Here is a 144,179-nt window from a genome sequence, read left to right on the forward strand (position 1 = left end):
CTATTATCTTTGGTTTGTTTAACTATTACACATAGTTAAAAGTTGCATAGTAAAGAGATAAAATAAATAGTATTACAGTTAGGTCGTGCAAAAATAATTTTCATGAAAAACGTTTACTTAGAATTTATAATTTGGGCTTTATTGTAAGTTAAGTACAAGTTTTCTCTATTAAATATTCTATATAACCTAATTTTCGGAATAATCACGAAATTTACATGTAAGGAGAAATTTTATTATAATCTGTTCAATCTTTGTTTATTTTGTTTTCATGAGATGTTTCTGTTTAAAGTACTGCCAACTACGTAAGGTGTGGTGCAAAATATCATCCAGTCAAAATCCTGCCCTCTGGCTGCTGAGCGCATGCGTTTGACGTGAATGTAACTTAAACGTTTAGTTCTCTAAAAAACCAACATACACCTGCAAAAATTATAATGACGCGAGAAATCCATCTTTCACTTCGTCTTTGTCCTGTGTATTTAATAACACGAAAATAAAATTAAAGACGAGAATGACAAAATTTGGCACATAATGGTGCCAGACAGGAAAAGATGTAACGTTAGAACATGAGTGTATTCTAGTGACATCTGAAACAGTTATCTAAAGAAAGTTACATTGTTTAATCAAATCGGCCGTATGGACTGTAAAAAACATTTAGATTCAGTGAAGCTTCATAACAGAAATTATATCTCTTTATGAATTGATTCCTCTATAGCTATTCTGTCTAGATTTCTGCGGGTGTGATTCCGTTTATTTTCTATTAAAATCCAACACAAAATTTTGTAAAATACATATAATACAATGAATAATACTATTTAAGTTTTTATTACAATCATTGTCTTACAATATCAATTTTTATAATGTCACATATACAGATACGTAGATAATACAATTAATGATAAAAATGCTAATAGAAGACCCAGCTTTAAATCACAAACATGTCAGGTTAACAAAGAGGTATGTTTTAATGTTCTTCCTTTTGTAACTTGGTAGGATGGTCATGCATAATTTGTTCTTTTTTTAACATGAATTAATCACCTCAGTGAACAAAATCAATGTTTCATAATCTCTCATCCGGGTTATAAACTCTCCTGAAACCATCAAAACAATATATATATATATACACACACACACGAATCGTGAAATCTTTATAGTGATTTATCATTGTTACAGCGTTCTCTCTACCCAACTAAAATTCATCCAAGAATATCTAACTTGCCTTGTTTGATGATGTAAGTGACATTAGACAGGAATACGAAATAGCTTAAAAACATATTATCCATTTATCGATCAAAATGATTGAGAATTTAAATCACGTTAACCAATTAAAATCTGTTTTACATCAAATTATCTTATTCTCATTAATGATGTTTAGTCCTAGTACTCTTTATCATTTTCTCTAGGTAAAGATTTCCAAAATTGACAATTAAGTTATACTAACAAATGAATTATAATAGTTATATTGAATGTTGTTCAACTGTTTTTGACATAAAAATAATAATAACATATTGTGACATTTTGCTTTTTTGTCACTACCTGAACAGTCTTTAAAGGGTGGCCCAAAAATAACTAAATTCTAGCTAGTTATCAGTTCAAAATTTGGAACGACTGTGCGCAAGTAAACCATATATAGCTTTAAGTGAAAAATATGTTAATAATATATATTAATCAATTTGTTATGACAGTTCGATGTAAATCTGTGTGTGCGCACGTGGGTTTAATCTTGGCAAGGGACTATCTGCGCATGCTTACAACAGCTATTATACAAACTTTATTTTTGAAACCATCTTTTATTTTTGGCTCAAAGAGTAAAACTATTAAAGATAAATTTAAAAACGTTAAGATAAATAGTTTCAGGTACTATGCAAAAAAATTCAATCAATCTATGGTTTCAAAACCAATTAATTACTTAGGTATTTTTTAGTTATTCCTAAAATAAAAAATGCTCATTAATACAAGATTAAATAGTGTCTAAACTATCTTTGTCTTAATATCTGGTAAGGAACCTGCTATATCATCCCGAATAATTAATATCAAAATACAATAACGGTAACCTTTACACCAGATAAAATGTGACTTTTAATAATTACATAGGTCCAGAATTAGAATCGGATTGCGAGTTGAGCACATTAACCACCTGGCCATGCCGAATTTTCCTTTTGACTTTTGGTATGGCAAGATCATCAGTTAAAAATTGTTACTGTATTTTGAAATTTATGTTTACCTTATTTTCCTAACACATTTTACCTAGGACTACGTTTTCAACTGAATGAAGAAAAAAAAAGGCTTTTTAAAATTCGATAAATACTGAAAATTATTATTTTTGTAATTAATACTGTACTAAGGACATCTTTTACTGTTGTAAATAAAACTATATAGTCAAATACAATATCACTAAGACGGTCCACTCTATCTCTACAGAGGAAAGTCGCGGGTTCGAATCCCCGTCACACTAAACATGCTCGTTCTTTCAGCCGTAGGGGCGTTATAATGTAACGGTCAATCCCACTATTCATTGGTAAAAGAGTAGCCCAAGAGTTGGCGGTGGGTGGTGATGGCTATCTGCCTTCTCTTTACTCTTACACTGCTAAATTAGGGACGGCTAGCGCAGGTAGCCCTCGAGTAGCTTTGCGCAAAATTCAAAACATACCGAACTTTTATTTTCCACAGGATTATGCTATGATATTTTTTGTTTCCCTACAATGAATTTATCTGAAAATAATAAATTAAGTACATAATCCTTTCATCTTTGGTTAGATTTGAACCCAAGAAATATATTAAAAAACTAGTTGTTTGGTGAAACGACCTCTATCTAATGTGTTTTCTTTCCTGAGCAGCCAAAAACAAAATGAAGAGTAATCAATATTTCTATTTTTCGCTTTTCAAGTTCATACGTAATGTTCTCGTGATTCATGGCAAGTACACGTTTTATAACGTCACGTCAGTACAAATTGCAACGTTAGGCTCCCGTTATGTAGCATCATTTCAGTGTTCACTGACTAAGTGTCAGACAGATAGCACACTACTGTAAAGTGGTGCAACGATTAAAACAGATGATTCCCCCAGGCATAGTAACATGTTTTGTGAACACAGACGTTCAGCCTTAATTACTAGCAGTAACAGATAGATGCTTCCATAACAAGTAATCAAAGCCTCTCAAATTATTTTCCTATAAATAGTGTTACGATTCGGACCCCTTGTGCCCCCATCCCCGTAATTACGGGGTGTGCTGCACCACTGATCATATTATCTAGCCAGTTCAAACTGTAAATAAAATAAGTCATTTGTAGGAAAACTTTCTATTTCCAATATATATATATATATATCTTGACTCGAATAAAAAAAAAGTTTTAGGGTTAATTTGTGATGAATCTCGAAATCATTTTGTCTTTTTCCGAATTTCCCGGATTTTTTAGATAGAGTTTTCTAATTAATAAATTCGTTACAAATTACATTAATATTTTCAAAACGGTCTAGTTATTAGCATGAACATTAATGCTAATTCATTTTTCAAAATTCTCGTTTTTGTTTCTCTAAATTAATTATACACCGTGCTTTTACAATAACATTCAGCAACGGAAAATATTTTGAAATAAATAATAATTACACACTAAACCGGATACTTATTCATATCATATCCACGCACTGCTATAGAAAGATGATACATTCTAAATCGATTTTGCTCCTAGAGCGACGTTGAAATTTATCTAAATTCGATATTTTAATATTCCTTCAGTACTTATTTCACTTTTCACCATCAGTTATTATGATGAAGGACATCAAAACAGGGAGACGAGTTTGACACTTCACTTCAACGCCAGAAGTAACAACAACAACAAAAAAGAGAGCGTGTTTCTCTGTCAGAAGAAATTTCTTCGATAAGTCAATTATTAATCAACAGGAACTTAAGTCATGTTCAGTAAGTACGTGAGCTGTGCTGAATGTTAAAGTATATCTCTCTATGCTTTATTCTGTCTCTGAAGAAAGCCTACGTATACATATACACTGCTGGCCAAAATCTTAAGGTCAATGGACATAAAGAAAAAAAGGGCATTTTGCGTTGCAAGACTCAACCACTTATTTGATTAGAGCTTCGACAGATGAAAATAAGAAAAGGGAAAATAAAAATAAAAAACGTTTTTAGCATTTGATAGGGAAAATGTGAACACTATGAAATTAGCTTAAATATTAGCTGGTCAAAAGTTTAAGATCATACCAAAAAGAAGTCCTAAACAGGGTAAGAAATGCTCAACAAGAGGTCTCATTAGTGAGTTGCACGGCCATCATTTCAAATAATTTCATAAATTTGCTTTGGCATGGTCGATATAAACGTTTGTAGAAGGCTGGCTGGAATGTTATTCTAAGTGGTGAAGATGGCTTCACGAAGATCATGCACTGTTTGGAATTGACGTCCATTTCTATAGACTTCCCTTGCCATTCACTCCCAGAAATTTTCAATGGGGCTCATTTCGGGCGAACACGTTGGATGGTCCAAAAGAATCACGTTATTCGCCATGAAACTGTCCTTTGTCCTGCTAGCATTGTGTATTGCAGCATTGTCCTGCTGAAATATCCAGTCATTTCCACACTAGCGAGGTCCCTCAGTCAATAAGAATGCTCTCTCCAACATGCCAATGTAGCCAGTCGCTGTTTGACGCCCCTGTATAACCTAAAGCTCCATTGTTCCATGGAAGAAGAAAGCACTCCAGATCATGATGGAATCTCCTTCACTGTGTCGTGTAGAAAATGTCTCCGGTGGGATATCCTTATTGTGCCAGTAACGTTGGAAGCCATCTGGACCATCCAGGTTAAATTGTTTCTCATCAGAGACCAAAACCTTCGTCCACTTTTCTACATCCCATGTTTGGCACTTCTCAGCAAAGTTTAACCGAGCTGTTTCGTGGTGTAGAAGGAGGCGTGGGCTTTGAAGACGTTTACGGTTTTTAAAGCCTTTCTCTCGTAGATACCGTCTTATTGTTTTTGAGCTGTATTCTGCGTCTGTAAGGGCTTTAATCTGGTTCGACGATCGGCTGGTGTCTTGCCGGACAACCCGTCGAATCCTCCTGCTCAACGCCGGCAAAATTTTCTTGGGCCGACCCCTTGAAATTCTCGTTTCGTATCCCTCAGGGAAATTTGGAACAGCAGTTTTACTACGCCCAATCTCACAGCGATGGTACGTTGAGAGAGACCTTGCTTTTGCAGCCAAACAATTCTGCCACGTTCAAACTCTGTCAACTCTTTCGCCTTTGCCATGTTTTTACCTAATGTAACACAGGAGATGTCAGTGGGAGATGTTAACAACGCTAATGCTTGAACACAAATGACTAAATTTCGTTACGTGTTTACCGATTAACGTGTTATTACTGTATTCCTTAGTTCAAAAATACCTTAGAAATTAAGATTCTTCTAAGACTGAATTAATATGTTTTAGATATATAATTTTAAAAGGTCTGAATTTGTTTGTTTGTTTCGAATTTCACGCAAAGCTACACAAAGGCTATCTGTGCTAGCCGTCCTTAAATTAGCAGTGTAAGACTGGAGGGAAGGCAGCTAGTCATCACCACCCACCGCCAACTCTTGGGCTACTCTTTTAACCAACAAATAGTGGGATTGGCTGTAACCTTATAACGCCACCACGGCTGAAAGGGCGAGCATGTGTGGCGCGACGGGGATGCGAACCCGCGACCCTCAGATTACGAGTCGCACGTCTTAACACGCTTGCCCATGCCGGGCCCAGAGGTCTGACGACGTATAATCAGGGAAGTAGTTATGCGTACAAACGTAGGCCTATACGTGACATTGAAAAACACCAGATGGGACTTTTCTTTGATATAAGATCTTAATATCAGAAATGTTGAGAAACTCAGAAAAATAAATGGAGTGTTTAAAATGTAAATGGAAACAATAGTTTATGTCGTCTAAACACATAATTTTATAAAGATTATAAATACAAAACAGGTAGTCACAATGCGTCATTTTAGCCTTAAATTCTCAAACTTTCCCGTGTGTATCTCCCACTCCCCATATTCCCACAAGCATAACTCAAACTGATGCCTTGCTTTGGCCCTGGCAGTACACATTTTACCCTTAAATGAGATGAAAGTGAGTATGACTTAGATTATTTTAATAATTTTACATTAAACCTTCTACGGTTGATTTTAGGGTTAGGAAAATCACTAGAGAAAGTTTTAACGCACTTTAATGACGGCTTGAAAAAAATACATTTATTTAATTAACCTTTAGTTTAAAAATATAATAAAAGCAGATTGAAGTATATAAATATAATGTAGACCTTATAAACACTTCTTACTTTACTTCTAAGGAAAAAATAGTGTGTTTTCTTATAGTAAAGCCACATCGGGCTATCTGCTGAGTCTATCGAGGGGAATCGGACCCCTGATTTTAGCGTTGTAAATCCGTAGATATACCGCTGTACTAGCGGAGGACTACTAAGTAAAAGATTTTGGTGCATGCGTATAAAATTTGTGTTTGTTTGATATGTTGAAATTCGCGCAAATCTACTGGAGGGCTATCTGCACCAGCTGTATGTAACTATAAAGTGGTGCATTAGAGGAAAGGTATCTAGTGCTTATAACTCTTTTTAAACTCTTTGGATATTCTTTACCAGTGAATAATGGGATTAGTTATCACATTATAACACTTCCATGGCCAAATATGTTAGGTGAGGGGTTTCGATTCTGCAACCTGGAGATTCCAAGTCGAGCTCCCCAACCACAAAGTGTGTTGTTTGTACATTAATAAATAGAAATCAAAATATAATATTAGGAGACGATATTTGGATGGAAAAATGCTGTACGGTTGTTGTTGTTAATCGCAAAGCTACACAAAGACCATCCGTGCTCTATCCACGACGGGTTTCGAAATCTGCTTACTAACATTGCAAGTCCACAGACACCGCTCTACTAGTAGGGAGGGGTGAGTTCCAGCTTCATAATCTTTGCTGTATTTCTTAACAAAAACTGGAGTCTACGTACAAAACTTACTTCAAGAAACATCTTTAATTAAATCGAATTTTTCCTCACCTTTCAGCAATAGTTAATAGATGTCAGTATTATGTTAATATCAACATAGTATTTCTGATACGAGTTCTAATGATGAAGTTCTCAGATTCGAAACGTTACATGTAATCACACAACACTGTTTTCTTGGAAAACCAACACGTCATTCTTTATCAGTATATAAATAGATAGATGTCTAGGTTTTGTTTTTATCACTATACATTTATGTTTCCTCATATTTCACTTCAAGGCTTTCCATTGGAATTATCAGCACTTGCCATTTCCACACTGAATAGACTGTAAAGTTAAAAAGTCAGATAAATTGATACGCTTCAATTACTTACATACACGTTTACAAATACCATTCTCTTGAATAGAACCTCATCTTGCATTCAACTTTCGTAAAATACTTTTATTCGTGTATATTTTGAAACGACGCCAATAATTTTTTATTCTTAATGGAGCCCCGTTCAAGCTACATTTGCGCCATCTATAAAAAATAACAAAACTCGTGATCGCTATATGAATATCTCAGAAATTGTTACTTTTTTCTGTCTTTCACGCTTGACTTCCTTTATGGTATTTCCCACTTTTATAGCAGAAAAGTTAAGTGGAAAATGCATGGTTATCATTTTCAAGTGAAAGCTAAACTGAAATGATTTCCTCACAGGCTATTTTTTCTCTTCAGTTCTCCGTTTCTTTATCTTTCGTCTAAGCCTTTAATAATTTCATGAAAACTTACCTATATAATATTTTTCTATACCTACCACCTATTAAATGTACCTATTGATCACACATAGACATACCCCTGTATCATTATGTATTTTTACTAGTTATTTGACACCTCAAGAGAAATCGGCGTTTCAATCTATTTGCGTTAAGAACGAATTAAGTGCATTTTGTGTGTTATTAAAATGACATGACAAATTAAACGTAATAAATATTTCTTTTAGTCAATAAACGTTATTACAGATAGTAGTAACAGAGCCCTTTGTAGTTAATTATGCTTGTCATAAGACATTATGTTAGGCCTATCATACTTTTTAACACTAAATCCGTAATACAATCCCTTACTGATTTTCTAGAATAAAAAAATTCAGTATTCAATATCTGTCGTACATAGTGTCGGTTTTTGTTTTAGTGAACTCTCCTGAAGAAGTTATAAACAGAAAAATTAAGTGTGTAATTAAATAGAGTTTATTTTTAGTATTAACAATAAATTTGCATCTTTCGCAAAATAACTGATAAATGTATAAAATAAGTAGAATTTCAGCCTGCAAGTTTGTCAATGCCACGAAAGAGACAAAGACAGTTCATTCTAATTTTTGGATAAGCTCCAATACTAAAACAATGTATGGTATAATCATATTTGTTGTCAAGTAAAAAGCTTATGAGAATAAGCGTAAAGTATTTTAACAGTTTGCACTTTTTTCGAGAAATTATAACTACTGAAATAGATTCTGGATCATTTGGGGAAAATATTGTGTGAGAAAAACTTATTGGAATCAAACAAGACGTGTTTAAAACAATTAAAAAGTTATGTTGGGAAGGTTTGTAATTTAAATAGTAATTATTAGTGTTAATAACAGGCAAAGAAGCCATGTTGAGTTGTTTGTACTTTAAATAGTAATGATAAGTATTAAAAGCAGACAAAGAAGTCATGTTGGGTTGTTTGTAATTTAAATAGCAATGATAGGTGTTAAAAACAGGCAAAGAAGTCATGTTGGGTTTGTAATTTAAATAGCAATAATAAGTGCTAATAACAGGTAAAGAAATCATGTTGGGTTTGTAATTTAAATAGCAATGGTAAGTGTTAAGAACAAGTGAAGAAGTCATGTTGGGTAGGTTTGTAATTTAAATAGCAATGGTAAGTGTTAAGAACAAGTGAAGAAGTCATGTTGGGTAGGTTTGTTATTTAAATACCAACAGTAAGTATTAAAAACAGGCAAAGAAATCATGTTGGGTAGTTTAAATCGCTATGATAGGTGTTAAAAAGAAGTAAAAAAAATGAAAGTTGATAAACTCAGAATACGGATGGTTAGCATTAACAACTAGTCAGATTTGTTAGCGTGACAACTTGAATGTCAGTGATAAGTGTTTCAAGTCAGAAGGGAGTGATGTTGTTCAGGTTCATAGCGGAGAAACCAAAATAACACTTTAAATCAGTAAAAGAGCTGAGTTGGCCAGATTGTATGTTATAGACATACACGGCTAATTTATGAAATACAATGCCAGAATTTAATTTTCAAATGTTCGCCTGGTGAATGTATGTATAAAAACAATGGGAGAAGTGATTTTTTAATGTTTGCCTGATGGGCTGATTTATATAAAAAACAACGAAAATGTGATTTAAAAAATTTCTTGGTGGACTAATTTATAAAAAAAAAACAGACAAGGAAAGTCATCATGTCATCATTTTTTTTTCTGTTGCTTTCCACCGAAGATAATCGAATTTCGAATTTTAGCGTTCTTAATTTCAAGACTTATCACTACCTCGCGGGTGGGGAAAAAAAAGGACGGAGCTTCAAGAAACATCCGTACTTCTATGGAAAGATGTTTATAATTATATTAGTCATTATCAACCTCATCAAATAACATTTCTTCTCTTATTATCACGAACTACGAGCGAAAATTCCAATTAGAACAAGAAAAGCTTGCTTATGTGATCTATTTGCTTCTCAGGCACATCCATAATGGCAAGCGAGATTTTATTTGTAGAAATAGATATTGTATTTATGCCAAGTTGTTTTTTTTTAGTAATTTCGTGCAAAGCTACACGAGGGGTATTTGCGTTGACCGTCCCTAATTTAGCAGTGTAAGACTAGAAGGAAGACAGATAGCCATCACCAGCCACCACCAACTCTTGGAATACTCTTTTACCAACGAATAGTGGGATTGACCATGGCTGAAAAGGCGAGCATGCTTGATGTGACGGAGATTCGAACCCGCGATCCTCAGATTACGAGTCAAGTTCCCAAACCATTTGGCCATGCCGAGCCGTGTATTATGTGTTTTAATTTCTTATATCGTAAAGAAAATGACTTACGGTAGTACTTTGGAGTAAATGAAGTCACTGATGCACTTACAAATAAGGTCGATTAAGGTCGGTCTCTCTGCTTCTGTATGACATACAGAAGTATGTCATAAGGGTTACATAAATAATTCAAACGTCAGCGTTCGTTTTTATTTAACATTATTATTTTTTATTAAACTTTTGCTATAGTATTCTTAGCTCAACCCAGAAATCCTAAATCACGCGTCTTTGACGAGTTCTGGGGTGCGACTCGTAATCCGAGGGTCGCGGGTTCGCGCCCGCGTCGCGCCAAACATGCTCGCCCTCCCAGCCGTGGGGGCGTTTTAATGTAACGGTCAATCCCACTATTCGTTGGTAAAAGAGTAGCCCAAGAGTTGGCGGTGGGTGGTGATGACTAGCTGCCTTCCTTCTAGTCTTATACTGCAAAATTAGGGACGGCTAGCACAGATAGCCCTCGAGTAGCTTTGTGCGAAATTCAAAAACAAAAAACAAAACAAAAAAAAACATTGACGAGTTCTATTTCATCCTTGGTAAGCACCGGAAGTTTAAAGTTCATATTGATGACGTACTTCCGAGTAGCATCAGATAAAGTTTCAACACTTTTTGATAGTATTAGAATTTTCTCTCAAAGCCGCACACAATCTATTTGAACATAGCCATAATTGATTTTGAGCTGGAAAACTAGAGAGAAGGCAACTATGCAATCAACAACACGCACCGTCAGCATTTGGGCTACACTTCTCTTATTAAACAGTCCACCTACGGCCTAAAGTATGGAACACGATTTTGCAGAAACGGGACGCGAGTCATGAGCCGTGGGATTCACAGCATAAAAGCATAAAGGTTATATTGTGAAGCACTAAGATTCATAGGGGAAAAATTAATTATAGGATATTTTCTGTTTAGTAATTCTGATTCTGAACTCCATTGCAGCAGAGATACATATTTACGAAATGGACGAAAACACTTTGTAATAATCTTTTGAAAGACATTTACTTGAAACACTCCAACGAAGGTTTCTGTGACTAAGTCTCTCTAAAAGGTATTAATAAAGTATTTGAATATCAATAAATGTTTCGTAACGTCTTGCAACGACATTTTCAATGTCATCATACTTTTAATCAAAACAGTAAGGTCCCATTGAGAGTTTGTTTATTTTTAAGTACAAAGCTACTAAATGGAATGTGCGTGCTGTGCCCACAAGAGGCATCTAAGCCCGGGTTTTAACGTTAAAAGTGTACAGTTTGAGTCACTGGGGAGAAACGTCCCAGATGGGACGTTTTTACAATATTTTTACAATACGTATTTTTACAATACGTAACATTTACAATTTACAATAGATGAAAGCTGTGAAAGGAAGAACTGTGAAGCGGAGTACGCTAATCATTGTTTTGGATGTCTGGAGGTTTATTTTTCAACCAGAGCGAAACAGGAATTAGTGTAATGTATTTTTTTTACGAAAAAAGGGAAGCATAAAACATTATCTGTTTGTAATTTTGCGCAAAGCTACACGAGGGCTATTTGCACTAGCCGTCCCTAATTTAGCAATGTAAGACTAGAGGGAAGGCAGCTAGTAATCACCACTCACTGCCAACTGTTGGACTAATCTTATATCAACGAATAATGGGATTGACCGTCACATAAAAACACCTAACGGCTGAAAGGTCGAGAATGTTTGGTGCGATTGTAATTCGAACCCACGACCCTCGGATTACGATTCAAGAGCCTTAAATACCTGGCCATGCAGTGCCTACCATGAGAAATGTATCTGTGTAATGTAAAATAAAGTTTAATGGTTTATCTGCTTGTTTTCGAATTTTCAAGAATATTTGTTGTAGTGATTCCTGATTTAGCAGTGGTAGTCTAGGAAGAGAGCTAGTCTATACCACCAAATCTTGAGCTTCTCTTTTACCATAGAATAGAACTTGGCAAACGCCTCCTGGGAAGGGATTTATGGATTCATTTTTGATTGTTTTGAATTTCGCGAAAGTCTACTGGAGGGCTGCCTGGGTTAGTCGTCCCTAATTTTGAAGTGCTAGAGTAAATGGAAAACAGCTAGTGAGCATGACCCACCGCGAACTCTTCGGCTACTCTTTATCAACGAATAATAGGTTTGACCGACACACGGAACGCTCCCACGGCTGAAAGAGTGAGCATGAAAGGGTTCGAGGAGGGGATTCGAGTCAAAGACCTTTTGATATTGCAAGTCTGGTGATTTGATCACTAGGCCATGATCTGTGAAAAGCGAAAGATAAACATGAAACGTTATTTTCCACAAACATCTGATTTAACGTCCAAAGTGGATAAATTCAGACGAATGTCAAAGAGAAAACAAAACGTGGAATTTATGTGATTTTTATCTTAAGCCTTAGGCCTACTGACCCTAGGCTTTTTCTCAATACTCTAATAATTTAGAGCTTTTGAGCCGTAACATTTAAATAAGCAAATGTATATTATTGTAAAATGGCTTTATTATACTATTTATTTATTATTTACATCATTTTTCATATCATAAGATAAGAGACCATCTGAAGGAACAAGTATGGAACGACACTGAAAAGCAAGCGATGCGTAATCTGAAAATTATTTATAGGTATTTACCTATATATTTTTATTACTTCTGATAATTAATCAACCATTCATCACGTTATTGAAATGCATACTGTGGATACATGAAAGCGTAAATGCGTAAGCTGTGAATCGACTTTACCATCTGGTTCAACAATTTCTTGAATTACACTGCTGTCCAAAATCTTAAGGCCAATGAACATAAAGAAAATATATGCATTTTGCGTTGTTAGACTCAACCACTTATTTGAGTAGAGCTTTGAAAGATGAAAATAAGAAAAGGGAAAATAAAATAAAAATTTTTTAGCATTTAATAGGGAAAATGTGAACACTATGAAATAGCCTAAATACTAGCTGGTCAAAAGTTTAAGACCATACTGAAACGAAGCGTTAATCGGTAAACACGTAATGAAATTTAGTCATTTGTGTTCAAGCATTAGCGTTGTTAACATCTCCCACTGACATCTCCTGTGTTACATTGGGTACAAATGTGGCAAAGGCTAAAAAGTTGTCAGAGTTTGAACGTGGCAGTATTATCGAGCTGAAAAAGCAAGATCTCTCTCAATGTGACACCACTGGTGAGACTGGGCGTAGTAAAACTGCGCGGAACAAGAATTTCAAGTGGTCGGCCCAAGAAAATTTTACCGACATTGAGCAGGAGCATTCGAAGGGTTGTCCGGCAAGACACCAGCCGATCGTCGAACCAGATTGAGGCCCTTACAGACACAGAATGCAGCTCAAGAACAATAAGACGGCATCTACGAGAGAAAGGCTTTAAAAACCGTAAACGTCTTCAAAGCCCACGCCTCCTTCTACACCACGAAACAGCTCGGTTAAACTTTGCTGAGAAGTACCAAACATGGGACGTAGAAAAGTGGACAAAGGTTTTGTTCTCTGATGAGAAACAATTTAACCTGGATGGTCCAGATGGCTTCCAACGTTAGTAGCACAATAAGGATATCCCACCGGAGACATTTTCTACACGACACAGTGAAGGAGATTCCATCATGATCTGGAGTGCTTTCTTCTTCCATGGAACAATGGAGCTTTAGGTTATACAGGGGCGTCAAACAGCGACTGGCTACATTGGCATGTTGGAGAAAGCATTCTTATTGACTGAGGGACCTCGCTAGTGTGGAAATGACTGGATCTTTTAGCAGGACAACGCTGCAATACACAATGCTAGCAGGACAAAGGACTGTTTCATGGCGAGTAACGTGATTCTTTTGGACCATCCAACGTGTTCGCCCGAAATGAACCCCATTGAAAATTTCTGGGAGTGGATGGCAAGGGATGTCTATAGATATGGACGTCAATTCCAAACAGTGCACGATCTTCGTGAAGCCATCTTCACCACTTGGAATAACATTCCAGCCAGCCTTCTACAAACGTTTATATCGACCATGCCAAAGCGAATTTATGAAATTATTTGAAATGACGGCCGTACAACTCACTAATGAGACCTCTTGTTGGGCATTTCTTACCCTGTTTAGGATTTCTTTTTGGTATGATCCTAAAATTCTGACCAGCTAGTATTTAAGCTAAATTCATAGTGTTCACATTTTCCCTATCAAATTCTAAAAACGCTTTTTATTTTTATTTTCCCTTTTCTTATTTTCATCTTTCGAAGCTCTAATCAAATAAGTGGTTGAGTCTTGCAACGCAAAATGCCCTTTTTTTCTTTATGTTCATTGGCCTTAAGATTTTGGCCAACAGTGTATGTAATTGAACTCGTTACTTCTTACCTAGGAATAAGACACAAGATACTTAGGTGCTGGTAATCGTAGATTTTTACAGTATAGTGTTATTTATGCAAATAAATGGTCACAAACAGTTTTGAAAACATATAAATAGATCAGACCCCTCCTGCCACGAACATCTGCTTCAACCTTCCTTTCAGGATTTATCAATACAAGCAGTTCTCTCTTACATTTACAACTATATTATCATAGTTATAACGAATAGACAGGGAAGGTTTTCGTCTATCAAATGACGTATTATATGAATTTGCTTTTCATGCAGAGATTTATAGATTCCTAAGAAAATGTTCATTTGCTTTTTCTCCACGGGATATTGTTTCGATGGAATACTTTTTAACAGTTTATGTTTCTTTTATAGAAACGTCATAAAAATTGTAATAGTCGCGGGACATTGTCTGTTTTTTTGCATGTAATTATTCTGTGTTCTTTGTTGCATTATTTTATTAAATAAATTTTATTTAAGCTGTATTAAGAGGGGTATGGATTTTCATAATTGTTGTCTCTCACTCATGAAAGAAAAATCTATAAAGGAGAGAAGAGCTCTATAATTAGTGTAATATACATTTTCTGACATTAGCTAAGTATACCATCTTGATAACATTTTATAAAATGTACTGATTCTTCAGACAGAGGTTTGTGTCTGGCATAGTGATTAGCATTTCCAGTATGAATCACGGGGTTCAAGGCTCGAGTCCCCTTGCTGTAAAAGCGTGTTCTGCACTTTGGTGCCGTGAGTAGCTACAAGAACATTTCTGTTTGTTTGTAGTTAAGCACAAAGCTACACAATGGGTTATCTGTACTTTGCTCACCACGAGTATCGAAACCTGGTTTCTAGCGTCGTAAGTCTACTAACATACCGCTCTGCCGCTGGGGAAACTACAAGGTTTGTTAGGTTTGTTTAGAATCTCGCGCAAAGCTACACGAGGACTATATGCGCTAGCCTTCCCTAATTTAGCAGTGTAAGACTAGAGGGAAGGCAGCTTGTCATCACCACTGACCGCCAACTCTTGGGCTACTCTTTTATCAACGAATAGTGGAATTGACCGTCACATTATAACATCCCACGACTGAAAAGGCTAGCATGTTTGGTGTGACGGGGATTCGAACCCATGACCTACGGATTACGAGTCGAGTGCCTTAACCACCTGTAAATGCCGGGCCAGGTGCAACAACGAGTGTAAATCGTATTATCTGGGACCTAGTGGCAAAACAGTCTGTTTGCAGACTTTGACACTAAAAAAGAAATCGGTATTCAACACGCGTGGTGGACAGAACACAGATACCTCACTGTTTAGCTTTGTGCTGAATACCAACCAAAACATAATGTTGACGTGATGGAAACTAAAAACTAAAAATATAGTTTTATTAAATTTCCTAATGATTAATTAAAAATTAAAACTATCGAGGGTTGCTCTTCTTTGAAAAAAGAGAGAGGGAGAGAGTGTATATCTTGAAGGTAAAATTCCTAAAATATCTGGAAATTTTGTTTCCTTGTTCAATTTCGAGCGCATGAATATAACATACGGAACTATTAAACACATCAACAAACTGCATAAAACTTCAACAAGGTACCACTAGAGGACACGCCAACACAAAGGTAAGCAAATATCTCTTTTTGTTGACGTAAGTGATAGATGCTAACAAATATTTTCATCACATTACTTATGTCACTGTTCATTGGTGGAATCTACATGGAATTAACTGAAGAACAAACAACTGTTAATGAAGAACGACTTCAGTAGCGTATACTAGGGTGTGTATTAGATTAGTCGAATCCAGTTGTCACGATAACTATTGTTTTGAAGGTAGATAAAGATAATGATGTGACTTAAACACGATTGGGATAATTCGTTAGGTTTAGCTTTCAGCAATCTTGGCTTAGTAAATAGTTTCACTTTTATCTCATTCTGCAAATTCCAGCCGTTAACTTTTAGAAGAAATACATAATACTTGAACAGTTTGAAGCCCACCGTGTCACGTGCAGAGCGCGTCAACATGCAACTTATTGATTCTCTGCTAAAAGTGTCGTCACACTTCATCCAATAAGAACTCACGCCGTCGTTGGTGAGAGCGGAACTTGCACGCGCGCAGTACTTGGAAGCTGAAAAGCAGGGGCGTTTGGAAAAATCACCTCCTTTCTCGTACTGAAATCGTGACTCTGGAGAGGCCAGTAAATATTGTTGTAGAATAGACGAAGTCCTGGAGTCTTTGTAATACCACTGACTAGCTTAAACAGCTGGGTGTCCTCAGTAAGTATTTAAAAATATAATACGAAAACAATAAATCCTCAAATATCAGTTTCCTGTCGAGCTAAACGAGAACTTTTAAAGACGAAAACACTGGAACTTATCTGAAAAAAGTTTCTCTTTTTCTCGTGCAAATTTCCTGTCAAAATTTCTGAATCGGCGAGGATGAGACGGACAACTAGATTAGAAAATCCTAGAAGTGTTTTGCTGTTTTTGTTCATCACGTTATCGGTGAACGAACGCAAAACTGTTGCTTACATGGTCGAAATTGAGCATAATGACTCAGAAACTGGATACACAACGGATACTCCCTACAGTGGGTCAAGGGAAAGCAATGTCTTCTTCGACAATAAGAGAACATACTTACCAATTACTGACTCCAATATCACTGGTGCACCAGAAGACAAAACCACTAAAGTCCTAGAAAGAATAACATCAAATCTCTCTGACTTAGATGGTCACTACGCTGTCTCTCGAACATCGGAAGCTGAAAGAATAGTTGGTATAATTGAGGTAAAACGAGAAAAAACCACCCCACAAATTGACGCTATACTCCGAAATGATATGTTGAAAATGGACACCACTAACCCTTACATTGTATTGGGTTCCACCATCTCTTCTGTCGTTCAAAGTAAAACTTCATATCAGCCCTCTAGTAGCCAATGTCCATTGGATAAAACGGACATTCATATATGGAATGATAATCCTCGTAGTGTGAATATCTTGCTTTCTACAGCTCACGTAAGTAATTAAAGATAGTTAGTTCACCTTTTTGTAATTTATAATGTATAGTAAATTCTTGCAAAAATTAACAATTTTGTTACAATAAAATGATCCTGGAACAAAAAATCAGTCCCTGTATTATTGAAGCATATAATTGTTGGCTACATTACTGTAAATTGTTTATCATACTTATAGTAAACTCTTGCCCAGTGTTTGGTGGTGTAAGCCGTAACAAATGTAGAACTATTTTCCTTTTCTGTATTTCTGGGTGGAGGGGAGGATGAGGATGATATTCTAAATATTTCGAAAATTACTCGTACAAATAAATAGAATATCATCCTCATCCTCCCCTCCACCCAGAAATACAAAAAAAGGAAAATAGTTCTACATTTGTTACGGCTTACACCACCAAACACTGGGCAAGAGTTTACTATAAGTATGATAAACAATTTACAGTAATGTAGCCAACAATTATATGCTTCAATAATACAGGGACTATTTCTTAGTGTACGTGAATCTTGTTTCCGTTCAACATTGAGGTAAGGTTGGATTTTAACGAAACTGAATATTTAGGAAATGGGATTATTTCCTATGTATCTCTTTAAAATATTTCAAGACAATTTTGTATTGCAAAACTCATTTATAAGATATTAATCTCGCAACCCCTTCCAAAATAAGATTACATTACATTTGGGGAGTAATGACCATTTTTCCATTAACTTTCCTTGAAGGTAGAACAAAAAGGAAATGAATATTTTTCTCATAGAAATAATTTAAAATAACACTTATGTAATGCATATTATAAGCGTATTCAAACAAAGAGCATTATGTCGCTCATATAAATACGTCTTTGATAAAATTATAAATTTCGTTTAAGAGAGATTCAAATATATTTTAACAAAGAAACGATTCAATCAAGCATCACCAAATGATTTGTCGTCTTTTCGTGTGAAATAAGAAGTTTAATATGACATCGTAGTTTATTGAGCAAATCAGTTAAAATTAGGTTTAACTAAGGAAGCTGAAAAAAATAAGAAGTTTATTTTCGCTAAGGTGGACCATACATTAAATCATTTAAGACATTCTTTACAGAAGAATGTATGTGTATGATTATGTTTCAGCTGTGGTGTTTACAATCCTGATTATTTATGATAATGTAAAGAGCCAGCTAGAAACATGGAGCAGCGTTCTTAAATTAAATGTACATATGTTTTTTAATGTTCGTGGTTCTTGTCTTTGCTTTTGTCATAGTGATGTTATAATCTTTAAATAAAATAATAATTATTATTCGGGTTAACAACCGAAACCTTTTACATTTTGGTCTTTAAATGTGTAAACACATCGACCACTGGCCGAAATGATCATCACTATTTTATTAGAGTGGTTTACAGTCATTATTAAGTGGACACTCTTCATTAAAAGTATCTTATCTGTCCAGATTCTTACAACATTAATTAGCCACTCTTAAAGAAAGATATTGTATCTGTCCAGGTTTACACAGCACAAACCAAACCTCTGCAAGACAAGCATTTTATCTGTCCAGATTTTCACAGCACCAACTGGCCACGATAGTATCACCATATACAACCAGACCTTCAGGATTTTAGTTATGATAGCCTGTATTGTTACAACTTTCTTATTTGCTAACACATCAACTTAGTTGGCAGAGCACGTGCTTGTAACGTAAGCGTCAGTCCTGTATAAAGGTCTTGTTTGCTAGAAGTGATGAATGTGGTAGTCCGAATTGTTCAAGAGTGACCTACTAAGAAATGCTAGTCAGATAACACTTTTGCTCATTTGTGAGAGAAGTCAGTCGTAATTTGAAGATCTCGGACTTACACCTACCAGAAAGATACTGAACAAAAAAACAACAACAACAAAAAACAAGTTATTATAATACTAGATATTATCGGGTTATCAAACTGATTTTAAAAGAAATTACTAAATTTCAAGAAGTTTCTAACACCTTTTCTCACGGAGAAACGAGATACAAATTTTTTTCTTAGTAACTATAATGATATATTGCGAGCAGCATTTAACTGAATGTTTTAAAAGACTAAAAAAGATAGTTTTCCTTTAATTACCTCATCAGTTATATTTTCTTTAATTTTCTATGTGTTCTACTGTGTAAAATTCCAGACAAAATGAACCTTTCGTTTCTGGTGACAACGTTTTTTTAAGTAAGTTCATGTCAAGTTTTCAAAAACTGTTTTACTAAACGTGAAATTGAGATGACTTTAAATAAACTAACAGCAGAAAAAAAAAAGTGAATATAATCCTGTTGTAGTATTATCGCCATCTGCCGTTAGCGCAGAAAATCATTTTGCTTAATTAATACACTGAATTATAAAATTACAAAAAAAGAGTAAGATGAAACGATAATATTCTAAAACATCCTAGATACCTGGAAAGATTTGAGTGCTCTTTCGAAAGAAGGAAAGGAAAATTGTTCTTTGGGTAACGTTTCAGTTTGTATCATTTGAACTTGAGTTCCAGGTTTTATAAGGCCTGTTTCCCTCTGTATTTGAAATAAAACATTAGTAACCTCTTCGTTTAAAATTCTCAGTAATATATCAAACATTCATCTTCAAATATGTGAAATTTATTCTTTTTTATTCTTATAATTTCGTACTTTATACTAAGGTGAACAGACTGGTTGTAGACATGATCAACACGATCTAATACATATTTCGAACCAAATGAGATCTAACTAGTGATTAAAGTGCTAGGCTATATTTCCGAGGATCCATGGTTCGCGTCGCTTTATCGAAAGAGAATATATGGAGCTCTACGCTACGGGCGTCGTCGACTCGTTATAAGAGTGAGGTTTATGAGGTTTTATAGGGCAGCGATTCTTTACAATAAGTGCCTGTGACTTGTTGACGATTAAATTCAATGATAAACAAACATCACACAATCCACTTGTTCTAAATAATATATTAAAACATGTCAAGAATATTTGTTATACAATTGTATCGACAGCCTTAAATAATTCTCTTTTCATCAAAAGTTCTTACTGCCTGATTCAGTTACTTTGGAACCCAACTGACACGACAAATTATTCTCCTCTATTCTGTTATTACAATACAATTTATGATTATTACCCTTTAAAAGTCGCCACTATGCACGCTTTATGCCTAACCTTACTATCACCTAGCTTATATCTCTTTCTATCTCGTTTTCTTACCAATCTTTGGACAGCAGTCTAGAAATTTCTTTACGCTACTAGATATTATATGATGCAATATTACTCGATTAAAGCAAGAGAAAAAATCAGAAAATTCGGGTAACACAACAGTTAAACAACACAAAAATTATTCGTAAATGGTTACGTAGTCAAACTGGCCATAACTAGCGCTTCTTATTTAGTTTATAATACTACGGTATTAAACTTAAAGTAAACAGTCGTGTGTATCTATTAACCTTCAAATCCCACTTTCCAATAGAACAGCCGCTGCTGACTAGATGTCTTTTCTATATCATATCAGTCAAAATAGGTTAGTGAAGATATTCATAGCGAAAGTTGCATGAATATTTGAGACAAGAGCGCGTTTTGCTAAACTAAGTTCGAGCGATATACTTTTCTCTTTCCTTTATTAATTTTATGTAAAGGTATTTAATTTATTCGTTTTTACAAATTATGAATTCAGTTTTTATCACCATAGCTCGTAGCTCAGTAATAATTGTTTGTTTGTTTTTAAATTTCGCCCAAAGCTACACTAGGGCTGTCTGCGCTAGCCGTCCCTAATTTAGCAGTGTAAGACTACAGGGAAGGCAGCTAGTCATTATCACCCCCTGCCAACTCTTGGACTACTTTTTTTACCAATAAATGGTGGGGTTGACCGTCAAATTATAACGCGCCCACGGCCGAAAGGGCGAGCATGTTTGGTGTGCGGGGATTTGAACAACCAACCCCTCGGATTACGAGTCGAGTGCCTTAACCACCTGACCATGTCGAGCCCTCAGTAATAATAGTGTCTCAATCGTAAAAGTTAAAATCCAGACAAACAATTTTGTAGAATTTAACAAACAATGATCTCGTAGCTAAAAACATTCACTCGAGTCACAATTTTTCACAAAGAAAATCAATTGCTTAACTGGAAGAAACTTACTCGACTGTTACTGTAAGCTTGACTTTGGTATCAGTGATACCCGTTATTTAATATCTTTTAAATCAGTAAAATACTAAATTTACCATCTTCATCTATCTGTCTTACTTATCTTCCTCCGTCTTCCGCAGTCGTTATGTTTCTTTATTGTAAAAAACAACAATTATTAAGAATTTATTACTTTTTTTTGAGCGGTGGGTGGAATTGTTTTGTTTGTTTTTGTTTGAAATACGCGTAAAGCTACTCGAGAGCTATCTACGCTAGCTGTCCCTAATTTAGCAGTGTAATACTAGAGGGAAGGCAATTAATCATCACCACCCACCGCCAACTCTTGGGCTGCTCTTTTACCAACGAATAGTAAGATTGACCGTCAAATTACAACGCTCCCACAACTGAAAGGGCGAGCATGTTTGGTGTGAGGGGTATTCGAACCCGCAACCCTCGGATTACGAGTCGAATGCCTTAACACACCTGGTCATGCCGGGCCGGGTGAGTGGAATGCCCAATATTTTATTTGAGGTTAAAGAAGTTTCTTGTTAGGAAAATAGGGGTCGTCTTTCAATAACCCGGAATGTGCAAGATTTATCTAAAGGAGCTCTCTACGTGTTTGACATTCTACTGTGTTCCACAAACATAGCAGAAGACTGCACTATGAATAGTGTGTTTCGTTAAGTAACTGGAAGAAACACACCATTCGTTTATACAGTGTACTAAGACGAGTGGTGCGGTAATCATGGTTCTTATGATACGAGTGATGTCCTGATCATGGTTCTTATGATACGAGCTGTAAAAATTCCTAACCTACTAAATTTCTAATTTATAAAATTTTTAAAATGAACTTAAGAAAAAACTTTTAAAAAGTTTTGTTTGTAAGTTTGATAGTTTTTCTGACTAAACTTACAGTTTATCCATTGTTAAGCACCCGCTGTATTGAGCGAATCGAGCGAATTAAGGTTTTATTGATTTAAGCCCGCAGAATTCCTCTAAGCTACCTGTACCCCCCTCTCAGTGGCTCAAACTTACGGCTGAAAACGAATTTCGATACCCATGGCGGGAAGAGCACAGATAACCCGTTGTGTAGCTTTGTACTTTGTTAAATCCAATCAAAGTGACCCGAACTACGACCGTAAAGTAAATACTGGTGGCAAATAACAGAACTGCAACGGAAAACAAACAAACATCAATCTGGTGGGATTTGATTTTTAATAAGGACCGTATATTGTTGCTTTGTTTTGTTTTGTTTTTACAATTTCTCTACGATTTTCCTACTTAGATTTTCACACCAAAAGAATGGTTTGAACTGATCGTTACGATATTTTCTTTCACTGAAACTGTTGTTACTGCAATGCCATGATTTGCAGAAAAGGGAATGGTTCTTCACTCATCATGGGAGGAGAATGGTTTGACTCACAATCAGCGAGTCGCAGGATCGAATCTCATCACCGAACATGCTCGTACTTTCAAATCTATAGATCAAAACCCCAGGTACCGTCATCCTGTGATGAAACCATTTATAGGACAAAACCCAAGGTATCGTCATCCTCTGATGAAACCGTTTATAGGACAAAACCCAAGGTATCGTCATCCTGTAATGAAACCATTTATGGAAAAAAACCCAAGGTATCGTCATCCTCAGATAAAACCATTTATAGAACAAAATCCAAGGTATCGTCATCCTCCAATAAAACCATTTATAGGACAAAATCTAAAGTATCGTCATCCTGTGATAAAACCATTTATAGAACAAAACCTAAGGTATCGTCATCCTGTGATGAAACCATTTATAGGACAAAACCCAAGGTATCGTCATTCTTTGAATTCATCCTCGGTTTTTAAACATAAAAAATTCCGTTGGTTTTGATTGCGGAAAGAAAGAAGTCTAAAAGATGTTCTCCTTCACAATAGTAACATCTGTTCCTATTCACCATTCACTTCACTTCAAGTAAATGCACGAGAATCTTGAACTTCTTAATAAGGTTAAATACAAAAAAAAATATTGCTGGCTACTTTGTGGAGACTTAAAAGTTCTTTGTATGTTGTTATGTCAACAATCCGATTATACAAAGTTCCCATGTTGTTTTTTTGTGAGAATGGAACAGCAGAGCATGAAATCAGCACTGTATAAAGAAGTAATGGATATCAGAATCGAAAAACATTGAACACAATGGTTTACACAAAGAAAGTCCCATTGTCTCTACTTCACATAAAACCGGGCTTGATGAAGTAGTTTTCTAAAGGCCTTAGAAAAAGATAGATACTGTTTCTATGTGGACAATTCCTAGCTCTTTCAGAAACTAAACTTAAAGAAGGAATTTCTGTTGGACTTCAGATTAAGAAATTGACCACGAATGAATACTTCCAAAGTACAGTGAAGAAAGTAGAAAAAGAAGTGTGGATTGATTTCAAATAAGTTTATGAGAAATTATTTTAGGAAACAACAAAAACTCAAGTTACGAAAATATTGTCAGTAACATTGTCGATAAATTCAAATAATTGGGTTTTGATATTAGTTTGAAAGTTCATTTATTACACTTACGTATTTACTATTTTCCTGAAAATCTCGGTGTCTTCAGCGAACAACAAGCAAGAAGGTTTCATCAAGACATTAGGAAAATGAAGATGAGGTCTCAGAGAAGGTGGACCATTATCATGATGACTGATTACTGCTGGTCATTGAAACGAGATGTTCTAGATGTAATACGTAAAAAAAACAACACCACGACACGTAGTTTTGAGACAAAAAGACGTGGATTTCACAAAACTAAATCTGGATGAATGAGGACACATATTCGTTTGACATCAGCATGTTCTTCCATTTTCTTCAGTTTGTTTGTATTATTGTTAACAAGCATAACAATAGAAGATGTTCATTGTGGTAAACAAAATAATAATTTGATCTAAGTAAGTGTTGTTTTTCTTCCCAATTAGTAAAAAATCCTTAATTGATATAGAAAAATTAATATTATTTTCCAAACCTGCTTTGTTGAATTATGGAAAACCCGTTATTACAATAAAAACCTGTCTACGCCGGAAACTGTACAAGCTGGAAATATCAAAATTGTACAGCATTGTCATAAAATTTCTCTTATAAAATACTCTATATGGTGGAACCTGCGTAACGAGGACAGAAAACTATCTTTCACCAACCTCATCTATCAATAAGTAGGATTAGAACCTGAGTAAGACGGAAAAAATGTCTTTGATTAAATATTAATTTCTTATTTAATTAATAATTTGTTTAAATGTTAATAAATTCTCGGACATTTTGTTACTGTAACTATTGGTTAAATATATTATGTTTTTTTCTGCCGTCATTATTTTTGCAGTTAAATTAGATTCATGATTTGTAGAAATATATTTGTCTTTTAATGCAAAATTCTACTCTTTAAATAATTCTCACAAAAACAAATAAATTCCAATTTTTCCTAATTTTAAAATTTAGCGAAATTTACCATGAGTAATAAGTAAAAATGGAAATCCGCGCTGTTTCAAAAATTTAAGGAAGAATCAACTTCCTGTGAAATAGAAAATGAATAATAAAGCATGGATGACAAGTGCTGTATTCGAGGGCTTTTTGAACAAATTAAACAAAAGAAGGGAACAAGAAAATACAAATATTTTACTTTTCTTAAATAATGAAACTTGTCACCCAAAAGTTCAACTTTCAAATGTTTGTTCAGTCTTTCTACCTTCATGTACAACATCAGTTCTACAGCCACTAGATAATGGAATTATACAGTGATGTCGAGAAACCCACTTGTTGAGAAATTTATATGCAAAAACGGCTCGTTTGGGTTGAGAAAATATTTTACATAGAAGAGCGAACAACGTTTCGACCTTCTTCGGTCATCGTCAGGTTCACAAAAAAAGAAGTAACTGACCGGAAGCTGACCACATGTTTGAAAGGGGTTGTGTAACTGAGTGTCGGAATGTAGAGGGCGGTGTTAGATGTTTGAATATATAATTTTATTTATTTTATTATATTAATATAGGTATAAAGGCGTTCCTTTATATTGGTTTATTTTGGGTTTAAGTTGTTGTATAAGTAAGGCTTCTTTAATTTTGCGTTTGTTTATGTTTGTTTCTTTATTTAGTATTTGAGTGTTTTCTATGGTTATGTTGTGTTTATTTGACTTGCAGTGTTCGAAAACGTGTGAAGGTGAATTTTTTATGTTCTTTGAATCTGGTTTCCATTTTTCTACTTGTTTCTCCAATATAGAAGTCGTGGCAGTTTTCACATTGTATTTTATAAATAATGTTGGTGTGGTGTTTGTCAGATTAGTTTTTACATAGTACAGACATCAGTTTTGTGCCTGGTTTTTGAATAAATTTGGTATCAACTGGAATGTCATAATTTGTTACTAATTTTTGTCAAGTGTTGGTTATTTGTTTGCTGATGTCAGGAATATATGGTATACAGCAGTATATGGTTTCGTGATTTTTTGATTCGTGAGATATATTTACTTTAGTTGGTTGTACGAGAAGTATAAGTCTTTGTGTTTTTTGTACTTACCTGTTACCATTATGTCTGAACTAGCATACCGTATACCACTATTAACAGTACACGTCACACGATCGTTAAGAAACTAAGAAATTTAAACCAATGAATTATTAATAGAAGAAATGACATTTATTTTATTCAACAATGTAGAAAGGAACAACTAACCCCTAATTTTGTAAAGGTAAAACTTTCAAAAAATTTTAATACATACACAAACATTATCCAAAATTTACAGAAAAAACTACTTAAAGCCATGTTGAACACAAAATACAAAGAACTACATGACTTACAAAAACAAAAAATGAACCTAGACCATCAACTGGCATGCTGCATTAAACCAGAGATTTACGGACTTATACAACGAAACATAAACCAAATCAATACTAAGAACGACAGAGACAAAAAAAGATCTGCCACAACAAAAAACTAGAAAAACTAAGATGCAAACAACAGAAAAGACATCAACGTGACAAACCGTTGACTAACCTCATAATTAACAGATCCGACCGACAATTAAACACAGACGAGATACATCTACTTAACAAAGGACTCAACTTCGCAATAGCACCTAGGTACATTCCAACCATAGAAATCAAAACATGTTTAGAAGACCTAGCCAAGGGAGACTTGTGGTACTTTTTACAGAGAACAAAAACAAAGAAACAACCAAAAACAATCAACAGAAAGAAGACAACTTAGATAATTTTATTGACATCCAACAGCAAAACTTCCCAGGTAAAATTACAAATTTATATTTTCCAGAAACACCTAAAAACAACATCTTAAACGATTTTTTCAAAGAATTTTCTCACAAAACCATCAACATAATTTCACAAAACAGAAAACTAAAAAACAACCTTACAAAACGAGACATTAATTCCATTAAAAACCTAAAACAAGACAAAAACATAAAAATCCTAAAAGCAGATAAAAATAACGCTATAGTCATAATGAACACAAATGAATACATCCAAAAAATGAATAACATCCTATCAGACACGAACAAATTTAAACCAATACACACAAATCCAACAAAGACACACGAGACGCAACTGAACAAATTACTACTACAAATGAAAAAAAGCCAACACAATTTCACAAACACTTTATTCCTACCTACCTAAAACCGACTCACGCACACCACAAATATACGGCATCCCCAAACCTCATAAACCAGATTGTCCATTACGACCAATAATGTCCACATATGAATCGTTTAATTACAATCTTGGTAAATACATAGCATGGGCATTCTCCAAATATGTAACATCAGCCAGCTCATTCATCAAAGACTCTTTTAATTTCAAGTCTAATCTAAATCAACTTAATCATAAAGCCTTAATGGCCAGTTTGGATGTTATATCCCTCTTTAAAGAAGTTCCAACCACTGAAGCCTGCAAGATAGCCTTAGAACTCTATATCCGAGACCCTAACCCAACTATAGAAATTCCCAGTAACCAGTTAGCAACCCTCATAGAATTCACCACGATAAAGACAAACTTCATGTTCAACAACCACAACTATATACAAACAAATGGCCTAAGCATGGGCAACCCAGTATCACCAGTTCTAGCCAATATTTTTATGACACAAGTTGAAACACAAGCAATTAACACAGCATTACATCCACCACTATACTGGTACAGATATGTAGATGACACGGTTGCGGGATTCAAATCTACAGAACACATACTTAATTTTTTCAATCACATTAACTCTATACATCCCAACATTAACTTCACATGTGAACCAGAAGAAAGCAATCAAATATCATTTCTTAACCTCAAAATTACAAGAACCGACACACAATTCAAAACAGAAATCAACCGAAAAATCACCCATACTGGACTATACATTCCTTGGGACTCAGCACATGAAACAAAACAAAAACTCAACATACTAAGAAACCAAATAAACACAGCCATAAAACTATGCTCACCAGATAAAATTAACGATGAATTAGACAAAATAAAACAACACTTCATCAACATCAATAAGTTTCCCCCACAAACCGTAGAAAACATTATACGCACACTCCTAGACAGAAAGCAAAATCAACCAACTAAAGTAAATATATCTCACGAATCAAAAAATCACGAAACCATATACTGCTGTATACCATATATTCCTGACATCAGCAAACAAATAACCAACATTTGGCAAAAATTAGTAACAAAATATGACATTCCAGTTAATACCAAATTTATTCAAAAACCAGGCACAAAACTGAGGTCTATACTATGTAAAAACTAATCTGACAAACACCACACCAACATTATTTATAAAATACAATGTGATAACTGCCACGACTTCTATATTGGAGAAACAAGTAGAAAAATGGAAACCAGATTCAAAGAACATAAAAAGTCACCTTCACACGTTTTCGAACACTACAAGTCAAATAAACACAACATAACCATAGAAAACACTCAAATACTAAATAAAGAAACAAACATAAACAAACGCAAAATTAAAGAAGCCTTACTTATACAACAACTTAAACCCAAAATAAACCAATATAAAGGAACGCCTTTACACCTATATTAATATAATAAAATTATACATTCAAACATCTAACACCGCCCTCTACATTCCGACACTCAGTTACACAACCCCTTTCAAACATGTGGTCAGCTTCCGGTCAATTACCTCTTTCTTTGTGAACCTGACGATGACCGAGGAAGGTCGAAACGTTGTTCACTCTTCTATGTAAAATATTTTCTCAACCCAAACGAGCCGTTTTTGCATAGGAATTATACAGTGTATAAAATCGAAATACAGAAAATTGATGCTTCAACATATTATTGCAAACATGGCCGATTGTAAGAGAGCATCTGAAATGACCATGAAAACTGACGCGTTAGATGCAATTGCATTTTTAAGTCATTCAATCAAATGCGTAATAAAGTGCTTTTGAAACTGTGGATTTATTCTTGATAATGGCGGATGTTGTGGAGAAGTTGTTTGTTATGACGATTCTAGTGAAATCCAAGCTCTGATTGAGAAGATTGATGCAGATGATTATGTGAATGTGGAAAGTTTTGTGAACGTTGAGAAGAATGTTTTAACAGAAACTGATGAAATTGATTAAAATCTATAATAGAATCGCGAGATGGTATCAGTGTGAAAGGTTCAGAAGATGAACAAAATGGAAAAGATAGTGAGGAAATAGATATTTCTATTTTATCCCAAGTGTTAAGTTATATTAACGCTATCAAATTGTCTGCAAAAATGAAGGGGGAAAATGAACTTCAAGAAAAGGCCGAAGAATTGACGTTCTCTTTTAACCACATGAGAAAGCCCATTAAAAAACGAAACAATTGAAATTGGACACTTTCTTCAAATAAATTTGATTAAGATTTTGTGTACTTGTGTATATTTTGAGTGTCTATTTTTGTTCTTATTCTAATAAATATAGCATAAACAGTATAATAACTTTATCCAGAAACGTCTTACTTCCCTTGAGTCAAGCAAGTATAACGTTCCGTCCAAAAATTATATATAATTAAAGAAATGCATGTTCACAGTCTAGGCTGAAAAAACCTGCTTAAGCCGGAAATTGTACTTGGTCCCGTGCGGTTCCGTCTTAGACAGGTTTTACTGTACAACCAAAACAACTCTTATGGAGTTTAAATTCATAGGCTTGTGTTATGATTAGTACATTGAAAACAATCAAACAAGATATAATTTATTTCAACAAACAAACCAAGTATCTTTCTGACTCTCAAACTTGCCTCCCCTTCCCCCGTGCTGGTGGCTTATCGGTACATCTAAGGGCTTCTGATGTTAAAATTCAGTTTTCGATGTGCGCGATGGGCAGAGCACGTGAAACCTGTTCCTTAACAACAAACAAACAGTGACTAATTTTATTTTTTTGCATTTGACAATACTCAGTGTAAAGATATGACCATAAAAATAGGACGAAGTTATTCCTTTTTAGAATATATTTGAAAGAGACCACAGAAGTTTGTGAAATTAGCTGCAGTAGTGATTGTATTTGTGTTTAAAACATTTAGTGTTTCTTACATCTTATAAGTGGCCCTGTATCCAACAAAATCATGGACTCTGAAGCACATTGATGTATATATATTAAAAAAAAAATGTTTTTAACAAATCATTGGGAATAAGCCTCTTCACATATTTGAAGATTAAGTTAATAATTAAAATTGAGCAATGATGAGAAGGACTACTCGGTCCACTTCTCTGTTTTAAACCAGTTTTTATCTTTGTAATAATAATTCACATCCCTGTTTTTAAACTGTTTTTATCGTTGTAATAATAATTCACATCCTTGTTTTTAAACTGTTTTTATCGTTGTAATAATAATTCACATTCCTGTTTTTAAACTGTTTTTATCGTTGTAATAATAATTCACATCCCCGTTTTTAAACTGTTTTTATCGTTGTAATAATAATTCACATCCCTGTTTTTAAACTGTTTTTATCGTTGTAATAATAATTCACATCCCTGTTTTTAAACTGTTTTTATCGTTGTAATAATAATTCACATCCCTGTTTTTAAACTGTTTTTATCGTTGTAATAATAATTCACAGGTCCTGGCATGGCCTAGCGCGTTAAGGCGTGCGCTTCGTAATCTGAGGGTCGCGGGTTCGTGCCCGAGTCGCGTCAAACATGCTCACCCTCCCAGCCGTGGGAGCGTTATAATGTGACGGTCAATCCCACTTTTCGTTGGTAAAAGAGTAGCCCAAGAGTTGGCGGTGGGTGGTGATGACTAGCTGCTTTCCCTCTAGTTTTACACTGCTAAATTAGGGACGGCTAGCACAGATAGCCCTCGAGTAGCTTTGTGCGAAATTCCAAAACAAACAAACAATAATTCACATCCCTCTTTTTAAACCAGTTTCTATCTTTGTAATAATAATTCACATCCCTGTTTTTAAACTGTTTTTATCGTTGTAATAATAATGCACATCCCTGTTTTTAAACCAGTTTCTATCTTTGTAATAATAATTCACATCCCTGTTTTTAAACCAGTTTCTATCTTTGTAATAATAATTCACATCCCTGTTTATAAACTGTTTTTATCGTTGTAATAATAATTCACATCCCTGTTTTTAAACCAGTTTCTATCTTTGTAATAATAATTCACATCCCTGTTTTTAAACTGTTTTTATCGTTGTAATAATAATTCACATCCCTGTTTTTAAACCAGTTTCTATCTTTGTAATAATAATTCACATCCCTGTTTTTAAACCAGTTTCTATCTTTGTAATAATAATTCACATCCCTGTTTTTAAACTGTTTTTATCGTTGTAATAATAATTCACATCCCTGTTTTTGAACCAGTTTCTATCTTTGTAATAATAATTCACATCCCTGTTTTTAAACTGTTTTTATCGTTGTAATAATAATTCACATCCCTGTTTTTAAACTGTTTTTATCGTTGTAATAATGACTACTCGGTTTTCTTCCCTCTCTTCAACCAATTTATATCGTTGTAACAAGGACAATCAATTCACATCTCTGTCTTTAACCAATTTATATCGTTGTAACAAGGACAATCAATTCACATCTCTGTCTTTAACCAGTTTATACCGTTATGATAAGCACTACTCGATCCAAGCTGAGATAATCACTGTTTTTAATTGTCCATATGTGTTTCATTATTTGTATTTGTTTTGACCACTTGATGTTTTAAATCTTTCTACAGGAGTTAAATAAGAAACCTTTAAAAATAAACAAATTACACACTGAGTTTAGGTGTACCCATTATCAATCTGTAATTTACGAAAGTCCTCCTGTCTATGTAAATGGCTAGCTTTACATTTTCCACTTTATTTGAACCACTTAAAAAGCAGCAATATACACAATAATACATATTGCTCTAAACGAAAAATGATCATTTGATAGCGGAAAACATCAATGTGGTTTTTATATATCTGGTAAAGATATATTTTTAAAAAATGAAAATGTAGGAATGAGTGCACCCAAAGTGAGGAAACAAGGAAGGAATGGACGTGGGTAATAAAACTTCCTCTGTAGGAACCTCACAATGTGATGTGTTCAACATCTGATCCGTGCCTACTTCGTTTATTCTTTCTATTATTTATACAAAACGCCAGGTGAACAAAACTTATCAAACCTACGTGACGTCATAAAAATACGTAGATTCGGTAAGTCTTGATACAAAATGATAAAAACCCTTTCTTCGTCGGGGCAAACTCAGTTAACTTATCGTACAATGACCAGAAGTTTCTGTAAATCGAATGATTGGAGGTCATATATATATATATTGTAAAGTCTGCTCAAACGACACCAAAAGAATCAGATTTTCGTGTGAGCCAATAAGTTGTAGTTTTATTCTTTTCAACTTGTCCCTATATTTGCAAATACTTGAGAAGGCAACAATAATTCGTACATTAGCTGTATACATGGGTTAAAATTTAAAATACAAAGAAAAAATCCTTAGATGTTTCTGAGTATCGACTTAATGGATTCGTTACTGTCCATACAAAAGTAGAAGAACCGAAGAAATACTTTTGGATGTACCTATCAGTTGTATAATATCATGAACACAGAAAAACAAAGTACATATGGACTGAATGCTGTACACGTCCCCCTTGTGAGAATGTACAAAATAAGCTTTATTACAACATGCTCATTCCTACCTTGTTTCTTCACTTTTTGATTTACCTATTCCTGTACGTTCAATTTTGTTTTTATATTTTCCTACTTGTTCATGCACTTTTTTCATACAAAGTGACAGGATCTTATATTCATTCATTTGTGTTGATATCGTCAGTGTGGGTATGCACCATAATACACCATAAAAAGGCATGTAAATATAGTGGTGTATGTGGTTTGTTTACACATTGAGAGTCTACATGCGTGCTGTACATGTCATGACTCATATTCTTTAATGAAAAATCACTTGGGAAACAGGAGCTTTACATTTAAAATATGTCAACAGGTAAATTTATTACAAATAAAGTTTTGACTTGTCTTCAAGTGAGTGGAAGGCTTGCTTGGCAGATTGAACAGCACAGTCAGACAGAATTAGTCTCACTTGAGCACAAATGGAATAAATCCAGACGAAATGGACGCAGACTCAGTTCAACGAAAAAATAAATTGATATATTAAATATTTCAGCTATTACCCATTTAAAAAAACTAGCTACTTCAGCCTAGCAGTCAGGGTTTGCCTTATAAACACTTCTAATACTTTCAATTTGAGGAAACAACACTCTCCAACCAAGGTTTATATGTAGTGAACACTGGTTGTGGTAGTTTCAACTAATTGTAAACATCGACGTTTTGTATTAAGTGTTTCATGAATACAAACGTGATTTAATTTACAGAACGTATATTACACATTCCTTGCAAAAAAGTACAACCTATCTTCTCTCCTAGATAGTAAAGCTGCTATCAAATCTCACCATAAGTCTGCATACCTCATACTGCTCAAAGTTTCCAGATCTTGTTGAGAAGGCCACACCCTTCATTGTTTTATTTGACCAAACCTACTCAGTTATACTTAGTAAACGACTGGACCTATTTATTTTAAAATGACTTCACTGTTCAAGGTATTACATCAAATAGCTCTTCTTTTTGGTGATGTTTAGTATAGATAAACGTTAGCAAAACCAAATGGTCCCTGTGTTATTTACTCTTTTTGGTGACGTATGACTATGGTAAGTCTGTTAGTTACACAGCTAGAAGTGTTCAATATTGTCAGTCAGTTAGTGTGAATGAGAAATTTATTTTGTGATTATTCTTTGTATTTGTTCTGTTGACTTTCTCAAATTATTCTATGAGTTGTAATTTTGTATGTAGTTTGTTTCACCTAAGGGTATCTCTCAAACATTTGTGAACTTTCATTATCTGGTTGTTAAAGGTGCATAAGAATAAATAGTTTGTATTACGTGCGTTATGTATTCACTCCGTTTCTACTGTAAGTGCTACTATATTTATGATATGGTTTATTTTTTACACCTGTAATATTTTTACAGTATCTATTGTTCCAGACGAAGAATAGTTTTTTGATAGCAAGAAACATCAAATTATTTTTTACATATACAGTCTATTATTTTTTATTGTATGCTATCTTAGTTCACTGAACTAACTAATATAACAACCAGACACGGCTGTCGTCAAAGCTTTACCTTGTCTGATGCTGGTAACCTGTTGTTTTTCTTTCCGTGTTTCCAAAATGAAACAAGAGAGGTGGCTTGTTTGGAGAAGTAAGCCAGCACGTGATGTATAACGACCATTCTTCTTTGTCCTTTTTCAGAAAATTTATGTTGAAACAGGATGTGGAAAACGTTTTGCTTGTTTTATTCTATTGGAAACGATCTGCAAAAGTGACATGATAACAAATTCCGATTTCACAGTACAATTTTATAAAAAAATAATTTAAAGAAAACATTTACATATCTATGCACATATAAGAAAAGATGTTCAGTTGTTTTTACAAAGAAATCCTAAAAATGTGTAGCCTACAAACAGACAGAAAATACGTATAAAACCGCATTACTGTGTTATATTTTATCACAAGAACTATCGTTTGATAAAAACGAATTGTAATTGTTATGTTGAAATAAAACTCTCTGATCTTTAATAACTCAAAAAACAGCAGCAAAGTCAGAAAATGTTTCGAAACACCTGCCGCATTATCACAGTGATTTAAAAACAGAAGGAATTTCGTTAATGCTTTGGTAAAATCACATTGGGCGATGATTCAACATGAATAATGGAAGACATGACAGAAGCTGTAACTGTCTGCTTTTCCTGACTTCTCAGACGTGACCTGCATAACTCCAAAACAATCGAATAAGCAACTTATTCTAGTACAGAACAAGTAAAAGAAGGGAATCTAGTAAAAAACAATTCCAAAACGGTTTGTTTTAAGGAAAACCCAAATTGGATTATCTGCTCTGTCTATCGCGGGAGATCGAACCCCGAATTTTAGATTGTTAAGTCAGTAAACTTACCACTGTATCACGAGGGACAAATAGGCGCAAAAGGTTATAAAATTATGGGTGTCTTACGTAGAAACATACTGAGAAAGAATGATAGAAATATATAGAAATGACAGAAGAAAGTTAGGCTTAATGTTACAGAGATATATAGGCATGTTAATTGGTTGTTAAGGGTTCAAGAAAGGATAGAAAAGAGAGAACAAATGACGATAAAAGACAACCCAAAATAATCCAGTGGGAGTTCTTCCTCATTGGTTTGTAGTTTTGTATGATAAATTAAGTTTCTACGTTATATCCTAAATACACCATATAGAACTCACCCACTCAGTCCAAAGGATAAGTACGTCAGACTCTTTACTTACATATATTTTAATTTCTGAAGACACACAGTAAAACTGGCCACTCCTATTTTGTCTGTTCTTTCATCCATTTTGGAAGATTGAACGAAATGTTCAAACAAAGCAGGAGAAACACGTCGAACGCTCCAAGGCGATTCCAGTTTCTCGACATTAATGATTTTAAACACAGCTTTTACACCTTTTTTCTGTACTTAGGAGCAAATTTCAGTTAAACATTGTTTTGTACCTAAGGTTGGTCGCTAGTTTAAGCTTAGTGTTTAAAGTAAAACTGAATGGCGGTTTAAATCGAAACACTGAAACAACTTAATAAAGTTCTTCGTAGAGAATTCGTCGAAAATAGCAGCAAACAGTGCATAAGTAATATTATTAATTCTACACTTTTTACAAACTACCTGTTTGAATCAGAGGATTTTGAATAAAATAATTAGGCTTTTGTTACTACACTCTTTTAATTCAAATGTTTTATGTATTAAATGGCACAGTTTGTATACCTATCAGTATATGATTTACCCTTATAAAAATGACATACACTAAACAATGATTTTTTTAGACACGATATATCGGCTTACACCATAGCTCTGAGTTTTTTCAAGTAGAAACTTTTGAATATATTGCTGGTGTGAACGTGCTTTGTATTCACTATGTGAAAAGCCTATACACTAGATATGTAAAGTGAAGAAAAAGTGTTGTTGGCCACTATTCATTCTTCGCATTATATAGCTGCACAATAGCAGATGTAATAAATAAACTCACTATTAGAAAAATTGTTTAATTTCGAAATCTAAGTTTCAGAGAAGTCCAGTTCAATCTTCACTTTTTTCAACGTGTTTTATTGGGTTATACTAGTTTCGGTGGGTTACTGTTGAAGAATATTATGTAACTAGTAATCGAATGTTATAAAAACAGGACCTTCCTGAACTTAGATTTCAAAATTAAACAATTTTCAGAATACTACGTTTATTTATTATTATAAACGTTTAGCTCATAACTCTATCTCTTGATCGACTTGAAATCTAATTACAGCCGCAGTTATTAAAGATTTTTTCCTTTTTGTTTGTTTGACTGTTTAACTGAGTCAAGCTTTAAATATTTCGAAGGTTTATAGCCTCGGAATGGAATAGAACGCGAGTTTCAAATCATGTGTATATACTTATATATAATCCTCTAAAAACACACATAATGTACAACCAAGCAATCCACATTGAATAGTCAGATCTTAAAAGGTCAAAGATTACATTAAATTCACAGTAATTACATAACTCCCAATTGAATGTTTTCAAATCACACACACACACACACACATATATATATATATCGATCACCTAGAACAATCAGCACGAATTGATTAAGCTTGAAATGAAATAAAAATAACACTTTTTTTCGTTTTTCAACAAACGAAGTCACGCCAGTTTTCTTCAGAAATATCATTAAACATACTCTTGTGCACGAGATTTCCATAGTAACGCATGATATTTTTTTTAAATTATCTGGTATTTATTTGTAATTATTACGTTAATAACGTTTCGCAAAGAGTTTCTCTCGTACAATTGAAATATTCATGTTGTCGTATTTTAGCACGCCCATCGCGAATATCGAAACCTGAATTTTCAACGTTATCATTCCTAATGTCTACCGCTCACCCATCAAAGGAAGGGCGACTATTAACAATTATATGCCCCTTTTTCGATGTCTCTCAATGACACAGCGATATGCTAGAATGCTTGTTTTGGTACTCGTTGTAGGCTGAGCACAGATAGTGCATTGTGTTGCTTTGCGCTTAATAAATTTCACTGACAAACTATTAGAAACCAAGAACTATGGACCTTTGGGATATAGAAATATTGACAAACCATTTCAAATCAAAAACAATGGATCATCAGTACAGAAAGGTGCTTACAAACTATTAGAAACCAAGAACTATGGACCTTTGGGATATAGAAATATTGACAAACTATTATAAATCTGGGACCAGAAGTTCTGACAACTCATAACAATCCAAAGTTTTTCTTACCAGTTAATTTTAGAGAGCAAATCGTGAAGTTTCACTTTCTGTATAATATGTAAATTAATTATTCCTAAACTTGTGAAAATATTTACGTAGATATAAAACCTCCTGGTTTGGTCATCGTTAAGGAAATTTGTGCTGTTCCCACCGCGAGTTTCGAATCCTGATTTTGAGCGTTATAAGCCCCAAGACTTGCCGCTTAGCCATCGAAGGGCAAAGCACTGGAAAGAATGAAACTTTGTTTTTCGATATATTTATGGAACTTTTCCTGGAGTTTTGTCATGTTCGACTTTCTGTTCTTGTCCTTCATATTACGTGATGGCTAAAATGATGACACATTTTCAGAAGACATTATAAAATGTTAGTGTTCGTTAGTCTCACCAGATTGAACGAAATACATTCTTGTTCATCCTTAATTAATAAGAAACGTGGAATCTGCCACCATAAGGCTTCTCATCAGCAATATAATGTTATTTGTGGACCAATACCTATACTTTTGCTTCATCCTTCCTCCATTTTGTTTCGAAACTCATTCCTGTAATCAGGTGTACCAATAATGGGACTGGATGTGATGAAGTTAAGTTTAATTACCAATCAATATTTTTTTCAACGATGTAAACAAAGGTTTGTTTGTTGAGAGGACAATAGATTGCCATCCCCTTTCCAACAATTGCTTTCCCCTGTCTTGCTGTATAGAAAAGGAAAGTAAAACACCTCCCAAAAGTTTATTCTAGCCCCCCTTCCTCTGTGGGCACCGCAACTGTTGTTAAACAGGTGGATGAAATGCTTAACATTTTCAATCAATATCTCACAAGTATAATGAAGAATTCGTCAAAAAATGTATTGAGTTTCATTTACTATAAACATTTGAAAATGTCAAAGCAATATATTCTTAAGGTATGAGGCTGTTTTCAATGCGTACTAGGCTTAATTTAAGCAAGCAGGACTTGTTTGTTTATTTTAAAATAAAGTCACATTGTGTTATTTATTGTGTTCCACATGCGGAATCGAACACCAGATTTTAACATTTGAAGTCCGTAGGCTTACTGCTGTTCCATCGTAGGGGAATTTAAAAAGGAAACCTTTCTCCTAAGATAGCCGAGGAAATGCAACGTCGCGCTTCAAGTGAGATACGATCTGAGATAACACAGATCTAAAATAATAGAAAAACATCCTTTGAATGATTGGTTTTTGAAGTTTACCGACCAACACTGTTTCGAAGAGGCCGCTACTTAAAATGCTGGGAGCATAGAAACATAAGCATTTCTCCCTCATTTCTTGTGAAATTAATTACCAACCTAACTGCATCTCGTGTAAGATAAGCCTTTTTTTTTTTGCAGCTGACTATACGATATAACTCTACGCACTTTAATTTGAGATTAAAAACATAAATAATGAGTTGCTTGATATTTTCAAAGCTTTTATAGAAAATGAAACTCAAGACGTTTTCATGAATTCTGTAATAAGTATTTCAGTTTTATGAACTCTCATCCACCTGTTTAGTAACACTTGTAGCGTCCACGGAGGCGATAATTCGTGGTACTGACGCAATAGAGTATTGAACCATATAGACTGTATTATGAGTTATATAAGATGGATGTATAAGTTACAGTGCAATTGAAATAGTGTCACACACTACTCTTTACTTTCACTTAGGAGTTATTATTAGATTATAAACCATTGTTTTCGGGTTGGTTGGTTTTGTCAGTTCTACATATAATACAAGTCATTGTTATATGTTTTCCTCTTCGGATCTCGACCGTTACAGATACCAGTATAAATATTTAAACACTTGATATTTTAAAAGATTCAATCAGATCAGCCTACTGTATTATAAGATGCATTGGTTATTCTTACTAATTCATTGTCTCAGGACTACTTAGGGAAAATTTGTTTACATCTTTGTCTACACAGAGAAATGAATCAGGGACCGACTTCCCTTTGATATGATTTCTCTTAACACTAAATAAATATTTATTTCAGTAGGAGATCTTACCAACAACGAGACAGCTTCTCTGTCTATTCTCAAAACGTAAACACTTCAATTACAAAGAATTTGTTCACGTGGGAATCAACGTGAGTCGTAGCGGTTGCTAAATATACCTCAGAATAAGCTGCACATCCGGGTGAATTGCTTTTGTATTTTCAGACATCATGTTTTAGTACAAAAGTATATTTTCGTATTAAAGAGTATTAATTTTGCATGACATGAGCTTATTAAAACACGAAATACGATATACAAACTTTTCAGCGTATTGAGAACTTTCTCAGAAGATGACATTCATCTAAGTCCCAGAAGTGACAACATAAGGGCAATTATATGCAAACCCGATCCCTCCGTTTTATTCTCCAAGAGCCCTAGTGGCATATGTCAAGTTTAGTTACAATCGATCCTGTGGTTCGTAAATTTAAGCGAACAACGACACACAGAGTCTTGTCAGATCAAGGTTCAGATATACGATATGCTTAGTTTTATATTCTATTTGCACACGATGAACGCCTTCGGTTAACTCAAGAAACAGCTAAAGTCTTTCTTCTTTAACCTGTTAAGTGATGGAAATGTTCTTTGCTTTCATTTTCTCCTGTACGTGTCACGGAAGCTTTGATGTCAACATGATGGAGCAGTACAATAAAGATAACCACTACAACCGGGTATATTGATCCTCACGTTGCCTCGGTTTCCAAACAAGTGACCCTACATAAATATTATGATATTTATTTTTTTATATCTTGTCGCATTTCTCAGCAACCTATTTTAAACCTACTTGCCAACTTACGTCATATTGGTAAGCATCCTAAAACAAATTAATTGATAAACGACTGCAATGAAGCAAGTGAATTTGGTGCAATGGGACAGTTTTGTATTCAATACAAGAGACCAATAATGGTAGCTTAGTAAATGCTAGAATTATTTTCATTTTCTAGTCTTTATTAATTTATGAAGTAATATGTGTGATAAATAACAAACGTCTGCAAAGTTAGTTTAGTTTATTTTGAATTTCGCGCAAAGCTACACGAGGGCTATCTGCAGTGTAAGACAAGAGGGAAGATAGCTAGTCATCACCGCCCACCGCCAACTCTAGGACTACTCTTTTATCAACGAATAGTGCGACTGACCGTCACTTTATAACGCCCACACGGCCTAAAGGGCGAGCATGTTTGGTGGGGCGGGGATACGAACCCGCGACCCTCAGATTAAGAGTTGAGTGCCTTAACCTCCTGGCCCTGCCAGGCCCTGCAAAGTTAGAGCAACACTTCCTTGTGGAAAAAAAAGTGTGTGTGCGATATTATTTTCTTGGCTCCTGTCATGATCTGCTGTTTAGGGCGTTCGGGATCGAAACCTGTCACCGAACGTGCTCGCTCTTTCAGTCGCGGGAACGTTATAATATGACAGTTAATTCCACTATTCTAGAGTAAAGATAAGCCCAAGAATTATCGGTTGGTGGTGTTGACTAGCTGCATTCCCTCTAGCCTGTCACTTTAAAATTAGGAACAACTAGTTTCAGATAATGTTCGAGTAGTTTTGCGCGAAAATCCAAGAAACAGACAACTTCGGGGTTCACATAAAATGAAACCTATACCGATTCCAGCAAATTGTTTGAATTCTTTAAAACTGATTTAGTATGACGTTTCCTAAGAACAAGTCCACATGCTTGACCAAACCTATTCAACGAGAAAGACGAAAAATTTTGTGTGCTTTATTTGGATTGTTATAGGCCTATTTTGCTATTTTAGAGCAACGGAATATTTGTTTGTTTGTTTTGAATTTCGCCCAAAGCTACACGAGGACTATCTGCACTAGCAGTCCCTAATTTAGCAGTGTAAGACCAGAGGGAAGGAAGCTAGTCATCACTGCCCACAGCCAACTCTTGGGGTACTCTTTTATCATCGAATAATGGGACTGATTGACACATTATAACGCACCCAAGGCTGAAAGGGCGAGCATGTTTGTTGCGACGGGAATTTGAACCAGCGACCCTTAGATTACGATTCGAGCGCCTTGACGGACTAGTCCTGTTTACGACACATTCGCATTAAGGGAAAAAAGAACAAGACAGATATTTGTATTTTGTATTCGTGGCAATGTTACGACGGCTATCCGCTGCTAACCTTTATTTGTAACTACTGAAAGCATCAACAGCAGCACAGTAGTACCCTAGGGATTAACTTCCACTTTTATAACGCCCCCATTAAAGTACGGGGACTATCTTGTGTTATCACGCGGATTCGAGACCGATGAGCCGTTTCCCTAATTCAGATGATTACGACAAGCCAATCTGAGAAGATGGAATACGGCACCATATTATCAAATAAGCTAGACTTAGTGGATTTTCTTTTTCATAGCCGCAAACAAACCTGACAGCAAGAAGCAAATAAACAACTGAACAACGGTATATGTTTTAACTGTGTTTGTTTAGCACCATTGTTAAATTCTTGGTTACTATAATTTTGGAGTTAAATCTCACCTTACTTGATTAGAAACATCTCACTTACACTCACTGATATTTTGTTAGTTACAAAGACGTTGTATTTACTTTCTCTTTAAGAATGTTTAAGTACTAAATAGTTACAAATGTTAAAAACTGAACAATTTTAAAAGATTAATTCGCAAATATTTGATACTAATTGCCTAGAAGTGTTAACAACTGTCGGATGTTCGTATTGAAATTGTAACAGACACAGTTACTGTCTTAGCGAAGCTTTGTATTGTAGATAAAGTTTTTATTAGTGTAATAAATATTACCTGAATCATGATATATTTAAAAAATAATGCAACAAAATACCTTTTAATTTGATTTTCACATTTTTCTTTGTGGTCTAGTAGTTGTTACTTGCCACGCGCCATGATGTCTCAGTTACCTAGTAGTTGTTACTTGCCAAGTCCCATGATGTCTGAGTTACCTAGCAGTTGTTACTTGCCATGCGTCATGATGTTTGTTTTTGCTTGTGTTTTTGAATTTCGCGCTAAGCTACACGAGGACTATCTGCACTAGCCGTCCCTAATTTGGCAGTGTAAGACTACAGAGAAGGCAGCTAGTCATCACCATCCACCGCCAGCTTTTGGGCTACTCTTTTACTAACAAATAATGGGATTGACCATAACATTATACCGCCCCCACGGCTGAAAAGGCGAGCATTTTTGGTGCGAAGGGGATTCGAACCCGCGAATCTCAGGTTACGAGTCGAACGCCTAAACTCATCTGGCCATGCCGGGCCGCGTCATGACGTCTCAGTTACCTAAGAGTTGTTACATGCCATGTGCTATCATGTCTCACTTGCCCAGCAGTTGTTACTTGCCATGCGTCATGATGTCTGGATTACCTAACGGGCCTGGCATGGCCAAGCGTGTTGAGGCGTTCGACTCGTAATCCGAGAGTCGCGGGTTTTAATCCCGATCGCACCAAACATGCTCGCCCTCCCAACCGTGGAGGCATTATAATGTGACGTTTAATCCCACTATTCGTTGGTAAAAGAGTAACCCAAGAGTTGGCCGTGGGTTGTGATGACTAGCTGCCTTCCCTTTAGTCTTACACTCCTAAATTACGGACAGCTAGCGCAGATAGCCCTCGAGTAGCTTTGCGCGAAATTAAAAAAACAACAAAAAAACAAAAAAACAATTACCTAACATTTATTACTTGCCAAGTGTTATCATGTCTCAGTTGTCCAGCAGTTGTTACTTGTCATGCATTGACTGAATTACCTAAAGTATGAAGAACGAAAAAAACCGAAAAAAAAACCAAGAGAGTCCCTTCTCCACAAGTAGCTCAGCGGTAAGCTTTAGGACTTATACGTTTAAAATTAGGGTTCGATACCAGTCGTGATCACAGAGCAGATAACTCATTGTGTGGCTGTTTGCTTAAATACAAACAAATAATAGGTAACATGAATCAGATGAATAAAACGTTATATACTGTTTAATGATACTTCGATAAGGTCTGTTAAATTTGGCGCAAAGTTACTCGAGGGCTACCTGAGCTGTGCCCACTCCAGGTATCAAAATATAGACTTCAGCAGTTTTAAAGTGATATATTAAAGTAATGATCGTCCATTGCCAACTCTTAGAGTACTCTTTTTACATCGTATAGTGAGATGGACGTTCACACAATGACGTACTCATAGCTAAAATGGCGAAAGCGTTCCGTGACAGGATTCGATCCCGCTACTTTCAGTTTGTGAGTTGAGTGCCATAACCACAGGGCGTTTTTATAATAAAAGGTTGGTAAGTTGAATCCAAACTGTCAGTTTTCACTTGATAACAGGTGAGAAGTGAAGAACGGATACTAAATACTGACCACTTGTTTTAATCTGTTGTCCCTGAATTCCTTATTTTCGTGTTTGTTTGTGTTTTTTGTATTAAGCACAAAACGTTACAATGTGTGTTACATATGCTTTGCCATTCACAGGGATTGCAACCAGATCTTAAATGTTATAAGCCATCAGACTTACCCCAGAGCCACTAGGATACATACGCGTTCAAAATGAAAGAAAGCTAATTTCCCTTTGAACATTATGTTATTGTTACTACAATCTCACTAACGTTTCATGCTTTTAGAATATATTAAATTAACTATTAGAAAAGTAGTAAAATAACAAATAGTTTAAAAGAAATTATAGTTTATCTCTCGATAGGATTTTTTAAAAGTCTGTACTTACGCACTTCGAATTGAGGAAAGAAAAACCTTATAGCTCAAAGATAAAATACATGAAATATTCACATTTTGTCAAATATTTCTTATTGGTTACAAATTTTTCGGCACAACTTTTGAGCTGATCAATGTGAGGTAAACAGAAATCAAGCTGGCTTTTGTTGAAACTTAAGAATAAAATAGCATCCGTTATTTTAAAGCAAAACGTAATAATACTGAGTGCCAGTTTATCTGTTAAACTACAGGGAGCTGAGTATGATGTAAGCGACTTTGAATATCCTATAAGCAAGTCACGTGATATCGCAATCGATATATAGTTTCGGTGAAACGGAATGTATTAGAACTACATTCTGACAGTCTTTGGTTTTACATGAACTGTGTGATACCACCAAGACTCGACCCTTTTTGGAAAAGCTACGAAGCAGTTTTCCGTCTGAAAACATTCATACTACTCATATCATAAAATTCATGTTCAGATCCGGGTTTTAGAATTACCATAACAGAGATATCCTTTGTATTTTTAATGGAATGGAAACGAGAATATGGATCAACCTGGGTCACCATAAACATTGGAAAAAGAAACCTGCAAGAAGTCATGACCCAGCAAAATGCAATGTCTTGTAACAGAATGGTCATTTGTAAAGGTTAGCTACATACTCTAAGCAACAGTACGCAATGTAATCAAAAAGGACCTTTGTCTGGAAAAGAACAGAAGCCACATAGACACAAGCAGCTTCCACGACATATTTGCTCAACCATCCAATATCTCAAGAAACTGGAAAATGAAACGGTCATTCATTGCTATTATTTACGAAGATATAGCGATTAAGTCACCAGGCACAGCTTTTGTATTTTCTCTGCATTTACACAGTTGAAACAGGCGCTAGGAAATCCTCGTATAGGAACTAGAAGGATTATGATAAGCCTGGAGTATCATTTCGATGTTTTTTACATACCAGTCTTATGACGGAGCCTTTTGTAATGGAACCTACGTTGCATGAACTACTTCCAAGAGCATGGTCATAAGACAGAATAGGACTAGACATGGTGATCTAAGCTACAAGAATGAAATGAGGGTCCAACAAACACATACCGAGAACAATGTGAGCGTTACAACTTATATTTTACTCTGGAAACCTTGTATCATTATTTAGGCGTTCAGTAACAGACTGGTCGGCCCGGCATGGCCAGGTGGTTAAGGCACTCGAATCGTAATCAGAAGGTCGCGGGTTCGAATCCCCCATCACACTAAACATGCTCGCCCTTTCAACCGTGGGGGCGTTATCATGTTACGGTCAATCCCATTATTCGTTGGCAAAAGAGTAGCCCAAGAGTTGGCGGTGGGTGTGATGATTAGCTGCCTTCCCTCTTGTCTTACACTGCTAAATTAGGGATGGCTAGCGCAGTTAGCTCTCGAGTAACTTTGCGCGAATTCAAAACAAACCAAACCAAACAGACTGGCCGAATATGCTTTATAATGTTTGCTGAGTATATCTTCAGGAAAATAATTAATTGAAAATCTTAAAGTGTGATTACGTATTTCGCCCTCTAAAGAGTTATTTACATTAATTCGCTGAAGGTAATGGAGAATTCAGAAATAACCTCACTTTACCAGCTTTGCAACAACTGCCTTTTATATGTTAATAGGCCTGGCATGGCCAAGCGCGTAAGGCGTGCGACTCGTAATCTGAGGGTCGCGGATTCGCGCCCGCGTCGCGCTAAACATGCTCGCCCTCCCAGCCGTGGGTGCGTTATAATGTGACGGTCAATCCCACTTTTCGTTGGTAAAAGAGTAGCCCATGAGTTGGCGGTGGGTGGTGATGACTAGCTGCCTTCCCTCTAGTCTTACACTGCTAAATTAGGGACGGCTAGCACAGATAGCCCTCGTGTAGCTCTGTGCGAAATTCCAAAACAAACAAACAAACAAATCGCCTTGTCAGCTAGGATGGCATTATAATGTGACGGTCAATCCCACTATTCGTTGGTAAAAGAGTAGCTCAAGAGTTGGCAGTGGGTGGTGATGACTAGCTGCCTTCCCTCTAGTCTTACACTGCAAAATTAGGGACGGCTAGCACAGATAGCCCTCGAGTAGCTTTGTGCGAAATTCCAAAACAATATGTTAATAATATTTCAAAGACTTCTTTTTTTTTTCTTCTTCTACATAACTCACTTTAGGTTCTATATTCACTTCCTAACTATTTATCTTGCATTATCTACGAATAAATTTTGGGACAGTTGTTTTTGTTTTTCTCAAAATCAAACCATCCAAATTTACGTTTTCATGTCGTTTGATCTTACGTGTTCCCCGCTGGTATAGCGGTAAGACTACGGATTTACATCGCAAAAATCAGGGGTTACATTCCCCTCGGTGGACTCAACAGATAGCCCAAAGTGGCTTTCCTATAAGAAAAACACATACATTTGCTCTTTCGTAGAAGCTGACCCTTTTTTATATATATATATCAAATCTCACAGAAGGCGCATAGCGATAAAATCGGGAAATAACTCTGTACATTAATCTGAGTTTATATTTACCTTCATTGTATTTCTTATTGCCCGCTCCTCCTCAGTTAAGAAAAGTTGGAGTTGTGACTGTTACTTCTTTATGTTGGTATCCTCTTGAGTGGAGTTGTGACTGTCTCATCTTTATACTGGTAACCTCTTTATTGGAGTCGTGACTGATACATCTTTGCATTGGTAATCTCTTGAGTGAAATCGTGACAGTTACATCTTTATATTGGTAATCTGTTCAGTGGAGTCGTGACTGTTACATCTTTATATTGGTAATCTTTTGAGTGGAGTCATGACTGTTTCTTCTGTATATTGACAATCTGTTCAGTGGAGTTGTCACTGTTACATCTTTATATTGGTAACCTCTTTATATTCTAGCTTGGCTGATGTTTTATTACATGTAACATCCTTTGATCAGACACCAATATCAGACGTTTCTTCTGCTTCACAAGTGTTTGAGAAATGTAGCTCTTCATTAAACAGCAAATTGTGAAATTTTCATATACGGAATAGATTTTTTTTTACATTTATGGGTCCTTTTAGAATAGATGTAATATAAATTGAAATATAGGCAGACTGTACGTTAAAATTCGTTATTTTAATGTTATTTCTTGTACGTACTATTATATGTTTCTTATCATGTGCAAATTCTTTTAATTTTATTAATCTCGTGTTTAATTCTTTTATCTACTCACATTTCGTGTGAAATCTAATACCTTAAAAACGATGCCTAAAAACGTTAATTTATTATAGTATTATGAGATTAGGTATCTTTTGTCGCTTGTCGCTCTAATGTTTTGTGCGAATATGATGAGACGATTATATATTTTATCTCTGTTGTAATTCCCTTGGCAACCTGATCCATTGTCAATGTAACTAAGGTCTGGTTCTTACTGAGGCTCTCTAAAATCATTTCTATACGTACGTATAAATTAAATGAAAAAGTTAGATCACCTATAATATTTAACCCTTCACGTGATATTTATTTTATGAATTTAAGGTTTTATTTATTTAATATCCTTCCCCCCTAACTCGGCAATAAGTTCTGAGAGTTCATAGCACTAAAAATCGTGTTTGGATACCTGAAGTGAGCACAGCACAGACAGCCCATCGTGTAGCTTTGTGCTTAAAAACAAATATACAATTATTTTAGCAGCATTTAATGTCAATTTTTTCATTGTAGTAAGGATATTAATATCTGTCCCGGCCCTGAAGAAAGACTCCCGGACACAATGAACTTCCACATATGTTTAACTATAGTTAAAATGTCAGAAATGTAATCAATTATGCGGCGAAAATGTCTGAATAAAATACACGAAATTTAGGAGCACGACTTTACAAACAATTCTTTGTAGAAACCCCACCCTACGCTATAAACCGTGTTTCGATACCCAGCAGCACATTGATATGTAGGTGAACTTACAACGCTAGAAACTGGGTTTTGATTCCCAGTGACATATCAGTATGTAGGTGAACTTACAACGCTAGAAACCAGGTTTCTATACTCGTGATGAAAACAGCACAGATATTCCATTGCGTTGCTTTGTGTTGAACTACGAACGAACAAACATTTGTAAATGAAAATTACATTCGTAGTTAGTATATTCTTCAAGTTTCAGACAAAACAGAAGACACGAAATTCTTTTTTTTTCTATCTTTCTGGGTATTACCTCAAATGTCAAGTGGGCTCCAACCTAATACATCTGGCCTTAGCTTTGTTTTTTGTAATGATTTTGTTGAGAAAAATTATTATTTTTTGCTTAAGTTTTATGTTGTTTTGTTAAGATATAAAGCAAGTGTGCTGAACAGCACTGCACTTTGTCTTTGCTTTTTTCTCCCGAGTGGAAATAGAACATTCGGTTTCTATAAGATTGCCGATTTAAATTATGTTGATTAATTCCCTATATTAAACATCAGTAAATTTAATTTACATGGCTGTCGTGTTTCCTACCTGCGGGTAGTTTGTTTTGTTACAAAACATGGCATGTGTATTCGTCTACATTGTTTTCGCAATCTCATACAGTCTCTGAAAAAATAGTCTCCTACAAAGCTTTTGGTTTATAAAAATTTAATAGCTAATTTTGCCCGACAAGTAATGGTACAATGGGGAATAAATTGGATTGTGGATTATTTTATACTTTCTGTCTACACATGATGCAAACGCCATATTTTTTTTCTTTTTGTTGGGAATTGGAAATTGGTTTGAATTTCGTGCACTGCTACACAAGGGATACCGGCATTAGCCGTCCCTAATTTAGCAATGAAAGACTAGAGAGAAGGAAGATAGCTATTACAACCCACCGCCAACTCTTGGGCTACTCTTTTACCAACGAATAGTGGGATTGATCGTTACATTATAACGCCCCCATGAATGAAAGTGCGAGCATGTTTGGTGTAAGGGGTATTCGAACCCGCGACCCTCAGATTATGAGTGGAACGCCCTAACCACCTGACCATGCCGGGCATTCGCTCCCCTGGAATCAGTAGTATTGATCGCTTTAGAAGAGGTTGGGTGAAATAACATTTGCGGTGTGTATTTTGTTTTTGTGCTGGTTCATAGTAGTGCGTTTTTCTGTTATCTTTCTGTTAACCTTAGGAGTGGAAGAAAAATGGGTTTGCATGGTGATATATCACTGTTATCTTATTAGCAATCGTATAAACATACTTTCTTGTGATGTCATTTTAGGCCTAAATATTATACCAAGTAATATCTTCAAGTATTATATGTATATAGATGTGTGAAGAAGAAATAGTTGAAATTAATATTAAACAATAATATTTATAAGATTAAAAACGAAACTACAAGAAAGTGTGACCAGACACGTAGCACAAGACTGTCAATAAAAAAATAGTGAAATATATATGTTATTTAATTAACTTGTGCGTTGTAAGGAAAGCACAGAAGACCCGGATATCGGCTCACTCTGTTAGCTCATACAATCTATCTGAATGTCACGACAAACTGTATCTGGCTCGTCAAATGTGAACTGATTGTAACTCAGATTGCAACATGAAATAAAACTTCCCTTTAAAACTGACCATATCTGAACACGGATACCCTGTAGGATAGCATGACAATGAACTTCCCATGAAGACCAGATATATAATAATTCCTTAATTATGTATGACTGGTTTGGTTTGTTTTGAATTTCGTGTAAAGCTACACAAGGGCTACCTGCGCTAGCTGTCCCGAATTTAGCAGTGTAAAACTAGAGGGAAGGCAGCAAGTCACACCACCCACCGCCAACTCTTGAGTTACTCTTTTACCAACGAATAGTGGATTTGACTGTCACCTATAACGCCCCAACAACTGAAAGGGCGAGCATGTTTGGTGTGACGCGGATTCGAGCCCACGACCCTCGGATTATGAGTCGAGTGTCTAAACCATCTACACATGCCAGGCCGGTTATATATCAAAGCACAATACTAAATTTTCCACAAGGTCTTCAATACACAACTCATGTAAGAAAGCATGCATGACTCTGAGCTTTAGTAAGCTTTGCTCTGACCATACGGTCTAACTTTCCACTCAATGAAGTTGTTATCCTGTCGGATCATCAGCTAATTTTTTATTACCCAATTTAACATGGTAACTACCAAAAGAATGTTATTATAAGATATATTTTCTTTCATAGTTTCAAAAAATTAATATAGAGGTCAGAGTGTTAGGTGAAATCAAATAAGAAACATCAGTGGCGGCGCCAAGGGGGGCTTGAGCCCCCAGAATGAGCCAACCCACTTCAGCTTGTCACACTTATGACAATAAGAACAATATCACAATCACAGTTTGGCCTGCATGACTAATGTGAACTTATGAAGAAACCAGGCTTTCTGTGAAGTTCAACTGCAATTTAGACATTTTGTTTTGGTGCTACTATGACCATTCAATATCCAGACCGCGGGTTTGCTTTGTTCGAGCGCGCAATTCCCGCCTCGAATGCCTTAAGCGTATGATCACCGACCGCTGACCATGGTGTATGCTCTGCGTACGGCTAACGATCGGCTCAGACCTGTTGAGATCCAGATGCCAGCTGCACGCTACCCCCCCCCCCCACTCACTCCCATTAGCTGCTCACAGTTTTACAACATGCTCTATCAAAGCTGTGATTGTGTTCCCTAATTAGCCCTGTAATTTTACATTATCACTATCCTCTAATTAAGTACTTTTGCTACATGGTTAAAGATAAACACTTTCTCTAACAGTATTTCACGGATATGTTCTGAATTTTCATGTACTATTAATATAATTTGATGATTTCAATGCCGCAGAGCAGTTGTTCGTAATGTTGAACTATGTTTAATTGTTATTTGTTCCTTCTTCATGAAATGGCCCAATAGTATGTATGTTATATCTTTTCCTTAGATTTCGATGTTTAAAATGAATGTCCTTTGTAAACCCTAATGCCAATATAAGGAGAGAAATTCCCATTAGTTTCATATAAACTGACACAACTTGGAAGTAAGAAGTGGTACTAGCGGTCAGCCGGCTCCGGGGTCACTTTGACGTTCGCGCGCTCTGTATAAAAGGGAGTTATATTTGTTTACGCGGCTCTCGCTCTCTCTGGTACTCAACCTCACACTGGAACACACACTCAGTTTGGATTAATAAAAGGAACTCAAAATCAGCGACTCGTTTTCAAACAAGGTCACCAACACACAAGACAAGAGTCAGTCATCACCCACCAAAACATAAACTGGTCACACTATACATAGGGTTGATTATGCAACACTACCTGCTACCCAAGAAGAGGCAGCGAGTAGACGGTCCTACAAACACATGTGATGCAAGTGAGGAGGACAGTAGTGATGGTGAGAATGCGGACACGACTAGTGTGGGACCCGAGCCGCAAGAGAACACCACTCACGCCAAGGGTAAAAAACTACCACCAGGACCCAAGGACCTGAGCCAGCTTCCAGATAGTGGTCCTACCTGTCCAGACTTGAAGAGATACCCAGTCACAGAATACAACGACCAGTCAAGGTCATTCAACAAGAATTGGCGTGATCAGCACTCGTGGTTGGAGTACTCTGTACCCAAGATGCTGCATTCTGCTTCGCATGTCGTCTTTTCAGTCACACACACTTCGGTAAAACTTGAGAAGTCTTTCAGCCGTGAAGGCTTCCGGAACTGGAAGAAGGCGACAACATCACTGAAGTCTCATGATAACTCTGCAGGACACTAGTTTGCCATGCAAGCTTGGGCAGAGTTTAAATTGCAGAAAACAAAGGGTGCAAGGATCTAACATGCTCTCGATGCAAGCCATGCTAAAACTGTGGAAGAAAACCGACATTACATAAGAGCCGTGATAGATGCACTGCTCTACACGGCCTGCCAAAATGAAGCCCAGAGAGGTCACAGGGAAGGTAGTCAATCAGATAAAAGGAGCAATTTCCTGGAACTTCTTGACATTATTTTCAGGTATGATGAAATCGTGAAGAAGTACATGCACCATGATATCCAAAACGAACTGCTTGACACCATAGCTGGAATGATCAGGAAAGATATCTGCAAGGAGGTCATGGAATCTGAGCATTTTGCTCTAATGGTGGATGAAACAAAGGATGTGAGCAAACAAGAACAGCTGTCCATTGTGGTAAGGTACCTCCACCAACAGAGCCTTCACGAGGAGTTCCTGGACTTCACAGCTGCTGAGGGTCTGGATGCAGATTCATTGCTCAAGAAAATCATGGAGACTCTGGCTAAATGTGGTATTGACCATAATGCCTGCATTGGCCAGTGCTGTGACGGAGCTGCAGTCATGTCAGGGCACATCAGTGGCGTACAGGAGATGTTCATGAGAGAGGTGTCTCAGGCTGTGTATGTCCACTGCTATGCACGCAGGCTCAACCTTGTGCTAGTTGATTGTGTGCACAACGTCTAGGCTGCAGCAGAGTTCTTTGTGACAATTCAGACGCTGGACAAATTCTGCTCTACATCGGTTGTGCCCTGAAGAATTTCTGAAGGTACAGAAAGAGCTTTAACCCGTGAACCAGCACATAGAGTTGAAGCAACTGTCAGACACAAGATGGGCCTGCCAACATGCTGCTTGTCTGGCTGTGAAAAGAACCCTTCCTGCCATTGTGACAACCCTAAAGCTTTTTGTGGAGGGGGACAATTTCAACAGAGCCACTGAATCAAAAGGCCTACATCAGCAGTTCGTAACCAGTCTAGTGGCCATAGAAAAACTACTGCTGATGACAAAACAGCTATAAGACCACCTCCAGTCACCTGACCTGCAGCTGGCCTCTGCAGAGGACCTTGTACAATCTGTCATCTCTGGTCTCTCAGAAATGAGAACTGAATCAGCATGGAAAAACTTGGAAGAGTCTGCTGAGGATATATTTAAGAAAGTGGTAATACGCACTGAGACGGTGCATCAAGGTGGACAGCAATCTGTCCCCAGACACCTGGACGAATTCATAATCACATCTAGTACTGGCCAAAGAAATGAACCAACACCAGATGCCAGGAGACACACCTTCTGTGCCATCATAGACAAGATGCTCAACGAGCTGAATAGAAGATTCTCCTTTGATACCTGCAGTGTTCTGATGGGTGCAACTACATTAAACCCCAAACACTCCACATTTCTGGACAAGCAAGCACTCTTAGGAATGGCAGCAAACTATGGTGTGGCAGAGGATGACCTCGCAGTGGAGGTCCACCAGTCGAACCGACTAATTACCAGGAAGAAAGACAAGGAGCAAGAATTATCCACACCATTGAAGCTTGTAACCATGCTGGAGCCATACAAGGATGCCTTCATGGATCTCCACAAACTTGTATGTATCGCTGTGACCCTGCCTGTCAGTTTAGCTGCCTGTGAGAGAAGTTTCTCATGTCTGAAGCTTCTCAAGACATACTTGCGCAACAGCAGTGGTTACAACCGCAACAGCAACCTTGCTGTCATGTCACTAAACTCCAGGAGGGCAAAACAACTCGATATTGATACTGTTATAGACACATTTGTTGCCAACCACCAGAACAGTTGCATTGTTTTGAAGCAATATTGACTATAAACACAACATGATGAAAGATAATTAGTCTGATAGTGACCTTACTTTTCCTCAGAGTGTGTTAACTTCACATGGGATAATTCGTTTCTGCTATGTAAACTATGTCTTTATGTTATATTTCTTTTGATTTGTAGCTTTACTCTTAATGGTATATTAAATGTTCATTCTAAGCTAATCTTAATTTTCTTTATTATTATGTATTACCTTGGGTGGAACTTAGGTGAGCTTCCTCTTTTACATATACGCATGTTTTCATAAACAGATTATTTTTAATTTGTAATAATGAATTATTAATCAGAGTATGAGTTTCCAATGAAAACTGCATTGAAAACGCAGTTCAAAATAGCACACCTTTCTGAAATATACCTTGGTATTTACATTATTATAATTTACCATCTATACTTCATATTGATGACGTTTTGGGAAACCCTCCCATACCACCCCAACGAAAATATCCTGGCGCCGCCACTGAAAAACGTGATAAAATCTTAAAGGTAACTGCGTTACTTCTACGTGTGTGTGTTATAGCGGAGCAACAAAGGACTATCGCTGTGTCCCTCATGGAAATCTAAACCATAATTTTAGCGTTATAAATCCGAAATCTTACCCGGGGAGATGTTAGTTTTAACAATAATTGACATATACCAGAGTAAAGAGATAATTATTGTTATTAACGTTGACTGTTACCGAATTCACTTCATTGATCGATTCTGGTGCGAATGACCCCATTAGAGGAAAGAGGTTAAAAAAAGAAGAATGCATGCTATATCAAACATGAATTTCTTCATTACAGGTATGCACCGCTGTGGGTGCGGTCCATTCTAACTGTCTATTGGTTTTATTCATTAAGGCGTGACTGCAGTTTCGAAGCCTAACTGCCGTCTATAAACTTAGGCTAACATCAACGAACAAAATATGCTCTCGTATTACACTTAAAAAAGTTACATTATAAAGAGGGAGGGGTGTTAGGTGGAGACTGTGTTTTAAGATGGGATCGTTAAGGGAAAAGCGTATTAGGTTTTAAAACAATAATAGTATAAATTATTATGAAAATACAACGAACTTAAAAGAATTTTTCCTGTTCACATATCATGTGCGACAAAAAGTAAAACTGTATATGATAATTAGATTTAAGATCATATTATCTGTGAGTTAAGTTTATTCTGTTACATTTACGAAGAGTGTACACGAGTTATATGAAGGTGAAATTATTTTTACTGGTCACGACGTGGAGTAAATTTTATAAGCTCCCAGTGGCGCAATGCTAAAATCCAAGTTTAGATACCCGTGCCGTGCATTCCATAAATAGCCCGTCACGTAGCTTTGTGCTTAAATACAAACAAAAATAATATTTAAATATTATTGAAAAATAAGAAAAAATTATATCCTATAGAAATTAAAACAGGAATATATAGATAGACTGTCTTACAGTTTAATCAAACATAATTGTAATATATAGCTAGACTGTCATACAGTTTATCAGACATAACTGTATTATTTATTTTTCCAGCAAGATTTAGGCGTTTTTGTTTAGTTTTATGTTATGACTGCTCATTTAGGTTAATGTGAATTAGTTATATATTAATATACTGAATATTTATTTCAAACCATGTCAACATTTAAATTTGATTTCAGTACTTTTATTTTCAACAATATAGGGGGGTGTGTTTTAAATTGAAAGTATAATTTTAAACTTTTGCTTTACTAATAGAGCAAGATTGTAAACAACATTAATGTCAGACGATACAAATGCATATTTCTGATTGTCGAATAGTAATGGAAAGCAAATAATGAAATACATATGTTTTCAAGTTTTTTCTTAAAAATACATTAAAGGAACTAGAATTGCCCTACTTTAACGACGTTGTTAACATTTAAACAACTAGGTATTTATTGCCACCTAGAGACGAAGTGAAAAGGCTCGAGAACGTTGACCGATACGTAATATCAAACTCATGTGTACCATAAATAAATCTACGTGGTGATGAGGGTCGTAAAACAGAAAATCAGAAATTGCGTTTATTTTATGTTGTTCTGTTTTTTCAATGAAACATTAAAGTTACCATCACACTGCCTCTTTACTTACTATTAATTTCTTACTGAAAATTTAATGAAGATACAGTGAACTTAACATTAGATAAATCCATTATTCACAGGGTTTGTTTGTTTGATTTGAATTTCGCGCAAAGCTACTCGAGGGCTATCTGCACTACCTGTCCCTAATTTAGCAGTGTAAGACTAGAGAGAAGGTAGCTATTTATCACCACCCACCGCCAACTCTTGGGCTACTCTTTTACCAACGAATAGTGGGATTGACCGTCACATTATAACGCCCCCATGGCTTAAAGGGCGAGCATGTTTTGTGTGACAGGGATTCGAACCCGCGACCCTCAGATTATGAGTCAAACGCCTTAACCCACCTGGCCATGCCGGGCTCAGTAAAAATTCGAATATATAATCTGAAGTTACCTTATGCACACACCTAAATCAGAGACCTCTTGTAACAGATATAGCTAGTTATTAACCTAAGGAAAAAACAGATAATCAAAAGCAACCGCCTCGAATAACAGAAGTAAAGACAATTTCATAACGCGCCTATAACTGGAAGTGCGAACAAAGTATATGTTCAGAGGTGTTAGGTCTCAAACCCTGGACCCTTCGATACGTAGCCTTACACGCTTAGATTAGACGACACCTGGCTCCAATCTGTTAAGGATCATACTCAAATAAACACAGATGAAGGGTTGTCTGAGCTTCTAATTAAATTAAAATAACAAGTCTATCAGTATTGGATGATGTTATCGAACCAACACACTTATTTCACCACTTGGAATATTACAAAGGCATATATTTATTGTTTATTGTCATGAAATAATCCAGTTCTTGAATGCAGTCATGGTCATGTTGTATTGTTTTTTAATATTATCTCTTAAATAATTTTCTTTGTATTTTTATTCAATAACAACGATGGAACACTGTTCTACATAGATCTATATTAAAAGTATGCAAGACACTCGTTATGTTATGGTGCATTGGCTTAATATATGAATTGTTATGCGTTTTGTTTCGCAAGCTCTCAATTGAAAAATTATACTTCAATACAACTCGAAAGGTTTTTTGGCAATGATCAGAATGCATTACGTAGAGGGTATCCATTATTCCTTGTTTACATTTCAACTTTTATATCTTTTGTTCAATTTTCTAAGCAATTATTGGCGTGGGCTTCGTTCATCTGATTTGTGGACATCAGCTACAGCTTAACAGCTGATTGGTTGCCTTCTCGATCGTGATTTATCATTCACTCTTTCTTTAAACTTTTTTATCTGATTCTTAATTGAGTTCCTCTGTGCTGGATCTTTCCTGTAATGAGTGGTTACTTTTCTTCTCACTGATGTTATGGACGTTGGTTCAGCTAATCATTTCATATACTTACCCTGTTCTTCTAACGTCGTCATCTCTTATCAGTTATCGATCTTAACTAAATAAAAAACACAATAAATTGAAGCACAGAAAAGTTAATTAATTTCACTCTGATAAAACGTTATGAATTACGTTTTCACGCACCATTTATAGTTGGTTTTTTCATATTATATGCATCAAAAGTTGTATTAAGGTTTTATGGACATCGTTTATCTGCTGCGCATTGTGAGATTTTATCGAAAACAACAATTTAAGCGTATGTTTGAGAGTAATAACAATTCTAGTATGTGTTCGTGAGTAAACATTTCAGAGGTATAAGTTATTTGTGATTAGTAATAGCAACACATTGTGTAGTAGCTTATCACTAAGTGTTTTAATAACAACACACTATGGAGTTGCTTATCACTAAGTGCTTCCTCATAACGCATCATATTCAACACTCAGACACAACACACTAGGAAGTTGAACGATTCTCAAGGGAACAGTAATGATGACATTTGTTATAATTCGGAATCGCCTGAAGTCAACAGGAATATTCACGATAACAAGGAGTAACGAAAGGGCATGAGAAACAGTTTCTAAAGTTTAAGCTCCAAGCAGAGTAATAGCACCTAAATATCACCTTCGATAAGGGCATGACCTTCATGCTATTAGTGATGGAGTAGAAATTCTGCGAAAATTTGGAAGTGGTCGATCATTCGGAATGCTGTTTATACTACGTTATTTCTTGGTCAGGTGACGTTGTAGATGCGATTCGTGAAGCACTGATAGTACGTGAAAGTCCTACAGGTGGTCCGCGGGTTGGTCCAAAATGCAAAAGCAGCACCATTATTCCAGTTAACTCTAATGTTATAATATGAGAGTTGCGGGTTCGAATCTCCGTCACACCAAACATGCTCGCCCTTTCAGCTGTGGAGGCGCTATAACATTACAGCCAATCCCACTATTTGTTAGTAAAAGAGTAGCCCAAGAGTTGGCGGTGGGTTGTGATGACTAGCTGCCTTCTCTCTAGTCTTACACTGCTAATTTAAGGACAGCTAGCACAGATAGCCCTCGTGTAGCTTTGTGTGAAATTCAATAAATAAACAAACTTATCTCGTTTGCCTGTTTGTTGTTTTTCAGTTGTAAGCGAAACCTGTTAAGTAAAAGTAAGATCGGTAAGGGGTCCGAGGGGTCTTATGCCCCGCCGAGGTTGTTCCCAGACGAACAAGTGTAAGAACCCCTAAACTATAAAGATCCATTCTTGATAAATACAACTGAATCAAAGAATTATTTCTCTTCGATTTTGCAAACAGAAGAGGACATGTCATTAAATTATGGTTGTTTGCTAAAGCATATAAAGTTTAAAGTAATTGTATTACCTGTTGGCACTTTAGTTTCATTGTTTTAATAAAAAGACCAAATTCCAATTCAAACTTTGCCTACTGTTTATTTTACCCACCAAAAGAAACTTACAGCAAACGTGAAAAGTATGTTTGTTTTGTAACAAATCTATGGTGGAAATAAATCGAATCCCAGATTTTAGCGATCCAAGACCCTTCACTCTTTTAGTAGAACACATTTTCGTGGCAACGGGCTGCGAACCATAAACCTTCGGGTTCACAATTCACACCCACTCCCGAACAAGTAAAAAGAAAAAGTTGTTTTCTTCAGATACACAACAACCAATATCAATCAGAGATTTAGAATTTCTATCGCTGATAATGTTTTCATAAGTGCTCCTAATTTCTTCTCTAATTTATCTCAATATTAGGTAATATTAAAAATCTCACACGCTCGTTCTCTCCACCATATTCCCAGAATGTTAAAATAAAAGTAGTAAAATCGGTTGTTGGAAAATATTTTATGCAACTACCTTTAAAACTCCTAAATGCTCAGCTAAAAAACAGGGTGAGCCCAGATACCCGTTTCATAGCTTTTGGCATAAAAGAAAAACTCAGTCTAACAAAAATAATAATATTAATAATAATAATAATATTAGGAGAGTTAAATAATTTTTTAATATTGAAATCTTCAAAATTTTTGTGAACCAACGTTTTTGTTTATTTATTTGTGCGACTGGTATTTAGAATATTTTCAACTATGTAACTATCTTTTTTTTTTTAGATACACTGCGCTGTCGGAGTAAACTGCTCAAGTTTAAAAACCACAAATGACATTCGATCTGACGTCATTGAGATACGTTTGCAAGATGGTGATTCTCTAAGGTAAGTCGAAGGAAGACTTTCTTTCGGGCCGGCATGGCGAGGTGGGTAAAGCGCTCGACTCGTGATCTGAAGTTCAAAGGTTTGAATCTCTCTCCCACTAAAGATGGTCGTGCCGAGGGAGCGTTATAATATGACAGTCAATCCCACTATTCGTTGGTGAAAGAGTAGCCCAAGAGTTGGCGGTGGGTGGTGATGACTATCTGCCTTCCCTCTAATTTTTGACTGCCAAATTAAGGACGACTAGAACAGATAATCCTCATGTAGCTTTACGCGAAGTTTCAAACCAAACAAACTTACTTTTATTTACAAGCGTAATAGCTGGCTGTGGCTTCTTTGATTAGTTGGTTCTGTGATTGTCGTATAGATGTAGTACGTGTGATACGTCTGTATGAATGTTAAACATATTTAAAGTAGCATGACAAGATAAAACTCTGTTAATTTGGGAGAGCATGAAATACGTAATTTGATTTAATAATCACAATCACTCGTATTGAAAAATCGAAAGGGGGACCGAAAGCCGCCTGGAGGGTCAACTAATTTAACCACTCGCACCACTGTACAGTAATGTATTGTCTATCAGTCAGCAGACACTAAAATGGCGTTATATTGAACGCTTAACGTTGTGGTTTGTACTGTCGTGACGTCAGTAAAACTTGCGCATGGCATAAACCACGAGACGAATTATGCACACTGTAGGCTGTAAAAAAAGTATGACATATAAGCACAACGGTATGTCTGCAGACTCATACCTCTAGAAACCTCCTTTCGATACCTGTGTTGCGCAGAGCACAGATATTGTGTAGCTTTGTGCTTAATTCTAATCACACACATCTTTACTGTCAATGCACATTATCAGGTTTATTTTATGACGTTAATATACTACGTATGGTATAATCAGGCTTGTTTAAACATTAGTTTTATTTTCATTTTTTGCGTGATAAAAATATAAAATATTTCACTAAACCTTAAAAGGTCTTTTCAAGCATAGCTTGAATAGTTTCGCCAGTCTTTCTGGGTTAAATAGAGCGATATAAATTTCCAGATCATTCCTCTTTGCTGACCTTTAGTGACCAATTCCGTGGATCATGATGATTTCACCCCCTTAAAGCGCATGCGCAGAATCATTTACTGTCCTGACAAAATTCTAGAGCTTTAATTGCTAAGCCTATTCAAGTTACCATTTTCTTTCCTTCTTTATTTTCAGATTTATCATATGTAGGTATGATGCTTGAAGGAATAATGCCAGCATTTTTCCTGTGTATGAACGGATAAGGAATGCAACCTTGAAGCATGAGATTAACACGTGTATATTCTCAGTTGAAAAGAACCAAACTGTTACAGTTGAACAGCAGAAAATGTAGATGTCCGATAACTTTGATATTATTTTCGGAAATGAAGAAACCTCACATGAGTTATGTTGCAACAAAACGTGTTTGATTTCAACGAACGAATCAAACTGTGGAATAGAATTGATTTGGTGTGTTTTGAATTTCGCGCAAAATAGCACGAGTGCTATCTGCGAGAGCCGTCCCTAATTTTGCAGTGTAGGACTAGGGGGAAGACAGTTAGTCATCACCACCCACCGCAAAATCTTGGGCTACTCTTTTACCAACAAATAGCGGAATTGACCGAAACATTATGACGCTCCCACGACTGAAAGGGTAAGCATGTTTGGCGTGACGGAGATTCGAACTCATTTCCCTCGGCTTACGAGTCGAATGCCTTAACCACCTGGCCATGCGTTACATGTGGGCTGTCCCCGCTAGCCGTCAATAATTTAACAGTGTAAGACTAGATGGAAGGCAGTTAGTTATCACCTTCCACTGCTAACTTTTGGGCTACTCTTTTATCAATAAATAGCGGGACTGACCGTCACTTATAACGCCCCCACATCAGAAAGGTTTGTTTTGGAATTTTGCTCAAAGCTACACAAGGACTATCTGCGCTAGCCGTCCATAATTTAGCAGTGTAAAACTAGAGGGAAGGTAGCTACTCATCATAATCCACCGCCAACTCTTGGGCTACTCTTTCACCAACAAACGGTGGGATTCATCGTCACATTATAACGCCTCTACGGCTGAAAGGGCAAGCATGTTTCGTGTGACGGGGACCCTGAGGAATTATCCAAAACCCTGATAAAACGTTCAGGCAAAAACCATCTTAAACACTAAAGACTGAATTCAAACACTTTAAAACCTTTATTATTGATTGTTAAGGCTATACACATATAAAGATGCACACAAAAACACGCATGTTAGGTTTACGAAGAAAACAAAATCCGCTCAAAACGGCCCATTTGTAATAATTGTTATCATTTTTTTGCTAGCCTACAACAAAACTAGCTTGGTATATTACACGCAAACCTTTTGTAGAATAGTAAATAATGTACTGTGAATGTTGTAGGGGTACTAACAAGTCGATTGGTTTCTTTTATCTTTTATATATAATAAAAAACATCATAATTGTAGTATGAACGATGCACCTTTAAAATTAGTTTGTTTGTTTTTTACAAATGTCCAGCGTTTCTTTATAAAGTTTAAGTAAAAGGTGAAACAGTAATTACGAGCTAATAACAGATGAATAGTAGATGACTGTAACATGTAGAAACTCAATGCTTTGTACATTATGCAATCGTTGTTTTTATAGATCCACTCTCTGTATTGCTCCCCACTGGTACAGCGGTAAGTTTACAGGTTTACAACGCTAAAATCAGGGGTTCTATTTCCCTCGGTGGGCTCAGCAGATAGCCCGAGGAGGCTTTGCTCCAAGAAAACACATTCACACACCCTCTGTGTTATGTATTAAATGAAGAAGTGAAATAGATGCAATATTAATTATTTTGTCACACACATTTGCAGAATAATCACTCTAAAATACATTATGGTTTGTTTAAAACGATGTTTCATCTGTGTATGTTTTATTTGAAAAGGCTGCTTTTTGGCTAGTAAACCTTTATATGCTAATAGTAAGGGTTGTGCCTTAGTCTGAGCGTATATTTGCTCATTAATATGCGTTATATATATATAGAGAAAATTTAGTTATTCAGAAACTATAGATGCTCACTGTATTTTCAAACAATTCTTCAGGACAATCCCCAGCTTCAGCTTGACATTTAACACCTTGAACTAATGCGATCAAGTAGTCAATAGCTATAGTAAATCATAATGAACCGTGTCAGCTAGCTACTAGCTATGTTTATTATCATTACATATATAAAGTTAACTACCATATAAAGTAATCCTCTGCCCTATGTTGAGTATATAAAAATCCAGCAGAAAAGTTTGTTTGTTTTGGAATTTCGCACAAAGCTACTCGAGGGCTATCTGTGCTAGCCGTCCCTAATTTAGCAGTGTAAGACTAGAGGGAAGGCAGCTAGTCATCACCACCTACCGCCAACTCTTGGGCTACTCTTTTACCACCGAATAGTGGGATTGATCGTAACATTATAACGCCCCCACGGCTGGGAGGGCGAGCATGTTTGGCGCGACTCGGGCACGAACCCGCGACCCTCAGATTACGAAGCGCACGCCATAACGCGCTAGGCCCCCCAGCAGAAAAGATAAATATAAAATTGAAAAATTAAAAACCTGCAAACAGGGATCGTAAAAAGTAGGAAAACAAACAAGGTTGGAGACATAGTTACAGGTCTATGTTTTTTCATCCTGAGAACTTTACAACGTTGAATGTTGATATAGAGAAGAAAAAGTTAAATCGTCTGAACCACAAGAAATCTCATAATAATCATGATTCATTGAAGATGTCGTCACGCTACCCTTAGCTTTGAACTATTTTTGTCTCATGGCTCTAGATGTCTCCCAACTATTAGACTTTAGATTTTTATGAAAATAAATTAATAAAAATAAAATTGTTTATCGGCATGTCACAATTCATTATGTATTTAAGACCTGCGTTCTATAAAGTTATGTAGCAAAATAACACATAGTTCTTACTTTCAAATATAAAAACTGCTATATTTATCACACAATAATACGTAGTTCTAATTGTTAGAATTAAATACTGTCGTATTAACCACAAATAACATATAATTCTAACTATGTCAGATCACACGATTCAAACTGTCAGAATCAAACACTGTCTTGTTAACCATAGAAGTCCGGCATGGCCAAGATGGTTAAAGAGCTCGACTCCTAAGCTAAAAGTCGTAGGTTTGAATCCCCGTCACACCAAACATGCTCGCTCTTTCAACCGTGGGGGCGTTATTATGTGACAGTTTATCCCACTATTCGTTGATAGAATAGTAGCCCAACAGTTGGCGGTGGGTGGTAATGACTAACTGCCTTTCCTCTAGTCTTACACTTCTAAATTGGGACGGCTAGTGCAAATAGCCCTTGTGTAGCTTTACACGAAATTCAATAAACAAACAAATTATACAATAAAACTGTATTTAAATGAGAAATACTGGCGCGTTAATAATATAATAAGACACAGTAACAGTACGTTAACAAACACAACGAGAGAATGTTTTAAGCCTGTCAGAAAGTAATATAGACATCTTAACCACACAATAAGAGAGTGTTCTAACTGTGTCGTTAGATAGCACTGACATATTAACCATGCGATAGAATGTTACTACAATCACGTCACAAAAACTTCGAGCTTATTCATTCAACCAGTAAGTATTGTTAGAGATACATATCTATAGTTCTACTTATAGTAAGTATTAGTTTTAAAGAAACTATGAGACATAAGCATATTTATTAAGCCTTTAATAATTAGCCTTCACGTGAAATATCGGTTTTTTATTGTATTAAGCACAAAGCTACACAATGGGCTTTCTATGCTCTGCCCACCACGGTTATCGAAACCCGATTTTTAGCGTTGTGAGTTCGCAGACATACCGCTAGGCCACTGGGGGGGGGGCTGAATTATCGGTAACAGATAATTAACTGTCATAAAAGTTGTTTTGGTTTTAATAATGTATTTCCCATAGTTCACCTTCGCAGATTTTGAAAATAATATTTTTTTCTCTCACATAAGGATTTTTTTAACAAATCAAGAAGAAAGTATACAGTTAGTTAAATCAGATTTACAATAAATTGACCACAAATGGGATAGAATATGTTTGGGTCACTTACATAACCTCTTATTGCCATAGCGACGAGTAAATAATATTGAAAATAAATACTGTCCAGAAATGACACGTCATGCGTCCTTTAACCGTTTATATACTAACGGTGTGTTTATCCTGAGTTCTGGAACGACCGATAAGACTCTCGCGTCGCAGTTAGTCTAAAAAGGTCTATAGCCAGTGGTTGTCAATATCTTAAGTATAATAAAATGTGATCCGATTTTAATGAAAATTATTCACATATATAAAAGTACATATTACGTTCTGTAAGAAAATGGATTTTTTTTTTTCGGATTCAGCGAACAGGAGTTACTATGGGACATTTTAAAGGTTCGAGTCAATGAAAACCATCGCAGGCCTGTGTAATTACAGAAGTTTAAAGAACAAACTCGTTATCCTGTTTACACCCAACAGTGTTAACTATTTCTTTTTTCTCTGTGAATAAAACATTTTAATTTAATTATATAATTTGGTTTTAGTCTCAAACCACCAGAAGACGTGGAGCGGTGCATTGGTGAAAACAATGGTCTAGAATTAATTCTGTATAACACAACAGTTACGGCAACTTCAAGCTGTTTGGAAACGTACAAGACCACTCAGATAATTTCGGAATGGAAAACAAACAAAATTTTGGAGGAGTATATCGTTAAACCTGAGCTAGTAGATCCAGGACTTAGAACGTTTGATGGTAAGATAAAAATCTGAAATAACCTTGAACGGTTAAGCCCTGAAGAGTAGACTGTTTAATGTAAAGTTAAAGTGTTAGGCCTTGAAAGCTATACTTAATGTTAAAATAACCTTGAACTCAAACTATAAAGATAAGACTAACGTTAAGTTCGTTTTGAATTGTTAAACTCTAGAAGTCATATTATACAATGTTGAGATAATATTGAAACGTTAGTTTTTAAAGAGTGGACTGTTTAGTGTCAAGTTTAATCTTAAATTGTTAAACCTTAAAAACTATGCTTCATTTTGAGATAATATTGAAACGTTAAGGTCTAAAGAGTAGACTATTTAATGTTAAGTTTAATCTTAAATTGTTAAGCCTTGAAAGATATGTGTAACCTTCAAACTTTAAGCTGTAAAAAGTAAACTGTTTAATGTTATGTTCTTATGACTCTGTAGGTCTGATACTGTTATTATTAGAAGTCTGCAGTTCTAATACAATGGCTTTTACAACTGTATTTCTGATACACTGGTTTTTACGATCCTGTATTTTTGATACATTGATAAATAAGCATACTTTGCAAAGTTACCACGTGTTCATCAGGTTTCCGAAAAACTACTCTTTGTTTTCCAATTCCATATTTCGATAGATAAAAATATGTTGTGAATCAGTGTGAAAAAAAAAAAACACACCTTGGATTTGATTTTTGAAAATAAATTTCGAATCTGGTTTAAATCAGGGCTTCCTTATGAACAATGTTTGTTTTTTCTTTCTTCACTGGCAAGGATAAATAGGTCATTATGGAAAATATTTTGATTATCTTAAACACGTATGAGTGAACGATGTAGCGAACAGGGTAAGCCTAGCAATATTTTTCCCATCCTCTTTCATCCCACCTTAGATATTAAAATTTCAAACGTTGTTGTTGTTGTTTGGAATTTTGCACAACGCTACTTGAAGGCTATCTGTGCTAGCCGTCTCTAATTTAGCAGTGTAAGACTAGAGGGAAGGCAGCTAGTCATCACCACCCACCGCCAACTCTTTGGCTACTCTTTTACCAACGAAAAGTGGGATTGACCGTCACATTATAACGCCCCCACGGCTGGGAGGGCGAGCATGTTTGGCGCGACTCGGGCGCGAACCCGCGACCCTCAGAACTGTATGTAATATTATGTTGAATTTGCATTAATTTAAATTTAATATATTTTTATAAATGTGATATATTCACATTACGACACTGATGTATGAAATATATTGCAAACAAAACACAATATTGTACTTTATAATATACCAAAAGAAAAAAAATGCTTCCAGTTATCAAACCGCATAGGGAATAGAAAAGTACAATAAAATATATTCGTTGACTCGACTTTAATCTTATTTTAAACAATAAATATTATAATGAAAGCCTTGCTCCTTTCACTTAGTCTATTTTATGGTTGACAGAATAAATTTATTTTATAGGCAAAGCCTACTGTTTGCTTTTTCACAGACGACGTTCTAATCCTACGTACATTTTTGTGTGTGTGTGGTTAAATGTATGGTGTATTAGTAGATGTATAGTTAATGATCAGTAACAAAATAGGCCTGTAATGCTATATTTTAATGTAATGTTATCTAAAACTTACCAAATAAATCTCAAAACTGCGTAGAATTTTTTTCGTTCAATGTATTTGGTAACGGTAAAATTAGCACTTTGGCAAGCAGATGAAAGACGTATGTATCAAAGAAAATTGTAATTTTGAGCACCTTCACGTGCGGGAAGTGTGACCTGTGCAGTGAATGCAGAAGACAAACAAACAAGCAAGGAAATAAATAAACAGAGAGATTTTGAGTTTTGTATACCGATGGCTTTGATACACTGGTTCTTCTGATCATGTATTTTTGATACATTAATTCTAGTAAACTTATAGCTTTGATACATTAGTTAGTATGCGTGTATATGACTAATACACTGATTTTTGTTTGTCTGTATCTCTGATACGTTGGTTCTTATCGGTTTGCAGCTTTGATACACCGATTCTTATTATACTTACAAACAATAACTTAAACCTAAGTCTTTAATTATTAATAAAACAACCAAAAAATAGTCTATCACATCATACATATGAGAACCGATACATTTGCTTTATCACTTAAGTATCGTTGCGGATATTAGACAATGTAAACACAGATTTATATGCAGGTTATCAAATACATACCCTTCATCATAAGCAAAGAAACTACAGATTACGCGGAGGAATACATATTATTTGTTGCTTATTCGTGAATCTAAGTGCCTTTATCGTGTGCAAGGGATAAGATGGATATATACGTGGGAACCATCATGTACATGTATAACTTCCATATGAATCTAAATTACTATATAAAATCAAAACTCTTATGTATACCATGGTTATATACATATATATATATGTGCCATGGATGTATATATATATATATATATAACTTGACACACAGTCAAGTTTAATAAATTTAAGATAGAAATCCTTACATAGTGTAATCTAGAAGAAGTGAAGTTCACTAAGATTAGGATATAGAACTTTACATAGTGTAATACTAGAACAGGTGAAATTCACCAATATTAGGATATAGGTCCTTACATGTGAAGTTCACTAGGGTTAGGATATAGGTCCTTACATAGTGTAATACTGGAACAAGTGAAATTCACTAAGATTAAGATATAGGGCCTTACATAGTGTAATACTAGAACAAATGAAGTTCAGTGATACCAAAATATAGGTTTTACACAATTACTACTATGTGAGGCCACAATATAGGTGTTGACATACATATACTCCTAGAACAATTAATATTATCTGAGATCTTACACACGTGCAGCAAGTATGTTACCACTATTATTTGTTTACTTTTATAGTGACCTTGAAGACATTTGACTCTCAGACTACACTGATGTGGAGAATAAATCTGACTATTCAGTCACAAGACTGTTTTCAGACATCAGATTCAGCTCCATGTTCAGGAAGAGGTAACTGTGTTAGTGATGACACACAGGTATGATTTTATTTAATATATTGATATAAATAAGCCAAAGCATTTTCTCTTTCTATGTCTTTTTCTCAAACATTATAACAGGAATTAGTTTTATACCAAATTCTGGAGAAGTCTGTTGGGACTATAATATCGTATCCAAACAAACGCCCCCTCCACAGTGGCATAGTGGTATGTCTGCGAACTCACACCGCTAGAAACCGGTTTTCGATACCCTTTGTGGGCAGAGCACAAATAGCCCATTGTGTAACTTTGTGATTAATTTTAAACAAACAAAACAAACAAACATAAGTGCAAATTAATTTTGTTTTAGTTGTTTACTAATTTAGCCTAAAATATTCTTAGCTATGGTCACGAAAATTGTTCTGTCTCCTGCTGTTGCTAATTTCCATATTCTTTAATTTATCTATTTTATAATAAAAAAAATGTTCCAAACCTACTACTTTAATGTATCATTTTTATTTTGAATCGTGTATTCGGTTGTCTTGTATGTTATATCAAAATGGATTTTGAATATGCATATCAGTGAATCATGTAAAAATCGCAGCTGTTTCGCAGCCATGCTTGAAAAGAATTTATCAAAATCACATTCTGACATTGTTTGGCGTTTCTTAGATAATGTAATGACACCACAATTGATTGTTGAATTAATAAATTTCATTTAGTATTTCCAAGACGTAAATATTCCCTGTGTTTAACTGCGTTCTGAAAAAAAGGGAATATGGATTAACTTGGGCACCCAGGCCATCCAGAAAGAGCCATACAAAAGTTGTACCCTAGCCTTGATAAGCAAAATGCTGCGACAACATATATAACAAATGAAAATCTTCAATTAAAAAGGCGAATTGCTATATCCGTCCTCATAACCCAAGTAACAGTATGCAATATAATCAAACAGGAAATAAGGCCGCCATTGAATGGGTCCACCGAGACATGACTTCCAATAATATCTCCCAAACAAGGCATGCGAATGTACATATATATATATATACACACACACACACACACATAAATATGACAGAAAGTGTTCATACCCCTGCGTCCCGAGTGGTGTTTTGCTCATAACGTAAAAAGTATCACGAGTAGGCTAATAGAAGTAACATATATTGTAAATATTATATTAACATACATCTACATAAATTTTTATATATATTAAATAACAAGTAAACTGTTTATAAACAAATAACCAAAAATAGGAGGAACAGAAAGTGTTCGTACAGTTCAGAACGTGTGAAAAAACTGATATTCCCGTAAAATTGTTGTTTAGTTTGGCGAATAAACTACATTATACCATTCCAGAACTAGACACTGGGTTCATAATTATTGGAATTTAGCCAGCAAAAAATGTACTTCCGGCAATTTAACGCCGTCTCCGTCATTATCTGCTTGGTCATCATGGCGAACAGGAAACAACTGTCCAGTGATTTAAAAAAAATAATTATTGTAAAATGCAAGTCTCGTGTGTCTCTTTCCGGTATTGATACACAACTTAAGTTTAAGTTGCCAAGCTTAAACATGCCAAGTTTAAGCTTACAGGATCAATTGCTAACCTCCCTCGTCCCGTACGCCCCATCAAAATTCCAGAGAGAGCCAAGAGGAAGGTTCTCAGAGAAGTTAGTAGGAACTCTCGTTTAACACGTAATGACATACAGAAACTGGTAAGGGAAACTGGGGTTGAAGTAAGCACCTCCATAGTTACAAACATGTTACGCTCTTCTGGGTTCAAAGCACACCGTCCTCGTAGAACTCCATATTTAAAGCCTGTTCATTTAGAAGCACGATTGAGGTATGCAAGAAAGCATGTAGATACACCCTTTACCTATCGGAAGAGTATTCTTTGATCAGACGAGACTAAAATAGAGCTTTTTGGCCACAATGATGTTCGCAATATTTTCCGTAAGAAGGGGGAACGAAATCTTCCAAAGAACACCATCCCTACAGTTAAACACGGAGGTGGCTTGATCATACTATGGGATTTCTTCAGCTCTTTCGGTGTAGGCAGCCTTCACCGCGTCAACGGAATCATGAAAAAAGAAGAGTACGTTGATATGTTAAGCACTTGTATCAAGAATGATGCTCGGAACTTGCGGCTTGGGCGTTGTTGGATCTTCCAGCACGACAAAGACCCTATGCACACATCGAAATATGTGCAATCCTGGTTGCAGAGGAACCATATAAGCGTTCTGGAGTGGCCATCGCAGTAACCCGATCTCAACCCAATTGAAAACGTTTGGCATGAGTTGAAGACCAGGGTTCCTCAGCGTCATTCGAAAAACTTGCAAGAGTTGGAGGCCTTCTGTAAAGAAGAATGGAAGAAAATACCAATGGAGTACTGTCAAACAATCATGGAGGGCTATGAGGAGAGATTGCGCCAAGTAATTCACCTGAAAGGCTACACAACGCACGAACACTTTCTGCCCCTCCTATGTTTGGTTATTTGTTTATAAACAGTTTATTTGTCGTTCAATTTACATAAAAAAATATGTAAATATGTGTCAGTATAATATTTATAATATACTATACGTCTATTAGCCATAACTTTTTAAGTTATGAGGAAAAAAACTACCCACGACGCAGGGGGTACGAACACTTTCTGTCGTAACTGTATGTATATAACGGTCAAATATCCGGAAGCAGCTCCTATTTGTTTCTGTACCATCGGATAGTTAAAATGGGTGTTGGAAAACCGTCACCTTCGTATACTAGCTGGTTTATGGAAAGCACGGAAAAGTGAGATGCTTTTATCATGACAACTTTATAATGAAGTTGCCATGAAAACTACGACTTAGAGCTACTGCCAATATTTCTGGTCGTCAGATAGAGTTTGACCTGATGGAATGATATAGACTGTAACAATGTAATGAGGCTCCAAAAATGTTTTCGTGTAACGTACTCAACCCTCTGTATCTCCCGTTTCTTAACGTTTCACACATTTTAACACACTTTCAGAACACAGTACGATCCAATATAGATTAAATGTGTTCCTAATGGCTTTCGTGACTGTTGCTGGTGAGTGGCGAGAAGGGCATGTCCTAATGTTTAGCGTGTTCTATATGGAAACCAAGGAGACACGAATCACGTCTCGTTTGCCCAAAAAGAAAAAAAATGTGTTTCGTACTTTGGAGCCTCAGGTGCATTATACGAGTAATTGTCAGACCCCACTGTGGGTTAGGTCAATTCAAGAGTTAGCGGCGGGACTGTTGACTATCTGCCTTCCCTCTTGTCTACTAGATCAAAAGCCCCCTAGTGGCACAGCGATATGTCTGCGGACTTAAAACATTTAACCTGTGGTAGGCAGAGCACAGATAACCCTTTGTGTAGCTTTGCGCTAAATTACAAACAACAAACATTTGGCCAGAATAGGGAATGGAAAGTTCAGACGGCCATTGAGAAGCTTTGCGCGAATATTCGAAACAGTATGAAAAAGCGCCAAAAACAATTCTATTCCAGAAAACTGTGTGAAAAATTATTAACACGATGATAGTCTGTTGGTATTCAAGTATTTTTAATTTTGTTCTCACAATTAATTTAGAGATGTGGCATCTCTTTCACTGATCATAATTTCAAACGTCTTCTAAAACATCAAGCAAACGAACCTATCCTTGAGAATGGGATGGCAAACTAGGCTTAACTACGCGAAGAATAAACATGATAATATCTAACATACTTTGTAATAATCCTGTTCCTTTTTTTCTTTTTACCCATTAGTAATGCAAAGACAGTACAAATATAGCCTTGTGTTTTTGCTTCTTTGAGATTGAATAGAGAGAGCATAATAAATGTTGGATACGTAAGCTGATTGTTATTAAATAAGTTACACAGTTTAAAAAAATAATAGTATTTTACTGGCGGTAATTTGAAAAAGTCTGTTTGTTAAAGTGATTTAATGATTGAGAAAATCGTTTGATCATCTAGATAAGGAGATTTTACTATACGAAATCTTCAAAATCAATATAGTCGCCATTTTAGAATTTTAAGGGAAACAGAAGTTGATATAAAGCTAGTCTTAAAAGGTTTCTTCCACATTCACATTACAAAATTCTAAAAATAATGCAGATGCTTACTAATGTTATCATATTGGATGATCTCAGTACAATTGAAATTTTAAACTAAATCGTTTTTGGTTGTTTTTGCTCCAGTTCCTAAATTACGTAGTTAACTATTATTTGATGGATTGTTTAGACAGAGTATTCATCAGGTAGTTAACTAAATGCTTATGATAATAACTGAAGTAGGCCTGGCGTATATGTTACGAAACCAAAAAGCTTCTTATGTTCCATTTTTGTTGCTGTTAAGTTGAAGATATGGACAATGCACTGTTAACGTGTTCATTTTGGTAAGTCTTCTTAAGATGATTTGATTGTTTGTTTTTGAATTTCGCGCAAAGCTACACGAGGGATATCTACGCTAGCCGTCCTTAATTTAGCAATGTAAAACAAGAGGGAAGGCAGCTTGTCATCATCACCCACCGCCAGCTCTTGGACTGCTCTTTTACAAATGAATAGTGGGATTGACCGTACCATTATAAACCCCCACGGCTGAATGGGCGAGCATGTTTGGTGTTAAAACGTTTAGTTCTTAAATGTGTTCATATTGGTGATGCTAGTTAAGACAAAACGTTTAGCACTTTAACCGTACTAATTTTAATAATATAAGAAGTAACATCTACGAATGTGTCTACCATTTTATCCATGTTTGGTAGAAGTCTGTGTTATATTTCGTAAAACATATAAAAACACAGTAGAAAGTATATGATTTTTAGGTAGTGCAGATGAATATGGTTTATTTAATTTAAATTATCTTATCTTTTATTTTTGAAAAAATCCCTTGAATTTCAACAGCTTGTTTACAACTTTTACATTCGAAATTTATTTAGGTTTTAACGCTCTCGTTACTTCAGATTTTAAATTCTGACATTGTTTGTCATTTTTGATCCACAGTTAAAAATCTTGTTGAGGGCAGAGCACAAATAACTCATTGTGTATCTTAACACTCAACAACAAACTCAAAATTTTTTTCTTAATTTTTTTTTCTAAGCCTGGCATAGCTAGATGGTTAAGGCGCCCGAATCGTAATCTGAGGGTCACGGGTTCGGATCTCCATCACACCAAACATACTTGCCTTTTCAGCCGTGGGGGCGTTATAATGTGACAGTCAATCCCAGTATTCGTTAGTAAAAGAGTAGCCCAAGAGTTAGCTGTGGGTGGTGATGGCTAGCTGCCTTCCCTCTAGTCTTACACTGCTAAATTGGGGACAGTTAGCGCAGATAGCCCTCGTGTAGCTTTGCGCGAAATTCCAAAAACAACACTAAAAGCTTGAGCTCGTTTTCATTTCTCTTGACATCAGCACTAAGGACGATTTGCCAGTGGTTTCATAACTTTGTTATTTTATTACAGAAGTCGTTCATGTGTCGGTGTTGTCCAAATTTCAAGGGCCGTCACTGCGAAGAACTGGGCAGTTGCCGTGACAACCCATGTAAAAATGGTGGATTGTGTTTCAATGTAACAGACGGGACCAGAAATGCTGGCTACCGTTGCTTATGTTCTCACGGTAAATGTTTCGCTTAGTTTACGTGAAAAACGTCAAACTAGTTTTTTTGTGTTGTATTTGGTTTAACGCCACACGATTCAAAGATAAAACGGGTGGTGATGAGTTGAGAGGTAGGTAATACTGGAGGACTAAAGACCTGTAAAGGGAACACAGGCAGACTTGATAACGTTTCGTGGACATTCTGACTTTAGATCAACTCGACACTGATAAGGATAAGTTTAACTTTCATAAGTTAACACTAATTGATTCAACTATTAAAGGGGTTTATTACTCTTAGTCCTTCGGCACACCAGTATTATTTTGTTGTGTTTTTTTCAAAGGATAGAAAATGCATTAATATTTTATATATAACATTACGTGAAAGACATAAAACATTCCCTTGTTTACTAGGCCTCATTGATACTTGGAAATAAAGTAAACAAGGCCCAAATCAGTAAAGAATCTGTGTGCAATCATACCCTCTAAAGATATTGTTTTTATTCATTTTCTCTTCGTAGTTTTTCTTTTATATGACTAAAACTGTCTTTGAGAGACTATTCTAAAACTTGCATCTTACTTAACTCAGACACATCAAGAATATTTCTTATGGCTGGCTACTTGCCTTACGTTCGTATAAGTCTAATTATTAATTAGTTAATGTTTTGTAATATGAGATGATATTTACTAATTAGATCCAGCTGCTAATGTGCTGCTATCTTCAGGCAAGACCTGAGAAGGACTTTATATGGCAGTCGTAGTTTCGATATTAAATCCTGGGTTTTCGACTTAGAAACAGCTGGTGTGATCTTTACTCATTCGGGGCGAAACGGCCAAGTCAGATATCCCTATGAGTTAGGCATCTGTCCATAATTTTGAACTGTCGGACAAGGGGAAATGCAACCAATCAGTAGCACCCGCCGCCTGAAGAGGCTGCTCTTAACTGAATAGGAGGTTTAACTGTCACTCTGATAACACGCTAAGATGTAAAGAGTGCTAAATAGTGTCACTTCTAGACCCCCAAAACCTTACTTCCCTAGTCCAATACATTGACCACAAGACCATGTTTAGAACCCGTGACCCTTAGTTTCACAGTGCGATAGTTATCCACCAGGCCACGTTTGGAATCTTTAAGTTTCTTGTCCAATATTTAACCACAAGGCGGCTACATTTGGAATCCTTAGATTTCTAGTGTAATACCTTAACCACATGACCACATTTGGAACCCTTAGATGTCTAGTCTAATACGTTTAGAACCCGTGACTCTTAGTTTTCCAGTTCGATACATTAATCATAAGGCTACATTTGGAGCCTTTGATTTCTAGTCCAATACGTTAACCACAAAGCCATATTTGGAACACTTAGATATCTAGTCCAATACGTTAACCACAAAGCCATATTTGGAACCCTTAGATGTCTAGTCTAATACGTTTAGAACCCGTGACTCTTAGTTTTCCAGTTCGATACATTAATCATAAGGCTACATTTGGAGCCTTTGATTTCTAGTCCAATACGTTAACCACAAAGCCATATTTGGAACACTTAGATATCTAGTCCAATACGTTAACCACAAAGCCATATTTGGAACCCTTAGATATCTAGTCCAATACGTTAACCACAAGGCCACATTTATAATCCGAGATCCTAGAATTCTTAATCCAATAGCTTGTTACACCAGTTTAAGGACCCTAAACTTATGGTAGTGAAACGTCAATAGTGAACTTTTAGGAGATTGTGAAAAGTAACATTGATATGGACCTTAGATAATCCACCTTTAAATACCAAATAAAAATGCATCACCTACAATCTGGTCTCCGAAAAATGCAGTTTCAGATAGAGTTCGCATAAGAAAATGTCAAATGAGTGTAAAGAAACGGGAAATAGTTATGATGACAATCAAGGGTGAGGAGATTTGCTTTGAAATCGATACAGTGGATATTTATAGATGCCTAAACTAAAATGTTTTTGCCAGAGTTATAAACTGCTGTACAATTAAACAAAACATTTCCGTGCTCTTCAATACATGTTCACGTATTAGTTCACATAATTCTCTGTTTCTGTATTGTTTGTGTGTGTGCGTGTAAATGCGTAAGCATAATATAACTTTATGATTAATATTTTAAGCACAAAATATGCCCTTGGGAAATAATATGTTATGATAGATCCCATAAAAATATGGTGTAAAAGTACGATAGATAATAGTTATCCAGTAAGAGTGAAAATTCCCCACATGCATTTCCTTAATTGAATGGGCGTTGCCACTTTTGCTTGAAACCATTGCTACTCTAAGTAAAGGAGGTTTCTATGTACAGCACAACAGAAACCGATTGGTTTTAACCAACATTTTTTTTAAATATTAGTTTCGATACCGAATTATTTGGGCTCTAATTTCAGATTGAAATATCATGGGAGTTTAATAAATGTGTCTAATAAAGCATAAAATGAATGCACAATTTCGGTTTACTCGACTAAGGATTCCGTTAAATCACCGTTTCTACTAAAGCGTGTTAAACCTGCGAGTGTTGTTAAACCGAAGTGGTTTATGGTTTACTTCCTAGTATACTGACCATAAATCATAATGTTGTGTAATCTCATTTTTACATTCCTGCTCTGAAAGGATACCGTGGTCAATTGTGTGAAGAAGAAGAAAATCTATGTGATGGGCAGCCATGTTTGAACAACGCCATCTGCTGGGAAAATGAAACAAATTACTGGTGCGACTGTCCAAGAGGGTTCACTGGTCGGAACTGTGAGACGGATATTAACGAGTGTCTGTCTGGTCCCTGTGTCCATGGGGTTTGTGAAGATGGTAAAGGAACGTTCACGTGTTATTGTCTACCTGGTAAGTTCATCTGTGTCATCACTGAATGTTCTCTTGTTCAAGAATATGTTGCATTAGCTTTAAAGGCTTGCAATTTTATAATGAGTGTTTACGAAGCTGAGTCATAATCTCGTTGTCATGTGCACTCACAAAGTATTCAAGTACAGATTGTACTTTTACAAACATCTTTACTTTAAAATGTTAAAGATCATAAGGTCGCCGTTTCTCTTACTGCCTGGTGTCCAACACCTGTTGGTAAAAGCTTCTTTTGTGGTTTTCGAATCTGTTTGGTTTCTCTGAAAGAAGGCTGAAGGCCTCTTGCTATGATCACCTGTTTTAGACACCCAAAATCACTATACAGTAGTGTGTTGGGTAATGTATTAAGATTTCAGATAACCGGTAATTTGAATTTGAATTTAGTAGTTAATTTATAAATGTCAATATAAATCAAATTTATGATATTTGCTGACAAGATTAAAACACACGATTTTCTTTCTCAACAAACAATATATTTAATTATACAAACAACAATACAATTTATAATAACGGTTATTATAGATAATTATTAAAAATATTGGTTTCTGTGTAAGAATTTACAAACTATACTGAATATTTTATCGACAGTCTAGGTCCACGATGGGCAAATTAATTCTGAATTGATACTGTTACATCTCACTTAAGCTAACGCTGTCTTTCCTTGGCTGACCTCACTCCAATTACAAACTGCCTTTATCCAGTGTAGCTATTTAATGCTCTCGTAGAAATAATAACGTTCGAAGTTATTCACTGAAGTTGAAGGGTTTGTAATGTTCGAAAACTATAAACTTTCCTGATCCTGTTCTGCAGTTTTCCTATTAATAACATTGATCACAATTATAGCTTCTAAGGTTTAGTATATTGACTGTAACTTAGTATAGTATACTGACTGTAGATGATCAATAATATTCTGTCTCTCAGCTATCTACTTTTATGAGAATTAGACGAGATTCTCGAATGTTCAATAATGTTCGAAAACACGTAAACCACATAATGTTGATTCTTGCTCTCGAGAACCTTGTACAAATTTACAGAATAAGTGGGACTTGCACAATACACATACAACAACATAGTCACATGCATCAAACTGAAACACACGTACGTATTAAAATAACGATAAATCCGTTACAATTGTCAGTCATTCAGTAGACATTAAAATGGCGTGGCATAAGTAACGCTTAACATTGCAATTTGTACTGTCGTGACGTCATTAAAACGTGCGCATACCATAAATTACAAGAATAATTAAGAACTATACACTCTGTAGGCTACGGTGCAGATAGCCTAGTTGCTTTGCGCCATAAAACACCAAACCAACCAACCAACTGTAGGCTACAACACCACATGACATATGACCGTCAAAAGCAATAAATAAAATTATTTATTACTCATAAGTTTGGTTTTATTTGCAAATATAATTTCTTTAATGCATGTCATGTATTAATTTTAATGCTAAATTTTCCACAGGTTTTGGAGGTGATCACTGTGAGTTCGAGTACGACGAGTGTGATTCTAACCCTTGTGTCAACAGAGGAGCTTGCGAAGACCTAGTAGCGAGTTACAAATGTCACTGCGGTCCAGGCTACAAAGGCAAACGATGTCAGGTTAAAGTAAACCTTTGTAACCCTAACCCTTGCCCTAATCCAGCACAGTGCGTAGACAAAGGCAACAATTATAGTTGTATCTGCCATAGAGGCTACAGTGGTATGTCTTTCACTCTCTCGTATCGTTTCATTTTATTAGTTAGTTATCAGATAGTCTTTCTTCATTGAACTATTTAACTATGTAATAACTGAGTCGTACTTAAGCCCTGTATTTCTACGCATAACGTAATCCAAATAAGATATGATATTATGCAGTTGCAAAAGAAATTACGTTTCACACCAGTTTTAGAAATACGTTTTTTCACAAGCTGTAGGATAAAAGTGTTAATCGCTGATATGGGATGAAATAGCTTGACTTTAGTTTTGTTTTACTACTTCAATGTGTGCATACTCTAAAGGATACTTTTTTTCCTCGCGTAAGGACATTTAAATACCAATAATATGTTTCCAATTATTTTTTGATCTAAGATATGCTTACTATATGGCTTGCTAGGTGCACGAAGGACGTGAGAAAAAAACATAAACGACCTATTACCTCGAAGTAAAATATTTAAAATAGTATGGATATGACCCAGAAAGGATCAGAAATATTTAATGAAACAATATTTAAATAAACCATAAAAGGCAACTAGTTGTATTAAAACAATTGTTACCGTTTTTTGTAATTGTTTAATTAAACTCTTATGTCATATTTCACCATGAACGGGTCAAATTGTTCTCGAGCTACACGATGAATAAATTCCACAGAAATTGTACCTTACGCCCTCTAGTACATCGACTGGACTTTGATCAAGTGGATGTAAGTCCACGTTTTGCGTATAGAGGAGATACTGGGTTAATATATATCGCTAATTTGGTTTCGTTTGTTTTGAATTTTGCGCAAAACTACACGAGAGCTATCTGACCTTAATTTAACAGTGTATTGTTTGTTTGTTTTGAATTTCGCACAGAGCCAACTCTTGGGCTACTCTTTTACCAACGAATAGTGGGATTGACCGTCACATAATAACGCCCCCACGGCTGAAAGGGCGAGCATGTTTGGTGCGACTGGGATTCGAACCCGCGAACCTCGGATTACGAGTCGAACGCCTTAACACACTTGGCTATGCCGGGCCCTAACAGTGTGAGACTAGAGAAAAAGCAGCTAGTCATCACCACTCACTGCCAACTTATGGACTACTCTTTTACCAACAAATAGTAGGATTGACTGTACATCATTACGTTCCCGTGGCTGAAAGGATGAGCGTATTTGGTGGGATGGGGATTAGAAGTCGCGACCCTTGGATTGCGAATCGAGTGCTATAACCAGCTAATTATGCCAGACTTATAACGTCAGTAATAATGCTCTTGCATGAGTCCGTAACTTAAGGCTTAGTTGTAAGCTAATGTATGTAAATAAGACTGAGAATGTAAAAAACTACCGACTTAACAATTAAGAATGTTTTCTTTCAATACATACTAGCAGGAATTTGCAAAACATTTGCGAGAAAATTGTATCTTTATTGCAACCGTATTTATTTGAATACAGGATTTATAGAATAATACAAAATAATTCTAATTGCAAACATCGAAATTAACAACACCATTTGTTTTAGGCCTAACATTAGTTAAGCCTTTTTTAAGTACGACTTAAGAGATAAATTAACACTCTATCTAACGTTTGTTTTTTGCTTTAGCTTAGTTAGAGTTAAACTTTACCGTATTTACTTATCAATAAATAAACTTATAATATTTTTCACGAAGTAACGTTATGCTTTTTTTTAAACTTTGATAAATTTTAATATGCTGTTGTACAAAATGTTTTCTAAAGTATATTTACATCCATTGAAATCAAGTGCGTGCGCATGCGTATCTCAATAATAAGTTACGCACATAGTTCCGTGACAAACAAAAATTGAATGTTATTGTAATATATTAATAAATTGAGACTATCTATTGGCAGGTGCAGGCTGTAGTCAGCATTACAACCCTTGTTTTCCAAATCCCTGTCAGAATAGTGGCAGCTGTTGGCCTAGTCTCGACACTTTTTTCTGTTCCTGTCGACCTGGCTACACCGGTGACCTCTGTGAAGGTTTGGGAAATTACTTTAGAAATATAGCTGTCAACAAATTATTGTTTGATTTATAAAACAAGAAAATATTATGTTAAGCTTCGTACTAAAATTATGTGTTTTATCATAATAAATATGAATTAATGAATCCAAATGTCTAGAGAATCAAAGTAGTCAGTTAGGCTTAACGAAATTGATTAAAAATTGTTTGACTGCAAACGTATCTGAAACTACTGTGGAATTAAAATAATACTTTAAAACCATCTTTAATCAAATAATGCTTTTGTTTGTTTGTTTGTTGTTTTTTACACTTTTTATCGTCAATCGGTAGATCTTCTTACATCACCAGCTCTAGTATTTCCTAAAAATAACTATATCTCCAGCATAGCTTATGTTTCTTGGTACTGTGTGAAAGGTATTCTGGCCAGTGACTTGTCACAAGCAAAAATATACCTGAAACGTTCTATGTCGAAATAATTACAATGTTGAGTTTTCAGATTCATAATGGACTAACTAATTAATGTTAAAAGTGCATGCATTAAAACTTTGTGTTCATCACATCCGTTAATGTCTGTTATTGTTATCTCAGCTAGCGGTTCAATGTTTTGTAAGCCTAATAAAATAACTAGTTTGGTAAAAAGAAATATATGTGTTTGGAAATACTAAGCTAGGAAGATTTTATGCTTGTTGATAAGTAAGATTTTTAGCCCACTTTAAAGTGTAATTGAATGCCATAAAACTGTTGATTCAATTCAGAGAAAAAATAATAAGGACTTGTTTAAATTAATGTCCACGCCCCAAAAAATTACGTCATTATACACTAACACCTCCGAAGTTGATTGGCTGAAAATGATTTATAAATCAAAAACATGACAACAGTTGAAGGACATCAGAAAAATAGGTAACACGCAATTCGATGTTTTATTATATCTTTTTGAAACTCCTATTTGTGTCTTTGTATTTCGTATATCAAAGCCATGTCGGGCTATCTGCTATTCCCACCGAGGTAAATCGAACATCGAATTTTTGTGATGTAAATCCGAAGACTTACCGCTGTCCCAGTGAGGTACTTGAAAGTCTTACTGGATGATGCTATATCTTGTACAGCCCCCTCCGGTGGGTCAGCAGTAAGTTTAAGGACTGGCATCGCAAAAATTCAATGTTCGATTCCCCACGAGGGACAAAGCGCAAATAGCCCATTCTTTGGCTTTACGCTCAAACAAGCAAATAAGATCTTGGACAAAAAACCTTTGACCACTGTTAATCTACAAACTAGTGTATGGTATGTCTATATCCCTGTTAGCTGGCCTACGTTCTGTCTCATGTGCTTACATACTTCAATATTTCTACTTAGCCTAATAATTACTTGAGGTTTCTAAATTATTTATACCTTCTTATGTTGAAGACATTTAGCAACTTTTAACGACTTTGTTTATTTTCGCTTGTGTTTTATAGTAGAAATGCTGTATCATTCTAAATCTCTTGCACACACACTTGAGAACACTGGTGGATTTGGTGAAGATAAAAACATGCTGGACTTGGTAAACACTCCACTGGATCACTTCCACAATATCTATATTGCCGCAGCCACTTTGGCTGGAGCCTGCTTGATCGTGGCGTTCGTGGTCACCGTATGTCACTGTCGTGTCCATAAAACCTACAAAAGGCTTTTCACTGGTAGTTTCCATGGAGAAGTGCCCTCTGATGTCAAGAATGTGAAGCGGTATGCTTGCGTGTATTTTAATAAAATTAGCGTGAGACTGGCGCATCTTTTTAAAGAATTATAATATTCATTCTTATACGAGATAAAGGGTACACATATGTGATTATTTTACTGTTTTTAGTCTGACTATACGGTTTTTAATAAATATTTCATTTAAAAGTTTAATAAACTGGTTCCGAAAATATTTCAATCAGTTTACCGGTTTAAGTTTTTAAATGTTTCAAATAAAAATATTAGTGTGATTTAAAAGTGAGAGTTGGTATTATATAAACGCCAAACATGTGAAATAGGCTTAACAACAGTATACGTAAAACTTGACCTGTGAAAAAAGCTAAACAACAATATACGTAAAACCTGTGAAAAAGACTTAAGTAACACTTCTAAAAGCTACTCACCAATCACGCGTACAAAGATAACATATGCGTGGACAACTGAAGTCCTATGAAAATATGTTAACGTTTTTGTGGGACGTAAAATGTATATAATATCGTGTCTTTGATTTATGAGGTTAACTTAAGAACATTATTTAGTGTGTTATGAAGCTAAGATTTTTGTAAATGTGCTTGGTTTGTTTTGAATTTCGCGCAAAGCTACACGAGAGCTATCTGCGCTAGCCGTCCCTAATTTAGGGATGTAAGACTAGAGTAAAGGTAGCTAGTCATCACCACTCACCGCCAACTCTTGGGCTACTCTTTTATCAACGAATAGTGGGATTGACTGTAACATTATAACATCCCCACGGCTGAAAAGGCGAACGTGTTTGGTGTGACGGGGATTCGAACCCGCGACCCTCAGGTTACGAGTCGAGCGCTTTACGGAATTTTATAAGCATCTTGTTTTAGTACTCGTCCATTATGTCATTATTCAATCACAAATTAATACAAGTTTATTCAAAGTCACAACCTTGTATGATTTTGACCCGCCTGCATGGTGGTTAAGAGGCACTCGACCGGCGGTTTTGAATCCCTTTCACACAAACATGCTCGTTCTTTCAGCAGTGAGGGCGTTAAAATGTGACGGTCAAACCAATCATTTGTTGATAAAAGTGTAATTCACGAGCTGACAGTGGGTGGTGATTACTAGCTGCCTTTTCCCGGGTCTTTCGCTGCTAAGCTAAGGGACAAGTAGCACGGATAGCTCTCGTGTAGCTTCGCGCAAAATTACAAAAAAAAAAAAAAAACACAAAATAATTTTGGCTCTCTTTCGGCTATTTTAATATTCTGGTTTGCAGCTTCACATATTCCTTTTCTACGTTTGTTTTATATTTTAATTTGATCAATTTCATAAGACCAGATCTCACAAAGTATATATTTGTTTTATATTTGTCGCCTTGTACTTTAAGGTGATTTATGTTTATTGGCTCTAAACATTATGTTTTGACGTGTTTATCAGGTTATTTCTAATATGGTATAATCTTTTATTGGCATTAAGAAACAGTTTCTGAATTAAAAATTAATTTGAACATCGATTTCATTTGAGTTTTTTTATATATAAAAATAATAAGAAATCATTTTTATAGTCCATTTTCAATCAGTTTCCGACGTGCATTTTAACAGAGACAGTGAAATAAATTAAAGTACTATTTTTTAAGCACATATACTTTTCATTGGAATACGTTTGCTTTGTCATCTCCATTAAATCGTGAAGAAAATATCAGCTACACCAAACACGATCAATCAAATTTAATTTTGGTTTACGAGCTTAACCATTTTGAACGCACACAAATAACCCCCGAGACAGTTTTAGCTGCTTCACTATACACTGCTGGCCAAAATCTTAAGGCCAATGAACGTAAAGAAAACATATGCATTTTGCGTTGTTAGACTCAACCACTTATTTGAGTAGAGCTTCGAAAGATGAAACTAGAAAAGGGAAAATAAACATCTTTTTAGCGTTTAATAGGGAAAATGTGAACACTATGAAATTAGCTCAAATACTAGCTGGTCAAAAGTTTAAGACCATATAAAAAAGAAGTCCCAAACAGAATAGGAAATGCCCAACAAGAGGTCTCATTCGTGAGCTGCACGGCCGTAATTGCGAATAATTGCAAACATTCGTTTTGGCATGGTCAATGTAAGCGTTTGCAGAAGGCTGACTGGAATGTTATTCCAAGTGGTGAAGATGGCTTCACGAAAATCATGCACTGTTTGGAATTGACGTCCATTTCTATAGACTTCCCTTGCCATCCACCCCCAAACATCTTCAGTGGGGTTCAGTTCGGGCGAACACACTGGATGGTCCAAAAGAATCACGTTATTCGCCATAAAAAAGTCCTTTATCCTACGGACATTGTGGATTGGAGCGTTGTTCTGCTGAAGATCCAGTCATTTCCACAGAAGTGATGGCCTTCAGTCAATAAGGATGCTCTCTCCAACATGCCAATGTAGCCAGCCGCTGTTTGACGCCCCTGTATAACCTGAAGCTCAATTGTTCCATGGAAAAACGCACCCCAGATCATGATGGAACATCCTCCACTGTGTCGTGTAGAAAATGTCTCCGGTGGGATATTCTTATCGTGCCAGTAACGTTGGAAGCCATCTGGACCATTCAGGTTAACTTGTTTCTCATCAGAGAACAAAAACCTTCGTCCACTTTTCTACGTCCCATGTTTGGTGCTTCTAAGTGCTAAAAAAGGTTTTTTCCATTTTCTTATTTTCATATTTCGAAGCTCTACTCAAATAAGTGGTTGAGTCTAACAACGCAAAATGCACCTTTTTTTTATGTTCATTGGCCGTAAGATTTTGGCCAGCAATGTATATCTTAGTTTATGAGTTCTTCTGCGTGTAAAGAAAACACTGAATGATTTGTGACAGATGAGAAACAAATCGCACTCTACTGGGATTCTTTTTGAAATCATACGTCAGGCTTAACTAGTTTTGTTAATTTAGGTGTGTTCATCACTCTTTAACCTCTAGGTTTTATCTGGCATGATTTAAACGAAATATTAAAAAAAAAAATTATCCGTTTTAGAAAACATTGAGCTTTAAATCCCGCGACTGAATGATAAAACACACTTGAATTAACAAACTGAATGACAAAATACACTTGAATTAACAGACTGAATGACACAACACTTGAATTAAGAGATTGAATGACATAACACACTTGAATTAAGAGATTGAATGACAGAACACACTTGAAATAACAGACTGAATGACAGAACACACTTGAAATAACAGACTGAATAACAGAACACACTTGAATTAAGAGACTGAGTGATAGAACATACTTGAAATAACAGACTGAATGACAGAACACTTGAATTAAGGGACTGAATGACAGAACACTTGAATTAAGAGACTGAATGACAGAAAACACATGAATTAACAGACTGAATGAAAGAACACTTGAATTAAGAGACTGAATGACAGGACACACATGGATTAAGAGACTGAATGACAGAACACTTGAATTAAGGGGCTGAATGACAGAACACTTGAATTAAGAGACTGAATGACAGAACACTTGAATTAAGAGACTGAATGACAGAACACTTGAGTTAAGAGACTGAATGACAGAACACTTGAATTAAGAGACTGAATGACAGAACACATGAATTAACAGACTGAATGACAGAACACTTGAATTAAGAGACTGAATGACAGAACACACATGAATTAACAGACTGAATGACAGAACACTTGAATTAAGAGACTGACTGACAGAACACTTGAATTAAGGCACTGAATGACAGAACACATGAATTAACAGACTGAATGACAGAACACTTGAATTAAGAGACTGAATGACAGAACACACATGAAATAACAGACTGAATGACAGAACACATGAATTAACAGACTGAATGACAGAACACTTGAATTAAGAGACTGAATGACAGAACACACATGAAATAACAGACTGAATGACAGAACACTTGAATTAAGAAACTGAATGACAGAACACACATGAATTAAGAGACTGAATGACAGAACACTTGAATTAAGAGACTGAATGACAGAACACACATGAATTAAGAGACTGAATGACAGAACACTTTAATTAAGAGACTGAATGACAGAACACTTGAATTAAGAGACTGAATGACAGAACACTTGAATTATGGGACTGAATGACAGAACACACTTGAATTAAGATACATATCTTAAGAAGAGTAACGAACCATTTGAATCCTTTAAATCTGTCATTTCACACACACTCTTCTAAATATCATAATTTCAACTCATTCCTTTTATTTTCAGAAAACTGTAGATTCTCCTCTTAAACTTGTAAAGTGTGGGCCTCCACCACTACTGACGAGAACTCATTCCGTGAGTCAACCACAATTTAAAACTTGTGTCTTCAGGTTGTCAGGGGGGGGTATTCTATGAATCCCCTTGTAATAGTGTAAACTTCAGTAAAATCTCCTCTTATTCTTTCTTTCTCAAAAGTAAACAACTTAAGAGAACCTAACGTATCCGTATACTATTCTATTCTTGGGATCACCTTAGCGTCCTTTCTTTACATATGTCCCCCGATGGGACAGAGGTAAGTCTTCGGATTTAAAACGCTAAAATCAGGGGTTTGGCTCATGTCGGTGGACACAGCAGGTCACCCGATGTGGTTTTATCATAAGAAAACATATAACCTTTGTATGTTTTTTTAGTAAAATTTTCCAAAATCTAAAAGGAAAGAACTGTCAGTTTTAGCGAAATAGATTTGAAACTTTCCACCAGTATAATATTTTTTATTATTGTTGTTGTTTTAAATGTACCAACTAAGACATTAAAGTTTGTAACTCAGAAATAAACTTTTAATTTAGTAGTGTTTTTAATATATTTCACTGAAAGTAAAAACGTTATTTTTCGTATTACTATCAATGTTAGATTGATAAGTTATCTGAGTTAAAAAGTACTCGACTAATTCTTCCACTTTTCCTAGTGAAGACCCAGACAGATTTGTATTGAGTCTCCGTGGGAGCGTTTCTAGCTTTCACACGTTTCCCGATGGCGTCTACGAGGCCACAACCATTGACCTTTCAGAAAATCTCGATCGGCCACTCATTGACTCGTAGAAATTTCATTGGACCTTTCTTTCCGTCTCATTTTTCGTCCGTGACCCTGTGATCGTGTTGCCTCCAGTGTGACCAATAATAGTTTTTTATTGTACAACTACATACTAAACATATATTTTGGAAATCTGTTCCTTAATTGTCTACATCAAAAGACTAATCGAGTTTATTCTAAATCCAGTGATAAAAATGAATTAGGCTATACTTTTTATATGTATCCTATGGAATATAACTTGTTAATTTGTTATTTCGTTACTGGGACGTTGACCAATCAGGGCTCACCAGAACCAGAAGGCTTTGCACATTTATTATTCTTGTAAATGAATTATTAAATTTACAGTTACTCTTCACTTTTTTTCTTTACTTACATTAATACTGGAGTGAAGAGTCTGTAAACCTTACGTAGAACGTATGTAGATGTAATTTTACTTTCGCGATTAACAACCAATTTGTAATTAGACAAAGGGGAGCATATTTGAATATTCCTTCTGAAACACTTAATTTTGTTTTCTGTCACAAATCTTAAATGAAATTTATTAGGTTCTGTAATGTAAGAAATATTTGTTAAAATTTAGTTTTTGTATATAAAAAAAGACTGAACAAAGAACTGAATCAAATAAATAAATATTAGTCTTAGATACTTAATACATGTTAAAACTGGAAATGATTAGTTTTGACAGCCGAACATGTGTAACCAATTGAGACTAATATTTATTTATTTGATTTTTATATTGGTAATATTAACCTCCATAATACACGGATTTGTTTCCAGGAACGAACATAATCTTATTCGATTTTCACTTTATTCGTAAGTGTTTAGGATAGACTGATTATTAGAAGTATCCTATACCAAAAAAAAAATGATTTAAAAAGAACAGCATTTCTTTAGCATCGAAAAAGAACTGAAAATCTTGTTCTAGTTATTTCCTGTTCTTCTTCTCTTGATGACAAACAAACAACACCGCCTTGGAAGAAAATATTTTGAAAACAGTTAATTGTACTTAAATATTTTCTGTGTACGTTTTTGGTCCAAAATCGTCTATTGAACTGCTTGTGGTAGTTAAAGTTAATGACATATATGTCATGATACTAGATATTTAAAAGCTAGTTAAAAATGTAATTATAGGAGTTATGTTAGTTTAGAAAGTGTGTTAGATAATCACATGTACTGTTTGCTGGGAATTGTAGTAAATCCCAGAGGCAAGTTCACAGTATTATAAATTGCTGTAATATTACGCCCTCTAGAAACATCATATCTTTCATTTTTTTGGTTAATTTATCGTTCTGATTTTGAAAGCTTAAAACAAGTGACTGGGAAGTGGTTTCTTTGTTGTTGTTGTTGTTTACAGTATGTAAAATATATATTTTTAATTAAAAACGAATGTTTATTAACTTCATCAAATCTGTTCACTAGTGCTCTTGTAACTTCATTTTGATTTTTTGTTTTGTGCAGTGCGTAAAACACTCGTTTTAATGAAAAAACAAAGATTTATTATTTTCATCCAATTGATTACGATCTGTTTCACGATAATAAAGTGTTCTTGTAACTGTATTTTGTTTTTGCTTTTTGTACAGTGCGTAAAACACGCCAAAAATAAAGCTTTATTAATTTCATCCAAACGATTAGGATCTGTTTACCAATAATAGAGTGTTTGAAAGTCCATTTTGTTTTTGTCGTGTGAGTTGGTGCACTGGATATCTCCATAACAACCATTCTACGAATCAAAAAAGAAAGACATACTTAATTTTAGTTTCTAACATATTCAAAAAAATTTCGTGATTTTTTTTAAATTGCTATTTGCATATCTGATCCATAAATATGTACTTAAAGCTTAAAAATATTAAATTTGTGTCTTCCTAAAAGCCAATAGTACAACTTAGTGAACAGAAACCTAGAAGTGTGTAAAGGTCGTGCTGGATTACTGACCGCTCTGAGCTAAGTTCTTGAAAACAGTCCTTTGGATATGTCTTTGACTGACTGGATAGGCCTGGCATGGCCTAGCGCGTTAAGGCGTGCGCTTCGTAATCTGAGGGTCGCGGGTTCGCGCCCGAGTCGCGCCAAACATGCTTGCCCTCCCAGCCGTGAGGGCGTTATAATGTGAGGGTCAATCCCACTATTCGTTGCTAAAAGAGTAGCCCAAGAGTTGGCGGTGGGTGGTGATGACTAGCTGCCTTCCCTCTAGTCTTACACTGCTAAATTAGGGACGGCTAGCACAGATAGCCCTCGAGTAGCTTTGTGCGAAATTCCAAAAAAAACAAAACAAACTGCTGGATAAGGGTCAGTTTATTTCTTTTGTAGCACCGGTTGACCAAGAAAGCTTATGGATTGTTTTAAATTCCAGAAAATGATTTTTGCTCTTTCGAATTTTGGTTACCAACTCATATAAGTTTTTAGTGACTTTGTAATGTTCCACTGATGTTATACATCTCCTGTTTTTAGGATTATTGCACAAAATGAGTCAATATGATTGTTACAGTCGACGTATTACAAAAGATGTCACTGTACGATTGGTTACAGTTGATGTATTACTCAAAATATCGCTCTGAAATTGGTTACAATCGATGCATTACACGAGATATCGCTCGAATTGTTTACCGTCGACGTATTACACAAGATGTCACTCTACGATCTGTTACAGTCGACGTATTACCTAAAATGTCACTGATAAATTGGTTATAGCCCATTGTATTACTAAAAATATCTCTCTATGATTGGGTACACTTAACATATTATACAAAATGTTACTCTATGATTGGTTACAGTCAATGTATTACACAAAATTACAATCTCTGATTGATTACACTCGACTTATTACCCAAAAGAATACTTTATTATTAGCTGAAATCAATGCTACTGTTTTTTCATTACACCTGTAGTACTTAAATGACGTTAACTTAATTAATTAATTGCACATTACCTATCAACCAAATAGTATAAGTGATAACCAGGTTTTATTTGTTCTACTGGGTTAAATAAGTTGTTTCCTGAACACTTGAGAAATATACAAATAACTTGAAAATCGTGAGCAACCATGTCATAAGTTAGGGAATAAAAATTCTAGTAGATAGCATTTGCGACTTGATCGCAGCTTTATGTGACACGTGGGCTAAACGAGTATGTCACAGTTTGGTTTATTTTGAATTTCGCGCAAAGCTACACAAGGGCTATCTGCGCTAATCGTCCCTAATTTAGCAGTATAAGACTAGAGGGAAGAAAACTAGTCATCATCACCCACCGCCAACTCTTTGGCTACTCTTTTACCAACGAATAGTGGGATTGACCGTCACGTTATAACGCTCTCATAGCTGAAAAGGCAAGAATGTTTGGTGCGACGGGGATTCGATCCCGCGACCCTTAGATTAGTAGTCGAGTGCCTTAACCACCTGGCCATGCCGGGCCACCTATGTCACAAAACACAAAATTAAACATGAAAATTATTAATTTAGAACTGTTCACCAGAGAGAGGACAATCTGTCAACAGCGTTAGTCGAATTACAGGATTCACTGTCATCCTTATAACGCCCCACACCTGAAGTACGAAGTGTATGCAGAGACACATCGTTACTCAACCTTTCAGTCCGCAGCCTAGCACGTCAATCGTTAAGCCCACATCTACCCGACTGATTCACATAAGCCGACTGACATTTCTTGAGAAGAGTGTTTCATTTCTTTACTAGTGGACCTTCTTATTGGTAAAATTTGTGTTAATGCTAAGATCGTGCTTTTCAACTGAGCGAATGAGGGTTTAATGAGATCAAAAACCGTAATGAGTGGGTATTACCAACTATACAACAAACTAAAGAGTAAATAGGACATTAGTTACTATTATTTATTCTATTTGTAGTGTGATACGTGTGCGTTTGTGTTTTGTTATAGCAAAGCGACATCAAGCTATCTGCTGAGTCCACCGAGGGGAATCAAACCCCTGATTTTAACTTTGTAAATCCGTATACTTACCACTGTTTCAGCGAGGGACATAGAGTTTGATAATACATTTATTTATGTTATGTTGTATTTATTCTAGTTGTAGATCAATGTATATTTAAGTCCTTATAAATAATTTTACATTTTATTTTAATATCTGTTTGTCCTCAAGCTGGGGTGAGTGAACTATTGTGAAAAACTTATGAGGTTGAATGATATTGGAAAAGGTTGAGAAATACCGATCTAGAAAATAGTCTTTGGCCTTCAAAGCTTTCTCTCAGATAAAGTTGTTTAATAGTTTCCATACAATATAATTTAATGTATGTGCTTACATTTCGGAGCGCAATCTTTTTCTGTTTTAAATAATGGCATATAGTTTACAATTAAGGTCACTCGAAGACCTGTGGTCAGCCTAAAGACTTATAATACTAGAATCTGAGATTCGGTTCCTCGTGGTGAGCAAAGCACAGAAAGCCAGTTGTGTTGGTTCGTGCTAGAAACAAGAACAATGACCTATACTTAAGCTTTAATATACCTTCTTTCATAAAAATATTCTCAAAACCTTGGTACATTTATTTGTTTGTTTGTCTGTCTTGTTGTCCATAATACATTGTTGATTGGCTTGTTTGTTTTGTTGTTAAGCTCAAAGCTGCACATTGAAATAATTTGCGCTTTATCAATAGCGCAAACTTTAACCCTAATTTTCCTCGTCATCTGTTTCTAAGTGTTTTTTGCTTGTAAATGCCAGTAAGTGAAAAATGTTTAACAACGCCAAAGACTAAATACTTTACACTCTTATGTAAACTGAGTACAAGATAGACCAACAATTATACAAAACACAGCAACGTCGAAAATTGAAGAGGGAACAGAAACAAATGAGTGAAAAAATAGGCTAAAATAGTGTCGTAATAGGAGTGAACTACACTAACAAAATAAAAGTTTAAGACAGAAGATAAACTAAAGAAAAACGAACATATGTTAAATGAGATACTGAAACTATATATGAAGCTCATTCAGCCGTCAGTTCACCATTTCTCACTGAATTATACCAGTTCTAAGATATTCAAACCCTCAATAGTAATCTTTTACAAGAGCACATCGAATGAACAAGACAAGGCGTAGTGTATGCAGTATTTGAGTATATACAATACCTATGACGTTTGAAGATGTCAGGGTCTTCAAACAGTTTGTTTGTTGTACAGTTCCGAAGAAAAACTTAATACCATGAATGCTACCTTTTTGTTTTCTAGTTCTATAAAAACGCAGGTTTATTGTGGTGGGTAAAAGACAGCTCAAAGCACAGGACTTATAACTGAGATAAAATTGTTGTAGAAGTAGCAGTTAGACACGACTAGTACAACACAAACAACAAAGAGCTATCGATCAACAGTTGATGGCGTTAATTGAATTAATTAATTAAAGTATGAAATCATTTATTTAGGATTGCTTTAAAGAAAACATTCACTATAAAAAAATTGATCGTTTATCACTTCTAGAGGGTCGGCGGTAAGACTTAGAACATTAAAGTCCAAGATTCGATTCCACGTAATGAATAGAGCGCGGATAGCCCATTGTGCATATTTTGCGCTAAATCAAACAATATTTCACAGGAAGATCAATATTGTGTATCCATCTTGCTTGTAAGTGTACTATAGTGATGAATGTATAAGATCGCATGCCTCCCAGTGGCACAGCGATATGTCTGTTGACTTTTAATGCTAGAAACCGGATTTCGATACTCATGGTAGGCGGTACACAGATAGCCCATTATGTAGTTTTGTGCTTAATTACAAACAACAACGAAGTACACGATCACTAGCTCATATTTTTCGTCCTGACCGGAAGTTTAAACAAATTCATATCTTTTAAAGTTGCTAACCACTAATGAAACCTCAGATTCCAAGGTTTAATGCAATTATTCAAGAGATAAACGCAATTTTATTAGCATGCACCAGTATAGTTGGTAAACATTTTAAACTGTCTTGCGTGAGTAAATACAGTAGAGGTCTTGACTAACAATGTGATCAGAGAAGAACGCCTTCGCACAGTTTAACATAATCACGTGAAGCAGATCGCGTGTGTTCTAGAACAAATATAGTTTTACAGTGATAAAATTAATTAAAATTATCACAACGACAATGTCTTCAATCAATTCGGACACTTAATCAAAGTTCCCATCAAGTATAATCATAAGAGTGACCTATTTGTGGATAATTATCATTCGATTCTTTTTTTTTCCCGGACTTTCGGGTCGGAGATGATTCATAAGAGTGATGATTATATTCCATTATTCGGTCAAATAAAGTTAGCCTAAGAGTTAGCACTAGTTGCTTATGACTGGCTGCCTTTCCTATAGTCTATTTCAAAATTAGAACGGCTATGCACCGATACTCTTGGTGTACAAATGCACGGAAATAAGAAATAAAAACTCGCAGAAAAAAAAAAGATTCATTCTTGGGAAAATGTTACATTGTTTTTCATGACGTGTGTTGCTTTCTTTAATGTGAAATTAGATAGATATCCTATTAAATATATCTCAAAACATGCTAGTAGCTCCAACTAGAAATACACAGTTGCTAGAATGTCCTTACGTTCAGAGCGTTAAATTAAGTGTAACAATGATACATTTTAATAGATTGTTCTAACTGTATGCTAATGAGACATACAGTAGAGCTGACATCGTCCAGTCGACCGACCTGGCTAAAATGAAGGAGAAACAACAGTGAAAAATAACAGAACAACACCTCCTTATTAGATCCAAAATAAATATTTATCCATCTACCAAATCCCCCGCAAAAATCCAGAGTCCAGTTCCTCTACGGTAAACACAGCAGAAAGCCCAATGTGGTTTTGCTCTATTAAGTACAAAAATAAACAACCCATTCACCAAATAACATTCGGTTCTGTATGGCAAGTTGCGGATATAACACGTATTTCCAGTCTCGCTAGAAACAAAATGTCTTCCGATATTGCACAAATATATTTACCAACGTGACTCATTTCGTTTTCGCTTTAAAGCTTTCAATAAGTAAACTGGACTTTTTGGACAGATTATTCATAATTTCAAACATGTGTATAATTGTATTATTACTAGGTGTCTCATTTCAGGTTATTTAAGAACAGTCGTTAAACTCTTTATAAATATCTTAGGACTATTTTGAAAGAAAATTCATTATTTCAGTATCTTAAGGTTATTCAAGAAGAAAAATCACAAAATTCTATTCGAATGCATTAACATTGTTCAAAAAGAATCACTATAACTCTGTAACAATATCATCATATTGTTCAAAAAGAATCGCTATAACTCTGTAACAATCACTTAACATTGTTCAAAAAGAACAACAATATTTCTGTAACAATATCTTAACATTATTAAAAAAGAATCACTATAACTTTGTAACAATAACTTAACATTGTTCAAGAAGAAAAATTATTATAGCTATAGGATTGTCTTGGTATTATTTAAGAAAAAGTATGTTATTTTAAATGAATGGTTTGAGATTGTTCTATAAGAAAAACAACTGCAACTATAACTGTCTTAAGATTGTTCAAGAAGAAATTCACTATAACTCAAAATAAACTTAAATCAAAAATAATAAAGTATTTTAATTTCGACCTTCATTATACAAATATTGACGAAAGTTCGGGAAGTATCTATGTGTATGTGATGGTATTTACAGTCGTGATATTCTAACTTCTTTAAAAATAGGACTTTACCATAAGGATTTTAATTATTATTACCAACATTTTTTGACCTTATTATCGTATGAAAATAGTCCACCTTTTGAAATTATGCAAGCCACAACTTTAATACGGTAATCTAGATGAGAAAAACAAAATGCTTATCAATTATAACTCAGCTACAGTGACAGCGAGAAAGTGGCGTCGATTATGTGAAGCTTTTTATTCCAAGAAGCCTGAAGAAGCTGCTTTTTAACGACACATATTTGTATCCAAAATACAGTAATTTAAAAAACTCCAAACAAATTTGTCCTTGTAACAGTTGTATAAAGATTTACATATGTATATATACACAATATAATTACACTTTACGATACATCAAACATCGCTTATTAACCACTGTTTGATGGATCTTCCAAATTACATTCATAAATAACGTGAAACCTGACATCTATCAACAAAATAAATAATTTACTTATCTATTTATATACATTATTTATGAAGTGCTCATCATTACATAAAAAACATATTCACTTTCAACACTTGGGGGTTAAGTAGTTACACATCTATCCCTAGTCTAAGAAATTTTAGTTATTTATATAGTCCCCAGAAGAATAGATTCGTGTAGCTCAACAAAATTTTGTGTTAGCAATATCTTTTTTTTTAATATGTTTGATACTCGAGGGAATTCCTTTTTATGGTGTAATTTATTTAGTGTGGCAAAACAATCCTATGTGTATCGTTTCATGTAAAGTTGGCTTGATTTGGATTTCGCGCAAAGCTGCACGAGAGCTATCTGCACTATCCGTCCCTAATTTTGCAGTGTAAGACTAGAGGGAAAGCAGCTAGTCATCACCACCCATCGCCAACTCTTAGGCTATTCTTTTACAAACGAATAGTGGGATTGATCATAACATTATAACGCCCCCAAGGCTAAAAGGGCCAGTATGTTTGGTGCGACAGGGATTCGAATCCGAGACCCTCGCATTACGAGTCTAGTGTCTTAACCATCTGACTATGCCGAACATATAAGGTTACTATACATTTTCTTTCAGTTTGGATTTAAATAGTTTGGAGCACCTATGCAGAATTTCTTCAAACATAACAAAACATTCCCATATTATTCTCGTAATCTGGATACGAATTGTAGCCTAAAACCACTTAACGTTTTCTGCACGCGCCAATTCTAAAATATAGTAAGATATTGTGAGAAAGTAAAACTTATACAGCGGGATTTAATCGTGGCTTATTACACGTTCTAACCTTACATTCGTGTGATTTACGATTTGAAAGGTTGTCAAGATAGTGCATTGGTTTATTTAAACACTCAGTTGCAGTTATAATAAGAAATATGCTGGGTATCAACCACACATAAATGTAGTTATTCCGTAAACCGTAGCTTAATAAAGCTCATCAGGAGAATTTCTTTTAAAGGTGGATTCAGATATGAATTCAGTTTCTGTAAGAATCTCTTTTAAAGTAAATTTAAGTTCTATAAGAATGTTTTAAAGATTAACTCAAGTTCTATACAAATGTTTAAAGATTAACTCATGTTTTATAAGAATGTATTAAAGATTAACTGAAGTTCTAAAGAATCTTTTTAAAGGCTAATTCAGGTTCTGTAAAATATTTAAGGTGAATTCAAGTTTTATAAGATATTTCTCAGGTGAATTCAGGTTATATAAGAATCTCTTTTAAAAGTGAATTCATGTTCTCTAAGAATGCTTTTAAAGGATAATTCAGTTTCTATAAGAATCTCTTTTATAAGTGAATGTAAGTTGTATAAGAATGTTTTAAAGACGCCTTCAGGCTTTATAAAATTATTTTTTGAAGGTAAATTCGGATTCTGCAAGGATCTCTTTTTAATAATGTATGTAGGTTCTACAAAAATATATTTTAGTGAAGTATTTGTCTTCTGTAAGAATTTATTTTAATGGTGAATTTTTTTGTAAAAGAAACTATTTTGGTGGTGCATTTATGTTTCATAATAATTTATTTTAATGGTGAACTTATATTCCAGAATAAACTGCTTTTGTGGTATATTTCTGTTTCGTTATAAGTTATTTTAAAGATGAACTTGTGTTGTAGAAGAAATCATGTTAGTGGCGTATTTATGTTTCATAATAATTTAGTTTAATGATGAACTTGAGTTCCAGAAGAAACTGTTTTAATGATGTATTTATGTTTTATTATATTTATTTTAGTGATGAACTTGTGTTCCAGAAGAAACTGTTTTAGTGGTGTATTTCTGTTTCGTAATAAGTTATTTTAATGATGAACTTGTGTTCCAGAAGAAATCATGTTAGTGGCGTATTTATGTTTCGTAATAATTTATTTTAATGATGAACTTGTGTTCCAGAAGAAATCATGTTAGTGGTGTATTTATGTTTCGTAATAATTTATTTTAATGATGAACTTGTGTTCCAGAAGAAATCATGTTAGTGGTGTATTTATGTTTCGTAATAATTTATTTTAATGATGAACTTGTGTTCCAGAAGAAATCATGTTAGTGGTGTATTTATGTTTCGTAATAATTTATTTTAATGATGAACTTGTGTTCCAGAAGAAATCATGTTAGTGGTGTATTTATGTTTCGTAATAATTTATTTTAATGATGAACTTGTGTTCCAGAAGAAATCATGTTAGTGGTGTATTTATGTTTCGTAATAAGTTATTTTAATGATGAGCTTCGGTTCCGTAAAAATAAATTTTAATGGATAATTTGCATTTTATAAACATTTCTTTTAATTTTATTTTTATCTTCCGGAAGAAATTATTGTAATTCTGAATTTGGGTTCCAGAAAGATATCTTTTAGTGACAGTGACGTTAGTCATTTGTCAGCAAAAATAAAATAAAAATGTCTATGAACATGTGAAAAAGTGAATGCTTGAGGTGTTAGAAGTGATGCTATAACAAATTCTTAATGTATGCCTCTCTCAATCACAAAATGATGGATGTTGAAAAACACACACATAGTGACGTCATCATTTCGAAAGACAAAGTTCAATTTACAGTACAACTGTTTGCTGTTGCTGTGGATTATTAGCAGTAACTCTACGAACATACAACTAAACTGTCCGGAGTTCATTTCCTCGTAGCCTGACATGGCTAGGTGGTTAAGGCACTTGACTCGTAATCCGAGAGTCGCGATTTCGAATTCCAGTCGCACCAAACATGCTCGCCTTTTCAGCCGTGGGGACGTTATAATGTGACAATCAATCCCATTATTCGTAGTCCAAGAGTTGGCGGTGAGTGGTGATGACTAGCTGCCTTCCCTCTCGCCTTACACTACTAGATTAGGTACGGCTAGCGAATATAGCCCTCGTGTAGCTTTGATCGAAATTCAAAACAAACCAAACCAAAGCAAACAATTCCTTGCGGTGTACAAAGAGAGACCAACTTGGCTTTGTGCTTTAATATAGACTATTATTGACTCTACTGATCTCTGTCGTATAATCAATCTGTAATGATTTTATTGTCGTCATAACTTTGATAAAACAACAAAATCATAAGAGATTATCTTTACAGCTGATTCAAACAGATTATCCATGACCCCAATGAAAGGTCAAGGTCTTATGAAAACTAGAATCTGGAAGGAATTGCATGGAAATATGAAAAGATTGAGGCACTTAAAATTCTTTTAGACAGGATTAGAATAAATTAATTTATGAAACTCTTGTTTCCCTTTTCACTATTTATATTTTAATGTGCCAGTAATACCAAGCATATATCCAATTCATTTTTATTATCCATCTGAATCTCTACCAGTTTACCCTCAAATTGAAATTCTTTTAGACAGGAATAGAATAGGTGCGATCAAATCCATCGATCGAAAGGGTTTTACCTCCTAAATCCAAAACATAAATCGATCAAGCAATGACTGAGCTTTGAGCTAAAAGTTTATATTTAAAAAAAAAGAAAACTAGCTTAGAACAGTCCTGTAAGCCAGTATGTCGCTGTTAAAAGAAACAACAGTATGTAGTAACTAAAACGAAGCAGTCAAGGACAGACAGATAGATTCAAGCACGTTATTTCTGTAATAATTAACTAAAGATATCTTACAAAATGTAATCCAGTATATTAATGTTTTTTGGTGGATTTTACACTTACTCAAGGGGTCTCTGTACTGTTCGTATCTAATTTTGAACTAATACACTAGAGAAAAGGTACCCAGTAAACATCAAACACCACCATTTCTTGAACGTCTCTTGTATGACTAGGTGATTGGAGTCCCAATGCATGGAGCTTATTTTTGCAAGAACGGAATTCAAATCATTATCTTCCAATCTCATAGGCCGGCCATGATCATCACTAGAATTCCCCTTGTGTATCTCTGCATAAATTTATAAAACAAACCTTTCTGGTCTCCACGCTACCGAACTTCCTTATCTTTTCAGTCATGGGGCGTTATGATATAACACTCAATCCCATTATTCGTTGAAAAAAGAACAATGTAGAAATTGTCGTTGGGTGTTTTTGTCGATCAACTGCCTTTCCTTGATATATCGCTACCAAATTAGGGACTGCAAACGAGATAACTCTCGTGTAGCTTTGCGCGAAATCAAAATAATCCAAGTCAAATTTTTGGGTCTGAAATGTCCTACAAAGTAAACAGTTTTACAGGGGTGCTGTTAAGTAATTCTATTGAGACTGGGAAATATCATCTTTCATTTCATTAGTTGTTATAAAGACATGGAATATAACATCTTTCATATTATTAGTTGTTATTAAGACTGGAAAATACCATCCTTTCTGCCTTTTATCAACAAGCCAAACTAACGACTTCTGATAGTGAGCGAAAAGCTTTTGTGTAGTGACTTGTGGCAAACAAATGAAGATTTATTGCGTAAAAACAAAACACCTGTGACTAGCCTGTTATCATAACAACTATTAAATACAGCACTGGATTTCCAATAATTCTAACTAAAATGGCAAAATAAGTGCAAGGATTAATTCAGTATTAAATACTTTCCATCATTGTTTTACAGTTTGTTTGTTTGTTTTTGTTCTGTTTTATTTTTGCAGGTCATTCCAAGCATCTTAATAAAAATAAAAAAGCGACAAGTAAGAGCTAGTTGTTTGTGACGTCACACTTTCCCAGAACCAACATATGGCTCCTTCGAGCACATCAGTTCTCCACTGAATCATCATAACCACTTTCAAGATAAGCCTTTACATATCGTTATTCTATAACGTGCAGAGCGTGGGAATGTGAACAGTTACTATAATAGCTGACATCTATTTCAGTGGTAGCTTGTGTTCTCTAAAATATTCTACTATTATCCGCACTTTCTCAACCGAACGCTTTATTCTGATTCAGTAGCACTTTTGATGAATTCCAGAAGGTTGAAATGGTGTATCATAAAACAAATATACCTGGATGAAGTCTCTTAGGTATTCCTCGAAGGAAGGTTTGGTTTTAGATTGTATACTTTATTGCCGTCGCTCCAGAGTACCAAATGAAAGGCTGTGAAAAAATGACAGTAGTTTGAAATATACAGTCAATTCATTTTGAGCCTTCTACACTATAACGTGGTTAATTCCTATTTCGACAGAGAAAAAAGTATGTTTTAGATTAGACCTGAAAAGAATAGTGTTAATTAATAGTGTTAATATTATATATATTGTTGTAGATACAACGTTCGGGAAACGCCCTTCATTGGGTGTCTCTAGCTGAAGAGTAAATATTTTTGTGTATTTCCTCTCCTTTAACAGCCAACACGAGTAATTTCTTATTTTCAACAAAGGAGAAAAGAGTGTACAGAAACACTCTTCGAATTTTTTTCAAAGAAATTCTTGTTATGACGTCGATATTAAGGAAAAGACCATAAGTGTGTGTACAGAATAGACTTAACGTTCAAAACAACTTCGCCACATTGACGACACATGCACGCGATTTTATCGATTTTTCTTTGTTATTTACTCTCGTCCAATAAACGTTGAAGCCACGTGAAGTCTATACAATGGAGATTTGTTCTCAAAAGTGATAATACCAATCTAGTTGTTTTGATAAAATGGTTAATTTCCACATATATATGTGTGTTTTGTGAATATATAATGTTTCACATAACAATACGAAAAAGAAAAAAGTATCGTATATGAAAGTAGAGTTACGTCGTCTATCAGGACGATGAATGTCGCTTTTAAATGTGAGATATTATGGACTTCATCACCCATATTTACCCTTAGTTTCATTTCGTAATATTTTCTTTCCATGCATGAGGCTTGCAAATGTGACAGCCGTTATATATGGGCTCTACTTATTCAGATATCTCCTTTACTAAGGCACATCATACCAATCCGATGTTATAGTATATTCTCTCTAGTCCTATTTATCTTACTTTTGTAGACGACGGTTTTTTGTTTATAATCTTGCTGTCTCTAAACCTATTTTAAATTATCAAAAGTAAGGAGATGTTAGAATTATGATACCTGTCGCATACTCTGAGTATATATATATCATCACACAATAAAGGATGCCTCTAACGTTTTATTGGCTATCAATGGTCACACATTTTTTACAAACTTTTAAACCTTAGAAAATACTTAAAAAAGAATTCAACTTAAACAGAAATATTAGGTAACAACACTTTATAATAACCCATTATCTAATATTTCACATGGTTATTGTGAACTGTGGTCTATGTACTAAACTAAGCAGAGTGGTGACGCTGCAGATTTTATATTCTAAATCTAAATGTTGAAGTCGGATTTAGAGTAGATGTATCTCATGTGAAAATATGTGAAAGTGCTATTTATAAGGAAAAATGTTGTTGATATTATTATTAAATTAATTTATAATGATAATTGTTAGTACTCGAGGGCTACCTGCGCTAGCTGTCCCTAATTTAACATTGATAAACCAGATGGAATTCAGCTAGTCAACACACTCACAAATAACTCTTGGGCCACTCTTTTTATTATCGTATAGTTGAATTCACCGTCACACTTCAACAGCCTAATAAAAGGGCGAGCAAGTTCAGTGACGAAGATTCCGAACCTGCGACCCGCAGATTGCGAGTTGGGTGCTTTAACACACAATATGGTAATTTGTTGTTGTTGTTATTTTTAAGTTTTAGGGGTGTTTCGTTTTTCACAGTTTCTTCATCAAGCAATCTATTAGATTATTTTATAAAAAATCACTTTAACCAAGTTTTAGGTTCCAGTTGTTGATCAAACGTGAACATCACACTGATGACTTTGGCCTAAAATATTACTAATCCTTCAGAAGATCGTAAATTAACTTCTTTGGAAGCGCTGGAAGTAGCAGATCATTTAAATAACAATTATTATATTACTTAAACTGTAGCTTTTTAACATTGTTACCATTTCTCTCATAAATTTGAAAGCAGCATTACGTTCTAAATATAAATAATAAGAATCATTGAGAATATAAAGGCGAATTTGATTTTTCGTAGCCCTAATATATATATATTAGCAAAACCATATTATAATAATCGAAAAGGTTAATTTAGACAACTTGGAACAGGTCAAAACTCTAAATTATCGATCTTGGTAATAGGTGTTTTTCTTTGGGTTGTTTGTGTCCAAGAGAATAAAGTTAACACTAGATAACAGCACGAGCACCCTGACAGCAAACGAACATACTTTTGGGTTTACTCAAGTTAAAATGTTCTGACTGTCATACAGACCGGTAATCTGGTGAGTTATATACGCACCTTTTATAGAATGATTTTGGAGCATTACAGATAAAGTAAGAGGCCTTCGTATGTTATGTATTAATTGTCTACGTTAATTAAAGTTTAAGCACATTTCAATATTTTTATCAGAATATAAGTCAAGCATCTATATTACAACAAAATTTGAAGAATAAGATATTATTTCACGCCTATACAAGTTGTTAGAACACTTAAGTTTAAAACATCAAAATATTATTTATCAACCTCTTTTATTTGTTTTACTCACTTTCGTGGAATTCTACTAGAGGGCTCTCTGAACGTGCTAGCTATAGTTCAATTCGAAATGGCAATTAAACCAATGATGATTAGGAGGAAGAGGTCTCGTACACCTGACCCTCCTGGGAATTCAAAAATTAGCATACTCAATTATCCACACAGAAGAAGCGAGCTAAAAGAATGATAGAGTGTCCTGATTATATAACTGGAAACATGGTAGACTGTAATAGTGTAGAAATAAAGTTTACAAATAGACACATAATAAACAAGAATATCAGTAGAAGTACTGAACCCAGACACAGAAAATAGAGTTAACTAGGCGAAAAATAAGTTAGGAACAAAGACTATAGAGGCTTTATGACATGGCAATAGGACAATTAGTAAACTAATAAAACGGCATAATATATTTTAAAATTCAAGTGGACGTTTAGGGAAATATAAAAATTACAATACTATATTTGATAACCGGAAACTTAGAAAACGATACAAAAACGGAACAGTACCAGTCTTGTCAAATGTATAAAATGTTGTTGTAGGATAAACCCTATTATTATAGATCAGCATGTTCCTTTGTATGTGTGTTATAACTATGGAATTTAACCTCACTGTTCCTCAAAGAGTTTGTCTGCAATCAAAAGCTGTAATTGAATGGTTGCTGTTCGTATTTTCATTCACCTCCTTTTGTTTTATTAAATTTAAATGTATTTCAAGTTGAATATACATAATACTAACCTATTTGGACTTAATTTTAGAAACTATAGAACATTTTTATTGTTTTTTTAAAGGAATCACATTAAATTCTACTTTAGCTGTTATGGAATCATTAAATTTTTGCTAACACTTATAAGAATTTCCTGTTTCTTTAACTTTATTTTTTCTTTATCTTTGACTTAGTCGTTTCACCAAAACGTGAATTATTATATGGAGTTAACAAAACGTTATTTAATATTGCACTTTAATTAATAACCCAAATAGCATCACGTTATTTTGGAATTAAAATTCATAGTGGTTTTATTTGCTACTTATGGCATATCTAACCGAACTACCGAAAAGATCCTCTAAGTTATTGCTGAACTTTAATTAGAAGAATTTTTTTTTCCTCTGTGAAAATAATGGCGCGCCATCTAATGACAGCTAGAGAAAGTCCTATAATATGAATGATTAACCACAGGCATGTTTTTGTACTTGAAACAAATACTTCAGTTTATTAAAAGGAACGTTTAATTTTATTTTTAGATTAATAAGAAGACCAGTAAAGATGGAATGGATCCTCCTGGACGTTAAAAGTACCCTGGAGCGACAGACCAACGTTAAGAAAACATTTAAAGAACCTACACTTTCCACCTCCACCTCAATTTGCTGTGGTGGATACAATTGATGACTACATGCCTCAGTCAGAGCATATAACAGGAAGGTAATCATACGGATCTTAGGTGTGAGGTATGGTATCGCACATGTCCACCCAGTTGTCAGGCTCAGCTCCACTGAAAATCTGAAGCAAAGGAAACTCTTAATATAAGGTTTGGTACAAAAGAAAAAAAATTGTTGTTAAGTAAATTAACACACCAATTTCCACTTCACAAAACTACCATTTTTCAGGCTGTTTGATAAAGATAATTTTACTTTAGGTGTTTATTTCTTTTATTACTTTTTGTTTCTTAGAATATAGTTATAGATATGTTATTTATGCACTGAAATTAATCTTTTTATGATAACTTGTATCTCGAGTGTTCTGCCAAATAGTGTACAAAATGTCAATTACAATCACTCAAGAATGTTATTAGTTTTTAAAATGTGAGTTGTGAACTTACTGACTAGATATTTCTTATTAATTTTTATTTCTAAAAGAAGAAAACGTGAGGCATGACTATGTGGAAACTAGTCTCTTTAATATCAGACTTCTCACAATTTGTTTCATTTACTGTGGTTTTTCACTAAACACAAATGTGTCATCGGGGGCAGGGGCTGAAGGTTGCTTGAAGAGGACATCTGTTTCTACCACTTGCACCATTGTATAGTAATATATTGTCTGTCAGTCAGTTAGTTGACACTAAAATGATGTTACGTAAGGGATATTAGTAAAGGATATGCACGCTATGAATCAAGAGAAGAATTAAATACTCTGTAAGATATAACACAGCATGACATACGAACTTTAAAAACAAAAAAAGAAAATATTTGTTACTTTTAAATGTGGTTTTATTTATTCTTGAAGTAGAACACTTTCAGAGACCTTGAACAAGTATCTCTGGTATCACATTCATATTTCATGGATTAATTTTTATTATATTCATAGATGGCGTTAAAATGTTGTAGTTGGCTTTGCGTTCTCACTTATCATATGATCGTCCATTTCTAATTCACAGCTTTCGAAACCTGAGGTGGGCAAAGCAGAGACAATCCTTCGTGTATCTTTGCACTTAGAAACAAACAAACAAACTAAATCTTTCGTGAAAGATAAACATCAATGTGTATAGCAAATTACCTGATCTATTAAGAAAATAATAATTTTGTTCATACAGGTTTATTCAAATATACTTTAAACGTGTTACTTTTCAAAGTTATTTAGTTGACAAATACGTTACTGTCTTTAGAATATTCAATATTACTGTAAAAACCGTGCATAAATGTTAAAAAATCTTATATTATATACGATTATTAAAAACTGTACAAAATAAAAAAATATCAAGAATCTAATCTTCACATAATGTTTCTTGTTAAGGACAATGCTACCCAATAAGCTATTTATGCTCTGCCCAGTAAGAGTATCTAAATTCAGTTTTAACACTTCGAGCTCTCAGACTTGCAGCTAAAGTACCTCAGCGGGACAATGGTAAGCTTACAGACTTACAACGTCTGTATGACCTTCTTTCAGTAGCCATACGTAGCTTAGTGACCATCTTACAGGACTATGAATCTTAATGACTTGCTACGAAACTCTCAGCAGTGTGAGCATTATAACCGTAACAGTCAAACCCCAGGGGCTACTTGTTTACTCACCTTTCTCTTGTTAACAAATCGAAATTAGAAATGGTTATGCCTGAGAATTACGGTTTCTGACCTAGATCCAACCTTTGACTCATTTACCGTATAAAGTGTTTTGTTCCCATACTGTTATCAATACAAAACCAATTTATCCTAATTTTCTTGATGTTGAAAAAAACTACAATATCTTACTTCCATTTCTCATAATATACTGATTATTACATTCAAGTATAATACCAAACCATTTTCTGACAAATTATTATTATTTCTTTGTAATTTGTATGTATTTTTTAATATTTTAGTCTCCTATATAGAAATTCTTAGTTGTATCTATTTTTACTTGATTTTGATTCTCCCCTCAGCTTACATAAAATGCTTCAAATTTTGCATATCGGTTCTTTACTCTCTCAAAATATAAAAGAAAAAGCCGCGAATGTGTACGGTGGGGTAGTCGATCGATTTGGAACTCCCAAGTTTGGCTGAACCTCTTCACTTGAAAAAAAAGTTCTATTAGCTCATCACTTAAAAAGGTATCCGATCAAAACAATAACTGAATTTGAAATTTTGAAAAGTGTGAAGTTTTAGTCCGTATGAAAACATCACTTTAATTTTGTGGACTCTCAAAACTGGATTCGCGAAGTTACGTGAAACCTCACATAGAAAGGTAATGAATTATTCAGAATAAGCATCTAAAGTTTAATATTTAAACAGAGCTTTTCCTAAAGAAATTTTTTAACTACACAATTATATTTTAACTTCATCATTTTTTTAATAGATAACACTTTATTGTACCTCGTATATTTAGGCCTAGTAACAAATTCAAAAAATGAAGAATATTCTAGTAATACATTGATTTATTCAACCCTGGATTAGAATTCTTTAATTTTAAACGTACTATTTTAATATTTATTCACTTGAACTTTCTTATACAGCTAAATTTTCAACTGAGCAAATATTTTTACAGGCGCATAATATGCAATTAACTGCACACTGGGAAAACTCTTGCATTTAAAGAGAAGAAAAGTAAATAGTTCGATTACAGTTATTAAACATACTTGATAATTCATGAAAACATGTAAATGGTTTAATAAGATTTAGTTAAACATTCTTAAGAACTTGCAAATGGCCTAACGATGGTCTGAACCATTGTAATTGAACGTTGACTGAAAGATGCAATTGTCTAATCAGTTTTATTCGAACATCGACAAAAACGTGTAAATTGTCTGATCAGATTCGCTTCAATGCCCTCAACGACTTATAAATGGTTTGAAGAAAGTTACTTGAACATTCACAAGAAAGAGCAAATTTTGAGCACCAAAAGAACGTGGTCTGATATGATTTATTCGGACATTGACAAAATCTTGAAAATGGTTTGACGTGATTTATTTGAACATTCTCAAGAACATGTAAGTGGTCTGGCATGATTTACTAGGACGTTGTCAAAAACATGTAAATTGTCTGAGAAGATTTACCTGAACATTCTCAAGAACAAATAAATGATGTGACATGATTTGTTGCCCGGCATGGCCAGATGGTTAAGGCGTTCGAGTCGTAATCTGAAGGTCGCGGGTTCGAATCCCCGTTGCACCAAACATGCTCGCCCGTTCAGCCGTGGGGGCATTATAATGTTATGGTCAATCCCACTATTCGTTGATAAAAGAGTAGCTCAAGAGTTGGCGGTGGGTGGTGATGACTAGCTGCCTTCCCTCTAGTCTTACACTGCTAAATTAGGAACGGCTAGTGCAGATAGCCCTTGAGTAGCTTTGTGCGAAATTCAAAAAACAAACAAATAAACAATCGGCCTTGCTTATATCAGATAGCCCACTGTATATATCGTTTTGCACTTCTCGACAACACTAATAAATTTTTAAAATGTTATAATTTTAGCCATATTTTTCTTAACGAGTTAATCTTGACAATTATTTATTGCATAAACGATAACACTTGAAGTGTCAACTTATAAAATTGCTCTTGCTGAATTGTTAAGAATTGTAAATAATGTTAAACGTGTCAGATTTCAGCTAGTTAGGTCAGCTGATAAATAAACTCCGTCAACACTACGAAACAATTGTTTTCTTCAACTCGCCAATCACGTTCTGAAAATATATTTCGTCAAACTCATCTTGTATGACGTCGTGTGCATGCTATAGACCGGCATTTCGAAAGCCGTGTGACTTTTAGTAATTGATATTCGCCTACTGTAGTCTAGCAAGAATTGTATTGTGTAAAAATATCAGCATGGCAGATAACTTCTGTAAGTCAAGACTTCAACATTTTAAAAATAAAGGAAAAGACCAAGATGTGAGTATGGTTTTAAATTAACTAAAAAGTATGGCCGATGGCGCAGTAACCTTTGTTGGTCGTACAATGTGATACTAATAACTGTGATGAAGGTTGTCCGCTAAGCCTAAATTTGTAACGAAGGATAATGAAACTAGAAAATATTGATAAAATATTTTGTAAATTGTGTAACTTGTTTGATCTCGGTGTGTTCATAAGTATATTTAGTTAACTTTGAATAAAAAACGTTTTTAAATCATAAAATTTAAAAAATACGAAATGAAACTTCAACATTTTGTTAAGCCTAATGTCGAAGCATCATACCACAATGGTATTACCGAAGCACGTATGAAGATCATAATAATATATTTCTAATTAATATGTGTAAGGTCAAAAACAGAAAAGGCCCGCCTGATATGTTTTTTCATATGTTCACATTGGTCATTATCGTAGTGCGTGGACATGAAGTTTAACTTAGTTCTAAATTTCAGTATTTAGGATGTTAGCCTGATAATGTATAAACAGGAAAAGACCCTCATAAGTTCGTGTACCAAATTTGGTTTTAAATTTTGATTTTTCATAATTTTCGAATTGTTTTAATCTGTGTAAGTTTTAAGACAGTTTAGAAATAAGTGTTAGATTGGGAAGAAAATCATATATTTCTCAATGAATTATGAAAACATGGAATGCCAAACTGATATTACTATTTTTGACTGTTATAATGCCTTTGCTTTCATGTTCAATGTTAACCTAAATAAGTATTGTCAATCAGAGAGAGGAACTGAGCAGGATATGTTTTCATCCCTGTGTATGTGTACATGTGTTTGTCAACAAGATTTCTTAAAAATAGCCATATGGATTTTGACAAAAGGTGGTATACATTTGAAGTATGATTTAACTTAAAAGTGATTAGTTTTGAGAGTTAAATATTGTCAACACTGCCTGGCAGAGGTGTGCACTCTCAGAGTGCCCCTCTAGTTTTTACACTGATATCAACAACTAATGACATTCCTTGTTAATGCACTTAGTTCTTGAAGGCTGTTTGAACAGTTGTTTATATACTGTTGGTATACAGTAGCTAGAGATGCTAAAAACTTGTGCAAAACATTTTTGATTAATTTGTACAGTTTCAATGATGTTTTGTTTTATGTTCATTTCCTTTTATATATTTTGATACGTTTTATTTATTTTTACCTTTTTACTGGACGTTTGGTGCAGATGGCCTAGCTGCTTTGTGCCATAAAACACTAAATCAATCAATCAATAATTTGTACACCTTATTATAATCTTGTCAAATGGAGCATATGGCAGTATGATACATTATGTTAATTGCACTTAAAAGTATGTCTGTGTTGTACTTTGTACAAATTGTAATATCACAGAGGAAATATCTGTAGATGAATGTTCTGTTTCAATATAGTAGATAAGTTTTTAATACTGATATAATAATGCTTATATAGTGTATGCTACAATTTTCAAAGAAAACAATCTAGCTATTTCAGCAGTTTTTAACAGTTCTTTCATCAAATCTGTAATGATCTTAATGTGGGGAATCTGTTCAGAAGTATGCCTTCTTTTACACTAATAGTAAAAGTAATAAAAGGTTTGAAAATGCTGCTTATATCTTAAAATTTCTAAGAACCAGTGGTGTTTTATTAACTTCTTTTCTACATTTCCTCTCCTTTTGGTAGTCAGGGTACCATAACTACACTATATTAGTGCCTTATATTAGATCACAAGAACTTTCTTTTAAATAAGTTCATGAAAATGTTACTTTCATAAAGCCAAAAGTTTTTTTCAACATTCATGTATGAATTCTCTTTATTTTCACTTATCAATAGTAGAACTTCTTTTCCACAATCTGTTTTAGTCAGCAAGAATAACTAGGTCATTTTGAATGAGAAAAATGTTCTCATAGAGTTAGGCAGTTAGTGGAATTTGCTAACTGATTAATCATCTGGCTCATTAATCAGTTATTCTCATGTGATATTGCTAAAGAAAAGCTAATTTGTTCATTATTTTTGCATGCAAGAATTTTGAAATGAAAAAGTTAAGTCTGTCAGTCTCAATAGCATGGGTGCAAGAGGTCTTTTAAGTTACTTCTCCGAATGAAAGTTTCTTACTAAGAAGTGGTATGAAGTGAAAGAGACATATTACTAAACAATGAGTTGAGTGCTACTATACTTAGTAGTAGGATGTAGCTCATGCATGTTTCAAAATTATTCTAAGATAAACAGTTGGATAATGTTAGATAAAAACTGTGATGAAGGTTGTCCGCTAAGCCTAAATTTGTAACTTGGATAATGTTGTAAGTTAAGGGGTCAATACTTTGAAAAACTGTTACTCAAAAAAAAAGTATAGTTGTGAATGAATAATGCTGTAAAAATAAAAACTTTGTATTCTATGTTTTGAGAAAACAAAAATGTGAAGTATGTGCAAAATTAATGTTTATTAAGTAGTTTGATCACACAAAGGTTGTGTGAAAATTTTACGAACTGATGAAGATATGAATATATTGTTCTCTAAAGAAAAGGCATGAAACTTAAGGGTCAGTTCATTTTTATTCAGTCAGAGCAATTACTGAAAAAACCTTTTTTTCCACTAGACCTAATGGAAGATAATTTTAATAATTTGTTTACATATAATTGATCATAGAGTATGTTTTAATAATGCTGTGCATAGTATAAAATAGAAAGAAGCAAATTTCTAAGTTGTGATTTTGTTTTGTGAATTTTTATAAAATGATTGTTATAGCATCAGCATTTGCAAGTATCAATTTTATTTTGTTTTTATCTTATTATTGTTTACAAAAAATGTGGTGTTTATATTTACTGTTATAATTTATCCTGTGGTTAAAAGGCTGATGTGAATAAATGTCTGGTTTACAATAATACTGCTTTGTAAGCTGTAGCCCTATTATCAGAAAGTTGCACATTCCTGGCTGACTTGCACCGTAAAACAAATTTGAGAAACCTTGGAGCTGTGTTTTTATAAATGTAATATTCCACAATTGAGAAAAAATAAATTGATAGTTTACTCAGCATTAAATAATACATTCATGCAAGTATAAAGTAGTATAATAACTAATTTAAAAAAACTAAACAAATTTGTACTCTATTTAAGAATAATGTAGTAAAAAAGTTAGTGATTGGTGCTACTAGTCAATAGAGTAAAAAGAAATGAGTTTAAAAACCTCAACTGAAAATGGAAAGGTAAGCAAGGCACTTGACAACAGGAATTGAATCGGAAAACCTGGAATAGTGAGGCAACTCGTGCTAATCACTAAACCCATGCTGACATAAAGCTGCTCAAATATGAGTTAACAGAAATAAAAAAAAACTTGTACTAAAAATTAGGTTTTTATATCCATGACAAACAGCACTCAGGTAGTCCAATATGTAACTATACAGTTAACAACAACCATAACAGCAGTAGTTTTATTACTTGGATAATTGGAGTAATTCAAAATTGTTATCCTTTATAGGAAACAATGATGCTTACCATTCTTGTAGATTTTACTTGTGTTTTTAAACTTTTCCATATAAGTTTTTATTTTATAAAACTAAATTTTATTTTGATTTGAAAAACAATTCCATCTGTCAGTGTGTAGTTATTGGCACACAATAAAAATTTATCTTTCACCATATTAAGATTACAAGCAAGCTAACCTGATTTATATTTTTGTTATATGTTGTTACCACAATTTGTTTTGTTGAACTGCTTTCCCTATCAAAATAGTTAATTAAACCTAGAAAGCTTAAAACAAAACTTCATACAGTCAGGTACTAAAAAAATTAACTAAGCCTACCTCATCTTGTTTCATAACATTTTGTTTTCCTTGTACTATTTTAAAGTAAGTATAAAATGATAATCTTATTTTAAAAAATTAGACTGTAGTTGTAGCGAAAGCTGTTCAGAAACAAATATTTGCTGAACTGTAAGCTTTTTTTGTTTTACAGTTGAAAGAAAACTTGTATTTAAATAGCTTCATTCTTGAAGCTGACAAAGGAGGTTGAGAAACTAATTTACTGCAAATTGATTAAAATATATTTTAGTTACAGGGATAAATTATACTATTTTAGCAAAATTATTGTGACTTTCCTCATGAGAGTGTCACATTGTGCTTGAACAAAATGCAGAAGATTGGCAGATATTAACAATTTTGTTGGCAGCATGCTGGAATCGAACCAAAATTAAAATTTATTTTTAGAGGGTCTGAAATTAAAATATACATTATAATAAATACAAATAAATTTTCAACTTTGAAGTATTTTATTTCTCTAATGACTAAATTTTGCTCTCTGTAACTTTTGAATTCAGTGGTGTAATTTTGTCCTTTTGAATACACTATTCATCCAGATACAGAAGAGTTAAGTACCTCAAATTGAGAGGAGTAAATTCAACACAGTCATCACTTTATGGAGGTTGGCCAATAAAATTGGACTAGCAAAATTTTCAGTTCAACAGTTACCCTGAGCTACAGATAATTGCTAGCTTATAATTTTTGTGTAACTTTATCAATTTATGGTTGGAATGATCTACCATGCTTCAAGTTTTATTACAAATATATTGGTATTTTCTTTTGAACTGACAAATTGTCCATATTTGGTGGATCCCATTTTTATTTTGAATGCATTTTGATGTGTTAAAAACAGAAATGCATATTCATGTGGATGTGTATCTTATCTGAAGCAATGAAAAAGTAAAGCTAGTTCCACACTTTTAAGGTGTTCATAGAGTTATAGTTGTCTGCTAATTTAAACAGTGAATAATGTGTTCTTTAGAAGATTAGAATTTAATGCATGCTGTGTAAATGGTCAAAACATTGAGGGTCTGCTAAGCTTTTTTTAGTGTGTGGCGAGGGTCAGAAAGTTTTAAAGAATGTTATTTCACCTTTTAGACTATAGCAAACCAACTTCACTTTGTTGTAAATCTGTATAATGTTTAAATGTAATTGAAACTAAGCTAAGACAAGAATATAAATGTTTTTAGTATGTTCATCTTGCTTTGAGAAACCTCATGATGTTAAAGCATTGAGAAATTGGTAATCATGATATAGGCATACTTTGTTGTAATATAAATTGCTATAATATTTAGTAATGGGAAAATAAGACATTAGAATTACCATGAAAATGAATTTGCTGAGATTCTCTATGGTTCTCTTGTATACATAGTTTGTTATGAATATTATAACAAAGCTACTAATGTTGTCACACATACAGTTTCTGTTAAAATAAACATTAGTATTGGTAGTATTTGATCTGTGTGTTGCACTTCACCTGGGTTGATGACATCTGGTTTTAGAGTATTGTATTATTAACTGTGTGGTTAGTTGCTTTTATATATAGGGTTCTCAATAGCATGGGAGTATATTTCATGCATAAAAAAACTCGTGAGTACCTTCACACACACACGAAAAAAGTTTAAAAATAAAAAACATTAGTATTAGTGTTATAACTAGAATTATCACTTATATTAGACAGTTACATTTGAAGGCAGGTGTTAGGTACATGTACATAGCATCCATTACAAATTGGCTTGAATTAAGTAAGCAGAAGCTAAGCTGATAGATGGTACATAGTTTCATGCATGTGTAGATACTTCAATTTTGAGAATTTCAACAAAATAAAAATAGTTCTGTCAGTTTGAGTTGGATATTCATGGGTAAACTGGCCACTTAGTAATTTATCTTATCTAAAATAAAAAAAAAACCTTTGTTTTATAGGTACAGAGTTTGCAATGGAAAGGGAAGAAATATAGTACACATGAAATGTTTAAAATAGGTTTAAATCAAGTGGAGAATAAAGAAACAAGACATCTGATTCTTCTCACAACCAAACATGATACTAAACTTATAAAAGAAACTGTGAAATCTCTTCTTTCTTCTACAAACATTCACTTGACTTAAATCTATTTTAATTTGCATATTTAATTTTTTCTGGCTGTAATTTTTATAATAAAATTGTGTACTTCTTGTATATATCAAAAGGAATGCAATTATTAAGCAACTTGCATGTAAAATGGGCAGTAATTGATCACAAGTTACTTTTCATTGCTTCTCTGAGGACAGTTACCTTGATTATTAGACTAAAAGATGTGTCCTTAGACTTGTAACTATTACCTAGTGGTCATGCACATGTTTTAAATTGGTGAAAATTGATAGTCTTAATTTCTAATCCCTATCACAAATATCAACACATACACATGTAGTGCTGCTAAAGAGCCAGAGAAACCAGAGATTTTCCCCGGTAAAATATGCAACTGCACCTAGCTACTTTTTGCAGAGTAACCATTGGATGTACACAATTAATAACTTAATAATTTATATTTAAATACAATCCTACCCCTTTCTTTGTAATTCAGTGTTAAAAATTTTTTTCCATGTTCTGTTTTTAAGAAATTTGTCCAGTCAGTGGCTGGGGTATATTCATCAAGCCATTTTACACCCCCAGTGTTTTTGGATCATAGGATGAATTTTAAATTTTTTGGTTTGTGTGTACAAGTTGTACAAGTTTTTCTTGTTTGCAAAATATTAAAAAGAAGAGTAAATGTGACTTCAGAGGGTTTTTCATGGTTTTTTGGAATATTTTAAGTACATTTATCAAAATATTGATCATTACTTATGAAGAAACAGAAAATATTTGATTACAATTTTAGTTCAGAAATTATTAAAATTTTCTCTTCATATATCTATGAATGAATAATGTGAAATTGTGAATAGAATTTCAGATTTTGTCTTACCTGAGTGTTCTAGTAGAAAAATAACATTGTGGTATGTGCATATATAATATTTGAAGAAGAGATGATTTCCATATATATATTCACTGAATTCCAAAGAAATTTTTTTCTATCATTGACCATTTTTATTTTATCAAGAATAAACAAACTCATAAAAACTGCAAAATGCAAAAATTGAAAATTTCTGTGTATTTCCTCATGGACCTAATAAATCTCCATACCAATTTTGGTGAAAATTCATTTACACCCTGCAAAGTATTTACATGAATAGGTAACACATTACTGTTATTTATATAGATGGTGCCAGTGCATTAAATCTGCATGTGATGCATTCGTGAAGTCATATCTCCACCCTGAGAATGGAGAAAAATTAAGTTTTCTGTGACCCTTATTGCAAATCTACATGCACCACAGGATAAACATTTCATGAAGTTGGGGGATGTTCATTGTGTAATAGTTTTTTCATTTCTTACACAAGTTATACAAAATTTATTTTTGACATCTATATATATATTTTTTTTTTTTTTTCTGTATCAGACAATTACAACACATCCAAACTTTTGAACATCTTTGTCCATAACTTTTCCAAGACTAACTCCCATCTGTTCAGAATGATTGTGGTCACTTAAAAATAAATTATGTTCAGTATTTCTCATGTGAGACACTGTAAAAGTCAGAGAGAGAGAGATTTGTATCTTCATTACCCACAAGTAAATTATTTACTGATATGAAGGCATCATGGTTAAGATACATAATTTCCAATCTGTGGATCACTTGTTTGGATTCCATCACCAAACATGCTCACTCTTTCAGTCATGGGAACACTAAAATGTGATAGTTAATCCCACTATTCATTGGCAGAGGGTATCCCAAGAGTTGACAGTAGATGGTGCTATCTAGGGTAACCAGATTTAATGCATGAATAACTGAGATAAATTTGTTTTAATGGAAGTAACCCCCTCAGCAGCCTACAGAAAATTTTGAAATATGTACAAAAAAAATGATGAAAGTTTTCTAAGTACATTTCTTCAGATATTTTTCCTTATACACACATTTGTGATTAGACATTTTTAAGAGATCAACAAAACAGTAAAAGTAAAACTTGAATATTTTAGCACCAGTAGAAAATATTAATATCCAGTAATCATATGTGGTATCTTCACAGTTACAGGTTCTCTAAACGTGTGAATTAAAACAGGACAGAAGAGCAATCTGCAGGCAACCCCTTTTATGTTTGTCACATTGTCAATGTTTTTAGTAGCTTCCAATGATGTTGACCTCTCAATTTGCAAGTACCTTGTGTGCATGAAAACTTTATAGATTCACCTTGGTATGTGAATGCCTCACATTTAGGCAAATTTTTCCTTTTTTTAATTTGGATAAATTAGCATCCTGAAGCCTTTTTTTGGACAAGAGAACAGCAGGTTTAAAACATATCTGGTGGCCCTATAGTTAGCTACCTAACATCCTTCTGTCTTATGTAAATTAGGGATAGTTGATGCAAATAGCCCTAGAGTAACTTTGTGCAAAATTAACCAACAATATTACTCATATGTAATGTATTAATTTTTACTGGATGCAGAGATGCCAACCATTACGATTTGAGCGTAATCATTATGATTTTGGTGTATACGTTACGACTATATGCTCATAGAGACAAATATTACAACTTGTTGCAACTCCCAAATTGTTATATATTATATAGGCCACTTTATAGAATAAAGTGATAAATTGTTCCCCCAGGTCTTGAAAGGGGTGAAAAGAAAATTTCTAGTGAGATACAAATAAGTTTTGATAATAAATAAAAGACAGTCCAAATGGCTACTTGCGATAATCATCTTTGTGCTTCAAATAATAAAAAATATTTGTATCTCTGACATCTACCAATAGTTTGAGTGCGGTGCTTCTCCATACTGTGTACATGGGGTAATCCGCAGTTACGTCATCAGAGCTTGTCAGCCAATCAGCATAAATGGGTATTTCTCGTTTTCTAAGTGGCATAGAAACACCAATGTGATCATTCACAAGATAGAAAAAAAGAGACCTCATTCACCAGATTGTCTTGTTTCTGGCAAATCTTAAAGGACTAAAACTGTGAATCAAAAATTTAGGAAAGAGTAGAGTGCAAAATATCTAGTCATTGCATCAAATGTCAGTGACAATCATACGTTTTGTACAGTTTGTCACATCGATATTTCTGTGGCGCATGGTGGGATAAATGATTGTTCCAGACATACAAAATCGGCATCTCACCAACAAAAGGCTGAGGCGAAGACAAAAATGGTGCAGATAACAACATTTATGAATAAGAATTCAGAATATGAAACCATAAATGTAGAAGTGATGTTCACGCAATTTGTCATTGCTCATAATTCACCCCTAGCTGTAGCCGATCATGCAGGACATCTATTCAGAAAAATGTTCCAAGACTCTGATATAATGAAAAAATATGGCTGTGCTAGAACCAAACCTACAGCCATTGTACTAATGTTGGGTTGTGAAGATGAAAAAATTATTTCAAGCATACTTACTAACAGTGTTTACAGTTTAGCCACAGATGGATCCACAGACATGAATGACTCAAAACTGTATCCAGTGGTTGTACAATATCTGTATGAGCTCTGTCTACAATCATTACACTCAGTCATTTGAAATAGTTGGCATCTCTGTGGATGAAAGAAAAGAAATAATTATGTACTTAAACATGAATTACTTGATTAGCTAACAAAATACATCAAACACACATACATGTATACAGTAGGTATTTTCAAGATCTATGCTGTCCAAAAGTACTATACATTGTACAAGTGATGTAATTCATTCAGCATGCCATAAGATGTTTATTCATGCTTGGAAATTGTCAATTTCATCATAGTAAGATTGCAAGATAAATCTCTACATCTGTAGAATATAAGCTTTTGTCATAAGAGTACATCACAAAGATAAGCATAATTACATCTTTTTGCTAAAGTAAGTTCATATGTTATAGAAATAACTGGTGAATGAATACATGTACAAATTTTGTCCTACAGATATCACCTAGCTTTCAGGTATTTATCTTATTTTGGACAGTCTTTGTTTCACTGATGGAAAGTCAGATTTTAAAATTCTTTCAGTTCTGTAATAGGCAAAGTGTTTTGACCAAATATATATATGATCAGTAAACTTGCCAATGGATTTGACAAACAAAACCAACCTATGTACACTCATCTTCTATTATTGATGCTTTGTAAACACACCAACATTATTTATAAAATACAATGCAACAAACAGAAAAATGCAAACTAGATTTTAAGAACACAAAAAGTCACCTTCACATGTTTTTGAACACTGCAAATCAAACACAACACAACCATAGAAAACACCCAGATACTAAGGAAAGAAACATATAAACAAATGCAAAATCAAAGAAGCCCTACTTATACAACAAATAAAACCAGAAATAAAAACACTTTTTATACTAATTAATAATCTAACATTTAACTCTGTTAAATCCTGTATCCATTTATACTCTCATCACTAAGATGCACCCAGCAACAGTCAGTAGCAAACTTTTTGTTAACCTGAAGATGACTAAGAAGGTCAAAATGTTCTCTGCTTTATGAGTAAAAGTGTTAATATTCATACCAGCTGTATTGAGATGCACCATACTTGGTTTCAACTTGGAAAGTATATAAAGGTTAGATACATGTAAACATTGTTTTGTTTATAATAGCTGTTGCACCAAAAATGTTATATTCTGGAAATCTTGTATATGTTACAAAAGGTTATGTTTGTCTGAGTGGAAATGATTCCCATTTGCAGCCCCTGCTTCCAACACTGCATTTGAAAAACTATGGACATGGACAGAGCTCAAAATTCAGGAGAACAAGCATAAATAATGTTGATGTCAAATTTTGCTTCACAAGCAAGATATTCTACACTGAAATAATAGCAACTAATCACACTATCTTTCATACTACAGAATGTAACATAAATAATAATGTAGATTTACTGTATACGGTTGGTGAGCAGCTCTCAGCATGACTGAAATGTTTAACAATTACTTTTCAGGATGGGTGATATAAGTTGATCAGAACTTTGGATCTGAGTGAAACCAAGAATACAATACATTCAACTTTTTAAAGTCTGAAATAATTTAAATTTGTAGATTAACTTAATCTTCCATCACTGGTGAATACTTTTGCTTATACTTGATAAGAATCAGCAGTGATGTGAATTAAATTACTTTTTTAAAATGTTGAGAAATTGGGAGAAAATGCATTTAAAAGCATGCATTGAAGCTGTTTGCTTACTATTGAGTCAAGTTTGGTAGTTTGTATTTTAGCTGTTTCAGCTAACCACAATAGTTAAAGTTTAAATCCACACGAATGGAACAGTGCCAGATTTATATGGATAGTAGTTTCAACATTTCAAATGTTCTCTTCAGTCTGATGCTAGAATGAAAAGGATGTAAAGTTCCAAAACTAACATCCAAATAAATTTAATATTGTTCCATTAATGTGATATTTAGTTTTATTGTGAATAAGTTTACATATTATTATTTATCTATTATTGCAGTAGTTAATATTAACTAGTGATAAATTATATTGCAAAAAGATTTAGAGATCATTTTCAGACACATGCTATAATGATACTATTGAAGCATTTACTTGTGACATTATTTGGCCAGTTTTAATCTATGACAAAATCCAAAAATGAGTGTGTGATACCAGATACATTTGGGGACATCCAAAGCCCCTACCTTTCATATCACTTTCTCATTGGATGTCAGTGGATACAAAGATCTATGCATCCATTTTTATTTTTTATTATTTTTTTAACAAATGAAATCAGTGGTCATTAAACTAATTACAATGCATCACTGATTTTATACTGACTTGTCCAATCACATTATGTACATTTTTATCATAACATTTCTGTTATCCAAAATGTTTCATTTATATACTAAAAACTTTGTACATAGCAAAGTTACTAAGATTTTGATGAAAACGTCCAGAGTACGTTACAAAGTTATTATTGTTGTGGTCTAAAGATCCAGAGAAGTTCTTTAATATGATTATTCTTTTTTTTAATACTTGGAGAATGAAATTCTTATACATGTACCTTTGATCCCATTTAAAAGCTGTCTAATTTTACATGTTAATGTATAATGTTTAATGCTAGTAAATGTTTTATATAATCAGAAGTAAGCAACAATTTTTTTTTTTTTTTAAATTTGGACTCATGATAAGGAAATAAAACTTTTGGAAGCTCTGAGATATACATTAGTTTTATATTCTGACTTGTTTGTGCCTTCCAACATTTTTTTTTCTCATGAACAACAGGAGATGAGAAGGAGGAGAAATGAAGTGACAGTAGAATTGAGGAAGAGTAAAAGAGATGAGTCTCTCTTAAAGAGAAGAAATGTTCCACAAGCTGATTCAACCGATGAAGATGAAGCAGATCGAAGCCTTAACCATACAAATCTTGAAGTCATTGTTCAAAATGCCACTAGTCCTGAGCCTGGAGTACAGCTTAGTGCAGTGCAGACTGCAAGGTATATATTGGCTTAAGGCTTATGTCAAGACTTGTATTTCGTTCTGTTTTTGGCCCCATGTTTTATGTTTGGATAACATGAATTAATTTCCTAAGTTAACACTTAGTTGACCTGTGTTATGTTATAGAGTGCATGTGTTTATAAACCCATTTGTTTAACTTTGGGTTCTAGTATAAATTTTAAAGAAATTGTTTTTTATGCCAAATATGTATGCTGTTGTACTATGAGGAGCTTGTATTTACATGCTAATTTGACATTAATTTAACATTTTCTATCACTGTGAATAAAAAAAAATCATCATTTTAAGTGTATTGTCACGTATAATATACCTACAATATTTTAATCATTTTGGTCTTTTTTTGTTAAGTGCTAAACATTTTTTATTATTAAGAGCTCACATTTATGAGAGAGTTCTTTCAACCAAAGTAACAATTACATATGTTGAATAATTAAATAGTATCTGATCTAAACTGTGCTTGCTTGAAGAGTATTTGGCTAGTTCTGATAGCCCGATACATAAGATTAATTTAGTTACATGCTCTAATGTAACATGTGGATCAAGTAACTTTTGTTTCTATCCTTTGCAAATTACTGTATTATCATTACAATTTGTTGTTGTTAATCAGTTACAAGAAAGTAAATGGCATTTGGAGCATCTTCCATTTTCTATTTGGGCTTTATTGTGTCTACTAACATTTGTGTAAACAGACAATTAAGATAGCATTGCTTAATATTAAGGAAGAAGAAATGTGCTGATTTGTAGGAGCCATTAAACAAAATAATGTATGCAAAAAGTATTTGCATACATTATTTTGGTTTGCATTTGATCTTAAAGCTCCACCTTAAGTGTACATGGCCATGAGTAACAAAAATCCCATTCAGTTTACCAAAAAAACCTAACATCACTAGAGAAAAGACAAGTTATGTGGTATTTGTAAAATCATGTAATTCAGTGATGTTTACATAAACATGGCACTTTGAGAAGTATTCATTTTCTGTAACCACAAGATCTGGCTTCAATTTCCAGTGAAGTAATATATTTAAAGGTGTGAGTACATGTTTGAGATTGCACTTTCAACATAGCAGAGACAGTGAGAGTTGACACTTGTATAGCCAGATGTTACAGTTCTCAGTTGGTTACAGCACAAGACTTGTTCAGTGTGAACTTCTGTATTTTACACTGTAACGGTACTAGTTTGAACTAAGGTGTTATGAGTTTAAACATGAAAAATGCACAGATTGTGATATGGAAGTAAAAGTCTTTATAATTAGTTTTATGTGACTAATAGACTTGTATTTTTTAGGGTAAAAAGTGGAATCAAGGTGTGAATTTTCTTCAACCCATATATTTACGCAAGACTATGCATCTGAAGTGCAAAATAGTCTCACACTTCTGCCATTTATGTCTGGAATGTCAGTTATTTGCAGATTTTCAGATTTTTGAGTTTTCTTCCAAGTCTTTGATTTTTAGTGGCCCCATGTTTCTAGACATCACCATAAATGGGAGTTGATTTTAATTTTTCTTAGTTTTTCTATTTTTCATACCTTTATAATGACTTGTTCACTCCTTTCATCTTTTACTCAAACCATATTTACTTTTATGACATGCTAAAGGTATTTTGATATTTATGTTCTCAAAGCTTTGCATACATTATTTTCATGGAAGGCTTTATACTAAAGCTTTTTTTTTTTTTTATCTTTAATTTCATGAAACATTCAAGGGTTCCACAAAAGATTGTTTATGTATTATGAAGAATCACACTTTTTTTTCTTGTTTCAGCTACATTAACAAACTGTCTGATGCTACTGGTCCATCTTGTTTTCTTTGTCCCTGAAAACCCTGAAAATTAACTTTGGTTTATGTATCACCATATCCTTCATAAGGCAGTGCTTTTGTCATCGGTCTCAGTGCCCTTCAAATGGTGTTCTGCAGGTCAACATGTTAACTAATCTGAATGAATCAATTTTATTTACATCACATTGCTGTTTCTTCACCTTTAGGTTTAATTTTCTTATAGTCATTGTTCTTTGAGTCAAATCAGATCATTAGTAATTAAGTTCTTCACTGTTATTTACTCATTCACCATTTGAGTCCACACCTGTGTTGAGCATGGTAACCCAAGTATATCCATACCACTCAACACACCTTTTAACAGTGACAGGCATCTGTTTTATTAAACTAATCATTGTCTATCTTTTCATAGTGTGAGATCCTTGTTTCGGTGGATTCACCTTGTCAGAATTTTCTCATTAAATGAAAAATGTTTTTGCAAGTCCTAAAATGTAATATTGATATAAACATGAAACATCAGTCTTCACGTGCTGAATGATCAATCTGAGAAGCACTTAAAGAAAAAAGTTTTTCATTTTATGAAGGAATCCCCCCCCCAATTCCCGTGAATGGTTGTAAAAAAAAAAAAAAAACTTTCTCCACTGAGTGATTACAAGAAATATTTCAAGGATAGGAGCATTGACAGAGAAAAGCATAAAAAACAAATATTTATGTATTTTGTTTTCATATATACATGTATATGTGTACCACGTATCAGTAGTCTATAGATACACAATTTTATTGTACCTTGTTAAATTGATTTGAATATCTCACCCTTGGCATTTCTTATAGAAATAATTGTCAAAAATTTCTCACTTCAGTAGTTTTTTTTTTTCTTTCATTCAGCAAAATGGCAAAGAATGGGTGGCATCCAGTGTACAAAAATCTGTGCAGCTACTTCAGCAAACTTCAGTGCTCTGTTGCACTGAATCCACTCATTGCGTTAATATCAAACTTTTTTCTTTTTTCAACACTGCATTGCAGTCAGTCTCCTTTGCATAAGATTGAATTGTTACAATGACTGTCTGCTGTTGTTACATATACCTCTTCACTAATGCTGCATTGATAACATAACGTCTTCTGAAAGTTGACAATAGATGCTGATTGGTGGCTGATAATACCTTAGCAGTTAATTTCCTCACCTTCATATGTACATCCCTTTCATAGCATTAAAAAAAATTGGAATTGAAATGACCATTTTCCATGTGGTGTCTTCTAGTTCCAAACAAATTTCAGAAAACCTTGTAATTTTTACTCCTATCTTTACTTAACCTTGTTTGGTCAAGAGTTTTCAAGACCATCCCTAGGTCTGTCCAAGTTTTTGATTCTCCCTGGATGTTCATTGACTAGGGTGATTTTCCAGATGAAGGGGAGACTCACTATGAACATATTCAGTCATTATTTGTTACTAGCTTCCTTTTCTGTGTATTTTCTACTGTAGGAACAGAATAATGCTTTAGTCTGACACTGAATGCCAATTATGTCTGCAACCACAACTGAGAACTTCCATGACATCCACTCTACTTTTATGTATTATTTTAAAGATGTTCTTGGGTGGTGAGGTACTCTGTTGAGAAGATTGCCTTCCTGAGTAATCTCATTTTGGTCCATTGTCTAATGAGGTTGGTTTGTTTCAATGATTATCCCTTAAATTCAATTTACTCTGGTTCTGGATTCTGTTTGGTCGCATCTTTTATATGTTGTGGTCCAGTTTAATTTCTTGACTAAGAACCCAACTTCCTCTAAACCTGTGGAAAGTCTGTGATTTGAATTTTAAATTTTTATAATTGAAATGAATCTCAAGTAGGTGCTTAATCTTAAATATAATCCCACAACCATGAGACCACATTTAAGAAATCTAAATTATAGTGAGCAATTGGGAAAGTAGAGGGAAGAAGTCAAAGGTGTACCTAACACTTCCAGGTCTGACAAAATCAAATCTAAAAATCCAATACAGCAAATGTTTTGATACATGCACAATACATCATGTAGAATATTGGACAGTAGAGAAGACTGAACAAGTTGACACTTGTACTGCATTATTTAAAAGATATTCAAAACCTTAAGTCAACATGATTGCTGACAGTGTGAAAACAACTCAATAAGTAAAGAATTTTACTTTTTTAGGGATACTTTGTAATTATTCTTAAGTTCTAAAGATGTAAAATATAACCAATTCTATTTTATCAGAAAGGGAATTATTGGCTACTATTTTCTTTGTCTTTGGAGCAGCAGTATATTTTTATCCATGTTTACTTCAGATGTTTAAAAAAAGGAATCTGATTTGCATATATATATAATGGAGATCATGAGAAAATAGGATTCATGGATCAGGTGACTGAGTACAAACAATTGTCACATGTGTGGAACCCTAATTAAATTTTCAATGCTCATTTTACAGTAAGCTTTTATACCAGTTGTTTTATAGTTCAAAACTGGAAATAGTTCTTCTTTCAGGGCCATAAAGTTAAATAATGGCTATTTAAAGAAATAATAATTGGAGGTTTTAGTCTTGTTTCATATGTGCTGTTTTAGTTGGTTTTGAGTTCTCAAGTTGTTTAAATAACAAATTTATTTAAGTGAATTTTTGTAAGTTTGGATTAAAGCAGTTCTAAGTTGGTTTTAATATCTTGATCCCAATTGTTTGTTTGTTTGTTTTACATGGTAGATGGCTCCTCCTACTCCTAAAATTAACTTTAGAAAAGACCTTATAAAATTTCAGAGTAAGATGTGAATTCTGGGTTGGTTGACTGCATCCAGTAGATGTGAGGAAAAAATACATGTTGTGTAATATTCACTCCTCAGTTTGACTTTAATTTTTTTCAATTGTGAGTAACTGGTCAGTTTCATCATGTTTCTCTGACTTTAACATTAAAGAATTAGTTTTTAATGAAAAGATCATCACATTACAGTAGGACTGCTAGTGATGTCTTTCACTTTTGTTTAACAGCAGTATCATCAGTTTAGAGGGAAATATATTTAAACAAAATATGTATAGTTAATATAAAAAAATTAAAATAATTCTATCAGACAATCAGATTAGAGGCTAATATATTTAAATAAAGATGTGTGTAGTAAATATAGAAAAATTAAAATAATTCTATCAAACAATACAAGTATTTGGGAATTCTTGATGCATTACATAACAGTTGTATGAATCTTTGAAGTGAAATCTAGAATGTTGTAAGAAAGAATTCTTATAGTTTCTTGTAAATAATCTTATCTAGTTAACTGTTTTCAAATAACTTGTATAAGCATACTTATTCTGTCACTCTTTTTGACTACTTTGTCAATTTTTTATCACAATTTCTCAACTTTTATTTAGGTAAAGTTGATGCATAAATAATTTGCTCATAGTCCTGTCATTTATAAGCTTTACTGTTGAAATATAAAACCAAGCTCATTGGTTTGCAAGGATAATTATTTAATTTTGTTGCTTATGTGATACTATTCTTTCAAATACTTAACTTTGGGTTTAAAATTTTCCAGAAAACTCTTGTCCAGTGATCGAAATCCTCCAATTGATGACTTGATCAATTCTGGAATACTTCCCATCCTGGTACATTGCCTGCAAACCACAAAGTATGTATGTGTAAAGTTCTATACATCAGTGTATTGGCTCAGTTTAGCCATTATGAGTTTTCAACTATTAATAATCAAACTGTATTTGAAACTTCAAGTTGCACTCCAAGAAAAATGTTTGCAGACCAACTATTAAAGTATAAATGAAAGTAGTTTTGCTCTGATAACTTTTAGTCAGATACTTTGATTTTAAGTCGAACGTCTTTAACAATCATTTTCTTGCAGTTGCCCGTAAATAACCTTTGATTTGAAAAATGAGAATTCTTGATGACCCTAAAAAGTTTGCTAAAAATTATTTGAATTACTTTTATTTATATCTCTTACTGGATGCTTATTGGACATGTAAATATTTAAAAACTTTAATAATATATATATATTCATCTACAGATGTTTGTGACTGCTTTATTGATTTAGCCATTTCCAGCCCAGTATCTTACTTAAAAAAAAAAAAGAAGAAAGAAACATGAATGACAGAATTGAATTTTAAGAATTTTTTTCTCATTTCTCTTCTCTTAATTGTGATTCTAGCCCCTCCAAATTTAATTTTGATTTGGGAAATAATATTTAAGCTACCTATTTGCATAAAGAAAATTTATTATTACTGAAACACAACTGCAGATGTGTAAACTTTTTTGTAGATGTTTATTTTTAATTTGCTACCAAAAAAAGTTTTTAAAATATTGTTTTAAGTGGTATGCAAGCGTAGTTTCATACACACTTGTAAGTTTTTCTTCAGTATTTTTTTTTCTCTCTGTTTACTAGTCCTTCCCTTCAGTTTGAAGCTGCATGGGCCTTAACCAACATAGCTTCTGGAACATCACAACAGACACAAGCTGTTGTTAATGCAGGTTGGTTGTTATAATAACTGAAGTTTTGTTTGTCATGTCCATCAATCTCATTTACAGTAAAGGGTTTTTGACTTTTTACCAACATCAGTTAAATTTGTATGTATGTATATGCATTGTGTAGTGTAATTAAACTTTACTTAAATCTAAAATAACTTAAAATACTAGGTATAAATTCTAGATGAATTCCTAAACATAATATTTGTGTTTCAAATGTCTAGGTGCAGTTCCTTTATTCTTAGAACTTCTGAAGTCACCCCATCAAAATGTTTGTGAACAAGCTGTATGGGCACTAGGAAATATTATTGGTAAGTATTAAATTGGGTTTTAACGTGATTTATATATCTTCATGTTGTACTTGAAAATAAATGCTTTTTAAATACTACTGTGGAAAATTTATAAATTATAACAACAATTACATTTTTATTAGGGTTGTTACTTTTATAAAAGACTAAATCAAAATTCCTATCTTAATAGAATGAACTGTTTCTGAAATTTTGTAGGTGATGGTCCCCATCTCAGAGACTATGTCATTAGCTTAGGTGTTGTCCAACCATTACTGACTTTCATTAAACCAGATATTCCACTTTCTTTCCTTCGAAATATCACTTGGGTTATAGTAAATCTCTGTCGTAACAAAGAACCACCTCCACCAAAGGATACCATCAAAGAACTTCTTCCAGCATTGTGTGTGTTGATAAATCATTCTGATATAAATGTAAGAAATACAGTTTTTGGCTTCATAAATGTATGGCAGATATTTGAAATTACACAGTTTTGTATGTTTTAAGGTGTAGTGTTAGAAATTACTCCTGTATATAAAGGTATTTTTGTTTGTTTTAGAGATGTTAATATTTTATTGCTACATAATTAGAGACAGAGTAAATCCTTTACAGCAATTTTTAAATAAATCTGTGAGGCTGAGTAAGGTTTGTATTTGTATATTTGGAGCAGTCTCTGTGTAACCATCATGAATTTCATAGCTCAATGCAGCTGTTTACTTAGCCAAACTACTAAAAGGTTGAGTGATAAGATTTGGTAATTTTGGCATTTAATTGGCTAAAGATAATTTTAATTAACTTTGTAACAAAATAACTGTAATTACATGTAAAAAGATAATTTTAAATTAACATAATTAAATTTCAAAGCAGAGAGCCAAGTTTTTGTTGAAAGTTAAACCACATATAGAAATAATGAGGTTCATTTAGAAATCATGCCCCCATAACTATTGAAACCTGGGTGTCTTGATCCACTGCAATTGATTTAAGGTTCATTAAATTGCATTAAAATATATCAGATTGAATACTTAGGAGCCTGGAATGACTTTTTACAGATTTATTTCAATATGTATTTGTAAGAACTTGCAAGTTTTGAAGATATTTTAATTACCAATTTTTGTCTTTCCACGTTATTTTAAAAATGTAAATTTTATATTTCTTTGGATGTGAAAAGTAATGCTTGTAGTTTAACTGTGTGTGTACAACAACTAGCATACAATTCTTCTTTACTTTGCCAAAATTTATAAGCAAGTCAGTTTTTTTTTATACCGTTAAGAAGGCTTCACCTTAAGTATGTAACAACTTGTAAACACGAGTGCAAAATGACTTAACAATGGCGTTGTTTTGTTCAACAATAAACATTTTTCTCTTATACCTCAATTTTACAATTCAGATTGAGTATAAAATTACAGTTAAAAAGAAAACAGAACTGTAATTGTATCTGAAACTGTTAATAGAAACCTTTTGTTTAAGTAATATATCACAATTCTCAGCTTTTATCAGTTTGTTCTGATTTTTACATGAATCTTTGCTGAAGTAGAAGCCTGTTTGGTTTTTGCAAGTTACAGTATTCATGATGTACTTGCATCAGTAACTTGTTTACTTGAAGTTGAGATATATGCAGTTACATCACATTATGATAGTTGGGGGTTGAGAATCAGCAGTTGACTAAAAGCGATAATGCTACACATGTATTCAAGCTACAAGAACAAGTTAGCATTGTTTTTATCAAAACTGTTGTGACTTTCCTTTTATTGTGGTGAGAAAAAAATTCAGAGAATTCCCAAACAATGATAGTTTCATTGGGAGCATGCCATAATTTAAAAAAGAATATTTTTTACACAAGATTTAAATATATAAACTTTTTTTACTGAATGAATTTCAACTGAAACTTTTCCCTAAGGAAGAACAACTGAGCTTATTTTCTATAATTTTTTTTTAAATTTAATGAGGTAGTTTTTTTAGTTTTTGCACTTGATGGGTTGCACCTGTGTGGCCATGAAAGAAATAAGGATGTATACAGAAAGTGACAAGTTCTGTGTGCTTGCTACCCACTGGCTTCACATTATAGATGAAACATTTGTGATTTCAAAGTTCACTACCTGCTTTTTATTTCTTTATAGTGTGACTTTTTGAATAATCCTTATATTCTCTTGGTGATCCATTAACCCTTTTTGCAACAGGTCAGGGGTCAAAGGGTTAATCTATAACAACAAAAGGGTATGTGTGTGTGTGTGTGTGAGAGAGAGAGAGTGCCAAAGCTCCAAGAAGAAAATTTAAAAACTTTAAATTTTGCTTCCATACTGTGAGTGGAGTCTGTCTGCACCTGCATATTATTACTTATCTGTGTATGCATGTGGGTAACTTTTTAATAAGGCAAGTTAGTGAAAAACACTATGGAAATGAAATAGTTCCTTATATTACAAATAGAAATTGTAGAAAGATGTGTGGATGCCAGCATGTGTTCATGAGTGTTTGTGTTACTGAAATAGTCAAACAAGGAAAGAACTTTGAAACCTAAAATTTTACTTCCATACTAAGTGGATCATGAGAGTGTACAGCTGGGTATCATTACTTACCCATGTGTGAGCATGCATTGCTTGCAAATTTTGGTTTTGAGGCAAACAATAAAAAAAAAATATATACAGGAAAAAGTGGTTCCTTAGCTGCTAAGTTATGAAAAAACCAGTGCATTTTGGTGCCGATGCATTTCAACAATGGTTTTTATATTGTTACTTAATGACAAAAATATAACCTAATACTGTTGTTAGTATATTTACTGGAAGTATAAATTGAAATGTATAAACAATAAAACTGGAAAAATATTTGGTTTCTTAATTTTGCCTCCATTGATTGAAGAAGTTTGTTTTTCATATAAAATGTTGGAGTGATAACAAAATATCTTAATTCAGAAACAATTTGTTTAAAATTGGATCAGTAGTTTTACTTTCATGATATGTGAAGTCTAAGTATCTTTACTAATGCTTGGTATCTGTGTCTTATAACATGCTAAAAATTGCATTTCCAACCAGAATTCAGAATCTATTTTTCTCTTTTAGTAAGTGAAGAAATTTTCTTAGTGCATAACTTACTTGTTTTCACAAAAAACACTACGTTATAAAGTAACTTAGTAATATTGGCTTATTCATGTAGTTTTTAAGCTACAATAATGATGAAATGGTTAAAAGAAAAACAATCTTATCAAAATTATAATGAAAGTAAATTTTATTCAAGTAGTGAATTTCCATTTAATTTAAACAAGTGAAAACGTATTTAGAAATTTACTGTTTCATTTTATCTTTTAGTGGTTTTGCAGAATTATGGGAAACTTTTCCATGTCATTGAAAGATAGTGCTTTGGATCTGAATCTAAAGGCAACTACAAATTATTTTTCATTAATACATTTTGCTTACATCATGGATCAGTTTATAAGATTTAAAATGAGTATGGAACATATACATATGAACCAAGAAGACTGGTTATGAATTGTTTTTTTCAGTTTGTTAATTAAATATAGTATTACGTAAATGTAATACAATGTATAACTCTTGTTTGATGTTTTGATTTATTTTTTTTATAGTGTGATTAACCTCCAGAAACTTGTTGCTGCAGATGTGCACACTGCCATTAAATTTATTAAATCATTCACTGCACTAGCTTAGCCTGTGAAAGCAGTAATGATAACTACAGTGTTATTGTGGATTGCATAATTATAGTATGGGGAATGTTTTTTGCTATATGAAACTTGTACATATAATGCTCTAGAACAAGGTTTCTGATAATGGATTTAAAAGAAGTGTTTACTGTTGAGGTTTTCAGACAATAGCTTTATTATTTTGTGACAGCAGTGTATGGAGAACATTTAACAATTTTGGTAAACTGGAATATCTCAAATGAAATAAAATTGATTGTCAGGGAAATTGAACTGTAGTTTTTTTTGTATTGATTTTAGTGCCTTCTAGTTTTGTGTTGATTGCAAACCTTAAGAAATACTTTTTGTTATATGCCTTTAACTGCAGTCTGAGAAGTGAAAATTGTACTATAACATTTAGAGCTTGTACAAACTATTAATTAATGTTTGATAGTTGAAATAATCGTTGCTGTTAAGTTAGTAAAAGCACTGTGATCACACAGAAAAGAAGTGGGTATTTATCAAATTTATGGCATCAGTCCCTGTTCCTTTTAAGTGAGGTATAGTGCATGTACTCTTTCCACTTTGATAATGATGATGCTGTTGTGTAGCATTTGTCATAGTAATAGCATAATTAACACTGACTATTGATTTGTCATGTAGGATACAGTCCATCTTCAGCAGTTGAATACGGGTGTGTCGTATACAGTGTACGGCATACAAACATTCCATACCTTTAGAGCAACTGCAGCTGATGGGTTAAATAGTGGATATTAGTAGAAAGGTATATGTAAGGTATCTAAATGTAACACTTATTTTGAAATAAAAATGCAAAACTAGTTTGTAACAAAACATTTTGTTTGTTGAGATGTGAATTACAGTTCCATCTATAAATTATTTTCTTTACAGATTCTTGTTGACACTGTTTGGGCACTGTCCTATCTTACTGATGGTGGTAATGAACAGATACAGGTAGGATGTTTACTCGTGATTTTTCTTCCAGTTCAACAGTAAGATTGAAGGCTTGTAACATGTAAACTTTGGTTCCAATCCTTGTAGTAGGCACAACACAAATAGCCAGTTGCCTAGTTTTGTGTTAAATAAACAGAACTTTCTAGGTTTCAAGACATTCCAATATTGATCCCAAATCCAGAGTGCTTGGGACCTGAGCTGTGCTGGATCTTGGAATTTTCCAATTTTCATGCAATTTTGGACTGATGTGCAAATGATGTAAATAAAGAAATACATACATAAAGGTTGTTGTTTACTACCCTTTTTGAACATTTTCATGATGGATCAAGAGGTAAAAATCCAAGTAACACAAAGGGAGGGCTGCATAACCAAGGTGATTTCTCCTCAAATTTTCATCTATATTCTTTGTAATTTTTTTGCCAATTTTACAAAATTTATTGAATTTTATTACGTTGTAATACACCAAGCTAATCATTCATTTTCACAGATCTTCATCTTTGCTAAGATTGTTGCTACCATCAGATTCATTTCATTTCATTTGCTTCATCTTAATCTGATTCCTTCATGTCATCATCTATCCAGTCTTGCTTAGGACATGCAACATTTTTAGAAACCTTTAATGGTACATTTAATATTTTGTTCTTAGTTTCTTGCAAAATATCTAACAAAATTGAATGTGCAGGAATATAATGTGGAATCTACTTTTCTAGAGGTATTTGGAGGAAAAGGTGTGCATTATATTCAGGCAAATATGGCACATTCGAGAAGCATACTAGATAGCTCTGATAATATTATAATATGTTATGTACTAGCTGCAAATTTTCATAAAACTTAAATTTTTTCTAGACTGAAAGTCAAGGCTTTCAAAATTATTGTTAATTTTTTATTTTGACTAGTTGTAAGAGTACTATATTATAACAGCTTCAGTGGCAAAAATCAGTAAACTGCATACAGTTTTTTTCTCCATTTCTTTGCTTTCCTTTTAATGTTTTCCTCTCTTTTTGCTGTTTTCTTGTTTTATTCTGTTTGATAACCCAAAATTCTTTCAGAATCTTTGGAGTTTTAACTTCTTTCTGTATCTTTCATTCAGAAAAATATTTATACCCTTGACACACATGCAAGCTACTGTAAAAATATTGATTCAGAGCCACTTGCATATGCTAAAGATAAGTTTTTAATAACTTGAATTTAAAAAGCAGAAGGAAGTTTGATTTGAAGTTTGTGAACCTGATTTGTTCACTAAAACTTTTCTCTTTTAGAATTAAAGTGCTTGTTGTTTTTAATTTTTATCAACAGAAGATTTTCTCTGCAGCCAGTCAGTAACAGTATCTAACGTTGTTAAAAAATACACTGGTTTTGTGTACAAATGATACAGTTGATGTTTTTATCATTATTCTTCAAATTATCAATTTGTTTTATACTGTTGACTATGAGTTAAAATTCACATATTAATTTTTCTTTTTCCTTTTGCAATTCTCAAAAACTGACCTGAAACAAGGAATATAGTTAATTATTTTTTTGTTTAAAATATAGGATGGCCACCATCAGTAATTAGTGGAATTAACTATAATGTTTATGGTATTTGTTTTTACAATTGACATAAAGCTTTTATCATTAGGAACCCTTTACCCAACAAAATTGTGGCCCACAAGAAGCTTGGTACATGAATAATTCACAAAACTTTGTAAAACACTATTAGGGGCCGATATAAATCTCGGTGGTAATTCTGGGATTAACTGGTGCTGTACCTTTTTAAAATCTTGTGAATTCATTCAAACTCTAAAATATTTATTTTAGTACATGTATAACTAATATTTTTGTAATTGTAGAAGTTAGAACTGATACATAGTTTGAATACATTTCAGATGGTCATTGATGCTGGTGTAGTTCAACAATTAGTACCTCTCTTGAGTCACAAAGAAGTCAAAGTTCAGGTGATGAATTTATAGCTAGTCATTTTAATAATTGTTCATGTTAAATATTTAGTTTGTCTTTTCAATGTCTGTAGCTCTTTTCTAAATGAATAAAATTTTCAAAGTCTTTTCATTTTCCTCCTTAATAAATGCAGTAAGGCTATTATAACAAAAAAAAACAACTTGTGAAAGTATAATGAAAAAAAACACAGTTTGATTAGAAATATATTTAAGTCTTATTGTACTTTTAATATAGAAATAATCTACCACAGGTATCAGATATTTTATTTTTATAAAGAAAATTGTCAGTTAATTGATATTTTGTTTGAAATTATAAACTTCAGACAGCTGCTTTAAGAGCAGTAGGAAATATTGTTACCGGAACAGATGAACAGACCCAGGTGGTGCTCAATTTTAATGCTTTGTCCTATTTTCCTGCACTTTTGAGACATCCTAAAGAGAAGATTAATAAGGTATTAATTCTTTAGATTTTGTGTGTATTTAGAACTTGTAGTTAAAATGTCTTTATTTTTTGTGTAATACTTCATTAAACACACGAGAAAAAGGTAAATCTTCAATCTGTTTTTCATAAATTGCTTGACTATGATATAGAATAAAATGGGAGAAATAAATATAGTATTGCTAAGATTGATAATGAAATTTATATATTGAAGCTGTAATATCAAAACAGTTTAGTTTTACACAAAATTAGCCACTTAAGTATTTTGTAAGTTTTGTTATAGCTTGTATAAAGTTCTGAGAATAATTGGAACAAATATATTTTTTTATTATTTAAGATTTGTTTGTGTCAGTCTTGAACAAATAGTTTTCCTTAGGTAAGTGGCTGATAAATATTAAATTGCTTGTTTACAGTTATAGGACTTAAAAGGAACTTGTATTACAGTTCTTATAATGTGCATGTTTGTTTTTTTCCATAAACATTGCTCTTTGTAGTACGCATAGAGAAAACCCCTATGAGTTCTCATTGTAAGAGATAAACATTTCACAACCACATTCCATATAATAATTATCCTGTCCTGTCAGTGATTGAAGAGTTTTGTTTCATGCATCTCTCCAAAGGTTTTTTTTGTTTACAGTGCAAGACACTTTTTGACATTAATTTAAAAAAAAAAAAAAAAATGTGTTGGTTGTGCTCTTTGGTATGATCGAAGTTCTAATTAATTTTTATTAATGTAAAGGTTGTTTGTGTGTTTCGTAAAATTATTGGACCAGTAAACTAAAACTTTTAATGAAGTTCACTTAGTGCAAGGCTCAGCATAGCCAGGTGTCTAATGATATGACCCCCTTTGTTTTTGTGTGGCCTAAGGTATAATGAAAGAAGGCTCATAAGGTTGCTAATGGCATGGTTAAGTAGTAAAAGGAACCAGAACATCCACGTTTATCATATAAATCAGTTGACCTTTCATGTTATGAGGGATACTAGTCATTACTACTATTAACCATTGTTGACGCTACATTCTTGATAGATGCGTCTTTTTTAACCGAGTATTATTGTCAAATATTGTATCTGTATGTGATACTCAATAATTCACATATCTTTCTTTGTGACTAAAACTGCTAAGAGTGTGTGTTCAGATTTTGTACCCTTATCACAGCATTATATTTTTTTTACAGGAAGCTGTTTGGTTTTTATCAAACATTACAGCTGGAAATCAACAGCAGGTACAAGCTGTGATAGATGCTGGCTTGATTCCCATGATAATACACCATCTCAGTAGAGTAAGTATTCCCTTGTTTTAATGAAAATATCTTGTGGCAATGTGTAGAAAATATATTAAGCTAAACATAAGGGAAATGTATGAGTAATCCCTTTTAATCCCTCAACTTAAGGAATTTTTTTCTTTGTCCAATTTATTTGTCAGTTCTGATTACAAACTCATAACCTTACTTGCCCACTGCCTTTTGGCCAGGGGGCATTATAATGTTATAAACAGTCCTGCTATTTACTAGTAAAGGGTAGCCCAAGGATTGGTGGGTGATATTGATAATGTCTTCCTTCTAGTTTATTACTTCCAAATTTGATTAAACTAGTAAGTACTTAGCCTTTGAGTAGCTTTCCAGAAAATCCAACACACAAAAGTGGGCATTTATTACTTTATATAAGAGTATGCCCTGAAAATTGAAACAGGTAGGTGCAATACAAGTATATGTGAATGTTGATTTATATTTGAATTATTCATATTGGGGGATATTTCCACTTTTCTCTAGAATTCCACACTTTTTTTTCTGTAAATACTGATTCTGAGAGCAGTCCTGCATGCCTTTTTTATACCAGTATTAAAAAGAGTACTTTAGTCATAGTAGGGAAGCTTAACGTAAGCAAATTGAGTTGGATTATATTGACTTGAACTTGTTCTCTTCAACATTTGCCTCTGACTAATTTCAGTTTTGCAATTGTTAAAATCTGATAGACTTATGTGCACATAGAGTATACATCAAAAGTATTTTGTTATAGGTTGTAACACAGAGCTTTGATTGTATTGTGATGTAATAATCCTTAATGAACAGAACTTCTCTTATTTCTATAAATTATCAACAATTGTCTGATCTTTTTATTGAATTACATTTTTTTACATGTAAGGAAATGATTAATGTAAAGAACCCATTTTTTTGTTGTTATTTTAGACATGTTGATTAAAACATTTTCAATTGATTATGAATACTGTCCAGAGCAAATATCCATTTCTTTAGGGAGAGTTTCAAACCCAGAAGGAAGCTGCATGGGCAATAAGTAATCTCACCATTAGTGGAACAAAGGCACAAGTGGCATACTTGGTTGATCAGGGCGTCATTGCCCCTCTGTGCAATCTACTTGTTGTTCGAGACCCTCAGGTTGTTCAAGTGGTTCTGGATGGAATCAATAACATTTTGAAACTTGCAGAGAGACAGTTCTACAACATTGCCAGCCAAATAGAAGAGTGTGGGGGTAGGTATTAAAAGAATTCATAATTGTTTGTCTTAAATATTGCAAGCTTACACAGAGTTACTTCAGCTAACAGTATATTATAATTGTTTTGTCATATAACTGTTTCTTTAATTTAGCTAAAATATTTCTTGAAGATACAAGGCTCAGAAAACTGTGTGTGTGTATAATTGATACAAACTATCACAGTGACAAGGATGAAGAAATCCTTCCTCACCCTCCAAAGACACCCAAAGTTTTTGTTGTTTTTTTAATCCTGGGGATATACATGTTACAGATGTTTTGTTTTTGTAATGATAAATAATTTCAATCTTTATGGATTCACTATAAGAAAACATTGGTATTCAAATTCTACTTTCTTTAAAACAGTTCTCAAACAACATGAAAGAGAGCTGTTTTAAAAGCATTTCAAGGTTATAACAAAGCATTTTGTATATTCTTTGTGGTATGGAAGACTGGTGAAGACGTAGTCAATTCTGTTTGATTTATTCCTTCAAGAAATTCATTAACAACTTGTGCACAGTGTTGAAAGTGTCATCATCCAGTAGACTTGAGTCAGAGTTAGTTGCATATGAAAACAGTTCCACCTTCATATTTCATCTAAATAAGTGTCCTCTTGCTGTGTGACTACTGGATTAAGTACTATTCATCTGTGTCGCCCTTTGTGTTTTACTATGAATATCTAACATACAGACCTACCTTATGAAGTCTTTTATTGACCAACTAACTGGTCCTGGATCCACTTGCAGCATGTGATTTTGTTTAGGGTGATGGATACTTACTGTCTAATTGTATTATGAATGACAAATTTAATCATTTCCAGGTGTCAAATAACTGGTTATTGGTTTGAAAGCAGTTCCATGTTTTGCTAACCACACTGGTGACTCTTGCAGCTTGCATGAAATAGGTTTCTGTGATTGGTTACCTTTTGTTGACCTGTTGACTCTACATTGCAAAGACAATAAAAGGTTTCAGTTGTTCCATGAATAGTTTGGGGCACTTTAAAATCTGTTATTTGTTTTAGAGTGACAAATGAGACACGGTTTGTGAAACCACTGTATTTACAAATGGCATAGTTTGAATGACCATTTGTGTTTCAGTTCAAGGGACTAATCATTATATGCCTAACTCTCACAACAAAGAACTGGGGTGATTAGTATAGATGATTTGATTGTTTTATTGTGCACAGTAAACTTTTTATTGTTTTAGTTCTTTTTGTATGACAATGCAAGTGCACAAATTCAATTACACATGCTATATGTTACACACATGAAAGGCCACATCAAGTTACTTGTCAGTTTTAAATACCCCTGAAGAAAGTGACATGACATTACCTTCAAAAGTGCATCAAGCAGCATAGTAGCAGATGTTTGTCATTAAAATCGTTCTTTGATAAAACAAAGTTTTTTTCCAGTCAAAGGCAACTGATTTAAATTGAAAACATTTCAAAGTTGACGGAAGTCAGGGGTTATTATATACAGAACCTGAGAAGAAGGGGAACAAACATGAACTTTTTTTGTATAGTTTGGTAAAAACCAGTAACTCTGCCCAGTATTTGTAACATTAAAAAATAAATATTTCCTTGTCATAGCTCATAACTTTAAATAATCTGCAATTTTTCTCATAAAAAGAACTGAGAATACGAGCAACCATAGAATGAAACTAATTGCAATATTGTAAATAAAAGAAATTTATATTTGTAGTGAGGGCTAGGTATGATTTAAAAACTTTAAATTCTTAACTCCTCTACATTAGACTGGGGACGTTGAAGTAGGAATTAGTGTTTTCATATATTTTTTTCAGAAAATACTGCTGTGTGGGTGTTTCACATCCATCTCTTGTTTTAATGAAAGCAACAAAGGTTTTGGGATGTTAGTTCATTAACAAATTTTTTTTAACCAGTATGTTATCTTATTGGTGTTTTGTTTATGTTGAGTTGTCTTTATATTTAATTACTAATCCTCATGTATCTGGTAATTAAATAGTAGAATAATAACATGTTAAAGTTAGGTCTGTCATATCCTTTTTATTGTAATAATTTTCCAATTTGTGTTACACTGGGCACAGTCTTAACATTTAGCATATTGGAATGTAAATCTAAGGATTCATGACTTGCATCTCACTGTTACATAAATCTTTCTCTGTACTTTAGGGATGTGGATCCATTGTAAGAATGAAATTAGAGTAACCCAAAAGTTGATATTGGGTGCTATTCACTAGATTTCTTCCTTCTAACCTATCAGTTCAAGATGTAGTGCAGATATACCTTGTGTAACTTTGCATAAACATCCATACAAGCAGTTGTCATGTTGTTCTTTATCATCTTGAGGTGGATTCCTGTAAGTGATTAAGGGACCTCCCAGAGAAGGTTCTGTACTTTTACTTTACCTCCTCTGGGATCTAAACATCCACCCACATGTTTGCTGTGCATGGGAACCCCTGAAGGGTAAGAGAAGATCCTGGTACTTGAGGGGACTAACCCCAACACACTATTTTGGATTTGAATTCCTGTAGATAGACAGCCTTTGGGTGATTTCCCAGGGTCAATCGGCTGGTCCGCATGGGCTAGGGTCAACCAAGTACTGGTGCTGGACATTCTCAATGTCTGCTGGTGTTCAGGTATAATGCTCGTGAAATCATGGCATTGCTGCAGTGTCCTTGTTTGGCATTGTAATGCATCCCCTTGTAGGGCTCCATGGTGAGTGAGGTCAGTGGGCATTGAAATGTATTGCCTTTACTATGGATACCCCATTTATGAGAAAATAACTACACCTAGATGGCTCTGTTATAGTTACCATCACAATCATAATCTGTATCTCGATTTCTGATTATGCATTCCTGGTGTGAGAAATCCTTAGGGCATATGTCTCCCTTTTTTATTCAGAAGGGATTAGAGGGGCTTGCTGACTCCCCTAAGTCAGTAGAAAAGTTATTCTCTGGAAACATTTTGGTGAAAACATCTTCACCACAACATACCAAACTCCTCTCAAAATCGAAGATCATTGGGGATGTACCCATCGAGGTTGCTTCCCATACAACTTTGAATTTTTCCAGAGGAGTTATAATTGACAGGGATTTAAAGAACATTCCTGAGTTGGAGATCCTTGCTGGTTTTTCAAGCCAAGGAAGGCATTTGTGCCATATGCCAAATCTCCAATCATGAAGACAGAATTATGGTGCCTATTAATTTTCTGATATTGACATTTACTTTGCCATGTTCTCCTGCCACAATCAAAGCAGGTTATCTGAACTGTAAGGTATGGCCATACATTCCCAACCTTCTCTGATGTTTCCAGCATCAGTGGTTTGGTTGCTCAAGAACATCATGTTGTGCTCATTGTGGTAGCAAAGATCATGACACAAGTGCAAACTGGAACCACACTGTGTTAATTATAGTGTTTCACACCACTCTTACTCTGTTTCTTGCCATAAATGGGTAGAGGTGAAAGAGGTACAATGTTTGAAGACTATAAATAATATATCCTTCTCTGAGGCTCGAAAATTTATGTCCTTCACTCCATCTCAGACATATCTTGCTGCACTCCCACTGTGGCAGTGGGAGTGCAGACAGATCTTTCTGTGCCTTCAGCAGAGTCATTTGCAAAACATCTGAAGAGTCTTTTGTCCTCCATGTTTAAGAGTTGATGAATATAATCAACTTCCATCTCTGTTTCTGCCACTCCTTGTGACTGCTCTGTTCCACTTTCTTTGACTTCGGGTTCAGGTGTTTTCTCACGTCAATCCTCTTCTGGACCCCAAGATGCAAGATGATTCATTGTTTTGCCTTCAGTCACTGGAATCTTTGTCCGCAGGCAGATATGTGCCTACTCAACCAAATACAGGATCCATGGATGCCAATAGACTTTCATCCATTAAAGAAAAAAAACATGGTCGTAAACAGAAGGGCTCCCCACCACATTCTCCTCCACATGAACAAAAATGGCCAATTTATCCAGTGGAACAGTCACAATTTTTGTTTGAATATAGATGGAATTAAGGATATATATGGACAAGTGCATGGAGGGATGGGTAGCATTGGTGGTTGATCAGAACATGCCCACCCGTCTTTGCCACTCTATACACCTTTGAAGGCTGTAACTACCAGTGTTTCCTTGTTGTACCATCACTGTTTGTTCTCTACCTGGTTCCTGAAGAGACCTATGATCAGTCACACCTTGATGCCCTCATTGAGTAGTTGCCATCTCCCTTTTCAATTATGGGGGGTTTGAATGGACATGCTCCCCTCTGGGGTAATGCTGATATTGATAGGAGGAGGGTTCATTCCATAGAGCATGTGCACTTGGATCACAACCTATCTCTCTTCAGTACTAGTTCTTATACTTATTTTCATACCCATAGTCAGCCTTTTATTGCTGTTGATTTTTGTCTGCTCCCCTTCACTTTTCTTGGAGGATTGACAGTAAACCACTGGGTGGTGGTGATCATTTTCCTATCATTTTGAAAGAGACTGTCTTTATGCAATGCCACCTGACCTATGTTCCTTGATGGAAGTTTAACCAGGCCAACTTGACCTCCCCTTTCACTGCTCTCTCAGAACTTGATGCTGCTATCATCTGTAAGCCATCACTGGATTGACTGCATGGCAGCAGTGACTGACTGGATTGTCCAGGCAGCTGCTTATTGTATTTTTGAAGCCTCAACATGTTATCCACAGTATCCTCATCCCAAAAACATGCTTGGGATACATTTTGTAAGTATCCCACACTTTTAAGCCTCACTGCTTTTCAGCAGGCCAGGCAACAAAGCCAGAAGGAATCTTAGGTTAAATGCATCTCTGGCATCTCTTCTATCACCAGCTCCAAAATCATATTGGACAAGAATCAATAGGTCATTGGTCAGTATATTTCTGTCCCCTTTTCGATCTTGCTCTCTGATGGCCAGGAAGTTCCCCAGAGCATTGCTGGTACTCTCAGCAAAAGCTTTTCACATGCATGTAGCTCTTCTACTTCACCCCCACCTTCTTAGCCATCAAGACATGGGCAGAGCGATTGCCTCTTTCCTTCTGGGCTGATCATCACTGATTATAATTGCCCCTTTATGCTGGTGCAACATGATTTTGCTCTTCATCAGTCTAGAAGTACATCAGTTGGACTTCATGAGAGTCATTATGAGATGCTGCACCATCTCTTTACTGCCTCTCTTACTTTTCTCATGGTTGTTTTGAACTGAATCTGGCAGGAGAATGTTTTTCTTGATGCTTGGTGCCAGGCTATTGTCCTCCCTTTTTCCTATGCCTGGAAAGGATCCAAAAATTCCTTCAAGCTACTGTCCAATTGCTTTGAGTTGTCTCTGTAAGATCTTAGAGGGGGTGGTTAATACTTGTCTTGTTTGGTTCCTTGAATCAAACAACCTCTTCTTGCTCACCCAGTGTGGGTTTTGACGACGGTGTTCCACCATGGACCACCTGATTCGACTTAAAACGTCAATTAGGTAAGCCATTTTCAAGCAACATCTTGTTTCTGTATTTTTTTATTTTGAGAAAACTTGTGATACAACACAGAGGTATGGCAACTTGCAAGATCTTCACTTGTACAGGTTGCATGGCTATTTTTATTAAACATTTTTTAATGGACCAGCAATTCTAAATCCATATGGGTTTGACAGTTTCCCACAGAAACATAGTGTCTCTCATGGCTGTATCTTATTAAGTGTCACACTTTTTATTATAAAGATTAATGCCATCAGTAGATGACTCTCCCCTACTGTTGCAAACGGGTCTCTATATTGAATTTCACATCTCATGTGTGTCATTGAGCATGAGGTTTATTGAATGGCAACTACAGACTGCCCTCAATTGCTTTTCTCACTCTAAAATTATTTGCATGCACTTTTGCCACCAATGGAGTATTTATTCAGATCCCAAGCTCCCTCTCAGAGAAGTTGTACTTCCCATGGTCCCTGAGGCAAAGTTCTTGGGGCTTAGCTTTGAGTGTAAGCTGACCTTTATTCCATGTGTCAAGTGTACAAGGGCACTGGACATCCATGTCCTCTCTTCCACCTTTTGGAGAGGGGATTCATATTCTGTGTTAAAAATCTATCATGTCATCATTTGATCAAAACTGGACTATGGGTCTGACTGTGCCAGGAACGTTGCCTTGAAGATGTTGGGCCTTGTTCATTATCAGGGGTCTTCTGCACTCTCCAGTCCAAAATCTATACACTGAGTCTCAATAATATCCCCTAGACCTCCACTGTTTGCAACTATCTTTACTGTATACTTCAAAACATTTATCCTTACGATTGCATCTCAACTGGGTTTGTTTTCCTTCTTCAATTGGCCATGCTTTTTCAGAATAGACAGTTGTCATTGTTTCTTTTGGCCTTCATATTTAGGTGCAGTTGGATGAATTGTCTGTCCATGGATAACATAGCTGTATCCACTGGTCAGCCAATCCCACTATGGCTTATTACAATCCCCTTATGTGACCTTTCTTTGAGTCGTCTGAAACAAGTGGATATTCCTAATTGCTAGTATCACCTTCTATTTGTCAAACATCTTTCAAACCATCCTACCATTTCCATTTATATGAATGGTTTGAAATCTGGAAACTCTTTGAGCTTTGCTATGGTTTGTTGTGGTTCAGCAGTTGCAACTGTGTAGAAGCTTTACAGTTTCTACATTCACTGCTGAATTTACTGAACTAAAAGCAGTGCAGTACATGAAATGTACTATTTATACTGACTCTCTTAACTCTATTAGCCCTGGAATTGCTTCACACAAGTTCTCACCCTGTTCAAAACGGACTGGACCATTTCTCTCTATCATATACTTCTATTCAGTTTTTCTGGGTACCTGACTACATCAGAATTTGCAGGAATGAGCTTGCTGATATTGCAGCTGAGTCTCTCTGCTCTGGTGTTACCACAGTCATGCCTATCCCATACATGGAATACACTCCTGTATTCAAGGCTTGGCTCTGCACCAATTGACAATTGACTTGGAGTGAGCAACATAACAAACTTTTCAAGATCAAACCTTCTATTGTTCTTTGGCCATCTTGGTTCCATCATAAAAATTGAAAGGAAGAAGTTGTCCTGGCTAGGGTGCGCATTGGTCACAGATTTTAATACACTGCCTTTTTTTTATCTGGGACTGAGGGACCATTGTGTGATCTATGTGGCACAGTAGCTCACACTTTACTATCGTGCCATCATTATGGCCGTGAATGATGGCACCATTTTAAGCATTTGTAACATGGGACAGTGTCGTTAGTGATGGTAACACTATCCACCTCAGTTGTTTTTTTATTTTTAAGGGCCATTGGCCTTTTTTACCTATATTTAAGTTTTTAATTTCAAAATTGGATTTTTTGTTTTATCATAATTTCTCTTTATGTATTTTAATACTTTTATTTTTAATTTTTTTACCAGTTGTTTGGCACAGATAGCCTAGTTGCTTTGCACCAATAAATGCTGAACAACCAACCACCTTGTTATTTAGTAAGTGCAGAAAAAAAAATTCCCAGTTAATTTCAACTAGTTTATTACAAATATGGCAGAACCAGTAGAGTTCACTTGACTTTAGTAGAGAAGTTGTGACAAGATAATGAATGTGTTATTTAAAAGTGTCCCATTTTTTACTGTATAACATTTATTTATTGTATCTTTTTCAGGACTTGATAAAATTGAGCAACTACAAAATCATGAAAATGAAGAAATTTATAAGTTGGCATATGAAATTATTGACCAATACTTTTCTGACGATGTAAGTTGTGTTTTATTCTGTCAAAAAACAAATTATGTAATTTTTAAAGTTTGAGTGGTTATGAACATAGCTCAGAATGATGCAAGTACTATTCTAATATCAGGTGAAATTCTAATTTTTCATTGTTAGTCAGAAATTGTGTAGAGAAATATGAATTACACTATACCTATCTAACAAACTTTGCCACAAGGAGGTAAAATTAAATTTCAATTATAATTTTTCTAATTGAAATCTAAAGAATCTTTAAGTGAGGGCATCTTTTTTTTTTATTCTTCAAAAGTCCTTCTCTGAGTAATTTTGCAAAATATAGATTATCATGGATTAACCCTTTTGTAGTGGGCTCATGCAATTTGCAGATATCAAGTCACAAATTTCACTTGTACAACAAAAATGCAGTAAATCTGAGATTTCTTAATCTGTCGTCTCAAAAATGAGTAAAATTTGTTGAAAATCATAAGTATCTTTATTTTCCTTTGTTGTCCTTCATCTGTTATTCAGATTGATACGCCCTTCTGTGGCACAGCAGTATATTTGCAGACTCACACTGCTAGAATCTGGATTTTTGATATCCATGGTGGGCAAAGCACAGATAGCCCATTGTGTAGTTTTGTGCTTAATTCTAAACAACGACAAATTGACACAAGTCAGTGATGCCTTCAAGACACATTACAGTTTCTGTGAGAGACATATGCAACCCTTCAGCAAAATGTTTGTTCTGCACGTAGTTTTCTAAGCCTTGAGAGTGCAATAAAAGTATTATATACATTTAGAAAATGTTTAAACCTTTTAATTAT

At 34.4% G+C, this 144,179-nt stretch overlaps 2 protein-coding genes across 4 annotated transcripts in view; both read left to right on the forward strand.

Moving 5' to 3' along the window:
- Nucleotides 1–16,166: 16,166 nt before the first annotated feature.
- On the forward strand, nucleotides 16,167–86,641 carry LOC143244013 (uncharacterized). Of its 3 annotated transcripts, none has more exons than XM_076487954.1 (10): nucleotides 16,167–17,365; nucleotides 58,959–59,059; nucleotides 64,628–64,836; nucleotides 67,694–67,830; nucleotides 73,224–73,377; nucleotides 75,971–76,195; nucleotides 77,678–77,914; nucleotides 79,757–79,885; nucleotides 81,323–81,587; nucleotides 86,469–86,641. In XM_076487954.1, the coding sequence occupies exons 1-10, from the start codon at nucleotides 16,790–16,792 to the stop codon at nucleotides 86,599–86,601; spliced, it is 2,166 nt and encodes a 721-aa protein (XP_076344069.1). In that variant the 5' UTR covers nucleotides 16,167–16,789; the 3' UTR covers nucleotides 86,602–86,641. The 3 variants fall into 3 exon arrangements, with proteins under 3 accessions (XP_076344069.1, XP_076344068.1, XP_076344070.1); XM_076487953.1 differs by having other exon boundaries at nucleotides 16,170–17,365; nucleotides 81,320–81,587; XM_076487955.1 differs by having other exon boundaries at nucleotides 16,171–17,365; nucleotides 81,320–81,587; nucleotides 86,474–86,641.
- Nucleotides 86,642–107,215: 20,574 nt separating this feature from the next.
- Nucleotides 107,216–144,179, forward strand: part of LOC143244014 (importin subunit alpha-3-like) — a 41,053-nt gene continuing 4,089 nt past the window's right edge. The window contains exons 1-12 of the mRNA XM_076487956.1: nucleotides 107,216–107,407; nucleotides 119,452–119,663; nucleotides 124,984–125,076; nucleotides 125,839–125,924; nucleotides 126,143–126,229; nucleotides 126,425–126,639; nucleotides 130,740–130,802; nucleotides 132,668–132,736; nucleotides 133,060–133,188; nucleotides 134,351–134,455; nucleotides 135,428–135,662; nucleotides 143,294–143,385. Of these exons, the coding sequence (XP_076344071.1) occupies nucleotides 107,345–107,407; nucleotides 119,452–119,663; nucleotides 124,984–125,076; nucleotides 125,839–125,924; nucleotides 126,143–126,229; nucleotides 126,425–126,639; nucleotides 130,740–130,802; nucleotides 132,668–132,736; nucleotides 133,060–133,188; nucleotides 134,351–134,455; nucleotides 135,428–135,662; nucleotides 143,294–143,385 (1,449 nt within the window). The 5' untranslated portion in view covers nucleotides 107,216–107,344. The remainder of the gene's footprint in view (nucleotides 107,408–119,451; nucleotides 119,664–124,983; nucleotides 125,077–125,838; nucleotides 125,925–126,142; nucleotides 126,230–126,424; nucleotides 126,640–130,739; nucleotides 130,803–132,667; nucleotides 132,737–133,059; nucleotides 133,189–134,350; nucleotides 134,456–135,427; nucleotides 135,663–143,293; nucleotides 143,386–144,179) is intronic.

The sequence above is a fragment of the Tachypleus tridentatus genome, chromosome 2 (assembly GCF_004210375.1).
Source record: "Tachypleus tridentatus isolate NWPU-2018 chromosome 2, ASM421037v1, whole genome shotgun sequence".
NCBI lineage: Eukaryota > Metazoa > Arthropoda > Merostomata > Xiphosura > Limulidae > Tachypleus > Tachypleus tridentatus.

Excerpts from the sequence above, each read along its gene's own strand:
- LOC143244013 (XM_076487953.1), top strand. The coding sequence starts at position 16,790 with ATGAGACGGACAACTAGATTAGAAAATCCTAGAAGTGTTTTGCTGTTT. Across the intron at positions 73,378-75,970 it reads CCGTTGCTTATGTTCTCACG|GATACCGTGGTCAATTGTGT; the intron begins GTAAATGTTTCG and ends CTGCTCTGAAAG. Across the intron at positions 79,886-81,319 it reads CACCGGTGACCTCTGTGAAG|TAGAAATGCTGTATCATTCT; the intron begins GTTTGGGAAATT and ends TGTGTTTTATAG.